The sequence below is a fragment of the Adiantum capillus-veneris genome, chromosome 18, assembly GCF_014529385.1.
Source record: "Adiantum capillus-veneris isolate H3 chromosome 18, ASM1452938v2, whole genome shotgun sequence".
Classification (NCBI taxonomy): Eukaryota; Viridiplantae; Streptophyta; class Polypodiopsida; order Polypodiales; family Pteridaceae; genus Adiantum; species Adiantum capillus-veneris.
In genome coordinates this window covers 140741401-140858934 of record NC_140948.1, presented here as the reverse complement: position 1 = coordinate 140858934, position 117534 = coordinate 140741401, and the positions used below count along the sequence as shown (strand labels likewise).

The 117534-nt window shown below is 43.5% G+C and overlaps 1 protein-coding gene across 1 annotated transcript; it reads right to left on the bottom strand.

The window, feature by feature from the left end:
• Positions 1–13897: 13897 nt before the first annotated feature.
• LOC147436530 (NADH dehydrogenase [ubiquinone] iron-sulfur protein 5-B-like) lies at positions 13898–65071 on the bottom strand. The gene is made up of 2 exons (XM_086489401.1): positions 64876–65071; positions 13898–14245 (listed from the first exon to the last, which is right to left on the bottom strand). Exons 1-2 carry the CDS (start codon positions 65023–65025, stop codon positions 14156–14158), a joined length of 240 nt encoding a protein of 79 aa, XP_086345527.1. The 5' UTR covers positions 65026–65071; the 3' UTR covers positions 13898–14155.
• Between the last annotated feature and the right edge of the window lie 52463 nt (positions 65072–117534).

Here is a 117534-nt window from a genome sequence, read left to right as displayed (position 1 = left end):
ATACGTGTTTTTGGATGTTTGGCATATGCTTTGGTGCCACAAACACAACGCAGAAACTTGGATGATAAGACTGTCAAACGTATTTTTGTTGATTATAGTGCTGAAAGAAAAGGTTACAGGTTGTATCATCCGCAAACAAAGCGTGTCTTGGTCTCACGGTATGTTGTGTTTGTGGAAGATTTTGTTCAGCCCTTGTTGTCATGTACTAGAGACAATAATGTAAGCTCACGGGACATTTATGACACTTTGTTGCCTCTCTTTAGTGGTGGAAGTTCAAATGTGAATTCCAATGAGGCAATGTACAACCTATGGGGGTTTCCGAAAATGTTATAGATCAGCCTATTACTGATACATATGTACATGATGTACTTGATGAGGAAAGGCCTGAGAATGAGAAGGCTAGAGGTATGCCTAAATGGTTGGTGGATACTTTGCATGAAAATAAATTGGATGCACCTTTGTCTAGTTGTACTCGTTCAGGTTCTCGTCATGCGTGTTATGCATAAGATTATTATGCTTTGGCTTTGTCTAGTTTACATGATGTTGAGGAACCTCTATCGTTTGATGAAGCACAGAATTCAGAAAATTGAATGACTACCATGCAATCAAAATATGATGCACTTCTAAAAAAATGACACATGGACTTTATGTGATTTGCCTCCTGGAAAAAAGACCATTGGTACAAAGTGGGTTTACAATTGAAATGCAAGCCGGATGGTGAGATTGATTGCTATAAGGCTCGACTTGCAAAGAATTATGCACAACAAAAAGGCATACATTATAAAGAGACTTTTTCTCCCACTTGTCGTATGACTACTCTGCATTTTCTATGTGCATTGGCAGCTCATTTTGGTTGGGCTGTACATCGGTCAGACATTGTTACTACTTTCTTGAATGGTGACATATTTGAGGAAGTTTATGTAACGCAACCTCGCGGTTTTGTCAAGAAAGGATAAGAGGATAAAGTGTGCAGATGTAAGAAAGCTTTGTATGGGTTGAAGCAATCTCGTCGTGCTTGATATGAGAAAGCTGACACTCATTTAGTCAAATGAGGCTTTTGTAACAGTTCAACAAAAAGCACATTGTATGTAAAGTGTGAGGAAGGCTGATTTGAATGCTACTTTCAAGATGAAAGATTTGGTATTGTTGCATCATTACTTGGGTATACAGTTTAAGCAGTGTGATGGTGGTATTGCTTTGTGTCAAAAAAGTTACATAGGGACATTGCTATGTAAGTTTGGACTTGGAGATTTCAAACCTATCAACACTCCCATGAAATTGAGTCTTCATGATGCTGGTGATCCTCCATATGTCACTCTTTACCAAACTGTTGTATGCAACACGATGCCGTATATTCAGTTTGCAGTCTCATAGGTCAACAGATTTATGCATAGCCCAGGGTCTAAGCATTGGCAGGCTGTCAAGAGAATTTTCTGCTGCTTGAGTGGCACTTTACATCTTGGCTTGTTTTATCCCAAGGGGGGATCATTGTCGCCAAACTTACATGCTTTTTTGGACTCATATTGGCCTGATTGTTTTGACACGCAAGTGTCCACAAGTGGTTTTTTTTTTTCATGCTTGGCAGTTCATGTATATCATGGTTGAGAAAGAAGCAACCTACGTGGACACTTCTAGTTTTGTGAGGTTGAGTACAAGGTAGTCTTCACAGCTACGGTTGAGTGTGTATGGCTCAGACGCCTTATGGCTGATTTGGGTGTTGGACAGGACACTGCAAGCACTATCTACATTGATAGTCAGAGTGCATTGGCAGTTGCAAGGAACCCAGTTCTTCATGCTCGCACAAAGCACATTGAGGTGCATTACCACTATGTTAGGGAGAGGATCTCAGCAGGAGAGATCAACTTGGCTTATGTGCCAACACATGACAACCTTGCATATCTTTTCACAAAGGCATTGTTTTGTGAGAAGTTTGAAGCTTTCCGCAAAGCTTTGAGCTTACTCCCCTTTGAGGACTGATCATGTCCTCAAGGCATGGAACTTCCCTTTATTCTATGTGTCGTCTCTCGTTCACTGCATCACTCCATGGGGGACTTGTTACCATATACATGTGGTAGTGATGTATGTGAACACACTTAGGATTGTCGGGGTATTATTTCCCTCACTAGGAGGTTTTTCCCCCTGTGCATTGTATATACGCCCATCATTCTAAGGCTATCGATCTTTCCATTGCACATAAGTAATATACTCTATGTTGTGTGCCTTGAGCTTCCTTTGTCTTCTCCAAGCTGTGCGTGTTTTCCTGTAACCCTAATTCCACTACAAACTTGGCGCACATGGCCTCAACATAAACAGAAGGGTTGAGAATTCTGAGGCTACCTTGGATCAATGGCCGAGCAATACCTTCCCACTTTCCCCATTGCCATGGCGACAAGGCTTTAGCGTTGTTCCTCCATAAGAATCTTTTAACAGGTTTCAAAAACTCCTTCCATTTACATTTGGCTATTTTGAGGAGCGGGCTGGTGAAGGCAATGTAAGGAAGCATAAATGAGTTGATCACTCTGATCCGACTCTCGAAGGGAAGAAACACATAATCCCACCTTCTCATTTTCCTTTATATCTACTCTAGGACCCATTGGAACCTTTGCTTGTGAGTAATGTCCACCCCTAAAGGGGCCCCCATATGCCGAAAAATCCTACCTTTAAACACAATCTCCCTTGACAAGAACGATGGGTCAAATGAGTCGTTTTTCGTCAGAGAGATCAATCTAGACTTCTCAATACTACACTTCGACCGCAAAGCCACAACAAATGTGTGCACAATCTCAAGGGTCTTCTTGAGCACTTGAGAGCAGGCTTTCAAAAAGAGGAGGGAGTCGTCCGCAAACATCTTGGCTAGGAGCTGGTCGTTACCGCGAAAGGTTAACCCTTGTATTTCCCCCCGTGCAACAACATCTTCAAGCATCATTATTAGAGGATGCAACCCAATCGCAAAGACAAGAGGGGCCAGGGGGCATCCTTGCTTGAACGATATTTTGGCTTCAAAGGAACCCACAATTCTATCATTGAACAAGAGCTCAGATTGGCTACCTACACCCAGAGTGTGTATAAGTCGACAAAGGCAAGGCCAAGGCCCATTGATTTCATGACATCTTCAATGAAGGACCACATGATCCTATCATAAGCCTTGTCTAGATCTAGCTACAGCAAAATGCACTCCTACTTCGTGAAGGCTGCGTATTCAATGCCAACCATTGTTATCAATATATTGTCAAATATTGATCTTCCTTTGATAAACATGTGTTGATATCAGGAGGGGGTCCATTCTAAGAGCGACTGCCTTGGCAATGATTTTTTATGCCACAAAAATCATAGTTATGGGATGCCAGTACTGAAGGTGTGAGCAACAAACCTGTTTTGGGATAGGCTTGATAAGCCCTCTTTTCACACTGAGATCCATTGACAAAAGCCATGTTAGCCATCCTTGTGATTGGGACCTTGAGGTCCTCCCATAACTCCCTAAAGAATTTAGTGGTCATACCATCCCAACTAGGGAACTTCCCCTTGCCAAGAGCTTGCAAAGCAAGCAAGTATTCTTCTTTGGAAAAGGCCATCTCAAGATGATTAGCTTCAGGTTGGGAAATTTTCCTGTTGATAATCTTGAGCAAGGTCGCTCTGGTGTCATCCACTGAGTCTTGAGAGCGGGTCTCTAGCTAGCCAATGATTTGGCTTTAGGTGATCAAGCATCATTCTAGCCATAATGTCTTGGTCTTGTGTAACACTCCCATTCTCATTTGTGAGTGAGTGGATGGAGTTGCGGCTCTTCTTTATTTTTAGGGTTATTGATCTTGAAGTCATCCATCAGTAGCCACTCTCCTTCAATAGGGGAATCCCTTAGGTGCATCCACAATTTAGCTCTATCCTTTGAATTGCAGGGGCCATATATGTTGACTATAATGATAGGCTGATCTGCCCACATAACCCGCATCCGTGGCCCTGAGAGAGTTTGGAGGAACCTTCAGGTCAGGGGATTTATTTTCTTGAAGCGCTTCAAACGAATTGTGAAGCGGGATGACATCATTTGCCCCTTTTGATAGGGCGGGGGGTGAAGAGGAGATTTTCCCTTTCACAGCTTCATTAGTCACTAGTGATATGGATTTTCTTGTTGCCGCCTTCACCCTTTTGGCCCTCTTCAATCCTGGAATTTTCATAGTTGACGCATGCTAGAAACTTAGGTGTTGATGCATGGAAAACACATGGATTTGTAGTGTGGAACTCTGCACCTCTCTAGGTTTCTCTTGCAATTTGGTGACTTCATTGTCACAAACCATAGCCTCTTTTTCCTCCTCTACTCTTGTCCCTTCGAAGCTCTTTACATGTTTCTCACCCTCTTCTATTGATGGTTTCTTGGAAGGAACATGATTGACCTCCCCTAAAATGGAGGCATGGGCTGTAGGCTCGGAGTTCATTTTAGTCCTCATGGGGCAATCCTTGCAAAGTGGCCAATTTTTTTTTCTCTCAAAGCAAGCCCCAAAATTGAGCAAAATAATAACAAGTCCCGCTCCAATGTTGATCGCCATGCTTTTTGGTGGTGTCTTAAACATATTCCAGCCTATACAAACCTGGTTAGAAGACTAGCCTAGACCCCTCTTGTTTAGGAACAAACAAGGGGGTGCCTAGTTGACTGGCAAGCATCCTGATATTATCCCAAACCCAACCAGGCAAACCTGCATACTCGACCCAGACAGGATTGATCCTCAGGAGGGACTCCCTCGAGTCAAAAACTTGCTCTCAAGGTACAACATGGACTATAGTCCTGTAAATGTAAGGGGACCTTTGTCAAGGATCTTTGCAACGTCAAATACGTCCTTGAATCTAACATTGCAAAAACCCTTGGCTAGGTAAGTAGTACTTTCAATTGCTCCCCCATGCTCGAGGATTTGCGGCCCTTGAATCCATTGTATCATCTCATATCTATTTGGGATTCTCTCACTAAAGCCAAACACGAGCGTCAGCTTAGATTGCAAGGCTAGCTGCTTTTTAATGAGAGCTGACAGAATGGAATAGAAAAAGCCTCTGCAACCTCAACCCGCTGAGGCACAGACTTCTTTAGAGCATTGAAGGCTCAATCCGCCAACCCACCTTCAAATGACCCACTACGTTCTACCTGTGAGCAGGTTCTTTTGTTACCATTAGGGCCGCTATCTAGCTACATGTTAACTTCCTTTAGCTCTTGTTCAAGTCGAGTCTTAAGATTCTTCAGACTTTCATGGCCTACCTCACTAAGAGTCTCAGCACTTGGGCTTTAGCATTATCCTTAGAGTCAGGACCCTTCAAGATGCTTGCAAAAGAGATTTTTGGACTAGGAACTACCAAAATCGTTGCCACTTTGTTGCCATCCGCACAGATCGTGCCCTGAGGCTCACCTGTCTTGATGGTTTTCACCTCAAAGTTACAACCTTTAGCATTTTCGTCCATCATTCTCCCTTTTTCTTCAGCAGAGCAGATCTTCTCAATTGAACCCGCTTAATGAGCCATCGGGATCAGAACCCACCTGTCTTGATGGTTTTCACCTCAAAGTTACAACCTTTAGCATTTTCGTCCATCATTTTCTCTTTTCTTCAGCAGAGCAGATCTTCTCAATTGAACCCGCTTTATGAGCCATCGGGATCAGAACCCACCTGTCTTGATAGTTTTCACCTCAAAGTTACAACCTTTAGCATTTTCGTCCATCATTCTCCCTTTTTCTTCAGCAGAGCAGATCTTCTCAATTGAACCCGCTTTATGAGCCATCGGGATCAGAACCCTTGTCAGATCAACTCCCCCCAACAAGGCTACGATCGATGGCCGTGCTGATGACTCATATCCTTCTTCCATCAGGGTGCTTTCTTCATTCAATGTTAGTTTCCTATCTGCGAGAATTCGTGAGAACTTGACAATGTCCTCCTCCATGGGGAGGGCGTCCACCTCCATTGTTACCACCATGGGGGAGTTCCTAGGACTCGAAAGCTAGACGAGCTTAGTACAAAAGCAAAAGGTCAAAATGGGGACAAGGGTAAGTAGCCCCGGGGGAACAACCCTTAGACGTAGGGATATAAGCAAAAAGGAAGGCCTAAGGAAAGGCGCTGAAGAAAAGACTGTAAGGCTAGTAAGATGTGCCTAGTACACAAAGGATAGCGTGAACCTCCCCTTAAGTACACTATAATCTTAAGGTAAAATGTAATTTTCCACCTGCCAATGATTGCTGTTGGTGACAAGCAAACAACCCGAGTACACTGAGCCGACCGAAATGAGATCGATCCTTGACCTTGGTCTCGAAAGAGAAGCACGCCAAAAACCTGAGGCGCTCGCCCAACACCCAAAAGACGGAAACAATCTAAGGGCATGGACCGCGGTCGGTGCACAGTCACCAAAAATTGCATGGCTAAGCTCCAGTCAGGAGGTAAACCAAAGAAACTCCTCAGTGCCAGGAGCCGCCGTCTCAGCCTCCTCCTCCCCTGCCTTCACTTTCCCCCTCCCTTTGAGATCCAAGGAAGGAACTCGAGGCCAGCAGTGTTGCACTCCGTCAAGCTTTCCAACCGCCCATGCACAACCGTCACCTCCCTGCATACTGCTCAGACCATGTCACAAGCACTTGCCATCATTTCAATTTACAATATGAGATTATCCCTTCTTATATTGGGTTATTCAACAAGGTCATTGAATGTTTGTGCAAGGGAAAAAAATATATGCATATGAATATGGCCACCTCCCACAAGACTAATTGACACCCAAATTCTAGTAGAGATCAACCGTGTGGAGATAAGCTCCATCCAAGGTCATTAGATGGGCAAGGGAAATGATTTCAAAATCTCAAGAGAATATTTTTCTCTTGGGAAGGAAAAAAATGCCATCTATGTGGGACATTGAGATTCAAACTCACTATACCAAGACTACTAGACGAACGCCTTACCAATAAGCTATGCTAAAGACTTGATAGACATAGCATGGACATAAAATATAAAGTAAATGTCGGGTTTTGACGTTTCTAAGTCTACACAAGGATCACACTTGATTCACACAGGGATCACACCTCATGTGTACCTCACATGAGGATCACACTGTGATTATAACACGGTCACATTGTGTCACGTCACAAGACAAACAAATTGTGATCTCAACATTGAACATTCACGATCTGACATCGAAGATGAGTGCCGCTTGTGCCTTTTAAGAAGGACCATTGATCCCTACTGAAAAAGTTGGTTGTGTCAATTGGTTTTGAGGCTCCACTTCCTTGTACACACGTGGGCTTCCTCAATTTATGGTTAGCATAAGCAAGAAGAGAGTGTTTACAAGTGGATAGGGAGTACTCCAATAAGGATGCCATGTAAAAACTGCCCCCAAGTAGAAAAGTCAATCCTAATGCTTGCATGATGTGGGTTGATATATGTGATGTGTGCACACATGTGATTGATTGAGTGGAATTATGATGAAGCCAGTACGTGTTGGTCAAAAGCCGTTGCATGTTTGTGTATGGAGCCAACCAACGATGGAGGAGTGCTTCACTAAGCCTGAGGAGTATTAAAGTAAAACTTGTGCACCCTCTTCCGGTCTCCATGTTCCATCTTGGATATTTTGTTGGTGAGAAATATGATCAAATGCCGCTTGCTAATATGATCAAATGCATTTGTAGCAAGCGGCATTATTAGCCATGGTGCATCGTGAGCATCTATCTGGACCAATTCCCTTGGCAAGAACCTTCACCCCCATCGACATGGCTCTCAAAGCACCTTCCATAAGAAAATTTTCATCCCATGTGGCCATTGAAGGCACCATCTGTTATGCAAACCTATCTCCCATCTTGACGTTGGCCACTTTATACCCCACTACTTGTTAAGCAAGAAGAACCAATACTTTGAATCCATAAGGGTGAAGTACACATCTTTAGTTTGCGGTTTAAGGAAATGTCTCTACATGTGATTATCCACCACTAATAAAAAGAGAAAATAACATATCTGCATGTCTTATGAGCAAACATTTGTCTCTTTGGTGCATTCAATGGCTACACAACATCTTCCACAAACATTATTTGATTGCGATGATATGACCATAGCCCTTGTTTTTTGAATTGTAGCAACAAAAAATACATTTTGAAACTGATATTTACACTTTGAATGTGATGATATAGCCATATCTCTTCTTCTAAAAAATTATAGCGACAAATTACATTCCAAAATGTTAGTATCCAATTTTTTGCATCGTTTCTTACACATTAAAGCAAAGGCAAAACAAGCAAACACACACAAGTAAGCAGCCAAGGCTTCTTACTATGTCAAGATTCATAAAGAAAACACCATTTGAGGCTAATGGCCAAATAAAATGACTCGAAGGGCCATGAAGCATCATTTTTTACCTATGACCACCAATGGCTCTTGACTCAAAAACTACACAAGCTTAATATTCTACACATTTCACATATGTGTTGAGCTTACAAAGCCCATGAACAAATTTCCAAATGCCACAATTGTATCAGATAAGTTAAGATTGTGAATGATTCATTTGTCATTTGTCAAGTTTTAAACAAGACTAAGTCTTGCAAGGGTAGAGAGGCAGACAATAGATTCTTCTCAATCCCATAACATATACTATGTCAACAAAAGGGGAAGTGTTGCCATCTACAACAAATTTGTACCCTTTACTAGATAAGAAGATATAATTGGCAATCATGGCAGTATTTCAAGTAGGGATTTCCTAAAGAGAAGTGAACATATGATGATGAGAGGTGATGTGCTTTGTAGCACCATTCTAAAAGTACATGTGGATTTAAGAAATGCAGAACACAATAGGATCTTGTAGAGCAAGGAGAGTAGAGAGAGATACGATGGCGTCATCCACCCATGTGCTCTCAAGGTAGAGCTTAGATGGCGATATAGACAACTAGAAAAAATAGGAATACAAGGGATTGACTATCCTTCAATAAGGATATGTGTGTGTATGTGTGTGTGTGTGTGTGTGTGTGTGTGTGTGTGTGTGTGTGTGTGTGTGTGTCCTTATACAGACGTAAGGGAGCAACTATGTGCCCATGTGTAGCCGCCCTTATGTAGCCAAGTCCAAGTAGAACTCAGCCATGCGTCCATGTGTAGTCCCCCCTTGTGTAACCAAGTCCAAGTAGAACTCAACCACCGGCCATTCAAATCCGGCCACCGGCCAAAGACCATCGTCCATCGGCCAAGGCCACTGGCCATTGACTTACCGGCCATCGGCTAGCCATTTTTTTATTACTTTGGTGGCCGTCCGATGAGAAGGAATATTCCGACGAGAAAGAAAATTCAAGAGGCACAAAGTTGGGCTCCTGAATTTTCTCCATACCCATCTTCAACCACAAATAAATACCTCATCAGCGTGCAATTTGGAATCCACCAAATGTATGTGCACTATTGGCTTCTCCTCATATGGGGGCCTAACAAACTATGCAACATACATTGTGGTGGGCAAAACTGACAGGTGGGCATTGCAAGTATACTAACATGGATCTACATTCACTACCATAAAGGCACCATGAATGGAAGTTCATATTGGTATGTGCACTAAACACCCGTCTTGCATAAAATAAAAAAATTAGCAAAATCTACATTGCAAAAAGCATCTGCAATAGCAACAATTTCTTATGAGCCCTTTTAGCCTTTAGCTCAAGGCATCACTTAATGGCATAACTATTTGCCTTTTGTAAGTGCATTTCAGGACATCACTTAATGGTATAATCATCTTCCTTTTCTAAGTGCATTTTAGCTTTTCCCTGGCTTTTCACCAAACTTCTTATACTGGTGTTGTTTGAGGAAGAAATATTCATAGCTCTTTTACCTAAAGAAGGATCATTGAAGGGGGACTACCGCTTCTTCTCTAAGCATCCACTAAGGCTTGATCAACACACACTATTGGCCCTATTGTCCTTGGACTAAGCCTCATGTAGTAATCTAACAACATGATGTCCACTCTTTGTCACAGGTCTCCAAATGGAGGCAAAATTAAGTATATTATAGATCTAGTAATGCATTACTAGATTTGTCACAAGTCTCCAAACGGAGGCAACACTCTGATAACAGTCTAGTAATTAGAAAGCACCTGACCAAAAGAATCAATTTCTCCTTAGATCTTCAAGAAATATATTCATAGCATCCTCCTTTTGCCACATCTTGATGCTCTCTCTTTACAATGGTAAGCAATTTTTTACTCATTGCAACATCCTTAAAACGTAGCTAGAATGTCCTACACCTGTTCCTAGGGGACTCACTAATATAATAAGGAGATGTCACCTACGTACAACAAATGCTCCTTTTTCACCCCCTCTCTATCAAATTGTTATTTGTAAACTACACCTCTCCTCCCTTGTATGCCATACAATAGCCCTAAGTGAATCCATCGAGCACCTATTTTTTGGTCTTGTTGAGTGAATGTGTGGAGTAATGGGATGCTTAATAGATAATGCAATAAATGCATGATCGTGTCCATCTCTTCCACCCCAATGTGCTTGCTCAATAGTGGGCAAAACAACTCTACACTAGAACTAGTAAAACTTGCTCCATCATCGATGGATCCTATATCTTGAGAAGTTGGTAATACATCATGACCCTTCACAATTTTCCAAACTTGTGCTAAGATAGAAGCATGTTGCATCATACAATTCCATAGGGGGTAATTGTTCCCATCCTTAGCAAACAATGGTTAGCCATGGCTGTTGATCGCAGTTGTTGCAAAAGATGCATGTATAGAGGAAAACCCCAATGTGTTCTATATAGCACAGCCCATAGAAGACTACAAAGTGCTTATTTTGAAAAAAAGCCGCACAAAAGAATGAATAGGTGCACAATTTTGTCTAACTAGAAATGGATGCAAATGAGCATGAATGAAAAATTTGCGAGCTCTACAAGCCTGCATAAATATTATGATGCCTTGATAATGCTCATCATCTCAACCTCAGAATGAGGCAAGAAAGTGTTGGTGACAAATGCTCAAGATATCAAAGCATGCACGCATGAATCTTGGAGAAGGAGGTGGTCAAGTGTATACAACATAGGACATAACATTACTTCATGTGCAAGAACAAAGATAAATGATGCACAAAGATATTAGCCTTCATTCCAACAAGAAGAAAAAAACACCCGGTGAGGGATAAAGGTGCTTCGACGGTCCTCTGCGTATTCACACACATCACTACTATATCACAGTAACACATTTTGTCGGCACATGAGATGAGAAGAATGTAGAGAAATTGATTATTATAAGCATGGGAAGGCCTAGTGATGTCATTTATTGGCATAAGAATGTCATTAGTCTAAATACTCCTCTTTGTAAATATCTCCATGTTGCTATGATTTCTACATGTTTTTGAGGGCTTAATTATGAGACACCACCCTTACTATCCTCAAGAGTGAGTTTCTTACTAAGCACCTATTGGCTTTAGGCTTTCTTTCTCAACAAGGAGTAAAACACAAAAGTGACTAGCACCACAAGTTTTGAATACTTCGAGATGGGTAAAAGCATGTATTGGTGGTACCACTTTTTGGTGGTACCCTTTAAAAAAGTGAGGACCGGTAATTTTTTTGCAAAAAAATTCAAAACTTGTCGGATTTTATAGTTTTAGATTCTACATGGAAAAATCTATCCAGTGTACATTACATGCTAGTTTATTTTACATGTAACACATGAAGATGGGTTTGTAAAGTGCTACCAAAGGAAGGTCCAAGACACCCATTTTTGGTACCACCAATACATGCTTTGGCCCAGTTATCTTATTAAAGGTTTTTTTGGTCAATGTGTGATGATAAACTCATTACAAAGAACTTGGATGTAGATATCTATACAATAAATACTTGTAACATGGTCCTCACAAAGCATGTGAGATACACCTAAATTAGAAATTACCTTGGCATGTTACGTTGTAAGGAGTGTGTAATGTAGTCTCAATATTCTTATTGGATCGTTAGCATGTTGTCAAGGGCTTCATATACCTTCTATCGGACCTCCCTAGTAACGCATGGATATACTTTGCTCCAAGTGATGAGGAACATGGGCCACCATGAATTTTCTCCATTAGCACTTTTGAGGGTCTTGCAAAAAACTTGAAAAAGTTGAATAGCTTTACAATGTCCTTCAATAAACCACTCTAGGCTCCATTGTGTCACCCTCATATCCCATTGTGTCTCTTCCAAATTCTTGCACAACTATCAAATTGACTAGCACAATGTGTAGTGTAACATAGAATAGCCATCATAACCTTGATCTCAAGCATATCTTTTTCCACAAGTTGTCATGGTATCAAACAATTCTCACTCTCTTCTTTTCAACCAAGTTTTTTCGTTTTGCTGTTTTGGTCTTTATAGGTCCTCTTTAGCTTTCATGATCTACAACCTTGGACTCCAATACTTTGACCTTCTCCTTGAAGCAAAACCAATCTCCTCCTCGTGCTTTAGTTGCAACCCATAGGGAACACTTGTGCATGTACTAATCTATGAGTCTATTGGATTGATAGCATTTGGGTCTACCTACAATACCCTAATGGCTATTGATTCCAAACTTCAAAACCATTACAACGTTGTAAAAGGGTGTTGGAGAATTGAAGTTGGAATAAGAAGATGCATGCAACCATTTTCCCTAAGGTCAATGCATGATCAACCTTGCACACAAAGATTATTTATAACTGAAAGGAGCCTTTGGTACATGTGCATGTGGGAAGGAAAAGACAGAAGCGCATTTCAAACAACCCAAGACAAAGAGGTGCCTTGCTAAGTAGACAAAAGGGGTAGAAAGAATGAAGAAAAGAGTGGGAAATTGGGGGAAAGAATGCTGGAAGCTTTTCAAAAGTTAAAAAAAGCAGGGCTATCAAAAAGTTTTCTCCGCCAAATTGTGATTCAAGGTAAGTTTATAATTTTGATGATCAAAAGTATTGAATAATCATGATAAAGTATTCAAGGTGACAATCTTACTAATAAACAAGCCACATAATAAAAGTTTAGTGTGGAGTTGGAAGACGAGGATTTTAGTATCATAGTATCATAACCTAATAAAAATTATCAAATCAAACTTCAGAGCAACCCTTCTATGTGTTGAACCAAGAAGCTACCCAAAGGGGCTCTAGCAATCATTTAGAACCACCACACATATTCATTCAAAAAAGCTCTTTGCCTTGCCAATCTTAGCAATATCATACAATTAGCATTGTAATAAAAAAATTCTAGCTTCCTACTAGCACCACATGTTAGTATTCGCCTATGCAATAACACCCAAGGAGAAACAACTTGTTAAAAATAAACAACATTCTACTATTTGGCAAGCACATCGAAACGTGCCTAGAAAGAATTTCTTAGTGGGGATGATTTCATGTAAGCAATTAAATTATGACAATTTTATTGAAAGTGTTTTTTACATGATGTATTTTCTTTAGTTTCATGACAATTCAAACCAACTAAATATATCATCATGAATCTAAGCAGTCGAGGGCCCAAAAAAGATGTGTCAAATACTGAGCAAACACAATATATCATGCAATTCCTCAAAAGTCTAATAGAGAAATATTGTTGGGCACGTTCCTTCATGAGACATGACCAGGCTTGATAGTTGTGGCCAAGTCCCATGCTTAAGCCCTACTTTGTGAAAAGGGGAAGAGGGCACAAAAGGAGCATCATAGCTTCAGCACACGGTTAATCAGACATTGAATTTTGTGTGAGACAGCCTCTCGCAATAACACCCCTTGCAGTACATAATGGCAGATAAAAGAATGGTATTTATTACCTTCCAAGCGACATCTATAAGTGTGTTAGCACGTTTGAGCATTGACTCACGGGCTGTTGTTTTGGGCAAATTTGGGTCCTTTAGGCCACTATTGTCATCTGGCCCACCACAATAACTTAAACTACTGATTATTTCTTTTAGGAATAGACTACTGAATTGAAGCAATCAATGAGTAAAAAAAACAAAAAGTTCGACTTCTTATTGCTTACAAATTGAAACTGGGTGCTCACAAAATCCTGCTGGCAATACAACCCCTTCAAAAATAAGCAAAACATATACCAACACTATATGATTTCCATGCTATCTTATCGCTTCACAAGACTTCCTGTGTATCATGAATAGAGCACCAGGGTTCAAAAGCCAAGGAAAACATAAAGCCCCCAAGCAAGGTGGTATAGAACTGAGGGTATGCCATAAGTTTTAGAAACTAATGTTCTTTCTTATCTGCTGACTTCTTTGCTTTTGTCAGTACCTCTTGACGTTTCTTCTCTTTTGAAATCGCATACAGCCGAGCAAACTACACCAAGAAAAGAAATAACAAAGGTCAGGAGTGCATTGGTACTACTCATCATGAGATTTTGGTGCCAAAATATCCTCTCAAAGGCAATGGTACTACTATTCATCATTAAATTGGTGCTATATACTGTTTACAAGAGACCTCTGCCTCTGGGGATGCTCAAAGGGCCCATCTCCCAAAGGAAGTACAAACTTGAGGAGAACGATGTGAGTGCTCTCTATCTTTTTTTCTTTTTGAAGAAAAGCAGAGTGCCCAAAATGGTGCCTATCTCAAGGTGAAGTAAAAACTGTTACATAGACCTCCGTATGCAATTACAAAGGCCAACAGCCAAAAACATAAAAAACTGAAAATATGCCAGAGGAAAGGCAAAGTTCCCTGGCAGCCACTTGTGGTCTTGTAGTCTCTCTTGTGATAGCGGAGTTTGCCCCCCTGTGGGCACTCTCTCTCTTGAATAACAGGTCTTGAGTTCAACTCTCCTCGTTGGATAGATCTTTAAGGCCCAAGACGTTAAAATTCTCTTCTTCTCGGGTGGGGTGGGGGGGGGGGTTGGGGGGGGGCCCTAATAAAAAGAGGTAAATGGTATAACCTTTCTATCACCCAAGTGTGATAGATTGGTTATGCCACTCCCTCTTGAATAACAGGTCTTGAGTTCAACTCTCCTCGCCGGATAGATCTTTAAGGTCTCTTGGGATAGTTTCCTACGACGTTAAAATTCTCTTCTTCTTCTTCTTCTTCTCTCTCTCTCTCTCTCTCTCTCTCTCTCTCTCTCTCTCTCTCTCACAGGAAAGAAAGCTGTACATAGTGTACAAAGGAGACCTGTGAAGATTATCAATGGCCTTTCTCCTAGAGGGAGTACAAGCAATGTGAGGGATATGTGGATATCAAGATAGCCTGTATGATGAATGCAAAATGAACCACTGGGGAGGTGCATAATGCCTTGTGATGCAACCATGGTCTCTACTGAAGAGAACTGAAGATCTCCCCCATGTGTAAAGAAAGAAGCATCTATGCTGCTCCACTGCCTTAGAGGAGCCTGTTGAAGAATCCCACTAACTGTGAAGAGTATGCCAGCTCAATCCAAATGGCTGTCAAAGTGGTGGATGTAGGAGAAGACTGTGAGACCAGAATGTGAGCACAACGAGCCTTCCACATGGTCCAGAGACTGATGCTACAGATCATAGTAAAAACTGTATCCCGCTTTTCGACCAACTGATTGACCTAAATCTGGAATCATTTGTAGGGTACCTAGTCTATATCCCAACAAAGTAAGCACGAAGACTGGATCTATCGGCAAGCCCTAGAAAAAGGTGTGTGACCCCAGAAATTTCAAAAGCCGTGCAACTGCCCCCCTCGTCACAAACCCATCATGCATGCCCACTCTAGTCAACAAACAACAAACTGCCTTCCACATTGGCTGAGAATATGGACAAACCCAGAAACGGTCTCAAAGACTCGGGCTGCAAAGTACATCTTTGACAAATCGGATCATGACCAGTGACTACAGCCCACATGTCAGCAGGCATCCTTCATCCTCTGGTTGTATGTAGAGAGCTCAAGAACTCATACAGAGAGAGAAGAGAACTAGACAAAGCTTAGCAATGAAAATTGCATAGAACTAAGTGAAGCATGTGAGCAAGAGACACAGAAGCAAACAGAATGCAAAAGTAGGGCCAAAGAATTTTCTGCACTTATATAGTATCATGTCGAACTCCAAACACCATGCATCGGATCTCGAGTTCACAAGTGTGACAATTAATGAACCGCCCTCCTTTATCACAATTACCCCACTCATTGCAATATCCTGCTCATCATGCCTCAAGTACTTCGCATGAGACTTAATGCCACGTTCAAAATCCTACTCCACCATTATAAACGCGATTATCGGGATTTGACCCATCACCTGCTGCCTCAATCTCCTCATCATGATGAATGGGCACCATCCCAAGGTAGTGGTGCAATTTAAATCCATCAACCAGATTTGGAACCATAGTCCCATCCAAATTCCGTAGAAAAAGGCATTCACTCCCACGCTTCCTTGAACACGGTAGGGTCCCATCCGGATACTTACTGTCACAGATTTTGGAACACTTTTTTACCGGCCTCTTCTCTCAAGAAAATTTCCTTCAAGCAGCAGATAGAGCGAGTTTGTTGTGGTCTACCTAAAGAGATACGAGATTACTGTCTGCTGCAGAAGTTCGAGTCCATGCAACAACTAATGGGACACGCAAAGGAAGGGTTTGCAGTGCATGGGGGCACTCTTATGTACCCTACAGATAGATTGGTCACAGTTCGGACCGGACAAGATACGAACAATTGTAACGGAAGGAAGGGGAAGCAACAGAAGAAGAGACCTTGCAACAAGCCAAATACTTTGAGGAGGAGGGTAAATGTTACGGTTGTGGCAAACATGGGCATGTGTTACCCAGGTGCCCCTAACAAGGCACCAAAAGAATAGCCAAAGGACAAGCTTGAGAGTTCTAGAGCAGCGGAGGAGCAAGCAAAGAATGGAAAGACAAAGGTTGGACTGGTTGCAGATTTCATGCGGACCGACCCTGAGAAAATGGATGAAAGTACGGAGCTTTGCATAGTGTGGGGCAAAGTACGAGATCAAGAAGCCCTCATCCTCTTTGACGGAGGAGCCAAGGCCAACTTCATTTCAATTATACAGGCGGCTCGGCTTGGAATTACGCCACATGAAATGGGACCATCTACTGAGGCAGTTCTAGCGGCACCCGGACGGGATGTTGCCATTACACCTGTCATAGGCAAACTTCGGTTACATTGTCAAGGGTATTTAGGACACGAAGACTTCTATATCATGCATTTGGAGGAATGTGATGTCCTTTTGGGAATCCCTTGGTCCACAAGAACAATGTGGTGGTCGACTACACGGCGAGAAAAGCAACTTTAAAGAATGGAAAGGGTAGAGAGATAATACTTGACGTAAAATTGAAGGGCAAATCAGTTCCACTTGTATTGGCTTCAGCCATTTCTAGATTACTGAAATCCAGTCTACCTTCTTAAACGAGATAGATGACAAGAAAATGTCAAATTTGTCCGACCTTCAGAAGGAACGACATGAATTTTTGCAAGCTCAAGCTGATTGTTTCCGCGAAGGCTTACCAGGAGAGTTACCTCCTCAACGTCTTGAAGATCACACGATTAATTTGATTCCGGGTAGTACACCACCGAATTGGCCACCTTACAAAGTCCAAAACGAAGAGATTATGAACCAAGTGAAAGAATTGTTGGAAAAAGGATTGATTCAACCAATTGTTTGCCACTGTTGTTGGTTCTAAAGAAAGATGGATGTTGGAGGATGTGCATTGACTACATGGCTCTCAATAAAATCACCATCAAGAACAAGTTTCCAATACCCAGGATCGATGATATACTGGACAAGTTGCAAGGGTCTACTTGTTTTAGTAGAATCAACCTGAAAAGTGGCTATCGTCAGATCAAGATCACTCCTAGAGATGTATACAAGACCGTGTTCAAGACGTCCTTTGGATTGTACGAGTATTTGGTGATGCCTTTTGGTCTCACAAATGCTCTTGCAACGTTCAACAAGATGATTGACACGATTTTTCGAGAGTAAAGGTCATTTGTGGGCATCTTTTTCGACGATATCATCCTATTCTCCAAGAATAAGGCAAAGCATCAACACCACTTGTTACAGGTTTTTCAGTCACTGAGGCAACATCGGTTGGTGGTGAATGGGAAGAAGAGTGAGTTTTTCTTACCAGAGATCCACATTGGGACACATCGTCTCTGCGGAGGGTGTCAAAATGGATCAGCGGCCAAGGTTGAGACATTAGAGATTGGCCAGATTTGAAGAATGTTCATGAGGTTCAAAGCTTTTTGGGTTGGTGTTCTTACTATCCGCGGTTCATTCAAAAGTTTGCGGGGATTGCTTCTCCTTTGCAAGCTTTGACACAGAAAGGGATTCCTTTCACATGGGGACCATCTGAGATTGCAGCCTTCAAGACTCTCAAGGAGAAGTTGACGACTGGCCCAGTGTTGGTTTTGTCAGACTTGCAAAAGTCATTTGAGGTATACTGTGATGCCTGTGGTCGCAATCTAGGAGTGGTCTTGATACAGGAAGGCCATGTTGTAGCCTATGAGAGCAGAATGTTTTCTAGACCAGAACAGGTTGCACAGATTTATGACAAGTTGTTGGTGGTTACCCATGCTCTTACTTAGTGGCGACACTTTCTACTCGGAGCCGATTCTACACTGTTCACCGATCACCAGAGTTTACGCTATTTCTTGTCTCAGAAATAGCTTTCGAACAAGCGAATGCGATGAACAAACATTTTGTCACAATTTCACTTTCAGATTGTGCATCTTTAGGGACAGAGGAATGTGATGGCGGATGCACTATCTCGTAAGCCTTTGGTTTTGGCTAGTTCGGCACTTCATCATCACAGCTTCGAGGATATGGTAGATCAATACGCCACAGATCTGGATTTTGCAGACATCTTTGACCGATTGCAGAGTGGGGAAGTAGCTGCGGGATATTCGCTCAAGGCTATTTGATGCGGAAGAACTTATTGTGTGTTACACAAGCGTTGAGATATAAGGTCTTAACAGAGTGCCACTATCCACCTTTTTCGAGCAACCGCAACAAGAACACCACCTTGAAAGGTGTGGAACAGTTTTTCTATTGGCCGAGGCTCAAAAAGGATGTTGATGACTTTATGCAAAAAGGTCAAGTTCGACAGGCATAAGGCGATGGCATCTGGATAGTCATCGATAGATTTAGCAAGCAAGCTCACTTTATTCCAGTCAAGAAGATGGTTAAGCCACATCTTGGCTAAACTGTTTGTCTCACAGATATTTCAACTTCATGGCATGCCTCAGTCTATAGTTTCAGATAGAGATCCCCGCTTTAGTAGTTTGTTTTGGAGGGCAATCTCTGAAAGAATATTGGTACTCAGTTACAGTTCTCGCCCTCTTTCCACCCGTAGACATAAGGGCAATCGAAGATTGCGGTTCAGTAGTTATGGACTTGTTGAAGTCTAACATCTCTGATCAAAAAACTTAGTGGGAGAAGTTTTTGCTACAACAACATAGTACATATGTCTACGGGGAAGGCGCCATTTGAGATCATTGAGGGTGCTAAGAAGGTTCCACCTATTCTAAGCACCAAGGATAAGATTTTCGAGGCAGATCAGTATGTTCAAGATCTAGAGACTGCTTTTGCAAAGGTGCGCTCTCGTGCCGCTTTGCAGGGTGAAAGATGTGAATATACAAGGTTTTGCCAAAATTATGATTTATGCCAAAAGATGTTATGTCATCAAGATGACTGAGATGTATGGTAAATGTGGATTTTGGGGCTCAGAAATGAAGTTGCTACTTGCAGGCTGAGCAGCAATGATGCTACCAAAATGTGGTTCTATAGGCCAAAATTGTAGTGCTTGACATGCTCTCCATGTCTGTCTTTACGGCTCGTCAATTGGAGCTACGGTGTGAAAGTTATGGTAGTTTGAAGCTGGGATAGTCTACAGATCCGTACCGGGTCGATGAAGGGTCAAAGTTGGTATGAGTGCATGGGTGTGAAGTGCTCATCATATGGAGCGCATTGGTGTGTTCGGATTGCTAATGGGAGCTCAAAAGGCCAAGATATGAGCAGTTTAAGTTTCACGGGGGACCGGTTCTGTACCAGTTTGGTCGCCTCGATCAGTGTGCGATCTGGTGGGTTTTGGGCTTCAACAAGGTTCTGAGATATGGTGATTCGGCAATGCTTTGACCCGGATGAACTCTAAATGTTATTATTGGCAATGCCTTGAGGGGAATAAGTGCTTGAGGAGCATCTTGTGCGGAATGTCATCTCATACAGTACATTGAAAGCAAGGGTATACTACCAGCAGCACTACAGTAATTGTTATGTATGCCTAATGTGGTGATTGGCAGTGCCTGGCTAGCAATAACGAAGCCCTGACGCTCTTTAACCGAATGCGAAGAGAAGGTCTTTCACCAAATGCAATCACTTATACTTGCATCTTGAATGCATGTGGCACTATCCAAGAAACTGATATGGGTAATTAAATTCTCGATGATATTGTTGGTTAAGGGTTGCTGGAAACAAGGTTGAGTTGAGCAATGCCTTAGTCGATGTGCATGCCAAATGTGGTGCCTTTATAAATTGAAGGGCCAATTGGCCCGCCCATAACCCCGAATGGCCGCCCTTAATGCCTAATAGATGGGAAAAAGGAAAAGAAAATGGAGGGCATGGCGAGCAGATGCGCAGGGAGGGAGAGAGTGAGTTGTAGCGGGAGCTATGAAGCTCAGATGATGGCATTCAAGAAACGAAAAACGTCGAGCAGGCCCTCGTGCTCCGTTCAATACTGCTCCCAACGGGTTTCGTACAGGTCGACTTGGTTGTTGCCACGTCATCGCCTTTGTCCCCATGCCACGTCAGTCACGGCGCCGTGACTGACGTATAGGGGCAAAAAGGAAATTTTAGGGGATTATTTAGGGTCAGTAGGGGATTGGGGAAAGTTGTGAAGTTCTTTGAGAAGGCGAGGGCAACAAGGAGATTCATGGCGGGGAGGTGAAAGAGGAGGAGGAGAGGCGGAGCTCGTTCTTGAGAGGGGACGCGAAGCTCTCTCCAGCTTGCAAGGGATAGAAAAAGAAGCTTTTCGCTCTCTCTCTCTCTCTCTCTCTCTCTCTCTCTCTCTCTCTCTCTCTCTCTCTCTCTCTCTCTCTCTCTCTCTCTCACACACACACACACACACACACACAAAGCAAGCAACAACGAGAGGGGAATCTCTCTTGACGGGGCTTTGAGACCTCGAGGCGACCCATAACTGACCCATAACTGTGGAAACCAAGCAATACAGATCTCCCTAGACAAATCAGGGCAAGCAAGGAGGGTTATTGGGAGGTGGGCAACGTAACCGTGAAACGTTTCAAGGCCGAAACGTTTCACCCTGAAACGCGGCGTTTCACCACAAAACGTTTCAGTCCAAAATGAGAGCACAGTGAAACGTGAGACCGAAACGTGCGTTTAGCGACTTTGAAACTAAAACTATGGTAACTTGTTGTTAGTGAAACGGCTTGTGTTTCACTTGGTGAGCAAAACGTTTCACGTGTTCTGACCTGTCGAAACACGTTTCATGGTGACGTTGGAGGTGGGCGAGAGCGAAGTTGAACTTAACAAGCAAAAGCCAATGGAAGTTCTTTGAAAGGCGAAGCATAGCCATGATAAAAAAGGGTGTGCAAAAGGGTGTGTTCTACAAGATAGAGAGCAGGCCAAAATTCGATCAAAGCAAAGGGCGGAAGGGAAATTTGTGGGAACTGAAGAGTAGGGAAATTGTATAGGGTGGGATTTGTCTGGCAATTATAGTTTGCTTCCATCGGGTTGAGGATCTCTGATTAGAGGTTTGCAAATCAACAGGCATACTGGCAATGGCATATGCAACCAATTTGTAGCAGGGAGTCAGGTGCAGCGGAAGAGAATAAGGATTTGCTCGGATCTAGTACTCCGCCAAGGGACACTTTACTTCACTTGAAAGAACTGAACTGAACTGAAAGAAAGAGAGAGACGAGAGAGAGAAAAGAGACGACACAAGGATGTAGGGCCCAACCCTCAAGGGCCCCCTTGCTTTGTTGCCAGAGCAAGTACTTTCTTTATTCTTGCACAATGCTACTACAATGACTAAATGCTGAGATCTTGATGCTAATGGATAGTAACAGTAGTGATGTTAGGTACTGGGTACTAGGTACTGAGGTACTGAAGGGGTTTTGAGGTTCTATGTCGAAGACGATGATGTGGACAACAGGTACTGCTAGTCTATGTCGACGACGATGATGTCGACGACGATGGTGATTGTGACTCTGACGACGATGGAGTCGTCGTCAAGTCCGGGACTGCGATGACAATGACAAAGGTGTCGTTGTCAAGATACGGACTGCGATGACGATGTCGATGACGACGATGGTGTTGATGACGACAGCATCAAGGCTGAAAACTGAAGACGCTAGACTTCCTGCTGGGGACCTGCTGCTGCTGCGGCACTGCAACTTGGATCTGCAACCGCCGAGTCACACTTGGGCTGAATTGCAAAAATGCCATGTTGTCGGCTGAAAATGCAAAACGTTAGGCTGATCTGGCTGGAACTGAAGGCGCTAGGCTGATCTGGGTTCTACTTGGCCGATGCAGCAAGGATCTACAACAGAATGGAGAGGATCCGCGAAGCTAAGGGCTGAATTGAAAACGCTGGTGGCTGATGGCTGAAAACGCTGATTTGCTGATGCTGAAAACGCTGGGCTGAACTGTTGAGAAAACGTTGGGGAGCCTAAGAGTGCCTGCCGGTCTGCTCCGGTGTTTGCCCTTTCTGTGTCCCTACTTCTTCTCCTTCTATTGAGTGCCAATGGGTTTCTTTTATAGATCTTTAGCAATTTGCCCTACCTACTTTTCCAACAAACTTACAAAAAGAATTCCAAAAGTCACTTTTAATAAAATGACTTATAAGAGGTGGTTCACGCGGTAAAATGCCTGCATGATGAAATGATTGTTCTTGTGCAAGACAAGGTATGCAAGTGTGACTGGTCTGGACATGCACGTCCTGCTAGAGGCTCACAAAGGTGACAGGCTCAGTCCTAAGCGCTGACTCATGCTAGACTATGGCAGAAGCGTGTCCACGTGGCGCAAGTGAAGCGCACACGTGACATCCCCCCTGTTAAAAGTGAGGCACAGCTGCCAAACTTCTATCTGTACTTCTGATGCTGACTGATGAATGCTTCTGATGCTGTGGATGCACCACCAATGAAATTCCTCCAAACGAGTGGATACTACCGATGTAAGTACTGCTGCGATGTAAACATCAACGATACGAATTACTAGGTAGCCTTACTACTGTTGCAAAATACCAGCCTTTGTGCTGACTCTGCCTGCAAGCAAGCACTACCATCCGAATAGTCCTGTGGTGAAAACATTGCGGGTGAAGTTGAAAGGTAAGGGTGCTCGGAGAAAAAACCAAGGGTTTCTTGTCGACGGAAGTGGATGCACGCTACATGCAAATGCAAATGCAAAAGAGGCTAGGGATTCTGTCTCCAACTCCTTCCATATCCGCATACAAGGCTAGGAGGTCTTGGTACTCAAGATCTGGGTTGTCATGTATCCGATGTCGATCTTCCTTCAAAGACATGGCAATGAAGATGGGAAATGGTATTGGGTTCTTCATACTGAGGGTGTTGAGAGGCTAACAAGTCTGGGTGGGGACGCGAAGCTTCTTCAAGGAAAAAAAACTGAGAGGTTTTTTTTAGGTTCTTTGGTTCAACTTGGGTTCTTGATGGTTCTTGAGTTCTTGAGGTTCTCGAGGTTCTTGGTTCTTCTGGGGTTCTTTAGGTTCTTCCCTTGAGTTCGCGAAGCTGAAGCACGCACAGAGCTCTCATACCAATGTCCGGTGCAGCGGAAGAGAATAAGGATTTGCTCGGATCTAGTACTCCGCACACAAACACAAGGGACACTTTACTTCACTTGAAAGAACTGAACTGAACTGAATGAAAGAGAGACAAGAGAGAGAAAAGAGACAACACAAGGATATCGAGTCCCAACCCTCAAGGGCCCCCTTGCTCTGTTGCCAGAGCAAGTACTTTCTTTATTCTTGCACAATGCTACTACAATGACTAAATGTTGAGATGCTGATGCTAATGGATAGTGACACTAGTGATGATGGGTACTAAGTATTGAGGTACTGAGGTTCTATGTCAAAGACGATGATGTTGACGACAAGTACTGCTAGTCTATGTCGACGATGATGATGTCGATGACGACGATAATGGTGACTGTGACTGTGACAACGATGGTGTCGTCGTCAAGTCTGGGACTGTGATGACGATGACAAAGGTGTCGTTGTCAAGATAGGGACTGCGATGACGATGACGATGTCGACGACGACAATGGTGTCGATGACGACGGCATCAAGGCTGAAAACTGAAAACGCTAGACTTCCTGCTGGGGATCTGCTACTACTGCGGCACTGCGGCTTGGATCTGCAACCGCCGAGTCGCACTTGGGCTGAAATGCAAAAACGCTAGGTTGTCTTGGCTGAAAATGCAAAACGCTAGGCTGATCTGGGTTCTACTTGGCCTATGCGGCGAGTATCTGCAACGGAATGGAGAGGATCCGCGAAGCTAAGGGCTGAACTGAAAACGCTGATTTGCTGATGCTGAGAACGCTGGGCTGAACTGTTGAGAAAACGTTGGGGAGCCTAAGGGTGTCTGCCGGTCTGTTGTGGTGCCTGCCCTGTCTGTGTCCTTGCTTCTTCTCCTTCTAACAAGTGCCCAATGGGTTTCTTTTATAGATCTTTAGCAATTTGCCCTACCTACTTTTCCAACAGACTTACAACAAGAATTCCGAAAGTCACTTTTAATAAAATGACTTATAAGAGGTGATTCACGCGGTAAAATGCCTACATGATGAAATGATTGTTCTTGTGCAAGAGAGGGTATGCAAGTGTGACTGGCCTGGACATGCGCGTCCTGCTAGAGGCTCACAAAGGTGCCAGGCTCAGTCCTAAGCTAAGACTCATGCTAGACAATGGCAGAAGAGTGTCCACGTGGCGCAAGTGAAGTGCGCACGTGACACAAGGTTTTTAGATATCAAAATTTTGGAAGCATCTACTACTGGTTGCCAGCATCAATTAAGTGTTGTTAACTAGTTTCAATTATTTTTCACTGTTATTTGTGTTTCGAGTCGTGATTTTCCTTCCGCGATTGCTCTCTAAGCAGCTCTATATCTTCTTGCTAACGTTAAAGTCTCCCTATCTGCATTGGTTTCCCTTGGTTTGAGGCTACACTGACTATCCGTCTACAACCCGAAGCACAGCACTTTCCCGGTCAACCGCAGAGAACCACGCACTCCGATAGCGCGAGGGTCTTGAAAAGTCTCAAGAAAGGCATAAGAAGGCAGCGGACAAGCATCAACGTGACTTGCAGTTGAAGGGAGATGATTGGGTGCTTCTACGGTTTGAGAAGGTACACCTACAGAAATGAAAGGGTAAGGACGCCTTTTCCCAAAGTTGAGTATGAGATACTATGGCCCTTTCCACATTCAAGAAAAGAGAAATGATGTATCCTTCAGACTGAAGTTACCAAATACTTCGAAGATTCACAATGCGTTTCATGTGAGTCTATCGAAACCTTTTAAAGGTAAGGTACCACTGGGCAGGGAGCCTGAGAAGCAACCTAAGGTGGAAGAGACAGCGGAGATTCTCGTTCCAAAACAAATACCAGCTCACAAAGAAAGGAAAGTGGAAGGTAAGTTGATACGCCGATATTTAGTCAAGTTCAAGAACTATCCGGCATTGGATGCGAACTGGATGGACGAGGCCCTAGCAGATTTTAGAGCTTAACCTTGAGGGTTTTGTTCTAGCTTCGACTATTCCAGGAGTACCAATAATGAGTGGGTTGAATCTCATGCAGTGCGGACTGCACTAGAGGGGAGTTACTCCGCTCCTTTGTCACAGATTACCCAGATGGATTAAAGTCATTCGTTTCCTTTGAGAGTTTAGGGTACTGATGAGCTGACAGTATTTTGTTATATGACTTTAAGAAAAGAAGTACTTTGAAAGGGGAATTCCTTAAATCAATTTGATTTATGTGCTCTCTCATGTGTGTGATGCTTGAGTGCATGTTCAAAAGACGAAATGACTGCAGCATTTCGGTCTTTTTCAAATGAGGGGTGATGTGGATATGATAGTAACAAGATTTAGTCAATCCAAACATTCGCTAGAGATCGGTGAGATATGGATGTGATTGCTAAATACATTATGATAATCATGATTCTAATCAAAGACCTCGACGGGAATAGTAATGTGAATGTGTTGTGAATGTCATCTTCGTGCAAGTATTGGATGTGTTGTCGAGTGCGTCGGTACTTAGAGTTAGTGTCTACTAAATTGGTTACTTGCTTATGTTGGTTTTGTAGGCGTAATCGAGGGCAATTACATTTCTTTCAAGAGGGGTTATGTCGCAAAGTGATGACGTGGCATGACCTAAAGGACAAACTCCAGACAAACAGGGGTTAGGACCCTATGGAAAGATGCAGAGAAGTGCTACCAACTTGCAAAGCCTGGCCGAAAGACTTGAAAATAAAGAGTAAGGATTTTAAAGATGTTCCAACTTATAGGCTCTTGTCCGACAGGGCCTAAAGGGACACTAAAAGGTTAAAATAAAGCAAGAACCCCCAAATCGTGTGGAGATGCTGACGTGGCAACGTTGTACGGACGTTTCGCAAATCCCGTTGGCGGCTGATGTGGCACCTGTATGGATTTCCACAATTTGCGCTGGCAGCAATTGTCACGTGACACATCCAACCTGTCCGTGGACAAGCTACACCATAACAGGGTTTCCGACAGTCCAGTCAGTCTAGATTAGAAGTGATCTGGCACTTTTTGTGAGTCTATTCATAGACCGTGCATGCCCAGTCACTTAGTGTAGATGCATATCCTCTAGTTGCACACAGCATGATCATAAGCATTCCCATCAGAATCCATCAGATCCCATCAGGGGAATTTTCCAGTGATTTTAGCCTATTTTCCCTATTTTTGACATTTTTCACTTATTAATTTAAGTGACTTTCCAACAAAAGTAGGTAAGGCAATTTGGGTAAGAAAATATATAAGTAAACCAAAGTTAGCACTAAATGGCAGAAGAGGCAAAAGGAGCCAAGCTCAGCAGGCCACTTCTCATAAGGCCAAGCCTTGGTGGATTCCCTCCAAGCAGCAGATCCCCCATTGCCTAGCGTTTTCAACAAGGAACATCGCCAGCCATCCTCAGTCACTAGCGCTTGCATCAGCATCGTCTTTCATCACCGGAAGTCACAGAGAAGCTAGCGTTTTTGGAAAGACCAGCATCCCTAGCATTTTTGGTTTACAACAGCCCAATGTTTTTGGTTTCAGCCTCGGCCTTGCAGATCCGGCACATGCAATGATTTGCAGCCCTAAAAGACCATCAAGATCAACCCCTAAAGGTAGCAGATTCAGCCCATGAAGAAGTAGCAGATTCAACTCCAGAAAGACCTCAGTTTTCAGCCATTGAACTGCAGGTTTTCAGCGTCAAGGAACCACCGAAAACAGCCCCCAAATCAGCATTTTTTAATCAATCGCAGATTTCAGCCTTGAGCGTTTTTGGACAGCAGTCAGAAGATTGCAGATTTCAGCCCTTAGGTCAATGTAGCCATTCCCGTCGTCGTCACCAACATAGCCTAGACTTGCATCAGTCATATGCATCAACATTGTATCACTTTGTGCAATCAATCGTAGACCACTCTCGCCAATGAGAGTGGGGCCTTCGGAGGAGGGTTTTACAACGTCTCTGGTGTCGTATCTCTCTTCTCTCTATCTCTCAGTCTCATACACTTGCACGCACAGTGTCCACTCGCTTGTTCGCAATCATAGCACTCTCCATTAAGAACGGAAGGCTCTCCCTTCCATAAGAACTAAAAGGAACCTTGAGCAAATATGGCATTCCGCTGCACCTTACATTGGTATCAGAGCTTTGGCAGTGTTCTGTATCACTCAAGGGAAGAATCACAAGAATTTTTTTTTGCTTGTTGCGGTTGCACGAACCCAAGTTCGCTTGGGCGTGTCGATTCCTAATCGTGTTTTTGAAGAGTGACAGGAATCCCAGGAAAGAAGGGCTTGTCCAACCTCCCCTTGTGTCTCTTTTCACTCGTTGAGAGCGGACCGTGCACTTAGCGGCCGGCCAATCGACGTGAGGTGGGAAAAAGCAACCTTGGTGTGAGCGCAAGGCCACCAAGGGGTGCGCAAGCGGAAAGGAGTAGAACTCGGGTGAAGAGAAGATCCTTCTCAAACACGGTTTGCAAGCGAAAGAAAACCTCAAGAACCTCAAGACGCTCAAGAACCCAAGCACCATCCGTACTGCTACCACGTCAACATGCCAACGCAATTCACGGGATTCCGTACAATTTCTGCTACGTCATCTATCCGGCCACTCATGCCACATCATCATTTTAGGACATACCCCCCTCTTGAAAGAATTGTAATCGCCCTCGATTACGCCTGCAAAATCAAACATAAGCCATAAAGCAATTCAATAGACACTGACTCGTAAGTACCGACACACTAGACGACACAAATCTAGCACTTGTACAAAGACAACAGTCACATCACGTTCATATCACATAGAATCCATTCTGATCTAGGACCATGATTCCTGGCAACGTATTTAGCAATCACATATAGATCCACACCGAACCTCACTGATGTCAGATTAACTAATCCTTATTGCGATCATGTCCGTAGATTTCTCAAGATAAATGTTGCAATCATTTCGTCAATCATTCCATCTTTCATTCCTGCACTCAAATACAATCACATGTGTGAGTAATCAGCTCCGAGAATTCCAATTCATCAGTCAGACACTGAATTCATCTGAACAGAGTGTTTCAATCATTCGATTCTAGTCATCTCATCCCTTGGGAACTCTTGATGCGCTCACCACAGATTCATTCAATCATTCATCATCATCATTCAAGATTCATAATCGTGATTGGGTTCATTCTGAAGCTGTAATTGCTCCGAATTTGTCATGAGTGTCACTTGGGCCCCATCGAACGTGGTCCCATAAGTCGGCAAGAATTCCTCTTTAGAAATAAGCCTCTCGGCAAGGCTTTGCGAGTTGGTAAACTTCTTCTGCTCCGTTCTTCAGTGGCTTGACACGTCAGCAGTTTGTGACATCACGTCTTCTTAAAAGAAAGTAATCGTCCGCAGTTACAGCATATCTGCAAAACAACTCAAGTTAGCTCAACAATTTCCGAGGATCATTCCAAGGGACAATCAATTTTCTCGTTCCAGATTGGAGTTCTTGATATCCGAGGTCGTTGGCTTCCCAGAAAAATCTCATCTAATAAGGAGCATATTCTCATTTCAAATTGCTCTTCATATTCCGGCATAGTAAAATTAGCCATCACACCCACACCACGCTTATCTCCAATAGGTGCCTTGATGCACTAAAATTACATACCTAGCTAATCTCACCCAAATAGGAATATTTTTAGTGGTTGGCACATCACAATGAAGCACAAGTGCTCCCATATGCATGTTACAAGACACAGAAACATAATGCCGCCGATGAATGAACCCCCCTCCCCCCCCCCCCCCCCCCCCCCCCCCCGGCAAATAACCATCCACATCCCGGCCATGAGCTGTTCAACGACTCCCTTATCACTCCTCCCGCAAATAACCTAAAAAGGTCCCGGCCGGGAGATATAGAGACCTTTTACAACCAAACGCCCCCCAGACCGCAGCCTACGTCGTTTGGAGGTGGTGAGAGTAACCACTGCTCAGACTTCTTAATACTCCCCTCGTAAATAACCACAAGGATCAAGGCCATGAGTAAAAGACAACGTTTTCCAAACATCATTACTTACTACTCCACCCGGGAGTAAATCATTGAAACCAATATTAAAAGCAAAAACAAACTATTCAAATGGGCAGCAAGACAGGTTGAAAACAGATACCATACATTTCAAACAAATTTCAAACAGTACTTCCTCAAACAAAGTTCAAAAATATTTAAAACAACTAGATAATTCATTCAGGTTTTTGTTCGGACGGCTGAACTTTGAGGACGATTGGCTTGTCCTTCTGCATCACGGTTATTGTACGGTTCCGGATCTAAGTGTCGCGTCATTCTCGTCATGCCAAGGAAGAGAACGTCACAGTTGCCCAACTTCATGATGTGAAAATCGGCTTTTCCGTGATATCCTTGGATGGTCGATGGAAGAGCACCAATGAGAGGTACCACCTTCTGGGTCTAATTGGTGGCTAACTCGGCTTCGATTTCGCCACCCTGTGGACCATAATCAAAGTCCATTTGCTTTAAAAATTCTGGATGGATGATGTTTTCGGTAGCTCCTCCGTCAAAGAAAATTAGGGCTTTGAAGCCGTTGACTTTCCCATGTGCTCGACACAATTCATTTGTACTTTCAAGGTGTATGCCATAGATGTCAGGTACAAGTCCAACAGTCGGTTTAGCTCCTCTGGCTAGAGATGGCTGTAGGGTTCTATCGATCGTTGGCGCGGGCGTCGGCTTCGCTAGTCTATCAGTGCGATGGGGACAACCAAAATAGTTATACCTTGTTTGAAAGAATCCAAAGCATCGGCCTTCTTGTGATAAGGTGACTTGTTGTTGAGACGTCAAACGAGGCCTTTACGATTGACTTTCACGAGAATCTTGAGAATTTGTTCGTTGTTGCCGAGAGTCCTAGTTATTGGCCGGAGTTGCTTCTATAGTAAACTCTAGCTTGCCTTTCAACAATTTGTAGCCGACCACAGCATGGTCCATAAACTCTTGCATGGTTGAGACTTCCTTGGACAGACAATATTCCCACAATGGTGATGGTAGTCCAATGGTGTATCGCTGGCACTGGTCCTCCAAGGGAATGAACTTAGAGAAGGACACCAGGAGGTCGACGTCAAGAAACCTTTGGTTATAGTCGTCCATGGTCTCTGTAGCAAGCATTTTCAAGTTGCCCCATTCTAACAAGATCTGGACTTCAAAGAGAGAAGTCATATAACTGCATGCAATTATTCTCTTGAAAGCTTGTTGGGCCCTTGGAGCATGCAGTTGTGTTGCGATTAGACAGTTTTTGTAAATAATTGATGTATTTACTAGAAAATAATGATTTAAATAGTTGTGCGCACACCAGAATAGAACTAGTAGTTCTAGGGCCTTAACTACGCCTAAACATGGGCCAAAGCACCTCAGGGAGACCCTAGCACAAAAATACCCTCAAGCCCTGGTGATTGGGAAATCGGGCCTTCGAAAGGGGTAGATAGTAGCCTCAAATTTTAGGCTCAAAAAATTACACGTGTAAGTGCGAGCCCATGAATGAGATGGGGTCCTTAGAACAATGATCCTAAGGCAAGGATTATTTTTAATAAGGCCTTAGGATAAGTTAACCAAACTAGGTTTAATTATTTGTGCTTGGGCCAAATGGTGGGACAAGTGCGAACATGTGATGCAAGAGTTGTGCCGACTGTCACGGGAACAGGCACCACGTGCCAATGGAAAAGAATAGACTTAAGAAGTTTAAGCACTTTAAATAACACTGAACTAAATGAGATGCACGACACACGAGACGGGGAGTGGCGGAGTACCACCCCGAGTGAGCATTGGCCCCAAACCTTGCCGCCCATTTCGGTATTTCTTTATATTGCTTGAACTCAGTACAATGCCAGTACTCCAAGCTCTACACCTCCACACTAAAGCATGCCAAAGCATGAGCTTCTTGGCTCATATTTAAAGGCCCTTGGCCTCCCAAAAGCAGTTTACATGAAAACTATAAACTCAAAAGCAACTGGTCCAAAAGCTGGCGATGAAAAGCTGCCCAGCGTAAATCATGGAAATCCGTACACCTACCACGTCAACAACGCAAATCGCTGAAGTCCGTACAATCTGCCACGTGGCACTGCAACGCAAAATGCAGGCGTCCATACAATTGCCACATCATCAGTTTTTACACTATCTTTTGTGTGTGTGTGTGGATCCAGCTTTATTTTTTGTTTTTGTGTCACTTGGGCCCCATCGCACGGGGTCCCATAAGTTGGCGGGAACTCCTCTTTAGAAATAGGCCTCTAGGCAAGAATTTGCAAGTTGGTAAAACTTCTTCTGCTGCTTGTTCTTCTTCTATTGCTTCTTCACTGAGAGTTTAGGCCCCTCGGCCAGGATGTGTAGGTTGGCTCCGTTCTTCAGTGGCTTGACACCAGCAGTTTGTGACAGTAACCCCTCTTGGACTCATCACCAAGTTTCACCTAAGTGACGATCTGTCTGGCGATGTTCTCTGAGAGAGAGAAATCAATCAAGATTTCAGTGACCAATAGAACATTCACCTTCCAGATCCTACTAAGGGCACGAAGTTTAGGCCCCTCGGCCAGGATGTGTAGGTTGGCTCCGTTCTTCAGTGGCTTGACACCAGCAATTTGTGACAGTAACCCCTCTTGGACTCATCACCAAGTTTCACCTAAGTGACGATCTTTCTGGCGATGTTCTCTGAGAGAGAGAAATCAATCAAGATTTCAGTGACCAATAGAACATTCTTCCATACCACGAAGCTGACACCATAGAAGTAATGACGCCAAATTTTCAAAGCATGGATGACTACCACAATTTCTTCTCCTCTGTGGAGTAACGGGTTTGTGTGTCCGTGAGCTTGCGACTCTTGAATGCTACAAGTCCGTCGTCTTGATATAGAACAACACTCATGGCATAATCGCTCGCATCCATTTCCACCACAAAGGGTTTGTTCGAATCCACTATCTACAACATTAGTGCAGATGTAACGAGGTGCTTCAACGTTTAAAAACATTGATCGAGCTCATTGGTCTGCGTGATAGGTGGGCTAAACACTACTCTTTTTGCTTTTAACACCCTTTAGCAAAAGCGTACGGGGTTCGGCAATCTTGGCGTTATCTTTGATGATTTTTTTTTAAAAATCCCATGAAACCTAGGAAAGATTTCACTTGCTGTATAGTTTGTAAAACGGGCCACTGTAGGACCATTCGTACCTTTTCGAGATCATTGCGGATGCCATCAACCGAGATGACATGGCCAAGATACAACTACTCCGTGCAGAATAATCGCACTTGGATTGCTTTGCATACAATTTTATCGTTTTAGAATATGTAAGACAAGGCGAAAATGTTGTAATGTTTCTCGTGTCACAAACTGCTGACGTTAGTCATCCTATGGATCCCGGTTGAGGGGCCTACAACCTAACAGAAGCAAAAGAAGAAGAAGTCCTTCCCAGCTTGCAGATCCCCATCAAGTGGCCCGATCATCAAATTATGTTAGGATTAAAAATCCTAACCCCCAACAACTTATGGAACCCCGGCCATGTCAAAGGTGGTAGCGGAAGATGCAACGAAGACAAGAACTGGCTCGTGATTCAGTGGACACCTCGACTCCAATCTAAAACATCTACAATGCCACACACATGAACAAAGCACACCTATGGAGAAAAGAGATCACTCAATTAAAAAGAGACAGGACATATGTGAGAGAGAGAGAGAGAGAGAGAGAGAGAGAGAGAGAGAGAGAGAGAGAGAGAGAGAGAGAGAGAGAGAGAGAGAAATGAAATGTTATACTAACGTCTTCAAAAGGCCAAAGTGACCTATGAGACCAGAAAGTTACAATGTGGTGGATCTGATACAAAGTCTGAGTAACAAAATAAAAACACTATAGAATCCTACGCTGCTAGATGTGAGCTAAGTAGCTAGTTGGGCTTGTGTAGGATATCAGTAGGGAGTAGGGGGTGAAGTGAAGTGAATAGGGGAGCTAAGACAACGTAGTGCGGGTGTATCGTCAGAAAGAGCTAAATCACAAGAGATCCAGCATCAGTCGCTGGCAGATCTCATCAATCTCCTCCATGATCAGTAGTCTGACCGGGCGTCGTGCATGTCGGGCCAAAGTGATCTGAATCCTCTGATGCAGCCTCTGTCGATGCTGTGTAGTCCTCTGCAGACGTGGGCGTCTGGATCTCCCTAGCTCAGTCGATCAGTGTGCCTCTGTTGCGAGGAGAATGTGGGCTCTGTTGTGGTAGTAGCTCATCCGGATGTCCAGTGTCTGCTCTAAGTAAGTCTGTGATCCGTCTCTAAGACTGGCTAGCCTCTCCTCTCATCAGGCTCTCTCTATGTCTGTGCAGCTCAAGCAAAAACAATCCCAGGCATCTCCGGTCCTCGTACCCCATGACTCTAGAGTGGTCCAAAGCCCTCTCTGAACAAGCAGTGGAAGCCACCTCGTATCTCATAGCAGACTGGGTAGCGGCATGTGTATCAGCTCTGTCTCAGGCTCCATGGGACACAGGGGGCATGTCCTGGCCTCTGCTAATACTCCGCTGTATCTCCTGGAATCCTGGTCTCGACCCGAAGCTTGTGTGAAGATGTGCGTATCTGGCCAATAGCACATCGTATCTACTATCCCATGGGACAAGTGGGTGTCTGAAACCAGCCCGTGGGGCGGTAGGCTTGGGCTCTCACCCGAAATTCTTTACTTTAGACTTTAGGACACAAAGGAACTTCACGAATAAGCCTGTGACTGGAATTCAACACTTCAAGACAAACCACGGCCTGGCAGCTAGAGCGCTATCAAGCAAACGACACCCTGTAGGCCCCAAAGATTGGCGCCCCTTTCGGTATTTCTTTATTCTTATTTATACTTGAGAAAAACCTGTAAACTTCTACAAGCTGTCCCACTTTTATCGGGCTGAAATTCCTCTACTTCAACCCAATTTCAGCAACATAACCACGGTAGAAGTCTCCATGACAAAATCCCAAGGAGACATTGACTTTCCACACACTTTAGAGCTCTTTGCAAAACCTGGCGAGAAATTGCAACTCGCTGAATTCTCTGTTTTGCGCTCCGATCCGTGTGCCGATCACTTGCCTGGGCAGCCCTCGAGCTCTCGCACTTGTAGGGTCAGTTGCCCCTTGAATTAGACGAGATTCCTTGCGGGAAATCTCTCTAAATTGTCCTGTACAAGCACCCAATGCTTTCCCGATCCTCCCCTGGCAAATAAACGATCCGAACACTTGCACCTAACCCTCACCAAGCTGTCCAAACCTATCCATGGCTGTAATTGCCGGTTTTTGACCCAATTTTGCCAACATAACGGCACAAATATCCCTGCAGGTCAAAAGTACACGTCAAGGACCCTTTCCCTTGCAGTATGGAAGCTTTCCAATGAGCTGCAGGTCAATTTCAGCATGCTGTAATTTTCTGTTTGCCACTTTTAGGTGCCTACTTCCCTGTACACGCATCCCAAGGCCTTTCCGAGGCTCCCCTGGCGATTCCCTGCAGTTTAGGTGTGAAACCCTAAACCTGCAGAAAAACACAGCAGGCTGTAATTCTCTGTTTTGGACCGTTTCGAGCGGAGAGCGACACGCGTAAATGCTCCCGCACGCAATGGGACAGTTCCCCTGTAAATCCGACGAGTTTTCACGTGAGAAAACTCTCCATTTTCGCATTCCTTCGCGATGGAATTGTACGTACCTGAAGGGGATTAGCAAATAGTTAATCCAGTTCCTGTACAAAAGGCTCTTGCCTTGGCAAACGTGCATAAACCCCCATAACTATACATGGTCATCTAAGAAGCCCAACTAGTGGGGCATTACCATATGTGCAAAGGGGAGAGAGAGATGCGCGAGAGCAAATCGTCGCACTACATAGAGCAAGGGAGAAGGCAAGCTTTCCATTAGAGTTGTGAGCACTTGCACCCACTACTCACACACTACAAGTCAAATCAATCCCCCCCTCTCTCAATTTGGGCGTCCCCTCTTCATGCAGATCTGGCAAATGCATCTGGAGCCGCCATGTGTCCAGTTTGCCTCTTTTGAGTTAATTTCCTAGTACCCACCAACTTATAAGTGTCGCGAGGAGCCTTAAACTGAGCCTAGACACCCTTTTACTGTTCAGATTCCAGTGCCGATTAGCCCAACCAACTCGTGGTGACCTGCCCTTCCCGACTACAGGTCAAACTCTCGGCCGTCAGCCGTTTCACACTGGCCATACAATGTTTGACCATTTGCAACTTCAAAAAGAGGGTCCCAAATTAAACAAAAATCATCGAAAAGAAACCAACAACTCAAGTTAGCAATTGCCACGTCCTCGTGTGACAGTGTCCATGTATCTAGGTGTCGTCACAAAGCCGTCCTCCGTAAGCTAGAGAAGATGCTCTCTATAGAAAGCCATCTTCGTGCCCAGCTCCTTTGCCGGCTGTATCTATTTTGCCGGCTGTATCTATGTCCTGGTGTCTAGCCAAGTCAGGTCCTAGCAGATGAGCCTGGTGATCTCGGATTGTATAATAGTCAGAGAGGGTGCATCCAATGAGTACTAGAAGGGGGACAATCTATCCATGCTAAACCCATGTGCCTGAAACCATGATGTCATCTCGCCATACCAGCATGTTGTATCTCCCTGCATAGCTAACTGTCGGGAGCACTCAAGTGCTAGACGGGCATATCTTTCTCTAGGAAGGTCTGGTGAATAGAGGAGACTAATCTGGTGAGCGCCTCAACCACTAGTGAGGGGGGCAGCTAGCTCTACTCGGATGATGTCACGTGGTACTGAAGACTTTGCTCTAATAACCAGCAAGATCATAGAGACCACAGGCTTCTCCATGTCCCCCCATCCATCAGCGCGACCCGACCTCCCATGATGGTCCAATGAAGGTCCCCATATCTCAGCTCCATAAAGCAATGTGGAAGCCACCAAAGTGTCAAAGAGCTAGAGCTTCGTCCAAGGCTCCTAAAACTGAACCTGCGAACACATCCTCTCCAATCCACCCAATGTTGCATAGGCTTTGGTCAGTCTAGTCTCTGCTGCTCTCCTCGATGAAAATGTTGGTCCACTAAAGACCACCCCAAGGTAAGTGTAAGCATCTGTATACTCCACTGTCTCCTAGCCGTATGTGAATGTGGGTGCTAACCATTGTGGGGTGGTATTCCACACCATAATCTTGGTTTTACCAAGGTTGGCAGACAAACCACTTTCATGGGCAAACCTATGCAAAGCATCCAACCGACATTGCATCCCCTCCGGAGAGTTGGAGATCAACACAATATCATCAGCATATAACAATAGTGGAATCCATGTCCCTAGCAGCTGTGCACCTCTATCACCATCTCTCTCAATATAGTCAGAAATCTCATCCACATACATACCAAATAGAGTAGGAGAGAAGGGGCAGCCCTGCTTCACTCCGATGGTGGAGTGACTAATGTCGATAGCCCTGCTGAAGTGCATACATGCCCCACTACTGGCCTGTATAATGCCATGATCCCCCAAATCAGCTCTGTGGGTACTCCCATTTCCTGTAGTCTGCGCATCAATCTAGCTCTGGAACCCGTGTCAAATGCTTTGCGGAAGTCCACAAAGCTACAATAGATCCCTCTCCCATGTGATTTGCCCTCCTAAAAATTGGCTCTGAGCGTCAAGATGTGGTCAAGAGCAGAAAAACCTCTCCTGAACCCTGCCTGCCCGGCTACGCGTATACCCTCCCTCTCTGCCCATCTACTCAGCTGTTGCTCAAGACTGAATGCGTACAACAGTGCCACTGGGTGTCCAATCATGATAGTGCGATAATTCCCAAGCTCATAGGGTCTCCTGACTTGAAGATAGGTACAATAGTAGATAAGCTCCAAGTATCAGGCACTAAGCCATCATGATCATATGCTCTCCCAGTCCTCATCCTATCAATGGCCTTCTTCACCATCTCAACGGTGAAAAAAGCACGTGTGTGAGAATGGATCGGGGGAGGTCGGGAAGGGGCGTTTGTCCAAGAACCGTGTACAAAGATGATGTGTACTGGCCCCACGCCTCTGTAGAGGTAATGGCAAGGGGTGGGGAGTGCTCATTATGGTCTCGCCATGCCTCACCTGAGTCCCGACTCAAGAATAGCTGGTATAGATCCTACTCTAGTCGAGCCAAAAATGCCCTCTTCTTCCGCTGCACTAGGCGTCGGAAGTCAATCCGTGACTGTCTGTGAGTGATGTCCCCCAAAAGCACCTCCCTCTGAAGTCTGCTCGTGTCTCACGGCATTCCTCATCATACCAGTTGTTCTAGGGCATGCTCCCAGAACGCCGTCTCTGCTCACGTTGGGTGTGTGGGTAAGCCTCTGCTGCCGCATCGTGCAATGTTTGTGTCAGTATAGTAGTAAGCTCCTCCAGAGGTCACCTTGGCTCCTCAATGCACAGGCGTCTGTAGATCCTATCTATGTATACAGAGTCCGTCTCCCGCGTGAAGGTGTAGTGAGTAGGGGCTGCCACCCGTGGCCTATGTGCTACACTAATCTGAAAAGAGATGGTCATCGACACAAGGGCATGATCTAGTGCCACACCAACAGGTCTAGGTCCAACCGTGAGATCCTTGATACTAGAGATGAAGCTCGGTTGTGCCATGACATAATCCATTGTGCTAGCTCTGTGTCCGTGTGGAAAGCATGTAAAACCTCCCGCAGTGGGAAATCTCTATAGGCCATTCAAGATGGCCAATCCATGTGCAGTCCCCATGTCTATCAAGCGTCGTCCATACTTACGCTCTACATCCTCTGATAGTCTAGACAGGCCCGTCTCTGCAACATCCAACTCCCTCATCATCTCCTCGGAAGTATCATAAATATTGTCTAGTGGTGGGCAATCCTAGCATCATAGTCACAAGGGACGCATTCCGAGACGGGGAACGGGGGACAAGGGACGGGGCTCAAATGGATTTTTAGTGTAAAAAAGAGCGGGGACAGAAAAGTGGGGACGGGAAGCCCGAGAAAGGGCGTCCCCTGTTACTACTGAGGCTAGCATTGAAGTCCCCTAGGATGATAATGTCACCATCTCTAGAGAAATCCCATATGTCATCATCCAAAATAGAAAAGGGAGACTGTCCTCTGGGTGGTGCATATACTGATGTACTAAGGGGAAAGTAGCAAATAGCAATGTAGAAATACTTGCCTGTCTTTGCTCTCAATCTCACCCACATGTACCTAGCTTGCTCATCCCTGCGGGCTATATGTATCAATGGCTGCAACTCCTCCCTGAATAACACTGCCACTCCCCCTGAGCCACGCCCTCTGTGCTCTGATCGTATCTCCTGTCTGCGGGCTGTCTCCCATCTATATCCACTGACGTGAGGCATAGACTGCCAGCAGCCTGATGAATGAGAGAGAGAGAGAGAGAGAGAGAGAGAGAGAGAGAGAGATGGGAAAGGCTCTCCATGCTGATCACAATCTCCTCATACAAGTGACGAAGGGTGGTCCTAGCTGTAAGGTGCAGCAGAATGAATGTTGAACTTTGCTCAAGATGAGTGCTCCGAACTGTGCTCAAGGGTTCCTTTTACTTACGGAAGGGAGCACCTTCCGTTTCTTTAGTGAGTGCAATGGACACAAACAAAGTGAATGGACACAGTGAACGGAAGTGCATGAGACTGAGAGATAGAGAAGAGAATACGACACCAGAGACGTCGTAAAACCCTCCTCTGAAGGCCCCACTCTCTATGGCGAGAGTGGTCTACTTATGATTGCATAAATCTCTAAATGCTTGGACTTGCCGACAATGTCGACGACGATGAGGACGACGACGAGACAGGCTGAAATCTGAAAACTCTAAGGGCTGATATCTGCAAATCTTTATGTACTGAATTCTGACTCTATGTCGGGGACGATGTCGATGGCGACGATGCGACGACGACGCGCTGAAAACGCAGATGCTGAAATCTGCGTCTTCCGGGCAGAATCTGTAAACCTTACGGAATCTGACCGTGCGGCGAGGATCTGCTGGGGGAAGGTGAGATCTACGAGGTTCGGGGGTTCTTCAGCGAGTGTTAAAGGCTGAAAACTGAAAACGCTGGTCCTATGGCTGACTTTGTCGCGATGATCTGCAAAAACGCTAAGGTTGTTCTGCAAACCAAAAACGCTAGGGCTGTTTCTTGTCCTGTTGCAAAAACGATAGGGAATCTGCAGAGTCTAAGGTCGCCAAGCTGATGCAGAAGCAGAACGCTAGGCTGATCTGAGTCCTTGTCCAAAAACGCTAGCCAGTCCGCTGTGGAGTAAAAACGCTAGGCGATTGGGGGGTGTCCTGCTAAGAAGTTGCCTATTGAGCAAGGTGCTCCGGCTGCCTCTTCTGCCAGAAAGTGCTAGCGCTAGGTTTTTATTTATACAAACTTAGCAAAATTGCCCTACCTACTTTCCAACAAAAGTCACTTAAAAATAATAAGTGAAAAATGTCAAAAATAGGGAAAATAGGTCCATGCACTGTAAAAATGCTCTTGATGGGATCTGATGGGAATCTGATGGTCATGCTGTGTGCAACCAGAAGATATGCATATAATCTAAGTGTCTAGACATGCACGGTCTGCGAACACTCACAAAAGTGCCAGATCACTTCCTATTCTAGACTGACTTGACTGAACTGAACCCTGATCATGATGTAGCTTGTCCACGGACACATAGGGTTGGATGTATCACGTGACACTAGCATATATCTCACATGCCTCACGGCTAGACCCGAGGTACACACAACTGCGACTCCTACTGTTAGTGCAAACTGCTCCTGCACACGAGACCATTGACACAGTCTCCACATGGGTATGATCTCCAAACATGCTTTGAGAGCATAGATGCGGTGCACATCTGCCTGGCTAGACCTAACATGGATTTGGATCTCGGATGAGAAACTGTTAGGTGCAGCGGAATGAATGTTTGCGCTTTGCTCAAGATGAGTGCTCCGAACTGTGCTCAAGGTTCCTTTTGTTCTTATGGAAGGGAGATGAAACGAACGAGGAGAAAGGATCTCCCAGCTACACGGACCGCCTACAGATACGCGTCGGACGAACCACCCGACCATAGCCACCATCCGGCAGCTCCCCCGTGCTGGGGCCAGCGTCCGAGGACGTAGGCGTGCACCAGTAAGACCGAGCGTCCCATACCACCCGGCCTCACCTCCTCGAGGTGACCTCGCGCACTCCTAGCCTCGCGGGCTAACCATTGGCACTCTGCCAGTGGGGTCGATAACTGCAAATGAGGCCTTGGCCTCCCTTTTATAATAATGGCCGGCCACACTGGCCGTGTTCACACTACGTCCGCCTAGACACTGGACGCCCATCCCGACGCCCATCTAGGCTAGGTCCCCTCTCCTGTGAGCGGGACATAACATACTTCCCCCCTTAAGAACCATTGATGTCCTCATCAATGAAGTGGGGATACTGAGCCTTCAAAGCTCTAACAGGTTCCCAAGTAGCAAACCTTTCAGATTGACCCTTCCATTTAATTAAGTACTCGTCGTAAGCCTTTTGGCGCGAATGACGGGTACGATGATCTAAAACTGCTTCTGGTTCTCGAGGAATATACTCAGTTTGCATATCTTGCCATACATTTTCCTCGATGGGCACAACAACGTCAGTTTCGCCCAATTTCACTTTAAGGCGGCTGACATGAAACACTGGATGTGCACTAACATCCGAAGGAAGAGCTAGTTTGTAGGCAACTTGGCCAATCTTCTTTGTGATCAAGAATGCACCACAATATCTAGTTGAAAGCTTATAATGCTTTCCTGTTCACATAGTCTTGGGAATCCTTGGGTATCTTCAGATAAACCCATTGTCCCACATCTAGAGTCCTTGGAGACCTCTTTTGATTAGCATAAGTAGTGACTCGATCACGAGCTGTTCTTATGCTATCCTTGGCCAATTCGAGCATTTCCTGCATGTCATACAGGAAATCACGAGCTTGGCGTTCCTTGACTTTCTCTAAGCCAATAGCAATTGGGGATTTAGGCTCAAATCCATACATCAGCATGAATAGGCTAAATCCAGTAGCAGAATGCTTGCTACTATTATAGGCAAACTCTAGCTGTGGAAGATACCTTTCCCAGTCAGACTGCCTATGAGAGACATAGGCTCTCAACATGTCCTATAACGTTTGATTCATCCTCTCAGTTTGTCCGTCGGACTCACGATGGTCAGAAGACGACATACTCAACTTCGTCTGAAGGTGAGCAAGGACATCTCGCCAAAATCGGCCAGTGAACTTAGTATCACGATCACTGACAATATCTTCTGGGAGACCACACAACTTATAAAGGTGATCGACAAATAAAACCGCCAACTCATGGATTTTTACTGTTGACTTTGTTGGTATAAACTTCGCCATTTTTGTGAGTCTATCGACCACAACCCAAATAGCGTCATTGCCTTGACTAGTATTTGGCAAACCAACGATAAAGTCCATGGAAATACTCTGCCACTTGGCATCTGGGATTTCCAATGGATGTAGCAGGCCAACTTTCCTAAGGCGCTCTGCCTTATTGACCTGACACTGAGCGCATCTCTTCACATAGCTCTCTATGCAAGAGCGCATTCTTGGCCAATAGAAATATCGCTTGACCAAAGCCAAAGTTCTCTTGATGCCTGGGTGCCCAGCGCTAGGAACATCGTGGCATTCGCACAAAATCCTTTGTCGAATCTCATCGATTTCCGGCACGCAGACTTTAAAATTTCTAAACAATAGTCCACCTCTAATGGAATATTGTCGCTGTCTCGTCTCTCCAACACGACTCACTTGGGTCTCCGGACCACCCAAGCCTGTATGTGAGTCATGCCCTGCTTCCACCTCGTTCCATATCTTGCCAAAATGGCCATCGGAACGACATAGCCCTCGGAGAGAGAGATAGAAATCCGTCAAGATTTCAACCATAGACAAGGCATTGACCTCAGGAATCCTGTTGAGCGCATCGGCAACTCGATTGCTGGATCCTTTCCTATAACGGATCTCAAAGTCAAACTCTTGCATAAGCTCAACCCATCTAGCCTTCCGGCCTCTGAGATCACCCTGATCACAGACATAGCGCAAGGAATGATGATCTGTCCATGCAACAAACGTAGAGCCATACAAGTAGTGCCGCCATTTCCTCAGGGCGTGGACTACGGCGTAAAGCTCCTTTTCATACATTGGATAACGCATCTCAGCATCAAAAAGCTTCTTACTTTCAAACACAACAGGACGTCCATCCTGGTATAATGCCACAACAATAGCATAATCGCTAGCATCCGTTTCAACCACAAATGGTTTGCTAGGATCCACAATGTGCAATATTGGCGCAATAGTCACCAAGTGCTTTAGTGTCCGAAAGCTCTCGTCGAGACGCCCATTCCAGACAACAGGGGGATTACCTTTACGACGAGGACCCGAAGTCTTCGGCCCTTTCACCCCTCCTTTTAAAAGTTGCGTAAGCGGAGCACCAACTTTTGAGTAATCCTTGATAAACTTGCGAAAGAATCCGATAAAGCCTAAAAAGGACTTTACTTGGCGCACATTCTTTAGAATGGGCCAATTTCGCACTTTATCCAATTTTTCAGGGTCGACGCGAATTCCATCGTGGTCACACTTAGAAGCCTTAGCATAAAGCTTCTCAGTTCTCAGTACTTCGAGAACAGTGCGTATATACACTAGGTGCTCAGACAAACTTCGGCTGTAGATCAAGATATCATCGAGAAATACAACAACGAAGTTGCCTAAAAATGGTCTCAGCAGATCATTCATCGTCTGTTGGAACGTAGCTGGAGCATTGGTCAAACCAAAAGGCAAGACCAAAAACTCGAGGTGACCATAACGCGTATGGAAGCTTGTCTTAGGAATATCTTCCAGTTTGATCCATATCTCATGATAGCCTGATCGCAAGTCTATCTTCGTAAAATACAACGCTCCATGGAGCCGATCTATCAGATCGTCCATATGCGGGAGCGAATACTTGTTCTTGACAGTGAGTTTATTCAACCCCTTGTAATCCACGCAGAAGCACATAGTGTTATCCTTCTTTCGAGAAAGTAGCACTGGCGCTCCCCACGGGGATTTGCTAGGCCGAACAAAACCCCTGTCGAGATAATCCTTCAGCTGTCGCTGAATCTCGTCCTTCTCGGCTTTACTAAACCGATAGGGTTGCTTTGAGAAGGACTGACTATCAGCCACCAACTCAATGCCATGATCTACTCCTCTCGAAGGCGGCAAGCCAAGAGATAGATCATCAGGAAAAACATCCTTGAAATCAGTCATGATTTCTCGGATAAGGTTGGATTCGTCGGAATTCCCAAGTTTAACAGAAGAACATGAAACATTTTTACGAAATTCAGTGACAGAAGTACCAAGCACTAACGAATCAAACCAAGCAGATGGTACACATTGATAAAAGTCAACATCAGAAGACTTTATTTCTTTATACATTTCCAAAGCAATAACAACTGATATTGCAAAACCATTATTTATAGACTTCTGATTACAAAGCGACACAGATACATGAGGCATGTTCTGTTTAACAAAAACAAGAGAGTGATGTACATAGTCTATATACAATGAGTCTTGTTTATCATAAAACCATGGAATTCCTAAAATAACATCTGCTCTGTCCAGGCGCATGATGTGGAAATCCAGGTTCTCTTTGTAATCAGCCAGCTCGAGCGACAAGTCTGGAACCATCCTATTCCATACATCCATATCCACGCCACGAGCCATCTTCACGCAATACTCATGGTCACTGTCCTGCGTCCGCACGTTCAGTTTCTGCACCAATTTTGCATCCACAAAATTGTGTGAGCTTCCATTATCAAGGAGTACGGTCACGTCGTGACCATTGATCTTCCCGTGGAAACGGAGAAGATCGTGCTTATCAAACACTTTGGTGCTAAAAGTACAATTAGTGCATGAACTGTGCGCTAAATGATGGATTTCAACTTGAACAACATCAGAGTTACCTAAGATTTCGTGGATTTGAACCGAAGGACGGCCTTGCGGTTTCTGCGTCTTTTTCTTCTTGGGGCAATCCTTGATTTGGTGACCCGTCTGGCCACATCCTAAGCAAGCCCCCTTCTTCACTGCATCAGCAACTGAAGCATTTATGGCTTTCTTCTTTTCATGAGAAGATCTCGGCGGTGATTTGGACTTATGCTGGAATCGGGGTCGCTTCCTCGAAGCACCCTCACCGGATTGATGGTCTGCAGTTCTTTTCTTCTCATAATTCGCTCCATTTATCAAATGGAACGTCCTAGCCTTTGCCACTGCATCCTCGACATCAGTCGGGGCTTTGTCCTTGATCAAGGCCCAACGGTAATCTTCATGTAACCCCAGCAAGTACATGTGCACGGCGTGCGTGGAATCCACCTTGCAGAAGGTGAGCGCCTCTTTGAAAGCTGTCGTATATTTATCAAACGACAAAGTTTTCATCGAAAGACTCTGCAATTTGGCATAAGCTTTCAAAGGGTCCATTTTAGCGAAATCCCTCTTGAATTTCACACAAAAATCAGTCCACGTCGTAGGCTTCTCTGTCATGTCACGCCACCAGGTAAGCGCCTTACTGCACAGTTAGAGAGGAATCGTCTGAATCCTCCGTTCATCATGCTCCCCATGGAGATCAAAGCATGTGGTCCACTGGTGCAGCCAGTTATTTACAGCCAGTTCCGTACATTCCTTCCCTTCACCTGAGAAATTGGTAGTTTTGTACGGAATTGTGGCAGTTGGACCACCCTACGAACGCCCAAAAGCAGCAATCTGCATCCGCAATTGCTGGAGATGGGTTTCCCCCTCGGAAATACGCGCAGTCGTCGACTGAGCCATATTTTCGAGAGTAGAAAGTCGGGAACTGAGCCCCTGTACGACCCCTTCGAGAGAGGCCAAGCGAAGGTTCGTCTGGACATTCGCGTTTTCTAGAGCGGTAACACGCTGGTCGAAACTCTGGAAAGTACAAAAATGAGTTTCTCTGCAGAAAAACTCAATCTCTGTAAGTGAGTTTTAATAAATTGCAGGATTCAAACTGTACCTTAAAAAAATAGGTCCTGGCCATGTTAAAATAAAAGGCCTCTTAATAAATTAAAAAGACACTCACCATATGGAGTTAAAAAAAAACTCAACGCAGGCTTGGAAAAAAAAATTGAGCGCCAGGACAAGGAGAGATGACGCGTGGAGAAAAGGGGAGGCGCTGGAGCTTGTGCCCGCTTGTGGCTAACACACGAAGGCAAAGTCCACGCTGGAGCAACCTCCACGCTGGAAAAGGCTAGCCTCTCTCTCTCTAGTGTAGCGCTGCAACAATAGCACGCTACTACTCTCTCTCTCCCCTTCACAGCAGAAGAACAAGCAGGCCCTTGCTTGCAAGAGAGAGGTACTCTCTCTCTCTCTCTCTCTCTCTCTCTCTCTCTCTCTCTCTCTCTCTCTCTCTCTCTCTCTCTATGCTTCGCACAGAGAGAAGGTTACAGAGAGAGATTAAAAAAAAACAGTATGCTGAATTTTCAGTCCAAAATCGGTAGATTAATGAATAAATGACCGATTTTCTTCGAAAATCAGCAAAGTTAACAAAAATCCTCTGATTTTCAGCCTTTGCACCTGCTAGATCACTGAATTTTATAAAAAATCAGCGAAAAACACATAAAACTTCACCTGCAAGCATACTCATGAGAAGAAAATAATTAATTAAACTGTTATTTCATTAAAACTTGCGTGAAATAGTGGTTATCCGACTCGAACCAGCCCGTAGGTGTGCACACGATCCTTCGTGCAGCCAAGCCGGCTCTGATACCATGAAACGAACGAGGAGAAAGGATCTCCCGGCTACACGGACCGCCTACAGATACGCGTTGGACAAACCACCCGACCATAGCCACCATCCGACAAGTCCCCCGTGCTAGGGCCAACGTCCGAGGACGTAGGCGTGCACTTGTAAGACCGAGCGTCCCATACCACCCGGCCTCACCTCCTCAAGGTGACCTCGCGCACTCCTAGCCTCGCGGGCTAACCATTGGCACTCTGCCAGTGGGGTCAATAACTGCAAATGAGACCTTGGCCTCCCTTTTATAATAATGGCCGGCCACACTGGCCGCGTTCACACTACGTCCGCCTGGACACTGGACGCCCATCCCGACGGCATCTAAGCTAGGTCCCCTCTCCTGTGAGCGGGACATAACAGGAGAGCCTTCCGTTCTTAATAAGAGAATGCTATGATCATAAACAAAGTGAATGGACACTGTGCGTGCAAGTGTATGAGACTGAGAGATAGAGAGAGAAGAGAGATACGACACCAGAGACGTCGTAAAACCCTCCTCCGAAGGCCCTACTCTCGTTGGCGAGAGTGGTCTACGATTGATTGCACAAACGGGTACAATGATGATGCATGAACTGATGCAGATCTAGACTATGTCGACGATGACAACCGGGATGGCAATGACGACAATAGGGCTGAAAATGGAATGCTTCTAACTGCTGTCCAAAAACGCTAACTGCTGAAATCTGCTGCGGATGAAGCGCTGAAATTCGGGGCTGTTTTGGGCTGCTGAAAAATGCTGAGATTCTGTGATGAAAAACGTAATTCTGCTGCTGTCGTTAGGGCTGAAAACGCTGCCTGATTTGATGCAAATAAAGGCTGAAAACGCAGCCTGTTCTGATGCTGAAAAACGTTGTTTTGGACTGCTGCGTTTTTATGCTGAAAATCTGCAGGTTTAGGGCTGAAAACTGAGGATCTTCAAGGCTGAAAACTGATGGTCGTTCTGAGCTGAATCTGCTACTTCTTTAGGGCTGTTTTCTGCTGGTCTTCATTGCTTGGAATTGGCGATGTCTGCAATCGATGGGGTCTTCAAAACGCTAGGCTGATGTGTTTATGAAAAACGCTAGGAGAGGCTCCTCAAAAATGCTAGCTGGTTGGGTCTGCTGGAGATGATGCTGATACAAAAACGCTATGCAATGGGACTTGCTGGCGATGGTGTGATGATGCAAAACGCCAACTGCTGGGGTCTTCCGTCGCGGTGATCTGTGGATGAGAAAATGCTAGGGTTGATTCTGTTTGCTTGGTGGGGGAAACCGCCAAGGTCTTGTCGAGTAGTAGCCTGCTGAGCTTGGCTCCTGTTGCCCCTTCTGCCAAATGGTGCTAGTCTAGGTTTGCTTATATACAAACTGACTCAATTTGCCCTACCTACTTTCCAACAAAAGTCACTTAAAAATAATAAGTGAAAAATGTCAAAAATAGGTAAAATAGGCTAAATGCATTGGGAAATTCCCCTGATGGATTCTGATGGGAATATTGATGATCACGATGTGTGCAACCAGAGGATATGCATCTACACTAAGTAACTGGGCATGCACGGTCTACGAATAGACTCACAAAAGTGTGAGATCACTTCTAATCTAGACTGACTTGACTGAACTGAACCCTGGTCATGTTGTAGCTTGTCCACGGATACATAGGGTTGCATGTGTCACGTGACATCCCCTCCTTTTCAAAGTGAGATACTGGTACCGAACTGTATGGCGTCGAGGGAGATCGCCAATAGCATCCGGAATCTTGGAAGGGAATCTTCGCCGACCCACTCTGATGTGTGGGTCGTGCGGTACTTGAACTTCATAAAGGTCTGCAACGCTTGCTTCTTTGGGCAGCGCCAAAAGCGACACAAAGTCTTCTATGTTTCCTTCAATGCTTCAACTTCGTCTAGAGTCATGCTTCTTTCTTCTTCAAGAATCTCCATGGCTGAAAATTCCTGAAACCACTGCCAACACAAAAACATGAGCATACCCATTCCATGTAAAGTGAGTGGAAAAAATCTAGTCTTCCTCAAAGACTGTGCATGCAATGTAGATGAACAAAGAGACGGAGTGCTAAATCGTTCACCACATACACACAAACAATGAGATCGAATCTTTCTCTTATGATCTAGAGCAATCAACTTTGGCAATTCACAACGGAAATGCCCATGCTTGGTGCTCATATTTTCATGTGCTCTTTCTACAAATGTGTCATGCCTAGGAAGAGACATGGAATGTGACTTCCTTACAGACATACTTTTCAGCTTTTCATGAAAAATCTACATACATTCGTGCTCATCCATGAGTGAAACGTGCTCAACATACAATATGTCATGCCTAGGAAAAGGGATCACATAAAGACGCTGACTAAAATACAGGAAACGATCACGAATGAAACACTCGAACAATGCGTGCGTATCAATCATGCGAACACATAATACTTCCTGTGAGGAATCTGTGAACCTAGGCTCGAGAGCCAAGATCGGTTCTTCCTGAATGATCGAATCGTCCTGTGGGGGTTCTTTGGACCTCGACTCGAAAGCCAAGATCGGTTCTTTGTGATCGATCGAATCTACAACGAGGTTAGCTTCGCTGGAAAAAGTATCAACTAACACATCATCCTTGTGAACAATCACATCATCTTCATGCAAATCATCATGCTCGTGAGAAATCACATCTTGATCATGCAAATCATCATGCTTGTCTTTATCATCCAAATCGTCATGCTGATCATTGTCAATCAAATCATCATCATGCAAATCAGTCATTCAAATCATCATGCAAATCCTGTGTGTCATGCTTTGGAGAAGAAGAGACTGAGAGAGTCTCTGTCTCCTGAATCTCTTGCATCTGTGCTAGCACTTGAGAAAAGAGTCGCAAGAACTCTTGCATATATCGCTCACGTTGTTCTTGTCTTGCCTTTCTTTCTGCTTTGTCTTCTGCGCGTCTGCGATCCATTTCTACTTTTATTTCTGCGTGTCTGCGATTCATTTCGGCTATTCTTTCTACATTTCTTGCTTCGCGTTCTAAGTTCCTTTCCATAAACATCAGCTCCAAAGCCTCCATAGGAGTTAGTGCAATCCTTGAGGTAGATGGGAAAGGGGGAATGTCGGAAAAACCTCCCGGTGAGGAAAATTCTTCTTTGCCTCTCTAATGCTCATCACCTCCAAGCGAAGTATCCATTCCGCTTCGAGTGATGACCGTCCACTGAAGTCGTGGGTTCTTGTGGGTTCTTGTGGTCTTGGGTTGTTAAGTTCACGAGGAACTTGGGTTCTTGCGGGTCTTGGGTTCTTGAGGATCTTGAGGTTCTTGAGGGTTTTCTTTCCCTTGCAAACCGTGTTTGAAAAGGATCTTCTCTTCACCCAAGTTCTACTCCTTTCTGCGGGCGCACCCCTTGGTGGCCTTGCGCTCACACCAAGGTCGCTTTTTCCCACCTCACGTCGATTGGCCGGCCGCTAAGTGCACGGTCCGCTCTCAATGAGTGAAAGAGGCACAAGGGGAGGCTGGACAAGCCCTTCTTTCCTAGGATTCCTCTCACTCTTCAAAAACACGATTAGGAATCGACAAGCCCAAGTAAACTTGGGTTCGTGCGACCACAACAAGCAAAAAAATCCTTGTGATTCTTGTGGTTCTTTCCTTGAGTGATACAGAACACTGCCAAAGCTCTGATACCAATGTAAGGTGCAGCGGAATGAATGTTTGCGCTTTGCTCAAGATGAGTGCTCCGAACTGTGCTCAAGGTTCCTTTTGTTCTTATGGAAGGGAGAGCCTTCCGTTCTTAATGACAGAATGCTACGATCATAAACAAAGTGAATGGACACTGTGTGTGCAAGTGTATGAGACTGAGAGATAGAGAGAGGAGAGATACGACACCAGAGACGAGTAAAACCCTCCCCCGAAGGCCCCACTCTCGTTGGGGAGAGTGGTCTACGATTGATTGCACAAACGGGTACAATGATGATGCATGAACTGATGCAGATCTAGACTATGTCGACGATGACAACCGGGATGGCGATGACGACAATAGGGCTGAAAATGGAATGCTTCTAACTGCTGTCCAAAAACGCTAACTGCTGAAATCTGTTGCAGATGAAGCGCTGAAATTCGGGGCTGTTTTGGGCTGCTGAAAAACGCTGAGATGCTATGATGAAAAACGTTGTTCTGTTGCTGTCGTTAGGGCTGAAAACGCTGCCTGATTTGATGCGAATGAAGGCTGAAAACGCAGCCTGTTCTGATGCTGAAAAACGCTGTTTTGGACTGCTGCGTTTTAATGCTGAAAATCTGGAGGTTTAGGGCTGAAAACTGAGGATCTTCAAGGTTGAAAACTGATGGTCTTTCCGGGCTGAATCTGCTACTTCTTTAGGGCTGTTTTCTGCTGGTCTTCATTGCTTGGAATTGGCGATGTCTGCAATCGATGGGGTCTTCAAAACGCTAGGCTGATGTGTTTATGAAAAACGCTAGGAGAGGCTCCTCAAAAACGCTAGCTAGTTGGGTCTGCTGGAGATGATGCTGATACAAAAACGCTATGCAATGGGACTTGCTGGCGATGGTGTGATGATGCAAAACACGAAGTGTTGGGGTCTTCCGTCAGGTGATTTGCTGATGAGAAAACGCTAGGGCTAATTCTTCTTGCTTGGTGGGGGAAACCGCCAAGGTCTTGTTGAGAAGTTGCCTGCTGAGCTTGGCTCCTGTTGCCTCTTCTGCCAAATAGTGCTAGTCTAGGTTTGCTTATATACAAACTTACTCAATTTTCCCTACCTACTTTCCAACAAAAGTCACTTAAAAATAACAAGTGAAAAATGTCAAAAATAGGTAAAATAGGCTAAATGCACTGGAAAATTCCCCTCATGGGATCTGATGGATTTTGATGGAAATACCGATGATCATGCTGTGTGCAATCAGAGGATATGCATCTATACTAAGTGACTGGGCATGCACGATCTACGAATAGACTCACAAAAATGCCAGATCACTTCTAATCTGGACTGACTTGACTGAACTGAACCCTGGTCATGTTGTAGCTTGTCCACGGACACATAGGATTGGATGTGTCACGTGACAGAAACGGTACCACTGCATGATTCCAATGCCTGTGCAAGGCTGCCCTGAGGATGCACTACACCGTGGAGATGGTCTCCAAGCAATGCAACTGCTGCCCATGAAAAAAAGTTGGGCCTGATCTACTGAGCATAAATGCTGGGCTGATCTACAACAAAAAAGCCGGCTGATTCCATCTGCTCATCTGCTACGGACCCCTTCGAGGCACCCAAGGGAGGACGCTGCCACAGTTGATTGATTTAGATCAGAAACACAAGATTCAATCTCATTGTTTGCATATGTGTGGTGAACGGTTTGGCACTCCGTCTATTTGTTCATCTACATTGCATGCACAGTCTTTAAGGAAGACGAGATTTTTTCCAGTCACTTTACATGGAATAGGTATGTTCATGTTTTTGTGTTGAAGGTGGTTTCAAGAATTTTCAGCCTTTAAGATTCTTGAAGATGGCGGACCTACGTCCATAGACAAAGTTGAAGCATTGAAGGAGCTACAGAAGCCTTTGTGTCGCTTTCGGTGCGGCCCAAAGAAGCAAGCGTTGCAGACCTTTATGTTCAAGTATCGCACGATCCACGCATCAGAGTGGGTCGGCGAAGAGTCCTTCCCAGGATTCCAGACCCTGTTGGCGATCCCCCTCGACGCCATACAGTTCGGTACCAATACCTCACTTTGAAAAGGAGGGGATGTCACGTGATACATCCAACCCTATGTGTCCGTGGACAAGCTACAGCATGACCAAGGTTCAGTCAATCAAGTCAGTCTGGAATAGGAAGTGATCTGGCACTTTTGTGAGTCTGTTCACAGACCGTGCATGTCCAGACACTTAAATTAGATGCATATCCTCCAGTTGCACACAGCATGATTGAAACCGGCCTGTTTGATCCAAAAAGGGCGGTAGACTTTACTTTAAACCTTGATTTAGCTTTCACCCATTATTAGTCGTCTATTTTACTTGTATTTTCAAGACACAACAAAGGGGAGAGGGATACAGGCTGCTAGATTGCACCTGTATGAGTAGACAGACACCAGATTGGCCCCTAACTTAGGCGCCCCTTTCGGTATTTCTTTATTGTTCAAAAGAGGGAATAAACGTTGTGGTTCCTACAAGCTGCCCCGCACAAACTCGGCTGAATTTCCACTGTTCCAGCCCGATTTCGGCAGCATAACTGTACTAGAACCCTTCACGGTCAGTATTCCCACGCATTGACTGACTTTCCCGACGCATACGGGCACTTTGCAAAACCTGGCGAGAATCTGCAGCACGCTGAATTCTCTGTTTTCAGCCCTGAAAATACGCCAGATCGCCTGTACAGCGGTCCCCTTGCGTCCCCGAACCTCCTGGGGGTATTAGGGTCCGTTTAGGGCCAAAACCCTAAACCTGCAAAAATACACAGCAGGCTGTAATTCACTGTTTCGGGCTCCGTTCCGCGTGCCGGTCGCATCCCTAGCAAGTCCTCGAGCTCCCGCACCTGTAGGGCTACTTGCCCTTTGAATCGGACGAGATTTCTGGCGTGAAACCTCTCCAAATTCACCTGTACCTGCGGGGGGATTAGCCGCTAGCTAATCCAGTACCTGTGCAAGAGGCTCTTGCCTCGGCAATCGCGCATGAACCCACACAACTGTACATTGGTCAAATGAAGAGCCCACTAGAGGGGCATAACATACTGCCAAAGGGGAGAGAGAGAGCAGTGCGTAGCGTGCAGGGCATCACTCCTGGCACCGCACTGTGCATAAGAGGGAAAGCAAGCACTCCATAGCTCTTAACCTGTGACAAAATCTGAAAATGAGGCTCTCTCCTCTTCAAATTCAGCGCCACTTCTTGTTGCATAAGGCAAGTGCACCAGAAGGTGCCACTTGGCACTTTTACAAGCATTTTCCCGTTTCGGGGTTGCCGCCTAAAAATATCCCAACCGGTTGCCCAGTTGACTTCACGGCAGAGTAAGAAAATGTTCCCTTTGTCATTCCAGAGGTAATGACGCCAACACATTTTCAGGTCCCAAAATAGCAGTTCCCTAAATTTTAGGAGATGCTGCCATTGTATCTTTCTAGGTCATCCGACCCTCTTTGTACACTGCGGCCACATCCAGAACTGAAATGTAGCCTCTGTAGCAAAGGATTCCACTTTGGCTAGTCAATGACCCCACTTGGCTAACCATAGTCCTTGTCCAACCTTAGTGCTCTCTTGCCCTCAGGCCTGGACTCCCTCTGGACAGTTCCACACTAGCTATGCAATGCAGGGCAGTTAGATTTCCCGAGGGGTGTTTCCAAAAAGTGAAAGTAAATAGATAATAAGAAAGAAATCAACAAAAAGGATAGATAGTAGTCACACGCTGGTGACATACCCCCCTCTTGAAATCTCAAACGTCCTCGTTTGCATCTATGTCGTACATGCTTACTGTCAACACTGATGTATTCAACACCTGTCGACACATATACGACACATACATGCTCATTGTCAACCCTGGTGTATTCAACACCTCGTCGACTCATGTATTGCCTGCGTGTGAACCCTGTCCCAATGACATAGTGGTAGCTTCGCACTCTGCCATTGCTTTGAGTCACTAACTTTCCAATGACAAAATGATAGCTGCACATTTTGCCACTGTCTTATCGTACACGTTGGATCCCGTAACACTTTCGAGCATACCCAAACCGACAGTTTAAGAATGCAGTTACACATGTACTCTTCAATAGAAGCAATCACTGTATCCTTGACAAACTGACAAGAAATACTCACTTCTATAGCACTAACCAAACTTTTGGACATTCCATAAGAGCAATTGCCAAACTGACAATCTGTACAGCTCTAACATTCATGTAACAGGTATTTCATTTGAGCTCACTTTAAATACCATGTACATCATTTGTTTCAGAAGCCATTGTCACACTGACAATCCATTTAGCTTTGAAACTCAAGGGGTCAAGGTAGGTTGCAAATCGAAGGCTTCCAGGTAAAGTGATAACACAGTTGGTGACTCTGCAAGTTCACCTTCTTCCATCCACTTAGCATCCATTGGTGGATAGTTTCTGAACTTTACCAAGTAACGCCTAGCAACCTTGCCTTTCACTTTCCTTTCTTTGTGTGCCAAAATCTGTTCAGGGACCAAGATCTCGTCAAGTTCCTCGACTTCCGGCTGATCTTCAGCTGGTATATCTTCTGGCACATCACCCACATAGGGTCTGAGAAGACTCACATGAAACGCATTGTGAATCTTCCAACTGTCAGGCAATTTCAGCCTATATGCAACATCACTGATTATGTCGCATACTTGAAAAGGCCCATAGTAACGTATGCTGAGCTTTGGAAAGAGTCTTTCCTTGCCCTTCATCTTCTTTAACCTTGCCTTTTCAAACCGTAGAAGCACCCAATCACCAAGTGAATATACCACTTCACGACGGTGACGATCAGCTGCTTTCTTTTGCTTTGCCTGAGTCCTTTCTAAGGCCACTTTGACCTTCTTGTACATTTCATCCATGTCTTGAACATACTTATCTGCTTCAAATATCTTGTCCTTTGTATGCAGTATGGGAGGAACTTTCTTGCCACCTTCAACTATCTCAAAAGGTGCCTTGCCAGTTGATGAATGCACTGTATTATTGTATGCATACTCCACCAATGGCAAATACTGCTCCCACTTTCCTTTATGCTCTGACACATAGCACTTCAGCAGATCTAGGACAGTAGAATTTGCCTCTTCTGACTGCCCATCTGTTTGAGGATGAAATGACGAAGAGAATTTGAGCGTGGTACCCATATTCTCAAACAAGCCTTTCCAGAACAAACTAGTCATGCGTGGATCACGGTCGCTAATAATCGACTGTGGCATGCCATGATACTTGAAAATATTGCTCATAAACAAGCGTGCCATCTGATCTGGCTTTATCTTCTTCCTGACAGGAATAAAATGAGCCTGTTTGCTGAATCTGCAAATAATGGTCCAAATACCATCGTTTCTTGTCTGCGTTCTCGGAAGATCAAAGATAAAATCCATAGCAATACTTTCCCATGGTTTATCTGGAATAGGTAGTGGTTGCAATAACCCTGGTGCCTTTTGCCTGTCAAACTTGACCTTTTGGCATATTAGGCATTCTCGCACAAAGGCATCCACATCCCTTCTCAATGTAGGCCAATAGAAGAATGTCTCAACCGCTTTAACTGTAGCATTGATACCACGATGCCCTGCATACGGTGGGACATGACTCTCTTCCATAACTTTGCGTCGCAATGGCTTTATGACACACAATCTGCCATGCATCATCATGAACCCGTCTTTAAGAAGATAGTGTTCATGACGTTGTCCATCCATTAGTTGCTCGAAGACCCTTGCAAAATCTTCATCATTTGCATACTGTTCTCTCATATCATCAAGTTCATGATGATAAGGAATCGACACAGCTGAAATTTGTGGCTTTCTTGACAAGGCATCAGCCACAACGTTCTTCTTGCCTTCCACATGCACAATCTGAAAATGGAACATGGACAAGATATTTGCCCATCGCATATGCTTCTCAGATAACTTTGTCTGTGTCAAGAAGTATCGCAAGGTCTGATGATCCGTTTGGACAACGAAATCTGCACCTAGCAGGTAGTGTTTCCAACTTAAGAGCGCATGAATCACAGCCAGTAACTCTTTCTCATAGACCTGCATGGTCATCTCTGGCCCTTGCAAAATTCTGCTCTCATAGGCTACTACCCTGCCATCTTGCATTAGCACAGCACCAATGCTACTACCGCAGGCATCACATTGGACCACAAATGACTTCCTAAGATCTGGCAACACAATGACTGGATCCGAAGTCATCTTTTCCTTTAAGAGACTAAAAGCTGAAATCTCTTTTTGTGTCCATCTAAAGGTGACTGCCTTCTTTTGAAGAGCATGTAAAGGTGAAGCAATCTCAGCGAAATTTCGGATAAACCTTCTGTAATAGGAGCATAGTCCCAAAAAGCTTCGGACATCATGCACCGTCTTCAAATTTGGCCATGACTTGATCGCTTCGACTTTTGCAGGATCCATTCTGACACCGTCCTTTGAGACAATGTGTCCCAGAAAGTGAATCTCTTCCAGAAAAAACTCACTTTTCTTTGCATTGATGAGCAACCTATGACTGCGTAGCTCTTTGAACACAATGGCCAAGTGATGCCTATGCTCCTCTTCATTCTTTGAGTAGACTATCATGTCATCAAAGAATGTACCAACAAACTGCTGGTGTGGACGGAAAATTCTGTCCATCATCCTATTAAACGTAGCAGGAGCATTTGTGAGACCAAAGGGCATCACTAAAAATTCGTAAAGGCCAAACGTTGTTCTAAAAGCAGTCTTGTGCACATCCTCTGATCTAATGCGGATCTGATGATACCCACTCTTTAGATCTATCCTGCTAAACATAGCTGCTCCTTCTAATTTGTCCATAATATCATCAATTCTAGGTATAGGGAACCTATTCTTGATGGTATTCTTGTTCAGTGCACGGTAGTCGATGCACATACGCCATGAGCCATCCTTTTTCTGCACCAACAACACTGGAGAACAGAATGGAGATGAACTGGGCTGAATCAGCCCCTTTTCTAACAACTCCTGTACTTGGCCCATTATCTCTTTCTGCTGAGCCGCACTAACCCTGTACGGAGGCTTATTTGGTGGGCTACAGCATGGCACCAAATCTATCGCATGGTCCTCGGGTCTCTCTGGCGGTAATTGAGACGGTAATGAATCGGAAAAACAGTCACTATACTGTTGTAAAAACATTGACCTTTCTTTATCTAGCACAGATAAATTTGATTCATCAAAATCTGACACTTCACGTGCAAAAACCAAGTACGCAGAAAGATGCTTTTTCATTACAGAAGTAATAGCAGAAGCTGATACAGTAGGAATAGACTCCCCTTTAAGCTTTACATCCAGAATGTGAGTCTTTCCCCTGCTCTGTACAGTGATCTTTTTGTTGTAGGCATCCATGATTCCCTGTACACGAAATAACCAAGGAATACCTAACAACACATCACATCCGTCCAGTGGCATGATGTAAAATTCTTCAGCATCTACATAGGACTGGATATGTAGACGCAACTTTCCAATGATGGGTGTCACAGCCTCTGTATGGCCAGGACATGCCAAACCTGCCTCTGCTGTATACCCCATCTCTTCAGGTCTGATTCCCAACTTTGAAGCCAATTCTGGGGAAATGAAGTTGGCTTTGGCACCTGGATCAAAGAAGATAAGCACTGTTTGATCCCTAACCTTTCCCCATGCTCTGCAAAGCTCACTTGCATCTGAATTTGGCTTGTCGCCCACCATATCTGGCACTAGACCAGCCATGGGCTTCTTTCCTTTCTTGTCTTCCTTGTCTTCAGAATCAGCTGGCCTTTTCTTTGTAGGACAATTGTAAGCAATGTGGCCAGGCTGCTCACATATAAAGCATTTGTTCTCTGTCCTCAGGACCTTCTTTTGCTCTTCTGACTTGCGAGGAAAACGTCTTTTCCATTTCTTTGCTGGTCCTTTTTCTGATTCAGCCGTAGCTTTGTCTTTCCCTGTGTTGGCCGACTCCTGAGTCCCTTTAGGAGCCTCATTGGGAACGTGCTTCTTGGCTGAATTTTTCTTGCCTGATCCTGCCTTGACGCCAGTGTTAAATTCACAATCTTCTCCCTTGAGCAAACCATTGCCAGTGTTTGCTACCTCGATGAGCTGCGTCAAAGTAGTGACTTTGGTCTTTGTGCAGTATTCTCTCAATCCTTTGGGTAGGCCACAACAGTATTTTTCTATCTGTTCTGTCAATGGCACAAACCTATAGGAAGTTACTGGAAGTAGAGCTTTCCAAAACTTCCGATTGTAATCATCCAGATTTCTGCAAGTGGCAGCATTAAGCTGGTGCCATTCTGTCATGACATCTGCTTCGAAATCATCAGATAACCATGCTGCTGCAAAAATCTGCTTGAAGTAAATCCATGTGGACGGAGCTTGCCCTTGAAGCAATAAAGTTGTCCACCATTGTCCCGCATTCCCTGTCAAGAAAGTGGCTGCCTTGCGGACCTTTGAAGCCTCTGTAAAGTTTCCCCCTGCATAGGCCTTGTCAAACTGCTGGAGGAATGAAAGAGCCTTCTTCCTGTCATCAAACCCTGTAAAGGTCGTGAATGACACTCCTTTGCCACCTTCTTTGTACGGAGTTGGCCTCTCCAGCGGCGTTAAATTGTCATATGGAAGTGACTGAAACATGGGAACACTAATAGGGTTCATCTGTGTTCCTTGGCCGCTATTAACTTGACCTGGAAATGCCATATTTGGCTGCTGATTTGTAATTCCAGCCATACCAAAATTTGCTTGTGGCATCCCAAATTGTCCCTGAGTGCTTTGAAACCCTGGTTGCATACCCATGACACTGTACATGGGGTTAGGCATCATCGTTTGAGCACCCCCAAACACTGTTCCTGGCGTATAAAACTGATTTCCAGGTGCATGACCAGCCATGCTTTGGAATACGGATCCACCTCCAAAATAGCCAGGGTGTACTGAAGGTGGTGGGAAGACCTGTTGCATAGCCTGTAAGTTGCTTCCCTGCCCATTAGAACCAGCTATAGGCTGCTGAAAGGTGGCGGGCTGAATTGGTACAGCTTGAAAAACTGGCATCTCAGCCACCTGTTCTTGCACCTTAGGCATACGTTGTGGAGACTGCATGTTCTCCGTCAAGTGTACAGGTGTTTCCATTGACTGTGCGGTATGAATCACCTGTGTTCGAGCCTTAACAGGCTTTTGAATATGATCCAGTGACCCAACTTGCTGAGACGGAACCGGAGGTTGCAGAAAGGCTAAAAACCTCGGATTCTGCATTACTTGTGTGAACATAGCCACAGCAGTAGCCAACTGGGTCCTGAATATATCATCATCAGTCTGTGGTGGTCTTGAGGACTCACCCACTTCATGTGTCTGTTGACCCTGTGAAGAGGAAACCTCTTCAGTCACATCATCTGGTCTGTCAGCCATAATTACAATTCCCTGTGTCTGGTCTATGATCCCCTGTGTCTTCAAGCCCAAAACTGACCAAGGCTCACTTCTATGGAAAAAAGTGATTTAATCCCGTCGATGGAACCATGAAACCGGCCTGTTTGATCCAAAAAGGGCGGTAGACTTTACTTTAAACCTTGATTTAGCTTTCACCCATTATTAGTCGTCTATTTTACTTGTATTTTCAAGACACAACAAAGGGGAGAGGGATACAGGCTGCTAGATTGCACCTGTATGAGTAGACAGACACCAGATTGGCCCCTAACTTAGACGCCCCTTTCGGTATTTCTTTATTGTTCAAAAGAGGGAATAAACGTTGTGGTTCCTACAAGCTGCCCCGCACAAACTCGGCTGAATTTCCACTGTTCCAGCCCGATTTCGGCAACATAACTGTACTAGAACCCTTCACGGTCAGTATTCCCACGCATTGACTGACTTTCCCGACGCATACGGGCACTTTGCAAAACCTGGCGAGAATCTGCAGCACGCTGAATTCTCTGTTTTCAGCCCTGAAAATACGCCAGATCGCCTGTACAGCGGTCCCCTTGCGTCCCCGAACCTCCTGGGGGTATTAGGGTCCGTTTAGGGCCAAAACCCTAAACCTACAAAAATACACAGCAGGCTGTAATTCACTGTTTCGGGCTCCGTTCCGCGTGCCGGTCGCATCCCTAGCAAGTCCTCGAGCTCCCGCACCTGTAGGGCTACTTGCCCTTTGAATCGGACGAGATTTCTGGCGTGAAACCTCTCCAAATTCACCTGTACCTGCGGGGGGATTAGCCGCTAGCTAATCCAGTACCTGTGCAAGAGGCTCTTGCCTCGGCAATCGCGCATGAACCCACACAACTGTACATTGGTCAAATGAAGAGCCCACTAGAGGGGCATAACATACTGCCAAAGGGGAGAGAGAGAGCAGTGCGTAGCGTGCAGGGCATCACTCCTGGCACCGCACTGTGCATAAGAGGGAAAGCAAGCACTCCATAGCTCTTAACCTGTGACAAAATCTGAAAATGAGGCTCTCTCCTCTTCAAATTCAGCGCCACTTCTTGTTGCATAAGGCAAGTGCACCAGAAGGTGCCACTTGGCACTTTTACAAGCATTTTCCCGTTTCGGGGTTGCCGCCTAAAAATATCCCAACCGGTTGCCCAGTTGACTTCACGGCAGAGTAAGAAAATGTTCCCTTTGTCATTCCAGAGGTAATGACGCCAACACATTTTCAGGTCCCAAAATAGCAGTTCCCTAAATTTTAGGAGATGCTGCCATTGTATCTTTCTAGGTCATCCGACCCTCTTTGTACACTGCGGCCACATCCAGAACTGAAATGTAGCCTCTGTAGCAAAGGATTCCACTTTGGCTAGTCAATGACCCCACTTGGCTAACCATAGTCCTTGTCCAACCTTAGTGCTCTCTTGCCCTCAGGCCTGGACTCCCTCTGGACAGTTCCACACTAGCTATGCAATGCAGGGCAGTTAGATTTCCCGAGGGGTGTTTCCAAAAAGTGAAAGTAAATAGATAATAAGAAAGAAATCAACAAAAAGGATAGATAGTAGTCACACGCTGGTGACAATGATCATCAGCATTACCATTAGAATCCATCAGGGGAATTTTCCAGTGCATTAAACCTATTTTCCCTATTTTTGATATTTTTCACTTATTTATTAAGTGACTTTTGTTGGGAACTAGGTAGGGCAATTTTGCTAAGATAATATATAAGCAACCTAGCACTAGCATTATCTGGCAGAGGAGGAGAAAGGGCATCAGGCAATTTATTGCAGCAGGCTTCTCTCTCCCACTCTCAGCAAGAACAAGAACCCATCAGCCTGGCGTTTTTCCACAAAGCAGCCTGGCGTTTTTCCACAAGGCAACTTCAGCGATTTCAGCCCTGATCCTTGGCGTTTTCAGCAGGGGTTGCAGCATCAATTCAGCAGGGAAAAATCAGCAACACAGGACCAGCAACTCAGCATTTTTCAAGCAGCCTAATCAGCGTTTTCAGATCCAGCAACCCAGCGCTTCAAAGAGCAGCATATCAGCGTTTTACAGGCAGCAGGGCAGCGTTTTGCACATGCAAGTCCAGTGTTTTTCCAGCAACACGACATCATCGATTTCAGCCCATAAGTAGCAGAAGGAAGTCAGTTCAGCCATCACAATCGTCGTCCCGTCGTTTGTACAGCATTCAGTTTTCAGCCATAGTCTCGTCCTCGTCAGCACCACCATCAGCCTCGACATAGCAAGCATTTAGACTCATTGCATCAGCCATTATACCAGATTGTGCAATCAATAGTAGACCACTCTCGCCATCGAGAGTGGGGCCCTTGGAGGAGGATTTTACAACATCTCTAGTGTCGTATTCTCTTCTCTCTCTAACTCTCAGTCTCATGTACCTTCACGCACAGTGTCCATTCACTTTGTTTGTGTCCATTGCACTCTCTCATTAAAGAACGGAAGGCTCTCCCTTCCCTAAGTAAAAGGAACCTTGAGCTCAGTTCGGAGCACTCATTTTGAGCAAAGGTCAACATTCATTCCACTGCACCTTACAGATGTAGTTAAGAAACTCTTGGAAACTTTGTAGCATTGGGAGATTCTCGTAAGGATGTTGCCAAATCCATAAACTCCAATGTGCTCTTTTTGTTCTTTGATAGAACCGGTATGCTTTTAAAAAAGCACACGACTAGAGCTCTGATACCATTGTAACGGGAGGGCACCACACGTGCCAACGGAAAAGAACAGACAAGACAACTTTAAGAACTTCAAAACAATTGAACTGAGAGAGAGAGAGAGAGAGAGAGAGAGAGAGAGAGAGAAAGAGAGAGAGAGACACGAGACTTGGAGTGGTAGAGTTCCACCCCAAGAGAGCACCGGCCCCAAACCCTAGCGCCCCTTTTGGTATTTCTTTGCATTGCTTCACCAAAGTACAACTCCCATGGTTCTGCTCTGCGTCTCCCTAGGGTAGACTGCCAGAGAGAGAGAGAGATCCCATGGGTCTTATTTAAAGGCCCTAGGCCCAATAGTAGTTACATGAAAAGCATCAAGTCAAAAGCATTTGGTCCAATAGCTGTCAGCGCGAAAATCTGTAAAGTTGCCACGTCACTTGCTACTAGCGCAATTCGCACACTACCGTATAGTGCCATGTGGTATGTCAACACAAAACGCGGAAGCTCCGTGAAACTGCTATCACAAATGGGTGACGTGGCATGGCATGGACTTGGACACAATTACAGTGGGGCAACAGAGCGCACACACACACACTCCCCGGCTGGCAGACATTCCCGGGAAAAAAGCAGACATGCTAACGTGGCATACCGTACAGACTTCCGTGATTTGCGGCGCAAAACGCGGCAGCAGGCGGACGTGACATGGCTGTACGGAAATCTGCTTTTTACGCCAGCTGAATTCTACGCAAGACAAATTGAGAAGCTTTTGGGATTAGTTGCTTTATTTTAAGTGGCCTTTAAAATTGACAACTTTTGGGGCTCTGCTTTTGGACATCCCTTGTAACCTTTAAATACGTGGTTAGGCCCTCACTTCTCAGAGCATCTGGAGGCAGAGTCTGAGAGTGAGAACCCTCCCACTCTCTTGTACTTTGTACACAGATTAATACAAAATGAAATACCAGAAGGGGCGCCAGTCTTTGGGGCCAATATCTCTAGGCACGGAACTCCGTCGAGCCGTGTCGAATCAATTGTGAATTGTGAACTGTTTTGAAGTGAATCTCTGCTATGTCGCGGTAAAATCTTGACTGGGTTGTCCAAGTTTGTTACAACTGCTGCCACATCAACAATTCGCTACGTCAGCCCCATCGGACAGGGTCTACAAGTTGGCTCAGGTCTTCCGTGGCTTGACACGTCAATAGTTTGTGACAAAAGGTCCCCCGGAATGCGCAGATGGTGCCTATTCTGAGGGCAAGTAAATTATTGTTTACATAGCAAGCCCGACGGCATCAACCGGAAACTGACACACTAGATACATGTCACAAGACGGGCACCACTTGCCCCTGTCATATCCAAAAATAGGATGCACTCCTCCTTACAAAGACACTCTGATAAGGTGCGGGGAGGAATCCACTCATCTCCATGATGAAAACCAAAGAAAGGTACCAAAAGTTTCAGTCTCTGACCGTACCAACCTCCCAAAAGCATCATCAATCTGGCGAACAATCATACAAAGGAAACACTCACAATCTATTAAGCTATGTGCCTCCATCAATTCTACTCAATCAATGCAACAAATACAGGTGACACGACTCTCGATGAAGAAACTTAGAGCCTTGAATACTGCCTTGAAAAATATCAATCTGCAAGGGCCCATCCCTTAGAGGCTCTGCCAGAAACCTTCACGTGCATAATGCATAAAAATGACCTAGCAGCCACAAGGACAATGGAACATCAAAGTAGAAGCAAAGGAACATCAAAGTAGAGGCAAAGCCAGCCCCTTCCAACAGCACTCTCCTATCTCCTGTTGTCCCCCTGACAATACCCCTATTTTGCATAGAACCTCCGACTGATTCTCGGAAGGCTCCACTGAGACTGCTAACAAGGAGGATCTGTACAATCATAGATACCTCTGGCAGCACCTCCGTTGATGCCTCAGACTGTTGATCTAGCTGATCAGATGGAACCCCTGGCTCCTATCCAAGCTCTCTCCCATCTGGTGGTCTAAGCGAAGGCTGCTCACCACCATTTACAATACGTCTCACCACCCTCCTATAAACAAGAATAGTTTGTCCTTGCCCAGGTCTACCTGGCTCCGTCTGTCTTTCTCAATGTCGACTATTCAGATTCAACTGCTGCTGGCTCTCTGTCCTGCTGTTTGGCAAAACTCTGTTGTTATATTAAGCTCTACTGGGTCTGATGAAACTGTGAGGATCGAGAAGGTGGGCTCCAGCTTTTATCAGTGATCTCTTTGCTTTTTGCTAGTGATCCTAATTTTCCGACACCCTTGGATGTGTGGGTAGTGCATACTTTTTGTGGATTTTTTCTGAGGAAAATCAGCCCACAAAAGTATGCACTACTGACTTCTAATGGTGCAGACGCAGTGCACAAACCCTGACAAGCCAGTAGGAGTTACTCGTCTGATAAAAGTAGCATGATCAAGGTCCGTTGTTGCACTCGTCAACAACAACATTGGACGACATGATACTCAAAGACAGTTCCTCAACAAGCCTTATGGTGCCAAACAGATGTAGACAAGAGCATCCTCCATGATGATGAGTTTTCTCGACAAGCCTTGGGGGTGTAGCATGGACTCAATTATCTTTGTTTGAGTCCTTTGATGATGCTAATATTTCCACGCAGTAGCGCTTCTGGTAGCAACTCCTTGCCCAGAGGCCGTATACAAACAAAATCCATCGAAAACTTAAGGTGAGCAAGATTGCTATTCCAATGCTTAGACATCAATCACACCCATGAAAATGGGAGATTCTAATTGGCTTTACAGTATCTTCTTGACAGAAAAATGAAACACTTCTAGCGTGGAACAGTATTACCAGAATGCGATCTTAAGCGGGAAAGCAAACCTCTTTTCGATGGTGGAGGCATTCAAAGTAGTCCTCGCGAAGGGGAAAGCATTCAGAGGGAGTAGTGCAGTTGGACATACAATCGCTGAAGTCCATCCACAGGTCGAAGCAACGGCCCTTGACGCCATGTATGCCCCATCCAGACGCCATCTCTCTCTCTCTCTCTCTCTCTCTCTCTGCAGTGAAATTGGCCAAGTTCAATCTTACTACCTTAACAAGGTATTCAAAATTAAAATTGATTGTTAAGCATTATAAGGTAATCAAAAATTAAAATGGTCTTTCTTCTCATTACTTATTGAAAATTAACATAACATATGCATAGAAAATTCTCTCTCTCTCTCTCTCTCTCTCTCTCTCTCTCTCTCTCTCTCTCTCTCTCTGTGTGGCCACCTTAACATCGAGATGGAGGCACCATCAGAGGATCGCGACTATTCTGACACAACATGGGAGACGTCCAATACAACTATTTATAGAGGCAGACATTGACAATGCTCTTTAGTGATCGATGCAGTACATCCTCGGACAGCGCCCGATGTCAGCATCCACGGACACCGATGTTCATTTTATCTTTTATTTTACTTCATTTTATTTTGTGCCCAGACATTGCATTAGATCCACCAAGACTGCATCGGTTTGGTCTCATAGGTCATTGAAGACGTTTAATATAACTTTTTTTTTCATTTCATCTCTCTCTCTCTCTCTCTCTCTCTCTCTCTCTCTCTCTCTCTCTCTCTCTCTCTCTCTCTCTCTCTCTCTCTCTCTCTCTTCAACACACAATTGAGGCCTCGTGAAAAAATAGAGAGCATCAATTTTTAATAAAATTTAGCAATTGACTTTACTTTCATCAATTATTAGTAAAATTTAGCAATCGACTTTACTTTCACATAAGTCAATCAATTTAATTATGCAATGAAATGGTGCATGTTATTGACTGAAATCAAATCCCCAAAATTTTTACAAATAGAATGGAAGAGGAAACCTTTCCATCATAAACACTTAAAAATATCTTAAACAAAAACCCCATCATATTTCATCATTTTGGTCTTAGGTAAAAATTCACCCCCTTCACATTGTGTCGAAGGTCGTCTATCGAAGCTAAGAAGGAAACATCTAGAGTCCACTTAGGAAGGAAAAGAAGAGAGGGCTTGCCTCAGATTGAACAAAAATATTAATGTTAAAGATTTAAACAATGGAAACATCCATGGCAGCCAAATAGAAAGAAGGGGTTGATCAAGCCCATCAAGTAGCTACTCAAGGGTCACTTAGGAAATTTGAAGAGGTGGCTAGAGCTATCAAATAAGTTTGAAAAAAATAAAAGAGGCAAAATAAAAAGAAGTTCAAGAAGGAGAAAGTCTGCAAAGAAGACTAGTGGAAGAACGATTCAAAACAAGCTCCATCCATCGAGGTCTACAAAGTGGATCAAGAACGACTTTTGCATATAAAGACCCTCTAAGTTTTGACAGAGCCATGAAAAACCTTGAAAAACCAAGGAGATTTAAATGAAATGAGCACTATCCTCTTCATATATCTAATGGGCAATCATTAACTAGAGTCGTAAATTTTCCTTTTCTTTGGCAATACTTTCTAAGCTTTGATTGGCTTCGCCAAGATCCACTGAGATTTTTTGCTATCATTTAGTGAACTTCACCTGCTCTTGGTTGCCCCTTTTTGCTCTCTTTAGATCCTTTTGGAGCATCTTTTTCTATCTCTTGCTTTCTGTTCGGCTCACGTATAGCCATCTCCTTTTGTACGACTAACAAGGCAATTTTTTCACTATATTAGTTTACTACTAACCATAGGAGCTCTCCCCCTTGTCTTGCTCTTTTATGTAGGTGCATTCTATCTTGGAAACATTCATCGATTAATTTGGCGGCAATGGCTAACCATAGCTCTTCCACATCCTTGGATACTACGAAAATCAAATAGAAACTCTTGGCATCCATCACTTCTTTGACATGTTTAGGTTAAATTGTGCATGATTGAATTAAATCTAGTCTTGTGTAAGGTAGTAGGCTGCATGTCGAGGCCAAAGATAGTTGGTTGGATCGTGCCTGCTTCAACATCAATGGTCGGTCTCTTGGCTAGTGGGCTCGCTTTAGCTTGGCCGCAATCCTTTTTAAGCATAATTAGTCCTTTTCCTCTTACCTACTTCAACATCAATGGTCAGTCTCTTGGCTAGTGGGCCCGATTTGGCTTTGCCGCAATTCCTTTTAAGAAGATTAGTGCTTTTCCTCTTGACTACTTCAACATTAATGGTTAGTCTCTTGGCTAGTGGGGCCCGCTTTGGCTTGATCGCAATTCCTTTTAAGCATAATTAGTCCTTTTCCTATCTTGCATCGGAGCCAAAGAAAGTTGGTTCGATCTTGCCTGCTTCAACAGCAATGGTCAATCTCTTGGCTAGTGGGCCGGCTTTGGCTTGGTCACAATTTCTTTTAAGCATAATTAGTCCTTTTCCTCTTGCCTACTTCAACATCAATCGTCGGTCTCTTGGCTACTGGCTGAAGGAGTACGAGCAGAAGTGCGACGCGAGAGAGAGTGTGATAATAAGAGCACGACGATATGGTGAACTCGCTCTACTGTAATGTGTAAGAGTTCTTATTATGTTTTAACAAAAGAATATGTGTACATACCTGGCGGCCTACCCACTTACCTGGGCGACCACATTGGGCTTTATACCCCAACAACCTCCCACTTAAAGTCCAATGTGGTACTTTAAGTGTGAGAGAAGTTACTATACAAGCTAATATACAAGAGATGTAGAGAAGTGATGTACTACCCTACACCTAACTGCTTGCGAAAATGCGCAAAGCTCTCTGAGGGAAGTCCTTTTGTAAGTAGATCAGCAGGATTTTTTGTGGTGTGAACTTTGACAAGCTGAAGTTGCTTATCCTCGAGCATTTCCCTGATGAAATGATACTTCACATCCACATGCTTTGTCTTTGAGTGATAAACTGGATTGCGAGCCAATTGTATAGCACTTTGACTATCACAATATAACACAGGCATCTCTTCTTTGATTCCCAAATATGTTACTAGTCGATTAAGCCAAATTGATTCTTTGCATGCCTCTGATGCTGCAACATATTCAGACTCTGTAGTAGACTGAGTAACACAATCTTGTAATCTAGAACGCCATGATACTGCTCCACCAGCCAATATAAAGACATACCCTGACGTAGACCTTCGGTTGTCTAAGTCACCTGCATAATCTAAGTCTGTAAAACCCTTTACACTTAGCTCCTGACTCCCATAGCATATACGCATACTCTTTGTAGCTTTCAGGTATCTCAATATTCCTTTCACTGCCTCCCAATGTTTCTTGCCTGGGTTTCACATGTATCGACTTACTACTCCCACTGCAAATGCAATGTCTGGGCGAGTAGCAATCATTGCATACATCAAACTACCCACTGTAGATGCATATGGAATCTTATCCATTTCAGCCTGTTCTTCCTCAGACACAGGACAATCTTGTTTGCTAAGTTTCACATATGGTGGCAGTGGAACACTCAATGCCTTTCCCTTCTCCATATTGAAACATTGCAAAACCTTGTCAATATACTCTCTTTGAGATAACCAAATCAACTTCTTTGATCTGTCTCTCTCAATGCGCATACCAAGTATATGACTTGCCTCACCCATGTCTTTCATGTCAAACGATTTTGCTATCTTTGACTTCAAAGCTAAAATTTCTTCCAAGTGCTTGCCAGCAATCAACATGTCATCCACATACAAAATAAGGATCAGCCAACTGCCATTCTTAGCCTTCTTTGTATATAGACAGTGATCGAACTCACTACATTTGTAGCCTTGAGAAAGCATAAACTTGTGGAATTTATGGTACCATGCCCTCGGTGATTGTTTTAAGCCATAAAGACTCTTTAACAACTGGCATACCAAATCTTCCTTGCCTTTCTCAACAAACCCTTCTGGCTGCTGCATGTAAATTTCCACATCTAAATCACCATGCAAGAACGCTGTCTTGACATCCATTTGGTGCAACACCAAATCTAATATGGCAACCAATGCAAGAAAGCATCTCAATGTAGTCATCTTGACCACCGGAGAGAAGACTTCATCAAAGTCAATGCCTTGTTCTTGCTTAAAGCCCTTGGCAACAAGCCTTGCTTTGTACTTTGGCTGACTATCATGAGCGGTGATCTTATACCTGTAAACCCATTTACAAGGTAGAGCCTTTTTGCCCTGTGGTAATTTAACTAGCTTCCATGTCTGGTTTTTATGCAGAGCTGTCATCTCTGACTGCATGGCCAATTGCCAATTCCCGGAGTCCTTCATTTGCACTTCTTCCTTGTAACATGAAGGCTCATTGCAATCAGTCAACATGACATAGTTCATAGATGGAACAAACCTATCAGGAGGTCGCGTGATAAGTCCAGATCTACGTAAAATAGGTGGTTGAGGATCAGCCACAACCTGTGGTTCCACTCTATCCTGTCCTTGCTCCTCTTGAGCCCTGACATTTTGTCTTGCACGTGCATGTCCATCTTCTTGGAAGACAACTCTTGTGATCTCCTCAACCCTCTCTGGTTTAGAATGATATTTGGCTTCATTAAAGTGAACATCATTGCTGCGGATAACCTTTCTGGATTCGGGATCCCAAAGTCTGTACCCCATCTCACCAGAATTACCATAGCCTAGAAAAATGCACTTTCTACTCTTTGGCTCAAGTTTGTTCCTAAATTCCTTTGGAACATGAGTATATGCCTTACAGCCAAAGACTCTGAGATGCTTGTATGAGGGCATTTTGCCTGACCATACCATCTCTGCCACTGAATCCTTCTGCAAAACCTTGCTAGGAGATCTATTTATAAGATGAACAGGTGTTGATACAGCTTCAACCCAAAACCCATTTGGCAGTTGTGCATTAGACAACATACTTCTGACCTTCTCTTGTATGGTCCTATTCATCCTCTCAGCAACACCATTTTGAGGAGGATTGTAAGGAGCATTAAGTTCACGTTTTATACCTTTTGACTCACAAAAGTCTTGAAAGGCCTTTGAAACATACTCTCCACCATTGTCAATGCGTAAGCATTTAAGCTGCTTGCCACTCTGATTCTCCACAAGTGTCACAAAGGTTTTGAAAACACTAAACGCTTCATCCTTGTGCTTGAGAAAGTAAACCCATACTTTCCTCGAGTAATCGTCTATAAATGTCATAAAGTAAGAAGCTCCTCCTAGAGATAGGTTAGGCATAGGTCCACACAAATCACTATGAACAAGTGCCAACTGTGTATCTCTTCTACTGCTTCTAAGCTTATGTGGCTGCTATGTTTGCTTACCATACAGACAACGTTCACAGAATTCAAAATCATTAAATGAAAAGCCAGGCAAATAACCAGAACGAGACAAGATTTCCATTCCCTTCTTGGACATATGTCCTAACCGGCTATGCCACAAAGAAACGTTCGGCTACTCGGTTACATTGATTACATTTTTAGAGACATTTGATACATAAATCATGTAAAGTCCTCCAGACTTTACTCCATGTGCTACTGTCATAGAACCCTTGGATATCTTCCACATGTTCTATCCAAAAGTGGTGACGTAGCCAGCATCATCAAGTAAACCTGTGCTGATCAAGCTCTTTGTAATTGCGGGAACATGTCTCACATACTTCAGCGGGAAAGAAGAGCCATTCTGAAACTTCAATTGAACATCTCCAACACCTAAGATCTCACATGTCTGCCCATTGCCTAACCGAACATGATCTTTAGTGGTCACATAAGAGGTAAACCACTCCTTGTTTGGAGACACATGAAGTGATGCCCCTGAGTCTATAATCCAGTCACTCAGTGCATTTCCATTAGATGCTGTAAGAAGAGGTGAGTCCATTGTATTCTTCAAGAAGTAGATGTCTCCTAACACTAGACTGTTATCCTCTGCAACAGTGTTTGTCACATTTATTTCTTGAATCTTCACTGAGGACTTGTTCTTCTCACCATGGTCTTCAACTTTCTCTTTGCCTTTTTTGTTAAGTATGGAGCCTGATTTACCCTTGTAATTTTCTGTGGTAAAAGCGCACATTTGTAAGGCCCCCATTATGAGGAGAAGCCATCGTGCGTAAAGGTAAATCACTCACCGGAAACCAAAATTTTCACGGACAAGAATCAGGGGAATATTATGGCCGGACGGCGGCCGGAAAGTAGTTGGAAAACAACCGATCGGTTGGCCGGTGGCCGGTAGTCAATGGCCGATGGCCGATGGTCGGAAGTCAATGGCCGGTGGCCGGTGGTCGGAAGTCAATGGCCGGTGGCCAGTGGCCGAATTCAAAAGCGGACTTGTCTTCTCAAGGGCGGCCACACATGGGCGGATTGGAGGGTCCGATTTGGACTTATTCGCACAAGGGCGGCTACACATGGCTGTCTCTCATAAGAGAGGGCAGCCCTTTTGGCCTATAAAAGGAGGCCATTTCTACACACATTTCATAGTGTGAAGTTGATGCAACAAGGTGAGTGTGAGGTGGTGAGAGTGAAGCAAGGCGGGAGCTCCATTAAGGGTATAATCCCTTTGTAAACTACTTCTTGTTTTGAAGTACTAAAGCCATTGAGTGGCTGCTTTCCCGTGGACGTAGCCCACATTGGGTGAACCACGTATATCGTGTGTACTCTCTCTCTCTCTACTGTATAATCTCGTGTATATAAATCTGTCTCTCTCCATGAAGTAATCTACTCAATTATCTATTTAGCTACGTCTTATTTCCTAACATTTTTTTGATTTCCATTGTCTGCAGTCTCTTTTCATGTGACCCTTCTTGCCACAATGGTAGCATTCTATGTCACTCTTGCCTTTAGCACTGCGGGACTTGCTCTACGAGACCGATTCCTCTTTCCACCTTTGTACTTTTCTTTGGTCCTTCCCCTGACAACTAAGGCTGTTCCTTTGCCTTTGTCCATTGTCTTTCTGTTGGTTTCTTCAGTAAGCAGACTGCCTTCTACACCTGCTATGGTCAAACCATTTGGAGGTGCAGAATTACTCAAAGCTGTGCGAAAAGGGTCCCAACTTTCCGGCAATGTGATCAACAGGAACATAGCTCTAACAGGTTCAGCAAACTTGACACCTTGAGCTGACAACTGACTGTAGATGGTGTTGAATTCATTCAAATGATTGGACATAGGCGTCCTTTCTTTCATCTTCAAGTTAACGAGCTTCTTAAGCCAGTATACCTGTGAAGCTGCACTCTGCTTCTCATAAAGATCACTCAGCTTTGTCCATGCTTGATAAGCCGACATCTCGTCTGCTACATTGAAGTAAACACTTTCTGCCAAAGTCAACATAATGGTAGAAAGTGCCAATTCATCCATTTCGCTCCATTCATCTTCGTCCATATCTTCTGGTTTTATCCCCTTGAGCTTTATAGGTTTTATCTGCTTCTTTTGTACCAACACGTGCCAAATCTGCTTCTTCCACAATGGGAAATTGGTTCCATCCAACTTCTTGATATTGTAAAGAGCAGTGTCCTGTGATCGAGCCATAGTTATGCTTCATAGTAGTTTACTTTCCCGGGAAAAATTCGGCAGAGTTTCCCCCGTAAACTGACCTCTAAACCAATATCAACATGTCAAATGAACCAAGAAAGCTTGAGATTCTGCAGAAATTTTGGCAGAGTCTCCTTTGTAAAATGGCTCTGGTGTACTAAAAAACATACCAAAAAACAGCTCAAAAAACCACTGTCTCTCTAACACTGTAAGTTGTGGGTAAACCTGTCCTGCACCTGTACTGTCTCTCACTGTCCTGTCACTGTCCTATAAGCATAGACTGCGACAATGCCTCAACGGCAGTAAAGCAAAGATGCAATCCCAACTGTCTAACTCACAGTCAATACATCCTAGCTGCCTATCTAAGGGTGCTCGAGGGATCGCTCCAAGATCTGTATCACCGAAAGCATTCGAGAATCCCCCAGCTCAATAAAACCTCACTCGATCCTCAACAAAGGCTACAGTAAATCTGACAGTACATAGACTTCCCACAAAGTCATACATCCACAAATTTCCCACTATATGTTGTAACCGCTGCGGTGGTTGTTTGCTTCGTGACTCACAGCCAGCAAACCCTCAACAGGCATACATCATCTCTGACAATACATCCCATGTGGAAGTACCTGCAATGTCAGGATGAAATCTAGAATATCAAGCAGCAAACACAAGCTACCTGATGAACTAGTGGATGTCGCCTACAGTCTGTGTGTAGGTGCGCCCGTGTCGTATGTGACACGCCTCCAAGAACTGTGAGCCGTCCTTCGTTGTGTAGACAGCCACAAATTATTACTCTGGAAGTGCAGATATCCTTAGCACTTGCAGTCGTAGGCCGAAACCCCAAATTTGCAGAGTCGGATCTGCACCCGCCAAGACCACGTAGTCGAAATTGGCCCGAGCAAAACTTTGTTGAAGCCGAACGGTGGCCGAGATGACCTCAGAATGAAATTCAGAGAACACCAAGCCCTTTGGGTTTTTCACAGGATTTGGGGACGTGTCTTCGCCTGTCAAATCTCACTCCAATCTGAGCAGGTGACTCTAGCTTCCTGCAATGCTGCCTCGAGCCTCGATCTGAGCTCTGATACCAGTTGAAGGAGTACGAGCGGAAGTGCGACGCGAGAGAGAGTGCGAGAAGAAGAGCACGACGATATGGTGAACTCGCTCTACTGTAATGTGTAGAGCATAGCGAGTTCTTATTATGTTTTAACAAAAGAATATGTGTACATACCTGGCGGCCCGCCCACTTACCTGGGCGACCACATTGGGCTTTATACCCCAACAGTGGCTTGATCCCAATTCCTTTTATGCATAATTAGTCCTTTTTCTATCTTGCATTAGAGCTCCTTCACTTTTATATTGACATGGGAGGGAAAATTTAAAGCTTGCTTTATCGATAATGTTGCGATTGGCATCTTCACCCTTGTTTCTAGCTCAATTTCTTTGTCCTCGATTTGCGTTTTTGGGACTTAGTCACCATTTCCAAGTCCTCTAAGACTCAGTTGTTGGGTGAGTGATTGTATACTCTCTTACTCTATAGCTTCGGGAGGTTTTGTTTGTGAAGTTTATGGGGTTAAGACTTTGGCAATTGTTTGTTTGCTTTGTGTCTTTAGGTTTCTTTCCCTCCAAAGGTCTTCATCTTCCCTCTTTGGCCTTCTTTCAATGAGTTTTGAATTCCAACATTAAAGAGAGCTTCCCCGTTTGAATCACATCATTTGTGATGGAATGAAAAGGAACTGCTTCTTCCACTCAAGATACAAATTCTCCAATGAAGGGTCAACCTGCTTTTTTTGTACCCATTTGTGCATCTTTAACAGCTTTGTCTTGCAATTTTTGCAATTCCTTGTCTCTTTTGGCCTTGAGTTTTGCTTCCTTCTCTTGGTCATAGCTACTTTAGCCTTGCCCTTACCCTTTGACAAAGTGGTGGCTCCTTCCTTGGTTCCTTCTTACGTTTACGTGATCGCCTCTTTAGTTTCTTTGCTTGCTTCTTAATTACTGTCATCCAAGTTGCATTCTTCCATTTCTTCCTTTTTGTTGTAGTTTGCCTCATCTTCTTCTCCCCCATATTATGACATAAGAGTCTATAGACCAGATAGTGGAGTAGTGTTTGGTGGTGACGTTGGACAGAATCAAATTTTGGTCATGATCTTGTAGAAGATTGCTCTTTGTCATCCTCTACTTGGAGTCAGGCACGACCACCTCTAGCATAAGTGCTTCCTTCTTTTGGACTACCTAGATCTTGAGCATCAGAGGTGGGTTTCCATGATGCATTATCTTTGCCTTCCTCTTGCCCATCTCTTGTTTCTTTTAGAGGTGGCCGTGTGGTTTTTGAGTTGGCTAGTGTACTTCTTCCCCATGAACATTAGAGTGTGTAGAAGTTTGGATTGGCATGCTTAGGTCGATGGTGGAGGAGCCTCTATCTTCCTCTTCTGGAAAAAGTTCACCAAACCCCTCCTCATGCAGTTTCTTCATGGCCATAGAGGCTACTTTCCTCTTCGAACAATTTGGGGTTTGGGCCAGTCTCCTTTTGGCTCCTTCAAAAATTGCTTCTTTCAAAGTTCGTGATCTTCTATGAGGATTTTCATGAGTGGTTTGCCCCTTCTCTTCCATCTCTTCTTCCTCCATACTATAATGGAGGTATAGTGGGAGGTGACAAGCTATTTTCTTTGTGTAGGGTGGTGTATGTAATTCTAATGAGTAGTAGAGGGCCACCAAGGAAAATAATTTTTCTTTTTCTTTGCTTTTCTTGATGATGACTATGTTGTATGCCGCCCTTTGCATGTCACGATAGAGGGTTTGCCCCATGTCAAATCTCAAATGTTTTCTCTCTAAGTGCTAGGAAATATAATTTGCTAGGTGGACCTCAAAGTTTTTGAACCACTCATGATAAGCCAAATGGAAATGTTGCTTATGGAGCTACATTGGCAATGCAATTTCTTGGAACCATAAGACTTTCCATGGTGACTTCTTGGTGGCGTGATCTGTGAAGGTCATCTCTTTGGAATCATTGTCATGGGTAAGGTGAGTTGAAGTTTGCTTGCCTAGTCACATGTATGGCTTATCAAGTCCGTGGTGTGGTGGATAGCTCTAGACTGGCCTTGGAGATTTGTGACCACTATCCTCCCTTGGTCATCAAGCTGGTTGCATAGAAGTTCATATGATCTTTGGTATCAAGAAAGGGTCAAGCTTAAGGTAATATTAGAGCTCAAATAACTGCCAAGGGCGGCCTACATCCTCTTGGGCTTCATGTAATTTTGCTATTTCCAAGTCAAAGTGTTGGGCACTTGGGTGATGACTTATTTGCCTTGTGGCATCTTGAAGGATCATTTTAATATGTTGGCATCATGGTGAGCCATTGCATCTTTGTCTATCTACCGCACGGTAATGTAAATGTCATTGTACATCTCGTAGGGATCCACATTGATTATGATTTGTACTTTGCTACCTCAATAATCCCTTGGATTCATTGCACGGAGGCACATTGGTTGATTGTCTTCTTCCTCCTCCTTAGTGATGGGGAGGAGCTGGGAGCACAACGGAAGAAGAATACACACGCACACACTCACACACACACACACACCACCATAGCCACACACAGGTTGAAGGGGGAGAGCCAACGTACTGTATGCCCCCTTTCTTTCTTCTCTTATCTTATGCACTAAGGCACAATACACATTGTACTTAGTGTTAGTGGCTCACACAAGTGTATAGCTGTACACTTAGGGTTAGTGGCAGTTAGTGATGGGCGGTCGGCCACATGGCCATTAAACCTAACATTCTCCCACTTGATGGCCAATGTGGGAGACTATAAAAATGGAAGAGCACCACTCTTCACCCAATGCCCATCAACTCACGACGGTGTTGAAACTGATGGTGGTTGGAGAGACTCTTAGTGAGTGCATCTGCTGTGTTCTCTGACGTAGGAATCTTCACTAAATCAAGGCTCTTGTTTGCCAGGCATTCACGACTGAAGTGATAGCACACATCAATGTGTTTCGTTCTGGAATGAAACACTGGATTGTTAGCCAAGGCAATAGCACTTTGACTGTCACAATGAAGAACTGGTGTACACTGCTCCAATCCAAGATCTTTTACTAGGCGAGCAAGCCAAATAGCTTCTTTGCATGCTTCACTCAATGCAACATACTCTGCCTCTGTGTAGAAATGGATGTACAATCTTGAAGAACAGATCTCCAAGAAATAGCAGAACCAGCAAATGTGTAAATCCAACCTGTGATTTACGACTGTCAACACAGCCTGCATAGTCACTATCTACAAATCCTTGAATGGATGACTCTCCATGACCATAGCATAACTGTCTATCTGCAGTGCCACTCAAGTATCTGAGAATCGACTTGACAACATCCCAATGTTTTTTACCAGATTTAGACATAAATCTGCTAACAACTCCCACTGCATGTGTAATGTCAGGTCTTGTAGCCACCATGGCATACATGAGACTACCACAAGCTGAAGCATAAGGAATTTTAGCCATCGCAGCTTTTTCCTCAGCAGATTTGGGACAATCGTTCTTGCTAAGTTTCAAATATGCAGGCAATGGAGTACTCAAGGCCTTCCCCTTCTGCATGTTGAAATGATCAAGAACCTTGTGCACATGCTCTTTTTGAGAAAGGTACAATAACCTCTTCTTACAATCACGAGTAATGCGCATACCCAAGATGTGATTGCCTTCACCCAAATCTTTCATGTCGAATTGACTTTTCAGCTTGGTTTTCAAGTCAGCAATGTCCTTCTTAGAATGACTAGCAATAAGCATGCCATCTACATAAAGGATAAGCATAATAAGCTGTCCATTTGGTTGTCTTTTCATGTAAAGACACGGATCCTCATTACTGCGCTTATAGTTTAGGGAACGCATAAATGCATCAAACTTTTGATACCATTGTCTGGACGATTGCTTCAAGCCATAGAGACTTTTCAGAAGCTTACAGACCAAATGTTCCTTGCCCTTGAGCACAAACCCTTTAGGTTGCTGCATATAAATCTCTTCCTCAAGATCACCATGTAAGAAAGCTGTAATGACATCCATTTGATCAAGCTCCATATCTTCAGTGGCAACCAAAGCAAGCAACATTCTTAGTGTCATCATCTTGACCACTGGAGAAAAGATTTCCTGGAAATATACACCATATTCTTGCTTGAAACCTTTGGCCACTAAACGAGCTTTGTAATTCTCAACATTGGATGCAATCTTCTTCTTGTAAACCCATTTACAAGGCAAAGCTTTCCTACCTTTTGGCAATGGAACAAGTTCCCATGTTTTGTTTTTTGCAATACTGGATAGCTCCCTGTTCATAGCATGTTCCCACTGAACCTTATCATTGGTTAGCATAGCTTCTTTGTAACAAGAAGGCTCACCACTATCTGTCAGCAACAATAGGCGCCTGGAACAAACCGTTCTGGCGGATGTGAGACTCTTTGAGATCTCCTCGGCTGATCAGAGCTTGTACTATCCTGTGTAGTAATTGGATCTGGAGCTATCTCTGCAGGAGGTGATACATCGGAAAACGTCACTTTTCGGAATTCAACCTCTTTCGTGTGGCTGCCTATGCATCTTGGTCTCATTGAAGACAACATCACTGCTACGGATTATTGATCGACTTTCCGGATCCCATAAACGATAGCCAAATTGACCATCTACACCATAGCCAATAAAGATGCATTTCCTGGACTTAGGGTCAAGCTTAGCACGCAACTCCTTGGGTACATGTGCATAAGCTTCGCAGCCAAATGTACGGAGTTTTTCATAAGACAACTTATGTCCTGACCATAACTCCAAAGGTACACGAAACTGTAATGAAGCATGTGGTGATCTATTGATCAAATACACAGCAGTGTATAATGCTTCAGCCCAAAACACTTGCGGTAAATTAGCATGTGATAGCATAGACATAATCCTCTCTTGGATGGTCCTATTCATTCGTTCGGCAACACCATTTTGTGCAGGGGTATAAGGAGCTGTAAACTCGCGCTTAATTCCCCTACTTGAACATAAGTTTGCAAACTCTTTGGAGACATATTCTCCACCATTGTCTGAACGTAAAGCTTTCAACTTATGTTCAGACTGAGTTTCCACACTAGATAAGAACTTTTTGAAACAAGAAAAAGTCTCATCTTTAGACTTCATGGCATAAACCCAAACATGTCGTGTTGCATCGTCAATGAACGTAACATAATAAGATGCACCACCATGGGATTTAGAAGGCATAGGCCCACATAAATCACTATGCACAAGCTCTAAGGGCTTTCTTTCTTTGTTAAAAGACTGTGTACGATGTGCTCGTGTTTGCTTACCATATTAACAGTGTTCACAAAAGGGAAAATCAGAAAATGATAAAAACGGTAAGTAGACCAAATGAGAAAGAGTTTCCATTCCCTTCTTTGACATATGACCTAACCGGCTATGCCACAAAGCAACAATTGGCAGCTCGGTTACAGAAAGAACACTGTTCTTGTCAGATATATAAAGAGGATAAAGTGTACCAACTTTAGAACCATGGGCTAAAATAAGATGACCTTTCGCAATACGCCAAAACTGTTGATGAAAAGTGACTTTGTAACCCAAGTCATCAAGACGTCCAACCGAAATCAAATTTCGTGTCAAAGCTGGAACATGACGCACATTATGTATGGTAAACCTCACCCCATTTGCCATAACCATAGCAATATCACCTATGCCCACAATGTCACAAGAGTAGCTGTCACCTAGCGTAACAGTGCCAATGGTTTCCTCATATGTAGTAAACCAATGCCTATGAGGTGTGACATGCAAAGAAGCACCCGAATCAAGAATCCATGTATGGGACACTTCACCACTAACAAGTAGCTTTGCTGGCATAAAACTCTGCAAAGATAGAGTTTCTTGTGCATCATAAAATACATCATTATTTTCAGTCAACATATTGATGTCTTGTGCATCACAATCATCTTGCACTATGTTCAGTTCTTCAATCTTAACCGAACTCTTTGGTTTCTCCTCTTTATCATCATTGTCTTTGCCTTTGCCTTTACCTTTGTCACGCTTCCAAGCATAACAATCCTTCTTTATGTGACCAAACTTATCACAATAATGGCATTGAACATTGCGAAGACCAGGAGACTTTGATCTACCCTTTGAAGAATCTCTATTGCCCTCTTTCTTGGATTCACGATTCCAAGAACGACCTTTACGCTGTTTTCCATCCTTTTGCACATAATGAGCTTCGCCATGATGCGAGCTATCCATAGCCTTGCGGTGCATTTCCTTTGACAAAAGAGAACTAGTGACATCAATGTACACTAGCGTACCATTAGGAGTAGAGTTACTGACAGCTGTGCAAAAGATATCTCATGAGGGTGGCAACGAACAAAGTAAGAAGATTGCTTTCATCTCGTCATCAATATTGATCCGTTGTGCACGAATCTGGGCAAATAGAGAATCAAAGTCATTAATATGACTGGCAACACTGGCTAACTCCTTCATACGAAGGTTAAACAATTTTCGCATCATGAAAACCTTATTACTTGCCGTATCCTTCTCATAAGTGTTGCATAACTTTTGCCATAAAGCATAGGCAGATTCACATTCTAGCACTGAAAAGTATACTGACTCAGCAAGGTGCAATCTAATAGTAGATCTGCATATCTCATCAAGCTCCTCCCACTGAAACTGAGTCAAATTCATCTCTTCAGTCCGTGTCGCATAAATAATAGGCAATTTATGTTTCTTTTGGATAAGCACATCTTGCATCTGATTCTTCCAAAGCTGAAAATTAGTGCCATCAAACTTCTTTATGTCATAAATGTCACGGTCTTTGCTAGTAGACATGGTGACAAAACTATCAAAAGATTCTGGAAAAATTTCGGCAGAGTCTCCTTTGTATTTGGGACTATGTCAACCAAAATACGAGACAAAATGACCAAGTGTGTCACTCACAAAGCATAGAAGAGAGAAATGCCTCTCAAAAGCACATTGTATAGAGACCAACTGAGGCCAATAAACAGTCAAACTGACCATAGATCGCCAACTCGACGTCAAAAGCACCTATACCACTCTATACATATCCTATGGCGAGGCCTTGTAAGGGATGCTTCAGCTACCTGTATCACTGAAGGTATCTCCACATTTGAGAATACCCTAGCTCAATGAAAACCTCACGTTATCGACCCTCAACAACGTAGGTTATGCAGCAAAAAACGTATAGGCAAGTCTCAGAAATGGCTATCTTCCGGACCAAGTCTCAAAAATGGTCGGGACTGCCGTACTAGCCCAAAAGATGGCTCCACAAAAGCGTACAATGGCAGTATCCACAAAGACGTACAAGTCTGTCAAGACGCTCAAATAGGCGTCAAAAGCATGTGCCTGCAACTAAACATCCCTGCGGGGAGTCAATCCGCTCTCAAAAGAGCTCAAACACTGTCAAAAGTGTCAACATATGCATGTACGCATAAACAACTGCTCCCACTGGAACCATAAAATCGCAAGCACTAAAACCTGTAGTCTGTACTTGTACCTGTAGTAGTCGAAGAAGACAATGATGTCAAGTTCCCACTCTATGTGTGTGTATGAGGCCACTCCGAAAGAGGCTACACACTCCCAAATGAGGCGTGGGCTCTCGTAGATGGAAGAGAATGCAACAATGGTACTTGTAACTGGCTATGGAAGCACTGCAGCACAAACTACCACAAGAGGGCTGAAAATTTCAGCTCCTAAACAGTAGCTCGAATGGGGTTTCTGATGGCTCGAATGGCTCCGAAAGGGGGGTAAAATCCAAGGACACCTGATGGAAACGCTCCCGGGAAACTGAACTTGCCAATGGCGAAATCAAAATCCTGTTTGCACTCTTGAAAGTGCGCGCGCACGCAGAAACGATTTCCGGAATGAAACTGCTCTGATACCAAATGATGGGGAGGAGCTGGGAGCACAATGGAAGAAGAATACGCACGCACACACTCACACACACACCACCATAGCCACACACATGTTGAAGGGGGAGAGCCAACGTACTGTATGCCCCCTTTCTTTCTTCTCTTATCTTATGCACTAAGGCACAATACACATTGTACTTAGTGTTAGTGGCTCACACAAGTGTATAGTTGTACACTTAGGGTTAGTGGCAGTTAGTGATGGGCGGTTGGCCACATGGCCATTAAACCTAACACTTAGGATGCTCCACCACTCGTTCCTGTCTCAGCTTAAGCATGTGTTGATGTTAGGAGGTTGGTGTTACTCCATAGGCTAATTGGTACTTTGAAAAGATTTCAGCAAAGTTTTGGTAGAAAACCCAACTTTGGGAACATTATGGAGGGCATGATTGCTCTCTCAAAGCAGCTCTGATGCGATACTAAAGCCTCAAGCACCCATGCACCCAAAAATCCACCATGGCTAAAAACAATACAATGTAGCAACCATCGTAGCTTGGTACTTGTAGGGAAACATAATGTTTTTACATCTCCTTGACCCCCCCTCAAACAAGAATCATGTCATTATGCTCCATGTAGAAAATGATGGACGAGAGCACGAGCACCATGCGATGGAATGCAACCTCCACTTCCATTCTTAAGCAAGTTTTGACCAAGTTTGACCCCAACAATAAGTCTCTTAATCGGCAATCGTTTTTTGCCCCTTAGATCGTTTTTTTACCCCTCAAATCATTGTTTTTGTCCTTTTGAAATAATTGCAACTTTTACACCCCCATGCTAAACTACACTCGCCGAATCTACAAGTGTCGTCAAAATCCCAGATTTTGCCTCTTCCTCCCTAGATACAATTTATGACTTGATTTGGGCTCTGAAAACCTCCTCTATTGCTAATCATTTTTTGTCATTTAGCCATTTTTGGGTCTAAACTATTTTTCCAAGTGTCTGAGCTCATGTTCGAGTATCTAGTTTTTATTTTGCCATCCCTAGCTCAAGTTATATCCTATTTTATGCTTGGTCTTAATGTCGTGCATCCATTTTGTGATTCCAATTTTTTATTGTTTTGCATCCATTTTATGATAGCAATTTTTTATGCTCTTGTGTGCATTTTTGGCTTCCTCCTTAATTTTCTTGTTCTCCTCTTTGCTTACTTCCTTCCTAGCCCTCGTTCAATGTTGTTTCTTACCTGCCATTTTTCCTACTAATGCTAGGTCTAGTCCCAACATGACATCATTTTCTTCTCAGGTGTGTGTGTGTGTGTGTGTGTGTGCGTGCACGCTAAAAAAAAGGGAAAATGGTATAACTTGCTACAAATGCAAGCGTAGATGACCTTGCAAAATACTAAAAACAACATACTTCACGACATAAATGACAAATCTCTGTACATGGAAAATAACATATGCACCATAATTGATCTATACACGAATTGTGAGAGATAGAGAGCGAGAGCAAGAGAAAGCGCATGTAGATGCACCTTCTAGAGTGGAGTGCTACACCGACACGGTGAGAGAGAAGAGAGGAGAGGAGAGAAGAATAGACACAGGCACTAGGTGCAATCTCCTCCCGTGCAAGAGTTAGCATTTTCCTCTTGCACGTATTTATTTATAGATTTCTTGAATGCTCAAAATGAATACAAACTGGCCGGTTGGACATAATAATGTTCATAGCTCATAAAGAGGACTTGAATAATAAAATGTACATAAATGTAATATCCTTTTGCATAGTCCATTAATAGCTTATGCTTTCTCAACGTGTCATCTATAATAAATAAATAATAATCAATTTCCATTACATAATCTTTCTATCACCCAAGTGTGGTAGATTATTTATCCCATTTCCCTCTTGAATAGCTCTCCTCGTCAGATAGATCTTTAACGTCTCTTGTGATAGTTTCCTACGATGTTAAAATTCTCTTCTCTCTTCTTCTTCTTCTTCTTCTTCTTCTCTCTCTCTCTCTCTCTCTCTCTCTCTCTCTCCCCCCTTCTCAGGTGTGTGTGCTTAAAAAAAGAAGAAAATTGCGTAACCTTTCTATCACCCAAATGTGGTAGATTGGTTATGCCATTTTTCATTTGAATAACAGGTCTTGAGTTCAAATCTCCTCGTCGAATAGATCTTTAACGTCTCTTGTGATAGTTTCCTACGACGTTAAAATTCTCTTCTTCTTGTTGTTCTTCTCTCTTTCTCTCTCTCTCTCTCTCTCTCTCTCTCTCTCTCTCTCTCTCTCTCTCTCTCTCTCATGAATTTATCCCTTGGTGAACACATCTCAATCAAACATCCGTCATTTACAAATCTCTCTCTTTTTTTGCCTCTCTCATGTACACTCATACACTCATGTACAAGCTTAACCACCACCCAAAAAACGAGACATACACCCAACTCATTTGCAACAATTTAATTTTAAGGGTTTCTAATGTAAAATAATACAATCCAACTTTTGTCTTGATAAATCTCTCTCTTTTCTGTCCCACTTGTGTGCACTCATACACATGCGCACTCGTGAAAAAGAACAAAAAATATACCCAGATCATAGCACACACACTCTTTTCAAACATCATGATATACGTTGCACAACAAGATTAGCCATCAACTGAACAATGATACATGCATAAATTATTCATTGCATATACAACAGCAAGAATGTAATTAGCATGCACATTGTTGATGGGGTCAGCACGCAAGGGGGGTCGACCATGCTGAGGGCCATGCCCGTGTTGTATGGGTGGCCCACGTTGTGATCGCATTGTCCATGATTTTTCATCGGCATGGTAAATGTGTGAATGTGAGAAGACTAAAGGAGAAGCTTGTTGAAAAAAACACAGAGAAACTTGAGAATGAATGAAACTAGTGATATTCTGGCGATTTGTAAAGAGCCTTTGGTGATTTTACTTCGAAGAACATTCAAACGCTTTTCAAATAAAATAAAATATTTGAGAAAATCTCACTTGAAGATAAAACTTCTTCGGTTAACTTTCCTTTAAACAAGGAAAATTAAACATCACAACATGACCCTCATAAAAAATTAAGATATATTGAGAACAACAAGTACCAAGTTTTGATGTGCCATTACATAGAGAATAAGTTCATATGAAGTAATCGATACAAATTGAGTTTCAAGTCCATGGTGGCTACAGTTCTTGTGGCGATTGTGCCACTAAGACACTTGCAGGTGGGGGCCCATGGGTAGTGAGGGAAATAGTGGCCCATAGAGAAGTTGGCTTGGCCAACCTGGAACTATAGGTGGTGGTCTACTCAGGGGTGGAGAAAATAACACAATCGACTCTTGGTGATGTGGTAGAGGTGATGGAGCTGGTTGTGACTGTGCTGAATGTGATACCTCAACTACATAAAGAGTCGATCCTACACCACTAGCAAGCCGCTGCTGCGGTTGAACACATGCCAGAAACAATTCGTGATCTCGCTCAATGTTGATGCAATGTCATTGTAGATACTCGAGCTCCATCGCCAAGCCGTCTCATCCAGCAAGACAATCCAGAACTGCATCGCCAACCTTATTCAATCATTGGGATAGATCCCACTCTCCTCTCTCGCAGACTCTACCCACGCGTCACTGGGATGCTCGTGTTGTGGACTACAAAGACCTTTCTTAAGGACGTCTAACCTACCATCTACAAATTATAAGAGGAATAACTCCATTATTCAAGACACACATTTGAATCATGCATCTTAAAACTCTACAATTCAATACCTGTATAGCAAGCGTTGAACAATATATGCAAAATGCGACTGCTCCTCTACGTTGTGTGTGACTCATACGGTTGGCTTCCACCACACAAAAGCCTTGCCAAAGTGTTGTTGTCGAAAAGCCTACATCGCCTCATCAAGAGACGGGCCGCAATTGCATGTGACTCCTGCATGTAGCTTCTTCACCGTGGAGTTTTTGGCCTCCATCTTCTGTGTCAAGCTCAATATACCCTTGCACTCTAAGCATTAGTAATGTTGCAATACTAGATATGATCTCTTGCTCTAATGTTGCTACACTCACCTTTCTAGCTTCCACAAATAAACGTGCATTCTCAATCACTGCAAGAATGGCTTCTCTTGAGTCAGAATAGATGCTTGCATCAATGACACATCACCCTTGGCCAATATGTTGATCAGGCAACACTTTCATGTATCATTGGAAACCATCTTAGACAATAAAAAAACAAATAGTGCGTTCAAAAGCAAATAATGCTTACTCCGCATGACTAATACGTGCCGTGCAACATTGGACACTCTCAAGGCGGTCATTTTGCAACCCTTCTCTCCTCAACCCACAAAAGAAATGCATTTTTTGAAAAACTCCGTGCCATTCTCGGGATTGGCTATGATCGCTATCTCCAATCTCTTATGCACAAAAAATTTCTCAGTCTCTTTTATTGGAAAATCATAACTTGCTTTGTAATCATCTTCGTTTGAAAGGTACTCTCTACTCCCCTTGGTTGGCAAATTCTGCGTTTTGAGCCGATACATTGCATCGAACTCTTCCTACAATACAAATTGCAAAGACAAAGTGATTTTTAAGCAAAACAACATGTACTCACCTAATGCATTTGTATTATAATTTACAATTACCTTCCACAATAGTTGTGCTATTAAAGACATAGGTAGTTTAAGCCATTTTGATCGATTCATTGCCATGCCATGAAGTGCCCTCTCAGATTTCACCCTATCTTCTTCATTGAATTTGTCCAATAAGTATTGTGAGTTAGCAAGCGCTAATTTTTACATCATAAAGATGTCATGGGAATTGGTGTGAGGCACATGGACTCGTGTTGTCCTATTTTTAAATGTAAACTTTTACTAACAATTTGAAACTCAAGTGCACCAATAGATTTGTGGAAAAACTTACTTGTTTATTATGATAAGTACTAACAAAAAAACTGCCATCTCCTCTGGGTCAAACTTCACTATCGTGCACTCAACCTTTAGGGTGGAGAATTCATTTAACCATTTGCCCAATCTTTCCACACATGGAACCGATGATTATCGTTCGATACGATGAACCTCATGTGAGAGAGCTTGGGCATGTCTCTAATTTGGTCATCAAACGTAGTCGACATCACTAACTCTCTCGCTTAAGCGCCACACCCATCGAATGGTATAAGATCTTGCCTAGGAAAAGATTCAAACACAATGAAACGAGCCATCATGGGCTAATAACCTCTTTCGGCTATAGAGGTCGTCAGTTTTTCCACACAATCATCATTTGTTCTAAAAGTCAGATTGGCCAAAAGACGACAAAGAGGGATTTGTGGCAACAAGTGATTGTATGGCACAACATGTGTATCAATCAAACCTAAAAAAATGTGGCTATCAATCACATATCCAAAGAGATTAGTAAGAGGGTCATTACCATTGTTTTGTGATAGTATAGATGTCGACGTGACTGCACCCTTTGATGGAGGTACGTGTGTAGCCGTCAACACGGACGCTCCAATCATGTATGTCATCGCAAGAGAGAAACCGCTTTCTTGAGTGGTGTGGATTTGGGTTCCTTCTTGGCAGTCCACTCCTTTAAACCGATTCCTCATTAGAATTGGCATTTAAAAAAAAATTAGGGGTGCCAAAAAAAGAGCGAGAATTTGGCGAGTGAGGGAGAAAAATATAGGAGGAGGAAACTTATGGCTTTGAGGAGAAAGGTGGAGAGTGAGAAAAAAAGAATGTGCAAACGGGTAACCCCTTTTATAGGGGGAGGGGAAGGTTTAAGAGCAAAGAGAGTGAAAGTTTGAGAGAAAAGAGAGTGGAAAAAGGAAGAGCAAAGGTCATAACAAAGAGAGAAGGGGAGGGTAGTGGAATGAAAGGGAGAGGTTCACTAACTATTATGACTTTGAGGAGAAAGGTGGAGAGTGAGAGTGAGAACAAAGACATGCAAGGGGGTACCCCCTTTTATAGGCAAAAGGGGGGGAAGGTGAAAAAGGGGGACAAGCGCGTGATCAAAGGGAGGGGTGGTCAAAAAGGAGGGGGGACGGGCACGTGGTCAAAGGGGGCGGTCAAAAAGGAGGGGGGACGGGCAAAGTGGTCAAAGGGGGACAAGCGCGTGATCAAAGGGAGGGGTGGTCAAAAAGGGAGGGGGGACGGCACGTGGTCAAAGGGGGCGGTCAAAAAGGGTGGGATGGTGACAGGTGCATGGTCAAAAAGGGGGAAGGGGGTTCGGGGGAGCCCACATGGTAGGCACCCACAATCCACATGGATTGCGGGGCGCCTGTCATAGTCCACAGCCCGGGCTCGTGGTGGAGGCCCCCTCTCGTTGGCCCACCATGTGGACTGCGAGCGACCCGGTCCATGTGGCACTGCCATGTGGAGGGCCAACGGTTGGGGGAGGTTCCCACACACACACACACACACACACACACACACACACACACACAGGACGGGAGCAGAAGAGAGTGAGAAGATAGATTAGAGAGAGAGAGAGAGAGAGAGAGAGAGAGAGAGAGAGAGAGAGAGAGAGAGAGAGAGAGAGAGAGAGAAGGCCACTTCTACCATGTAGGTTAAATAGAGATTGTACAATCCACATCTAGCGCCATTAATATCGAGAAGCAACAAAGAAGAATATGTGATGTCTTCCATGGCATCATCCACTCGGAGAGGCAAATCAAGGTGTGAACGTACCCTTAAGTGGTCCCATGAGATTTTTGGATATTAGGAAGGCCAAACAGTCTACTCTATCACTAAGGAGACTCCTATGATGAGTCCCTTGGACCCATCATATGTCGTTTTGCCTGGAGTCCCGATGCAATCTGAGCCCACAATCAACAACTTTTGTTTTCCTAGTTTGTCTCAAATTCCTCTCACAGAAACCACGGTGCCTATTCCAGTGAGATGAACCTGACAGAGAATGCAGCTATGGCCTCTAGGGCTAGTGCAGTACTGCTACCTAGTGGCGTAGTACCTACCAATGGGCCCCGACCATATGTACCTATAGCCACTTATGCACACATTGCTCCTACACCTCCGATTTTACCAACATCATATGCTCCACGAGTGTCATTCTCAAGCCCTTATCTGAGTGGGCCTATGCCCAGTCATATTCCATATCCTACGTCAGCTACATATATGCCAGGGCCAATAACCACCCCCGTCCCACCTATAATTCCAGTAGGAGTGCCTCCACCGACCATACCTCCTTACATAGGTGATTTGGCAGCATTTGCTCAAACGATAGGTCGATCTATTGTGGAGAATATGTGTCATGCACCTGAAAGAGAATCTAGGAGTAAAGCAGTACAGATTGCAAAGCTTACACAAAAATTCAATGGGGATGAAGATGCTTGAAAGCACATTGAAGTATTTGAACAAATATATGATTCCCTAGGAGAACACAATGAACTACATAAGAGCAATGCTTTAAGCCTTGACTTTGAGTGGAAGGCTGGGGATTGGTATAGGACCTTAAGGATGGAAGAGAAAACGATTTACTCTACTCTTCAAAGATTGTTCCTAAAAGAATACATATGAGAGGGAGTGCTTTGGGGTGTAGCATCTCAGCTCCAGAAAGCCCAACGAGAGGAAGGGGAGTCACTGAGAGAATTTATTAGTCACCTGAAGCATTTGAATTCTCGTTGTAATCCAAATGAGCGCTTCAATAATAATCAATTTCTCGATAGATTCATTAGGGGACTACGACATGAGGATATCTATAGTGGCCTAGTCATTAGAGGTATCACCACTTGGGAAGTAGTCACCACCAATGCAATCCAATTGGAGGACAATTTAATGATTCAAGGAGAAAGAGTGTCTATTGACCCTAAATCTACTAGCTCGCAAGCATTTGTGGGCATGAGCCAATGACCATAAAGCCTATTGTTAAAGAGCCAAATATATTTGAGATGACTTTAGCAGATCTCACTAAGGCCATTCAAGAAAGTCTTAGAGATAATTGTGCCTCACAAAACAATCATATGTATGTCTTATAATGTTCAAACATGTGATGGCGAATAGACCACTCTTGACATGGACGGATTCACCTCAAGTTCCTGCATGATGCCCACTTGCTGAACAACTATCGCAACAGATGGTTCCTAGAGCCCAAAATGTTGCTCAAGCTACACAGCTACCACCTCTGCTAGGACCGTAGCTCCCACATCCAAGAATCACCCCTGTGAATCATATGGGTTGCGAGCTATCTAGTGCTTGTTTGGAAGGCTATGAGGAAGATATACACCCTACTATTACCTATGGGATGGATGCATTTGAAGAGTGTCCACAATACTGCATGGAGGACTACTGGGGAAAAGTTAAACATGTTTATCAAGTAGATGCTCTTGCAACAGGGGGCCAAATTTTCAATCTCAATGCCAAGAGACACCTCTTCAATGCTATGAGTGTGGAGGTCCACATCATGTAGCTGAGTGTCCTATTAGACTACAAAAGAATGCCACACTAGTGCATACCAACCAAGGGGGCACATCTACAATGCCGATACTCATGTGTAATTGATGTGGCATAGATCATTTGATTGCCCAATTTCCTAATAATTGGAATGCACCAAGGATCACACCATTGAACTTAATTGAGATTATTGAGGCGCCATCACAAAGTACACCGGTGGTACCAAGTAAATGTACTCACACGATCGATGCTCCAAAACCAAAATTATATTCTTGAAGAAAGAGACATGATTTCAATTGCCCAATCCAACAAGAAGAAGAAAACACGAAGGGAGAGATCGCAAAAGGTAACGAAGTGAAACCCCAGTTCAAAGACTAAAATAGGGACTGGTGACGATCCCGTGTATATGAACGATACTGAAAATGATTCTGATTCAGGTGAGACCATGGAGACTAAAATGACCATTAGAAAAGAAAAAAACAAGGAGGATCATGATGAGCCACAATGGACACAACCCATGGAACATAGGAAGAAGATCAGAACTTACCCAAACCCTATAGAGGAGATTGAGTGAGTTAAGCAATTAAGGAGTTATGTAGATGAGACCCAAAGGGAGCTAGAACCAACACATATGAAGATCCAAATTACAAACACAATGTTTCCTACACAAAATCAACCTCACAAAGACCACATACCACTAACCATACTTAGTGCCATCCAAGATTATTGGGCAAATGTGCATACTAGTTATATGGGGGCATGTGATGCTCATCAAAAGTTGGTAGATAATTGGGGTGAATACCTACAAAGTGTCTGTGGTGCAGCCCACAAGCCATTGAAATTGCACAATTAGAGGCCACAGAGAAGCCAAAATTGAGTTGTACTATAAGGAGACGCCAAAACTGAGAGTTATCTCAACAACGAAGGGAAGTTGAAGCAAAATCACAGTCCACAACACAACAAGATCCCATGGACTTACATCCTACACCTGATCATTTCATATCCTACACCACAGAGGAGCATAAGTTTGTGTATACAAAGGTCCAAAGAACACCTACTAATGGAAGTAATGGAGTCTATGATGGTCCGGTGATAGTTAAAGAAAAAGAGTTAGCGGACCCAGATGAGGACTCCAAACCTGTTTTCATTGCCCATGGCCTGATAAAGACCGAGGAATATGTACTTAAGGAGATCCTCAAGGAGTTCAATGATATATTTGCTTGGACATATCATGACATGATGGGCGCTCCACCTTCCATAGTGTAACATACAATTCCAATGATTAGCACTGCTAAACCAATCCAACAAAGACCCTACCCAATGAATCCTGAGTATGCAAAGATTATATGGGAAGAACTCAAAAATCTTATGAATGTGGATTCATATACCCTATTGAGCACTTAGAATGGATGTCTCCAATAGTTATTGTGCTAAAAAAAAGTAGGAAACTCGGAATGTGCGTGGATCTCAAGAAGATTAATGCTGCCACTAGGAGAGACCATTCCCCCTTGTTGCCATATTCGGAGCATGGGCTTGAGAGAGTTGTAGGAAAGGAAGCTTATAGATTTTTGAAAGGGTACTCTGGTTATAAATAAATCACGATTTTCCAAAGGACCAAGCTAAAACCGCTTTTATAATGAAGTGTTTGCATTTCGTGCTATGGCTTTTGGCTTAACCAATGCCCCTACTACATTCCAAAGCTTTTTTAGATGAACTTTGTGTTTATTCTTCATGGAAAGAACATCTATCATGTTTATAAAAAGTGTTTGAAAGGTGCAGATTGTATCACATCTCATTGAACCGTTTCAAATGCCAATTTTGGGTTAAGCATGGAGTCATTTTAGGGTATATTGTGTCCAAGAATGGGATTTCCACATATGAAAGAAAAATTAAAGCCATTGCTAATTTACCACCACCTATAAACTATAAGGGAGTCCAAAGATTCATGGGGCATGTTGGTTATTATTGACGGTTTATTTCAAACTTTGTTGAGATAGATCGTCCATTGTACAAGCTTCTTATCGAGTTTCATTGGACCGAGGAGTGTGACCATGCCTATGAATCATTAAAAAGGGCCTTGACAAGTGCTCAAATCTTGCAAGTGCCCGATTGGAACGTAATTTTCCATGTGCATATTGATGCATCAAACTTTTTTATTGGGGTGTTTTAGCTCAACCAGGAGAACACAAATTGGACTATCCCATTAGCTTTGCACCTGTCCAACTGAATGATGCTGAGAGGAACTACACCACTACAGAGCGAGAAGGTTTAACTATGATTTATGCAGTAAAGAAATTTCGCTATTACCTTCTTGTCAATAAGTTTGTTTTTTATATGGATCATCAAGCGTTGTTGTATCTAGTAAACAAACCATGATCCACGGAAAGAATTACACGATGGTTATTAATTCTTCTTGAGTTTGAATTTATCGTCATGGTGAGACTCTATAAAAGGCATGTCATGGCTGATCATTTGTCTAGTATACCCAATGGTGAAGCCTTGTCATAAAATCTAATATCTAACCAACCCAAATGATTTTCTCATATTAGACTGATCATTAAATGTGGGAGAATAAACGGAAACAAGAGTTATAATATAGACATGTGCTTATGGATCTGTCTCAACACGGGGCCAAGGTTAAAGGGGTCCAAATGAGAGATGGTATGTTAAAGAGAATTGCTACCTAATGGAGCTTAAAGACCTTAGGGGGGGGTTAGCTTCATTAAATACCTCCAAAATTTAGTGTTAAAAAGTCCTTTGACCTTAGGCAAGCTAGGGCTGACCTTGAGGTGGAAATCCTACTCAAGGATGAGGTGTTTTTTTCGTGCTTACTAACTAAAGTGCTTAAAAAGTGTTTGTGGGAACATTTCCCAAGCTTGAGGGGCTTCTCATGCTTAAGTGACTAAGGTTCTTGAAGTATTCAATTCAAACATAAACTCTCAAGAGGCATAAACAGTTTCCATGCTTAAATGACTAGGTGCTTGAAGTGTTCAATTCAAACATGATATCTTAAGAAGCATAAAAGACACATGTCAAGATCCTCCCCATGTGGACCTCCTTTTGAATCCTATTGGATAGGTTTTAAAGGGATCCAATGACAATTTAGATGCATAAAAATAAATAATCAATCTCTTTCTCTCAAAGAGGAAAAAGAGGACACATGTCAAGAGCCTCATCCCCTTCTCCAAGCTTGTTGAGAAGTTGAGAGCTTACACCAACACTCTTGGCTATGGAATGCAAATCCAACCAAGAGCCATACTTTAATGCTTAAGCTTGCCATCTTCTTCACCTTCATTACAATGCTATTATGCTATGCTAAGCAAGAAGAGTGATCATAACTGAGGAACTATTTCTTTCTCCTATGAACGATTCTTCTTCCTCTACCCTACCCTCATTCCCCACTAGCTCTCTCCACCGTCGAAGGTGTTTAAGGTCTTAGGACCGAGGCTTGGGATAGTTAACGCTTTTTGCAAAATTTATGTTATGCTCGTGATGCATGAAGCTTTCCATCTTCATTGCATCACCTAGGTCACAAGGAACACAAAGATTGTATTGTACCAAGTCTCTCTTGATGGGAGAATCTATAATACAAGCGCCTTTTGGAGGGGAGACCGGCTCTAAGTAAAATCCGATCCTCATCTATTGTCATGTTCCCTAATACTCTCTCTTGCAAAAATATTGTTCATGCCAAGTTAATTAAGTACTATGTTCATGTTGCTACCATCAATTAAGTTCACCCTCTATGTTCTCAAAGTAATCTCACGAAAATGCTCACTCTAATTCTCTTAATTTCGCTATTCTCATAGGCCATTTCCATTACATTGGTATCAGAGCATTAGGTTTCTCTTTTCTTGCTTAAGAAAAGAGGTCCTTAAGTATCTTGTTAATGGTTGATTTTGTTAATGTTTTTAGGGTAAGTGGGACTGGGATATATTATCGATTTTGTTGAGCCCACTATGTGGAATATGGTGCACACCTCAAGAGCTTTGGTCATAATAATGGGGTCTTTTTAGACATGCCTACGGCTTTACCATTATTAAGCCCTAAGAAGTCCAAAAGAGCTATCCCTTGGCAATTCTGCTATGTTAGACCCACTCCACTACTCTCTATAATTAACCAATTCGACCCGTGGGTGTAGATATTTAAGTGCTTATTTTCAAAGGCTAAGAGGAGTAGCAACTAAGGCTTTGAATTGCCAAAGAATACACTAACTAAACACATAAGTATAATTAGCATGGCTGACAATAACCAAGAGAGTAGAATGAACATTGATGACTTTGATTTTGCACATGAAGGTGTTAATGATGATGTCCCCGTGTTTGTTAATTATCTTGTTACTATCAAGCTATGGGCAACCCTACTTTGCAAGCCAAAGTTACTCAACAACTTTGTGCTTATGGGATTTTTCTTCCTCTCCAAGAGGAGAGAGATCTTAGGCGGCCTCGACCCCCTAAAGAAGACTCTCTCCCATACAAGAGGAGGGATCCAAAGAACAAGTAAGTAATGAATCTCTAAGTTCCTCAGAAGGTGTGGCTCCATGAAGATGGCTGTCTAGACGATCGCCAACTCCTCCCATGAGGAAACGGTCAACACAAAGTCCTTCTTCTCGTCACTCCAAAAGGGACGAGAGGAAACAAAAGAAGAAAAGGTCAAGAAAGAGGTCACCCTCTTCTCCTTGTTCTTCACCTTCCTCCTCTTTTGACGAAAGCTATGGATATTCTCTTAGAGACTACAAGAGGGGAGGACATTACAAATCATACCCTGCATGGCAAAGATCACAAAAGCTCAAGAAGTTAAAAGAGGGAGGAAAGAGTATCTCCTTGCTCACCTATGATGCCACCTTTGGTGCCACCGACAAAGTATTGGCCTTCATCCAGCAATTTGATGCGGCCTTTGGAGATGAGGGCTTCACGGAGTCCTCCAAGCTACGCCATGTAGCTACGCACTTTCAAAAATCGGCTCGTCAATGGTGGGCTAGCCTTCATGGCAACAATGAAGCCCCAAAGACATGGAAAACTCTACGAGTTTCCATCATGAAGCAATTCCTTGCAAGCGATGCAAAGGACAAAGTACTTAGCGAATGGCACAGTTTGAAGCTTCTCTCCCATGAGTCTATTCACAAATATGTGGACAAGTTTTGGGATTTACATCTCAAGGCTATTGTCTTCCAAAAGATAGACTTTGTCGAGCAAAAGCAACAATTTTGTGCGGGATTACCTGAAGAAATGACCGAGTATGTCAACTCCCAACGGCCTGGTTCTATCATCGAAGTAATCCACCACACCATGGTTAGTTCCCGCATCAATTTCCAACAAGGGGCTAGACGGAATGTCAAGCCCATAGAAAACAAGTATAGAGGATGTGGACGAGCCGCTTAAGAAGAAAGTAAAGAAGAAGGTTGCTCCCAAGCAAACCAAAAGTCAGAAAGCGGCAAGAATGGAAAGACTAGTGGAGCAGTTTAGAGCGGAAAGAGCTCTAAAGGGTGACTTTGAAGAAAAGTGGGTGCCAATTATGATGATTATTAGACCTAAAGATTGGAGTGTACATCATAAATTAATTTGGATTTGCATTAAATGACTCAATTTGTGCATAATTAAGGATGATTGAAGTGCTATGACACTACCATATGTGCTAAATTAATTACAGAGTGACTATGAGTTGATCATGTAGCTTCACAAACCCAAATTAGGTTTGAGTGATTTTTCATAAGGGATATGAGCAACTCATGTTGCAATGATTCCCAATTTGGTTTGATTTTTGCAAGCGAAAGGATGTATGCATTAATTTTTCATTTGAGCATTTCTCACTTGACTCAAAAGTCAAAATTGCAATGGATGTGTGAGCATTCATGAATTTTATTTGTGATTGTGTATGAAGCGTGACCTAATGATTCTAGCCTTGCATGATAAGTGGGTACGTATATGAAGCATCAAAATGACTTGTTAAGAGTGCAAATGTTGAGGTTCAATTACACCAAAGTATAGGGAAAAACCAATGCCCTAAATTCTTTTCAAGGCAATTCCAATAATAACAACAACAACAATTGGTCCAAGGAGAAGGGAGTTTACAAAGGTAAAAACAAACTCTCTTATGAAGAGCTTGAAACTTTTCTCAAGGACCATAAGTGTTTTAAGTCCGGGGAGCAAGGACATGGCTATTGTTCTTGCCCCAAGAGAAACGCCCGCAGTGAGACTCCTAGAGCTTCCACCATCGAAGCTCCAAAAGAGGATGCTCATTGCAAAGGATCACCTCTCTCCTATGCTTGGGGAAAGGTAAGGGAACATGATGCCTTCATCTTGTTTGACCCTGGCTCTACTTACAACTTCATATCAATGGAGTTGTTCACCAAGTTGGGCATTCAAGCTTTTTCAACCTCGACATAGCTTTCAAGGGACAACAAGCCTCTTTACTCCCTTGATTGGGAAGTCGAGGCTTCATGTCCAAAGCTATGTCGACAAAGAAGAATTCTTAATCTCTCCTCTCCACCATGAGGATGCTATCCTAGGGGCATCATGGTTCAACCGCATGGCTGCCAACATGAAGTTCCCTGAAAGGAGAATCTACTTCACCTACAGGGGAAAGAGCATACATATAGATGCTAATGAGTCTGGTTGTACTATACCACTTGTAAATTCATCGGCTTTTGATAAGTCAATGAAAAGTTTGATTTTTGCGTACATGACTTTTGTCAAAGAATCCACTAATGACGCTAATGATTTATCAAATGAAAATGGTAGAAATCAAGAAGAGTTAGCCTTGTCTACTTTTCTAAATGGATTCCAAGATGTTTTTATCGATGTTATCCCTATGGAATTACCTCCAAAACGAGGGGATGATGACCATCAAATTAAGCTCCTACCAGGAAGCTCACCGCCTAACAAGCCTCCTTATTGAGTTTCTCAAGCTCAACAAGAGGAGATCATGAGGCAAGTACAATAATTGGTAGACAAACGGATGGTGAGGCCTAAGTCCTCTCCCTTTTGTTGTCTAGTCCTTTTAGTGCAAAAGAAAGATGGTACATACCGTATGTGTGTAGACTATTGAGCACTAAACCATATCACTATCAAAAACAGATTTCACGTGCCTCGAGTAGAAGATCTGTTTTATAAGCTACAAGGCTTTACCTACTTCAGTAGGATTGACCTTAAAAGTGGCTATCATCAAATAAGGATAGTGGATGAAGATATCCTAAAGACCGCGTTTTGTACAACGTTTGGTCTTTATGAATATCTAGTCATGCCTTTTGGCTTGACCAATGCACCAACCACATTCAATTGTTTGACGGAGAAAATATTTAGACCCTACCACAAGTTCACTTTAGTCTTCTTTGATGATACATCATCTACTCCCAGTCCTTGGAGGAACACAAGCAACATCTCCAAGTGAGTTTTCAAGCATTGAGGGAGAACAAGTTTTTTGACAACCAAAAGAAAAGCGAATTTTTCCTTCTAGAGATTCAATATTTAGGTCATATTATCTCTCAAGATGGTATCCATATGGATCCATCAAAGTTAGAGGTAATAAAAGCATGGCCTAATCCAAGGACTCTCTACATGAGCTAAGAAGTTTTATTGGTATGTGTGCATACTATAGACGCTTCATAGCAAAATTTTCTCAAATAGCAGGACCATTACATGACTTAACAAAGAAGAACGTTAAGTATTCATGGACTTCTAAGGAGCAAAATGCTTTTGACAAGCTCAAAGAGAAGCTTACCTCTCAACCAATCCTCATGCTTTCGGATCTCTCAAAGCCATTTGAGGTACAATGTGATGCTTGTGGTGATTGCCTTGGAGCAGTCTTACTTCAAGAAGGGCATGCCATAGCATATGAGAGCCGAAGGCTCAATACGGATGAACGGGTCTTGGGCATTTTTGAGAAAGAGCTTTTAGCTGTTCTACATGCCCTAGACACATGGAAGCACTAACTATTGGGGACTCCATTCATTTTACGAATAGAACACCAAAGTCTCAAGTACTTTATGACGCAAACCAAGCTTGTCCAATACGGTTGAACGGGTCTTGGGCATTTAAGAGAAAGAGCTTTTAGCTGTTCTACATGCCCTAGACACATGGAAGCACTATTTATTGGGGACTCCATTAATTTTATGAACAGACCACCAAAGTCTCAAGTACTTCGTAACACAAACCAAGCTTTCCGTCAAACAATTGAGGTGGGCAAATTTTATTTTCATATTTCTCACATTACTGGCAAGCACAATCAAGTGGCCGATGCACTTTCGCGACGACCAAAAGTTAATGCGGTGTCTATAAAAACTCACAATGATCTATTTTCTATGATAGATGAGTATGCTATTGACCGTAAATTTAAAGATGTAATGTCAGCCCTTGCTTTGGGGAAGAAAGAGAAATCATTCACCTTACAGGATAGTTATCTTCTCTCTCCATGGAAATAGGCTATTTGTTACCCACTCCCTTCATGAGAAAGTCATGTATGAATCCCATGCTCCTTCCTATGTGGGGCATAGAGGCATTCAACCTACTCTTCGAGGAGTAGAGACGTACTTCTATTGGCCTACCATGAAAGTGGACATACAAGAGTCTTTTTCAAAATGTGTGGTATGCCAAAAGACAATTATGATAGAGGGAAGAAACCTAGATTACTCCACCATTTCCAATCCCTAATTCACTATGGGAGAGTATATCCATGGATTTTATCTTTGGATTACCCAAGTCTATCCATGGGAATACGAGAATATGGACTATAGTCGACAGGTTTAGCAAGCAAGCACACTTTATTCCTGTCAAAAAGACTATAAAGGCATACCAAATGGCAACCCTCTTCACATCTCATATTTTCAAACACCATGGATTACCAACATCCATCGTGTCAGATACAGATCCTAGAATGACCAGTAATTTTTGGAAAGGTCTCTTTGAAAATCTAGGTACAAGATTGAATTTCTCTTCGGCCTATTACCCACAAACAGATGGACAAAGTGAGATAGCCAATCTTACGATTCTCGATCTACTAAAGACATATGTAACAATAGTAGATCAACACTCACAATGGGAGAAGTACTTATCCCTCGTAGAGTATGCGTACAATAATACTGTCCATATTACTATGGAAAAAGCACCTTTTGAGACTATAGAGGGAAGACCTAAAAGTCCCTTGCTACATAAAGTACATGGGAAGATCTTCATTGTTGCTGTTGACAAGCACAAAGGGCCTTCACATTCAAAGAAAATGATTGGGTCTTACTTAAGTTTTTCAAGGCTTGATTGAGGCAAACGACGGGTAAAAATCTTACAGGCCATCAAAAGTATTATGCTAAACTAGCAAAAAGATACTATGGTCCTTTTCAAATCTTGTAGCCAATCAAGGAAATGGCTTATCAACTCAAGTTTCCCAACCATTGGCTCATACACAGTGCTTTTGAGCCTACTTAAGCCCTACAAAGGAGAGCCACCAAGAGAACCAATTATTGAAGACCCTCCAAAAATCAAAGACCAAGAAGAGGTGCTACAACCCAAAGCTATCCTTCGGCATGAAGACAAGGTACTACGGCATGGTAAGATTATCCAACGGTATCTTATTAAGTTTCAAAATTATCCTTTTGAAGATGCTAGATGGATGCAAGGAATACATCTTAAGGATAGTATGAACCTTGTCCATGCTTACAATGCTACACTAGAGTAAGCAAATGTAAATGCTTTCTAAATGAACAATGTTTTTGTCTTATAAGACTAATCCTCTTTTGTGCACAAATTTAAATAGTATGTATGCTTAGAATTATGTTTGTGATGTCGACGTCACTCAAACACCAAATAGCATTTGTCACTCTACTTTGGAAGTATGATATGGACTAAAGAGCAGACATGCTTGCGGCAGCTACGTCTCCCAAGCACCAAATGGACTAGTCATCCATTCTGAAATGATGTCGTAGGCTGTAAAGGGATTTTCTACATGCTAAGATATGAAGAATAATGACTAAGACTTTATCTCTTCTACCTCATATGACTATGATTTCAAGAGAGAGGTAATGTCATAAAATCTAATATCTAACCAACCCAAATAATTTTCTCATATTTGTTGGGGTATAAAGCCCAATGTGGTCGCCCAGGTAAGTGGGCGGGCCGCTAGGTATGTACACATATTCTTTTGTTAAAACCTAATAAGAACTCACTATGCTCTACACATTACAGTAGAGCGAGTTCACCATGTCGTGCTCTTCTTCTCGCACTCTCTCTCGCGTCACACTTCCGCTCGTACTCCTTCAACTGGTATCAGAGCTCAGATCGAGGCTCAGGGCAGCATTTGCAGGTAGCCAGAGTCACCTGCTCAAATTGGAGTGAGATTCGACAGGCGAAGACACGGCCCCAAATTCTGTGGGCGAGCCCTAGGGGCTCGGTGCTCTCAGAATTTCATTCTGAAGTCATCTCGGCCACCGTTTGGCTTCGACAAAGCTCTGCGCACGCCATTTTCGACTACGTGGTCTTGGCGGGTGCAGATCCGACTCTTCAAATTTGGGGTTTTGGCCTACGACTGCAGGTGCTGAGGATATTTTCACTTTCAGAGTGCTGATTTGTGGCTGCCTACACATTGAAGGACGACTCATAGTTCTTAGAGGCGTGTCACATACGACACAGGCGCATCTACACACAGACTGTAGGCGACATCCACTAGTTCATCAGGTAGCTTGTGTTTGCTGCTTGATATTCCAGATTTCATCTTGACATTGCAGGTACTTCCACATGGAATGTATTGTCAGAGATGATGTATGTCTGTTGAGGGTTTGCTGGCTGTGAGTCACGCAGCAAACAACCGCCGCAGCGGTTACAACATACAGTGTGAAATTTGTGGATGTATGACTTTGTGGGAAGTCTATGTATTGTCAAATTTACTGTAGCCTTTGTTGAGGGTCGAGTGAGGTTTTATTGAGATGGGGGATTCTCGAATGTTGAGATTCTTTCGGTGATACAGGTCTTGGAGCGATCCCTCGAGCACCGTTAGATAGGCAGCTAGGATGTATTGACTGTGAGTTAGACAGTTGGGATTGCATCTTTGCTTTATTGCTGTTGAGGCATTGTCGCAGTCTATGCTTACAGGACAGTGACAGGACAATGAGAGACAGTCCAGGTGCAGGACAGGTTTACCCGCAGCTTACAGTGTTAGAGAGACAGTGTTTCTTGAGCTGTTTTTGGTCTGTTTTTGAGTACACCAGAGCCATTTTACAAAGGAGACTCTACCAAAATTTCTACAAAATCTAAAGCTTTCTTGGTTCATTTGACAGGTTGATATTGGTTCAGAGGTCATTTTACAGGGGAAACTCTGTCGAATTTTTCCCAAGAAAGTAAACTACTGTGAATCGTAGCTATGGCTGGATCACAAGACACTGCTCTTTACAATATCCAGAAGCTGGATGGAACCAATTTCCCATTGTGGAAGAAGTAGATTTGGCACGTGTTGGTACAAAAGAAGCAGATAAAACCTATAAAGCTCAAGGGGATAAAACCAGAAGATATGGACGAAGATGAATGGAGCGAAATGGATGAATTGGCACTTTCTACCATTATGCTGACTTTGGCAGAAAGTGTTTACTTCAATGTAGCAGACGAGATGTCAGATTATCAAGCATGGACAAAGCTGAGTGATCTTTATGGGAAGCAGAGTGCAGCTTCACAGGTATACTGGCTTAAGAAGCTTGTTCACTTGAAGATGAAAGAAGGGACACCTATGTCCAATCATCTGAATGAATTCAACACTATCTACAGTCAGTTGTCAGCTCAAGGTGTCAAGTTTGATGAACCTGTTAGAGCTATGTTCCTGTTGATCACATTGCCGGAAAGTTGGGACACTTTTCGCACAGCTTTGAGTAATTCTGCACCTCCAGATGGTTTGACCATAGCAGGTGTAGAAGGCAGTCTGCTTAACCAACAGAAAGACAATGGACAAAGGCAAAGGAACAGCCTTGTTTGTCAGGGTAAGGACCAAAGAAAAGGACAAGGGTGGAAAGAGGAATCAGTCTCGTAGCAAGTCCCGCAGTGCTAAAGGCAAGAGTGACATAGAATGCTACCATTGTAGCAAGAAGGGTCACATGAAAAGAGACTGCAAAGAATGGAAAGCAGAAAAAGGCAAAGAGAAAGCTGAAGACCATGGTGAGAAGAACAAGTCCTCAGTGAAGATTCAAGAAATAAATGTGACAAACATTGTTGTAGAGGATGACAGTCTAGTGTCAGGAGACATCTACTGCTTCAAAAATACAATGGACTCAGCTCTTCTTACAGCATTTGATGGACATGCACTGAGTGACTGGATTATAGACTCAGGGGCATCCCTTCATGTGTCTCCAAACAAGGAGTGGTTTACCTCTTATGTGACCACTAAAGATCATGTTCGGCTAGGCAATGGGCATACATGTGAGATCTTAGGTGTTGGAGATGTTCAATTGACGTTTCAGAATGGCTCTTCTTTCACGCTGAAGAATGTGAGACATGTTCCCGCAATAACAAAGAGCTTGATCAGCACAGGTTTACTTGATGATGCTGGCTACGTCACCCCTTTTGGAAAAAACATTTGAAAGATATCCAAGGGTTCTATGACAGTAGCACATGGAGTAAAGTCTGGAGGACTTTACATGATTTATGTATCAAATGTCTTTTAAAATGTAATCAATGTAACCGGGTAGCCGAACGTTTCTTTGTGGCATAGCCGATTAGGACATATGTCCAAGAAGGGAATGCAAATCTTGTCTCATTCTGGTTATTTGCCTGGCTTTTCATTTAATGATTTTGAATTCTGTGAACATTGTCTGTATGGTAAGCAAACACAGCAGCCACATAAGCATAGAAGCAGTAGAAGAGATACACAGTTGGCACTTGTTCATAGTGATTTGTGTGGACCTATGCCTAACCTATCTCTAGGGGGATCTTCTTACTTTATGACATTTATAGATGATTACTTGAGGAAAGTATGGGTTTACTTTCTCAAGCACAAGGATGAAGCGTTTACTGTTTTCAAAACATTTGTGACACTTGTGGAGAATCAGAGTGGCAAGAAGCTTAAATGCTTACGCACTGACAATGGTGGAGAGTATGTTTCAAAGGCCTTTCAGGACTTTTGTGAGTCAAAAGGTATAAAACGTGAACTTACTGCTCCTTACAATCTTCCTCAAAATGGCGTTGCTGAGAGGATGAATAGGACCATACAAGAGAAGGTCAGAAGTATGTTGTCTAATGCACAACTGCCAAATGGGTTTTGGGCTGAAGCTGTATCAACACCTGTTCATCTTATAAAAAGATCTCCTAGCAAGGTTTTGCAGAAGGATTCAGTGGCAGAGATGGTATGGTCAGGCAAAATGCCCTCATACAAGCATCTCAGAGTCTTTGGCTGTGAGGCATATACTCATGTTCCAAAGGAATTTAGGAACAAACTTGAGCCAAAGAGTAGAAAGTGCATCTTTCTAGGCTATGGTAATTCTGGTGAGATGGGGTCAGACTTTGGGATTCCGAATCCAGAAAGGTTATCCGCAACAATGATGTTCACTTTAATGAATCCAAATATCATTCTAAACCAGAGAGGGTTGAGGAGATTAGAAGAGTTGTCTTCCAAGAAGATGGACCTGCACGTGCAAGAGAAAATGTCAGGGCTCAAGAGGAGCAAGGACATGATAGAGTGGAACCACAGGTTGTGGCTGAGCCTCAGCCACCTATTTTGCATAAATCGGGACGTATCTCACGACCTCCTGATCGGTTTGTTCCATCTATGAACTATGCCATGTTGACTGATTGCAATGAGCCTTCATGTTACAAGGAAGCAGTGCAAATGAAGGACTCCGGGAATTGGCAATTGGTCATGCAGTCAGAGATGACAGCTCTGCATAAAAACCAAACATGGAAGCTAGTTAAATTACCACAGGGCAAAAAGGCTCTACCTTGTAAATGGGTTTACAGGTATAAGATCACCACTCATGATAGTCAGCCAAAGTACAAAGCAAGGCTTGTTGCCAAGGGCTTTAAGCAAGAACAAGGCATTGACTTTGATGAAGTCTTCTCTCTGGTGGTCAAGATGACTACATTGAGATGCTTTCTTGCATTGGTTTCCATATTAGATTTGGTGTTGCACCAAATGGATGTCAATACAGCGTTCTTGCATGGTGATTTAGATGTGGAAATTTACATGCAGCAGCCAGAAGGGTTTGTTGAGAAAGGCAAGGAAGATTTGGTATGCCAGTTGTTAAAGAGTCTTTATGGCTGAAAACAATCACCGACGGTATGGTACCATAAGTTCCACAAGTTTATGCTTTCTCAAGGCTACAAACGTAGTGAGTTCGATCACTGTCTATATACAAAGAAGGCTAAGGATGGCAGTTGGCTGATCCTTATTTTGTATGTGGATGACATGTTGATTGTTGGCAAGCACCTGGAAGAAATTTCAGCTTTGAAGTCAAAAATGGCAAAATCGTTTGACATGAAAGACATGGGTGAGGCAAGTCATATTCTTGGTATGCGCATTGAGAGAGACAGATCAAAGAAGTTGATTTGGTTATCTTAAACAAAGTATATTGACAAGGTTTTGCAACATTTCAATATGGAGAAGGGAAAGGCATTGAGTGTTCCACTGCCACCATATGTGAAACTTAGCAAACAAGATTGTCCTGTGTCTGAGGAAGAACAGGCTGAAATGGATAAGCTTCCATATGCGTATGCAGTGGGTAGTTTGATGTATGCAATGATTGCTACTCGCCCAGACATTGCATTTGCAGTGGGAGTAGTAAGTCGATACATGTCAAACCCAGGCAAGAAACATTGGGAGGTAGTGAAAGGAATATTGAGATACCTGAAAGCTACAAAGAGTATGCGTATATGCTATGGGAGTCAAGAGCTAAGTGTAAAGGGTTTTATAGACTCAGATTATGCAGATGACTTAGACAACCGAAGGTCTACGTCAGGGTATGTCTTTACATTGGCTGGTGGAGCAATATCATGGCATTCTAGATTACAAGATTGTGTTACTCAGTCTACTACAGAGGCTGAATATGTTGCAGCATCAGAGGCATGCAAAGAATCAATTTGGCTTAATCGACTAGTAACAGATTTGGGAATCAAAGAAGAGATGCCTGTGTTATATTGTGATTGTCAGAGTGCTATACAATTAGCTCGCAATCCAGTTTATCACTCAAAGACAAAGAATGTGGATGTGAAATATCATTTCATCAAGGAAATGATCGAGGATAAGCAAATTCAGCTTTTCAAAGTTCACACCATAGAAAATCCTGCTGATCTACTTACAAAAGGACTTCCCTCAGAGAGCTTTGAGCATTTTCGCAAGCAGTTAGGTGTAGGATAGTACATCACTTCTCTACATCTCTTGTATATTAGCTTGTATAGTAGCTTCTCTCACACTTAAAGTTCCACATTGGACTTTAAGTGGGAGGTTGTTGGGGTATAAAGCCCAATGTGGTCGCCCAGGTAAGTGGGCGGGCCGCTAGGTAGGTACACATATTCTTTTGTTAAAACCTAATAAGAACTCACTATGCTATACACATTACAGTAGAGCGAGTTCACCATATCGTTGTGCTCTTCTTCTCGCACTCTCTCTCGCGTCGCACTTCCGCTCGTACTCCTTCAATATTAAACTCATCATTTAATGTGGGAGAATAAACGGGAACAAGGGTTATAATATAGACACGTGCTTATGGATCTGTCTCAACACGGGACCAAGGTTAAAGGGGTTCAAATGAGAGATGGTCTATTAAAGAGAAATGCTACCTAATGGAGCTTAAATATCTTAGAGTTAGCTTCATTAAAGACCTCCAAAAGTTAGTGTTAAAAAGTCCTTTGACCTTAGGTAAGCTAGGGCTGACCTTGAGGTGGAAGTCCTACCCAAGCATGAGGTGCTTTTCGTGCTTGCTAACTGAAGTGCTTAAAGTGTTTGTGGGAACCTTGCCCAAGTTTGTAGTGCTTCTCATGCTTAAATGACTAAGGTTCTTGAATTTTTCACTTCAAACATAAACTCTCAAGAGGCATAAACTGTTTCCATGCCTAAATGACTAAGTGCTTGAAGTGTTCAATTCAACATGATATCTTAAGAAGCATAAAAGACACATGTCAAGATCCTTCCTATGTGGCCCTCATGATGTGCTTGAATCCTATTGGATAGACTTTAAAGGGGTCCAATGAGAATTTAAATGCATAAAAATAATTAGTGAATCTCTTTCTCTCAAAGAGGAAAAAGAGGACACATGTCCAAATGATATAATTAAATACGAGAGAGAGAGGAGGAGAGAGAGGTGGACCAAGCATGAGAGGGGGTATGCTCTCCCACACACATAATCTCATTGTGTGATGTGCAAAGTACAAGAGCCTCATCCCCTTCACCAAGCTTGTTGAGAAGTTGAGAGCTTACACCAACACTCTTGGCTATGGAATGCAAATCCAACCAAGAGCCATGCTTCAATGCTTAAGCTTGCCATCTTCTCTATGCTATTATTTTATGCTAAGCAAGAAGAGTGATGATAAGTGAGGAACTATTTCTTTCTCCTATGAATGATTCTTCTTCCTCTTCCCTACCCTCATTCCCCACTAGCTCTCTCCACCTTCAAAGGTGTTTGAGGCCTTAGGACGGAGGCTTGGGATAGTTAATGCTTTTTGCAAAATTAATGTTATGGTTGTGATGCATGAAGCTTTCCATCTTCATTGCATCACCTAGGTCACAAGGAACACAAAGATTGTATTGTACCAAGTCTCTCTTAATGGGAGAATCTATAATACAAATGCCTTTTGGAGGGGGGACGGAGCAGCTCCAAGTAAATCCAATCGTCATATATTGTGATGTTCCCTAATACTCTCTCTTGCAAAAGTATTATTCATGCCAAGTTAATTAAGTACTATGTTCATGTTGCTACCATCAATTAAGTTCACCCTCCATGTTCTCAAAGTAATCTCACAAAAATGCTCACTCTAATTCTCTTAATTGCGCTATTCTCAAAGTTCATAGGCCATTTCCATTACAAGTCCCCACTGGATCGATAATGGATTGCCTGCCACTTTCATATTCCTAGTTGAGACCATGCCTGGATGGAGTGAGAAAATTTTAAACTTGTTAGTTAATGGTTTTCCACCCAAGCAGCTTCGTAAGGATATAGCTTGAAAGCTACTAAAGGAATGTGAACCTTCTTTTTTAGTTGCAGGTACTCTCTACAAGCTAGAGAAGGACGATATTTTTAGACGATGTGCTTGTGAGAATGAGTATTTTTACATATAGCAAGAAGCAGACATGGAAGTAGCCGGACGGTTTTCAAGACAACTAACTGCTAAGAAGGTGTTGCGATCAGGCTATTGATGGCCCACCTTTTTCAAGGATGCATTACTTTTTGCAAAGGGATGTGATGAATGCCAATGTTACAAGACCATAGAATGGGAGGATCGGATGCCCTTACATCCTATTAAAGTGACCCAACCATTTGAAAAATGGGGTTTAGACTTTGTAGGCCCAATTAGTTAGGTAGCCCGTAACACCCAATCCCGATATATTATTGTTGCGACTGACTATGTGACAAAGTGGGCAGAAGCTAAGGCAACACGCAAGGTTGATGCAAGGTCAACCACTAATTTTCTCTTTGAGAACATTATTACGCGATTTGGTTGTCCCTTGTAAATTGTGAGCGATAATGTCACTCATTATATGAATGAAGTGATAAAGGAACTCACAACAAGCTTCATGATATCCCACCATAAGTCAAAATCTTATTATCCACAAGAAAATGGCCAAGCTAAGAGTGCCAGAAGAAGACCAAGACAAAGAGGGGGCTGATTTTGGCAAGGCATTATCACACACACACTCACACAATCTCATGTGTGAAGCAAGAAGACTCTCTCTCTCTCCTTCTCAAGCTCAAAAGGAAAGCTCATCATCTTCTCCAAGCGTGTGAGAAGGGAGGCCTACACCAACAACTCTTGGCTTTGTGATGCAAATCCAACCAAGAGCCAAGCTTCAATGCATGCTCATCTCCTCTACCATGCTAATTACTAAGATATGCTAAGCTATTATGAGTGATTATGTGAGGAGATATACTTCTTTCTCGTAAGCCTACTCCTTCTTCCTCTCAATCTACTCTCATACCCTGCTAGTTCTCACCATCTTCAAAGGTGTGTGAGGTCTTGGGTCTGAGACAATGAGGGAATTGATGTTGTTTTTTATAAGTGTTTGCTTAGTGCTGATGAAGCTTCCATCTTCATTACACTAGCTAATTATTGAAGGAACACAAAGGATTGTATTGTAAAATGTCTCCCTTGATGGGGGAAACCTATAATGCAAAGCCTTTTGGAGAGGGGACCGGCTCCATGTAAATCCGGTCCGCAACTGTTGTCAATAGCTTGATTTCTCTCTCTTTTGAAGTATTGTTCATGCCTATCTAACTAGGTGTTATGCTTTTTGTTGCTCTCTCCATCCAAGCACTCTTGCTATGCTCATTAGGAATATATTCTAATGCAATGCTCACTATGTTCTTGTTATTTTCCTCTACACACAAGTTACTAGGCCATTAAATGTTACATTGGTATGAGAGCACAAGGTTTCTCTTTTCTTGCTCAAGAAGGGAGGTCCTCAAGCTAGCTATAAATGGTTGGTATTATTAATTGCAATTGAGTAAGTAGAATAGGGATTTTTTAGCCTTGTAGTGTGCCTGCCTTTGTGCAGATAATGGGGCATCACCGTTGAGAGCTATGGTCTTAATAGTGAAGTCCTACGGGGCTTGCTTATGGCTTAACCACTATTGAGCTATTAGAAGCTTGACAGGAGCCGGTGCTGTTTTGGTGTTGAAAGACCCTCTCTTCTATTCCTTGCAATCAATGATATTCGAGCCACGGGTACAGTAGCTTGAGTGCTTTTCTAAAGGGGTAAAGAGGAGCAGCAACTAGGGCTTGAAGTGCCAAAGTACACCTAAAAATTGTTAGAATGGCTGACAATAGTAAAGAGAGTGAAATTAATGTTGATAGCTTTGATTTTGCTACTAAGCAGGTTATTAATGATGCCCCTATGCTTGTTAACTACCTTGTTTTTACGCTTCAACAAGCCATGAGCAGTCCATGCCTCCAAAGTGAAGTGCAACGGAAGCTTCGTGCTAATGGGATTCTCCAAACTCCCACCATGAAGAAAGAGTACCTAGGAAGCCCCCTTGTGAGACTTCCAAAAGAGGCCTCTCTCTGATTCAGGAAGAAGAAGAGGATCCATACGAAGGGCTCAAAAATTTACTTCTTGATGACGCATCTCCTTCCCAAAGAAGGACTCAAGAGCCCCCACCAAAGAAACGAGACAGAAGTGAGTCTCCTGCCACCTCGATGGAGATGGCTCCACGAAGACGGTGGGCAAAATGCTCTCATCACCTCCTAAACAGAGAAGACCATCGCACACCTCTCCGCACCATAATTTGAAGAGGGATGATAAAAAGCAAGAGAAGAAAAGGCAAGAAAGAGATCACCCTCTTCTCCATCTTCCTCAAATTTTTCATCTTCTGAAGAAAGCGATGGTGCAATTTTTGAACCATAAAAAAGAAGAGGCCACAGGAAATCCTATGCCGCGTGGAAGAGATAGTCCAAGCTCAAGAAGTTCAAAGAGGGAGGAAAGAACATCTCTTTCCTTACCTATGATGGCACCTTTGGTGCTACGGACAAAGTCTTGGCTTTCATCCAACAATCCGATGTGGTGTTTGGAGATGAGGGCTTCACGGAGTCTTCTAAGCTACACCATGTAGCTATGCGTTTTCAAAAGTCCGCCAGGCAATGGTGGTCTAGCCTACAGGAAAACGGTGAAGCGCCACGAACATAGAAATCTTTAAGAGCTTCCATCATGAAGCAGTTTTTGGCCACCGATGCCAAAGACAAAGTACTGAATGGCAAATCTTGAAGCTCTCTTCCTACAAATCCATTCACAAATATGTAGACAAGTTTTGGGACTTACATCTCAAAGACACTGTCTTCAAAAAGATGGATTTTGGAGAGCAAAAACAACAATTCTGTGCGGGCTTAACCGAAGATATGGTGGAGTATGTCAACTCCCAAAGTCCATGCACCATATCTGCGGTCATACACCATACCATGGTGGCTTCACGAATCAATTTCCAAACAGGGGCTAAGAGAAATCTTAAGCCCATAGAAAACAAGGGGTCCAATGAGCCTAAGGGGAAGGACAATGTCTAAAAGTCTCCTAAGGGCAATTCCAATAACAACAAAGCTAAGGAGAAGGGAGTTTACAAAGGCAAAAACAAACTCTCTTCTAAAGAGCTTGAGAGTTATTGCAAGGATAACCATTGTTTCAAATGCGGCGAGCAAGGGCATGCGTACCATGCTTGCCCCCAAAAGAACACCCGCCATGAGCCTCCTAGAGCTACCTTGGTCAAAATCCAAGAAGGGGAAGCTCACCACAAAGGATCTCCTCTATGCCATGCTTGGGGAAAGGTAAGAGAACATGATGCTTTTATTCTCTTTGACCCTCGTTCTACTCACAATATCATATCCACAGAGTTGGCCACCAAACTAGGCATCCAAGCATATGAGATGCGAGATGTCCTACCCGCTGATGGTGCTTTCTAGGGACAAGAAGCTTCAATCACTCCCTTAATTGGGAAATTGAGGCTCCATGTCCAAAACTATGTGGACAAAGAGGACTTCTTTATCTCTCCTCCCAAGCATGAGGATGTAATCCTATGGTTTGATTGATGGCTGCTAATGTGAAATTCCCTGAAAGGAGAATCTACTTTAGATTCAGGGAAAAAGATATGTACGTAGATGCCAAAGAGATGGGTAACACCATGCCCATTGTACATATGCAAGCTTTCAATAAGTATATAAAGAGCTCTATTTCTGTGTACATGATTTTTGTTAAAGATTCTCAAAATGAACCAAATGCTTTACCAAAAGAAAATATAACTAATCACAAGGAACTAGAGTTATCCAATTTTCTCAAGGGGTTTCAAGATGTCTTTATTGACGATGTTGAGCCAGCAGAGGATCACACCCACATTTTTGCTCACACTCATCATTTTTGTAACCATTGATTGTAATAAATGTCTTTCCGACATTGATTTTGAATTGAGCCATTCATTAAGTAACGGGACTCAATTGAGTTTCCAGCTTGTAATCCCGAAGTAATTTCACTTGCTGATGTAATTAGTTAGAGATGTTCTCACCTCCAAGGCTGAGGTATATAAGCCAAAGTTTTGTAACCTAAGGGGATTCAGATTATTAATCAAAGTGAGTTTTTGAGCGCCGTGACTGTGTCTGAGAGAGAGTGAGAGAGAGAGAGAGAGAGTCTTATCTACTTGCTACGCGAGCTACGGAGCCGCCATTGGAGAAGCGACACCGCCATTGTGTTAGCAACGGCGAGAGCTACGCACTGATACCAAGAGTGCGCACTATCGGCTTCTATGTGTGGTAAGTTCCTACGAGCTTCGGTGTGAGTTTTCTTCCAACTCGTGTGTCGGAATAGAGCGTGCAGCATATCTATAGAACCACAACGAGTAGAGCTACACATTAGTACCATCGGGGTCAAGTTTCGGTCACCTGTATTTTTTGGCCTGTCTTCATACGCGTTTACCGCACGGAGTGGTTATAGGTTGATTTTGCAGTTCAAGTCTTAAGGGTGTTGTTCTTACCTAGTGTATAGACTTCCCCTTGAGTTTGAGATCGATTCAATGATTCTAGATCCTGTTTCGTATAGCATTCGTTCATAGTACGGATTTCAGTCACTTGCGTATTTTAGAACTTAGATTTGATTTCCTTAGTAGTGATTGTCATTAGAAGGTCGAGTAGGTGATTTGACACCCACCTAGTTGTTTCCATGCGCCTGCGGGTCAAGCTTCGTCCTCGTCTGATAAATTCTGTTGCTGGTTGAGTTCTCGCTATTTAGCTTCCGCTAGCGGCGTAACCGCCTTAACATTTGGCGCCGCTGCCGGGGACGAGAGCCCTAAGTAGGTGACCTTAGACTAATCCTACGAGGTGAGTCGTATAAACTACTTTGTATACTTTAGTTAGAAAAGATCTAGGAGTGGTGGACTCCGAATATCTCGAGAGATACTAGGAAGTGGGGAATTCCTGGGTCTTCTGTGTTGACAGTATTTTTAGTTTAGCTTAGATTTGTTTGTTGTTTTGTTGGTGTTGAGTAGTTGTTGATAGAAGAAGAATTTGCTAGTCCGTGAGTGACAGTGGATATCTTTAAAATCACAATTACCAAACCCATTTTATGATTAGGAATAGCTTAGGTAGGACTTCATTTGATCCTGATGTAGAGCTAATAATCATTGGAGTATTTGCTTGATATGGTTGATTGCATGTTAGATCACTAAACCGTCGAGTTAGTAGTGAAACTTGCAATAAACAAAAGTCAGAGAAATTTTCTGTGTATCTGGGAGTTGCTGAGCACTTGAGGAAGCTTTAGGAAGGATTCTGTGCCAAAAAACTGGAAATCTGCAACTTTAGACATTATACGCGTATGATGTCTAAATGACCAAACAGAGACCAAAACAGAAATTTTGACTTTACCAGAGTGTTCAAAAGGGGGGTTATACCCTAATTTCAACTTAAAACAAGAGCATTAACACTCAAAGAAACCCGAAAAGACAAGTCGGAGTCCAAGAAACGCAAAGAATAGGAAATTTTGGATTCAGATCTTGTTTTTACATTCAAACCTGACAAAAACACTTGAAACTCAATTATAAACATTGGAGAAGGCTTAAAACCAAGAATAGTCAAAATCTGGGACAAAAGACATCATACGCGTATAATGTCTTTTGGCACATCCACTGCTTATTTTTGATATCTGACCTGACAAGATTGTTACAAGCACTGTAGGAAGCATAAATATCAAGTTTTGACCCAAATTGATGAAAAAGACATCATACGCGTATGATGTCTTTGAACTAATTTTGGACATATTTTGATACTTTGCCAACACAGATCCATTGTAATAGCTGTCTAGAGGTTATATTTCAAGCTTCATCCCATTTGGATCACAATTGACCCAAAAAACAAGTCAAAAGCGGAAAATTGCCAAGAAAAGCCTAAATTAGCCATAACTTGCTCAAACAGAGTTCAAACTGAATTTTGTGAGTGGAAAGAGCATAAGGGGGCTACTGAGAGTGAGCATAACCAAAATAGTCTAAATCTGTGAAAAAAGACATCATACGCGTATAATGTCTTTTTCAGCATAACTGCAACAAAATTCTCACTTGATGAAACAGAAGTTGTCCAACTGACAAGATTAAACAATTGACCAAGTATCAGTCAGTTTGGATCAATTCTGACCACAAAAACTTGGGGAAAACAAATTGCCGAGACGGAAAAGTTAAAGTCCTTTAGGGGAATTGATGAATTTGAGATCGGGCAGGAACCTCCAGAATAACCAACCAAAACAAGGGGAACCAACAAGTGTCATATCAACCGAGGGAAGTGTAAACCAAAGTTGGGTGCAACCATTAGAGCCGATCTTTGAAGGAAGTGTCTCTGATACTTCTTCGGAGAGATCTTACGAGATTTTAACCGAACACTTGGAACACTTGAACCTGAACAACAGAGAAAATATGGCAGCAGGATCATCAAACCCTTCCGCCACAATGAAGCTATTGTTCATAAAATACCAGTACGACAATGAGCAAGGTGCCAAGATCTACAAAGATGGAATGGACCGCTATTGTGTAAAGATAGAGGAGAGACCTAGTGAGTTCAAGGACTTAGTGCCTGTGAGCTATAGCGGAGATAGATATCTAGATGATGAGGGTACCATGTACTTGGTAGTCCTAAACCCTAACATTGTGGACAAGTGGGGATTGATGGGCACCAAAGCCAAAGTAGATGAAGAACTTGAGGAGAAAGCACCAATAATGAACTTCCCTGATGCGAGGTTAAGAAGAGAGAATGAAACTACAAGGATCAACACTGATAACATCTATGTGGGGCTATACAAATATAATAATGGGGAGCAGGATCTCTATTATAGATGTGAAGAACCCTACACTGGAGAGTTGACAGACCAAAAAAGACTTTATGTCTTTACCTACACAGAGGGATAGGAAGTGAAAATTGCCGCTTACGACAAGTATGGCAGGCAATACTCAACAATAGGCAAGAAAGAATTAGAAGGATATACATACTTTGGGGGACCACTACATCAGTATTATGTTACTTCTAGCTCACAAAGACCAGCACCAACAAATGGAGGGCAAAACCCAATGACGACAGGAGGACAAAGAACTCAGGCTGCTGACTCTTTCAGTCAACCTCAGTACTCGAAGCCCGGACCAATGGGATCATTACATTCAAGAGAGTCAATGGATACGAATCGAGGTAGTGCAGTTCCAATCCCCACGTATACCACTCCAGGTCCAAGGTTCGAAGCGGAACCATCACATTTACCTCCTAGTAGTAGATTCAAGGCGGGGGAACCGACAAGGGTAACCCATGAAGTCCATGATGCTAGAGAAAGCTTTAGCCGGGACACAGGAGCAATGAGATTGGTAGCAGACCATAGACATATGAGACCATCTCAAGTAGCGAAGTGTATGCCAAAGAAGTATGGTGGTTCGGGAGATCCGTATGCACATGTGTCACTCTTTAAGCAAGTCTTAAGAGCTGAGCAGATAACAGATTTCCATACACAATACGAGGGATTTGGTCTTACTCTAGAAGGTACGGCATTGACATGGTTTCAACCACTGAACATAGGGGGATTCCATGACATTGACCATTTGCTAAGAGAGTTTGCTGAGGAATTCTCAAAACGAGGGATTAAGCACAATACAGTCTCACAAATATATGTTTTTAAACAGAGAGAACACGAAAAAGTGAAGGAAGCTTCACTTCGCTTCAAACAATACATTGAGAGATGTCCAGTACGTGAACGACCACAAGATGACAGACTATATGTTCTCTTTATTGAGGGACTGAGAAACGACACTCTCAAGAAGGACTTGCACTTGAAAGCTTGTACAAGTTTCGAGCAAGTAACGAGAGAAGCATTGTACTTAGTGGATAACTGTACGGTTTATGGAGAGGTGTCAGCGGATACAGATTTTGCATCCAGTAGCTCCTCCTCCGTAGCGAGCGAGACTACCACTAAAAAGAATGTTCAAACAACAACCATGCCAAATGTAGAGCAAATGATAGAAGATGCTCTAAAAAGGATGGCACCATACCAAAAACCATTGCCAAAAACACTGAAATGGTGTGCTATTGAACAAAAATGGACAAACCATCCAACATAGGAGTGCTATTACAACAAAGGGTATGTAAGGGAGCGTCAGTATGCACCTCCTGCTCAATTAGCACCACCTCAAGTACATCCAGTACCTCGATACCCAACGGAAAATGTGCCAGGACCTATGGGGATAGAAAGACCGCAACCGGTATTGGGACAACAAACACCTTTACCAGGAGCAAGACCAGTAGGCATTAGATATGCACCAACCTTAGAGAATAAGGAAGAACAAGCCTTAGTGCCTGTTCAAGCCTATTATGAAGAATCTGGTGCACACATGTCTCCAACTGTGTATTACCCACCAGAAGAACCCAAACAACCAGAACCATGGGGCATGATTGGGAATGTTGGAATACCAACACTTACAAGTGCTTCTGATGAAGAGAGGTACAATTTGGACGCAAGAACATTGATGTTCATAGCTCATGGAGGGTTAACAGGACAAAGACCATCCTATCCACAAAGGACGAATCAAATGGGACCAAGACCAGCACTAGGACCCTGTTACAAGTGTGGAGGTGACCATCTGATGAATGTTTGTCCACATACGGAAATCATTAGAATTAACGCTTATTGCACTGAGTGTGGGGTTACTCACTTCATTGAGGATTGTTCAAAGAATCCAAACAAAGTGCAAAAGATGACATTGAATATGCTAGAAACTATTCCTACCAGCAGTGGGTCTGAAAATGAAACTCTGATACCAACGCAAGTTGTTACTAGAGCTCAAGCTAAGAAAACCACTAGAGAACCTGAGAATGGAAAGTTAGCGACTGAAATGGTTAGTCCAGGACCACGGAGTCAGAAAAACACATGGAAAGCTTGAAAAGCACGCATGAAGTTGAGAAAAGAACGTGAAGACGCTATTCTAGCTGAGGAACTAAAGCGAACTAAAGATAGATTAGAAAAACTTGAGAGTCAAAACGGGAAACGAGAGATGAGCCCGGAAAGAACGAAACAAAAGAGTATCAAAGAAACAACGAGCTTAAGCTCAGGGGGATCAGTGCTAGTCGACAAAGTACACGAACCATTGGACGCACTGATGAGAGCTTACGAAGCTAGGTTAAAGAACAACCAAACACAAGAATAGAGGTGGATGACATACCCAAACGCGGAATTGGAAAAGCAGAGACTTGAAATGTGCCAGAGAATGATCAAGACTGCACAAGCCTTATTAGAACCACCAAAAGAAACAATGAATTGTGGAAAGGAAAACCCAATTCAGCAAGAGACTATCGTTTCACGGGTAGCTGAAAAGACTCCCAGTGCACAAAAGCCTGAAAATACACACAAGGATGACCGCATAGTGTTGAACACAACCGATCAGGAGATAGAGAGTTTTCATGCAGTCATACAGAGGTCTTACGGAAGAGATGAGGATTACAATGAATTTTGGAAACAAGTGAGAGTGGCAAACTTTGCAAACGAGCTAAGTTGCCAAGCTAATCAGACAAATTGGGAAAAGGACATCAGGAACCCTCCCATAGTGGAATTTGAGGCAGGATCTCAAGTGGACTTGGATCTGCAATCTTACTGGGGAGATGGGGGCTCTGTTAGAACAACGGAGAGCAAACCTCACTCACCGAATACCTTACCTTCATACTTAGGAGAGTATGAAGCAAAATCCGAGACTAGAGCACTCCCCTCACGAAGAATCTCATCAGAAAAAGTCATGGACTCGCAAGGATTGATAGAGATCTTGTCAACACCAGTGACATGCACTATCACTCTAGCTGAGCTTTTGAGGCTAAGACCACATATGTGGACCACTGTAGGAAAATGCTTGGAGAAATTCGGGATAAAAGACCCAACATCGAGACTGAAAGAGGGTATACAAGAGCTGAGTAAACCACAAAAGAACGCTGAGCCTGTACCCTTAAACAAGGTCGGAGAATATTGCGAAGGTGAAGAGGGGAATACAACCTTACCAGTTGAATTCCAAGGAGTAAACACGATGGCAATACTAGACAGCGGAGCTGGGGTAGCCATTGCTACAAAAGAAATCTGGAAAAAATGGGGGAAACCAGCAATAAGGAAGACTAGGTTGAAACTCCAATTAGCAGATGGACACATGGAGAAACCTATGGGGTTATTAGAGAAAGTTGTAGTGACTTCTTGCGGCATTGAATACGAACATACTTTTGCTATTGTCGATTTTTGCAAGGAGAATAACTATGATATCATATTGGGAAGACCATTCATGAGACAGTTGAAAATGGTCCAGGATTGGGGCTACGATCACATATACCTGAGAAATATGGAAACCACTACACGTGTGAACCTGAAAGACCATAGCTACAAAGATGTGAACCGAACACCGGTAGAGGAGTTTGATTCAGCTACTTTGGCGGGATCCGAATTTCCAGCTTGGTTAGGCAAACCCCAGGAGTTATGGATGTGTGGAGCCTCGAAATGTGGAAGTCTGAAACGAGAAGAATATGTTTTAGAAAGGGCTATAGAAGACGAAACTTATATAGGAGAACCCTTTCCAGAGGACACGCTTGAACCATTAGAATGGACACACATTCTAGCAACCCTAGATGTTTGTGCAATTCCAGATGGTCCCACAACGAAATTTTGCGACAAGGACGGGTATGACGTGGTTCCGTATTTCATGTTGAGAACTGTACTCGAAAAAGAAACTGAAAAGAACGATACACTGGAAAAGGAAGATGAAGAGGAGGTATTTCACGACATTCCC

Coding starts and splice junctions, on each gene's coding strand:
- LOC147436530 (XM_086489401.1), bottom strand. CDS start 65,025: ATGGCGTCTGGATGGGGCATACATGGCGTCAAGGGCCGTTGCTTCGAC. Junction 14,246..64,875: donor GCCTCCACCATCGAAAAGAG/GTTTGCTTTCCC, acceptor TTCTTGGTGTAG/TTTGCTCGGCTGTATGCGAT.